General features: G+C 40.9%; 4 protein-coding genes across 8 annotated transcripts; 2 read left to right on the forward strand and 2 right to left on the reverse strand.

Moving 5' to 3' along the window:
- Window positions 1–967: 967 nt before the first annotated feature.
- On the forward strand, window positions 968–12176 carry LOC113025309 (probable E3 ubiquitin-protein ligase HERC4). Of its 5 annotated transcripts, XM_026172928.1 has the most exons (25): window positions 968–1226; window positions 3919–4196; window positions 4293–4413; window positions 4623–4699; window positions 5332–5553; window positions 5651–5742; window positions 5989–6119; window positions 6235–6359; window positions 6448–6521; window positions 6601–6716; window positions 6824–6883; window positions 7175–7280; window positions 7857–8052; window positions 8166–8314; window positions 8424–8540; window positions 8728–8826; window positions 9220–9375; window positions 9466–9606; window positions 9711–9880; window positions 10076–10139; window positions 10229–10299; window positions 10396–10579; window positions 10699–10798; window positions 11566–11624; window positions 11724–12176. In XM_026172928.1, exons 2-25 carry the CDS (start codon window positions 3971–3973, stop codon window positions 11781–11783), a joined length of 2916 nt encoding a protein of 971 aa, XP_026028713.1. In that variant the 5' UTR covers window positions 968–1226; window positions 3919–3970; the 3' UTR covers window positions 11784–12176. The 5 variants fall into 5 exon arrangements, with proteins under 5 accessions (XP_026028713.1, XP_026028709.1, XP_026028710.1 ...); XM_026172924.1 differs by having other exon boundaries at window positions 969–1226; window positions 11566–12176; XM_026172925.1 differs by lacking the exon at window positions 968–1226 and adding an exon at window positions 2203–2311 and having other exon boundaries at window positions 11566–12176.
- A 3453-nt stretch (window positions 12177–15629) lies between these two features.
- snrkb (SNF related kinase b) lies at window positions 15630–34240 on the forward strand. The gene is made up of 5 exons (XM_026172930.1): window positions 15630–15906; window positions 17724–18081; window positions 18196–18590; window positions 28967–29108; window positions 31112–34240. Exons 2-5 carry the CDS (start codon window positions 17846–17848, stop codon window positions 32193–32195), a joined length of 1857 nt encoding a protein of 618 aa, XP_026028715.1. The 5' UTR covers window positions 15630–15906; window positions 17724–17845; the 3' UTR covers window positions 32196–34240.
- Window positions 34241–35328: 1088 nt separating this feature from the next.
- On the reverse strand, window positions 35329–49186 carry ano10b (anoctamin 10b). Its single transcript, XM_026172929.1, has 16 exons — window positions 48767–49186; window positions 48587–48649; window positions 46697–46959; window positions 43994–44167; window positions 42961–43098; window positions 41435–41551; window positions 41148–41264; window positions 39514–39852; window positions 39239–39421; window positions 39034–39089; window positions 38872–38946; window positions 38381–38545; window positions 38008–38199; window positions 37795–37932; window positions 37600–37716; window positions 35329–37509 (listed from the first exon to the last, which is right to left on the reverse strand). The coding sequence occupies exons 3-16, from the start codon at window positions 46950–46952 to the stop codon at window positions 37486–37488; spliced, it is 2091 nt and encodes a 696-aa protein (XP_026028714.1). The 5' UTR covers window positions 46953–46959; window positions 48587–48649; window positions 48767–49186; the 3' UTR covers window positions 35329–37485.
- Window positions 49187–51082: 1896 nt separating this feature from the next.
- Window positions 51083–91254, reverse strand: fa2h (fatty acid 2-hydroxylase). The gene is made up of 7 exons (XM_026172931.1): window positions 90831–91254; window positions 60110–60235; window positions 56937–57079; window positions 55254–55354; window positions 54970–55142; window positions 53905–54157; window positions 51083–53814 (listed from the first exon to the last, which is right to left on the reverse strand). The coding sequence occupies exons 1-7, from the start codon at window positions 91110–91112 to the stop codon at window positions 53747–53749; spliced, it is 1146 nt and encodes a 381-aa protein (XP_026028716.1). The 5' UTR covers window positions 91113–91254; the 3' UTR covers window positions 51083–53746.
- Window positions 91255–123197: the final 31943 nt, after the last annotated feature.

Below are 123197 nucleotides of genomic sequence, written 5' to 3' on the forward strand. Positions count from 1 at the left end.
ATCCAGATCTAGAACCTTAAACTGCTTTTTGTGTCTGTAAATGAATTTCTTTCTTATCATTGTCCCGATTGGTGTCTGCTGACACTTGACACTCTGTGGCTCCTGATTTGTCTGTTGTCAAGGTCTCACCTCAGTGTGATTCCTCACGTTTTGTCATGATTAAAGGATGAATGTGAACACCGCTTCAGTCACTGTGTTCACTTCCTGATATGTCAGAACTGTGCTCACGTCACTCACTTTTTTAACAACATGACACACTGCTGTAAACTTGAAAAAAGTAATCGGAATACAGTAAAGCGTGGGCAGTTAACATCTCTGTTAACTAGTCATGATAGAAGCCAATATTTCTGTCCTAACATGGTCTGAATATGTTTCACTACAAGCTAACATTTACAGCATGACTTTAAGCTAGCACCATAAAGATGGTAAAAGACACTGTAATATGTAGAAATGCATGTGAAAAGTGTTATATTAGCAATGGTTGTGCTACTCCACACAGCCACTTTAACATTAATGACACTGTATTTGTTACCTGTAAACAGTGGGTCGTGTGTGATAAAAGCTTGTGCAGAAAGTAGCACGTGTAGACTGTCCCATAGCACTGTTTGAAGTGATAAGATGTGAAAGGACATATATAGGGTACCTTAAAGGGCGCCTTAAAAGTGTTTCCCTGAGCTTTTACTTGCAGCTTGATATCTAAATAAATGTAAATAAATGTGAATGAAAAAAAAAACGCTGGAAAAAGGAGGAGCCCGGAGCTTCGTCTTTCGCTCGGCCTACCCCGCTGTAGCAGACGGACCATCAGAGACTCGAACTTGGCCGTTAAACTCTGGGGTCTGACTGCTGGCCTCTTAATGCCGTGCACCACACAGCCGGCCAGTTGACATTAGAAAAAAGGACATTTATCTTCTGTTGTTCAACATTTTTCTTCCTTTTTTAAAAAAAATATCTGTTTAGCTTCTTGTGCAGTATTGTTCCACACAAATGACACATGGAAACCTAGCTATTTTTTATTGCCTTTCACAAAATGGGACTGCCAATGTTGCAGGTGTTACTGTGCCAAAGTCTTCCTGCTAACCGGAAACCTGCTGGCAGCACCACTATGTTCTTACCACAGTCTTCAGCATCAGCTTTGTTGCCTCTTTTCGGCACACCTACCTAGTCCCACTCATCCACTTTATCTGCTCATGGCAGATTTCCCCACACTGACCACTCCTTGGATTAAGGTAAATTCAAGCAGGTCATTATAAAAAAGACACACAGCTTGTCATCTTATCCTCTTAAAAGCACTCTGTTCATTTGTTTGCTAGATTAGCCGTTAGCATACACACACTGTGTTAGAGGCTTGTTGCTACCTAGTTAGCGATGCTACACACCTGTTACTGTGTATTTTTCAATGATTCAGCACTCCTTGGATTTTTAGACAGTAATGAGATCATCTGCACACTCCCCAGAGGTCCAGAGTCCAAATGTGACCTCTAGCACCAAACGCTTGCTGCAGTTGTTGGTGTCAGAGGTGACACACAAGGTTTTCAGTGCGATTACTTTTTCATATAGGACCAAGTATGTTTGGATAGCGTTTTTCCCTTGAAAACTGCCGTTTAATATTAGACATTGTTGTCTAATGTTATAAATGTATTGATCTGAAACGTGTAAGTGTGACAAATATGGAATAAGATACGAAAGCAGAAAGGAGGCAAATACTTTTTCACAGCGCTATAGTCTGTAAATGGTCTTCTTTTGGCTATAGTAGATCTTTTACTTCTTCATTTTTTAATTGTTTGTTAAAATAGTTTTTTCGATCATATTGAGTATAGACGAATGCAACTGTGAGCTTTAGCGATTAGCCCGTTTCAACAGGACCGTGATCCCGATGTGTGAGACAGCAGGGTGCTGCCACTGGTGTTGTAATGTGTGATTTAGTTCCTCCTAACATTTCAGTTTGCTTCCAGTATCTATCCTCTGTGATTACTGGCTCTTTAGACAGATTTAATAGAAGTGTGTGAGCTATTGGCTCAGTATAAAGGGTCAGTAGTGTTTTCACGTCACCTATCCATCCTCCATTTAGTCACCCAAAGCATGTAGTAAATACTCCTCACTTTTATTCATCTTCTCTTAAATTCAGACAAATTCCCACTTGTCCCGCTTTTACTAGTCCCCCCAAAGCGCTTTACACACCCAGTCACCAAGTGTTTCTTCCTGGTCTCAGGTACAGCAGTGATCTCTGCTCCTATTGTCCTGGGGGCTGTTGGTTTCACCTCAGCTGGAATAGCAGCTGCAGCTCCTGTGGCCAGTGGAGGAGTGGCAGCAGGTAGTGAGGTGGCTGTTTTGCACTCAGCAGGTCAAAAAAAAAGAAAGAAGAAAAATCCCCTGAGTTGGTGAATCATACGTCACACAACTTAAAATGCTTTTCACCATTTTAACTCATAGCTCACCGTTTTAACTCATGAGCTAAAACTCCCTGCTTTTTTTAACCTGGTTTTGCTTTTTAAAGAATCTAATGATGTTGGAGGGAGGACTCGTTTTAATTAGGATTCATGTGGATCTGCTGGGATAAAAAGACTGGATTAGAGACCCTCTGTGCCCAAGGAAAGGAAATTGGTCAAAATTTGGAAGAAAAAAATATTGTTTTCAAAATAAACTGCATTATTCCTAGACTCTGATAAAGTAGCTTTGCATGATTCAATGTTCAAAATAATCCAACCTTTTCGTTTTAAACCAAGTTTCTTTTGGTTGGCTACCTCCACAAGCAAAACGTTTGAGCAGTCGGTGGGTGGAGCCTCCATATCTGACCATATCTGCTCTATCTGACATCATACCAAGCCATGGCTATTTATACAGACATTTATTTTAAACTTTGGCTATGTTCAGGTGGGGGAACCAGCATTTTGAAAATATATCTGTGATAGAAAACAAGGGAAAGTACAAAAGGTCTCCTGTAATATAGCACTGATTTCCAGGCAGTTGCAAGGGAACCAAGGCCAGGGGCATTTGAGGTGAGGGTAGGAAGAAAGAACAAAAGACAAGCTGTGAAATAAAGAAAGAGTTAATAATTGTGATGACTAAATTCGAAGTGGTGTATAAACAAGAAATGTCCCTTGTTTCTATGGTCTATGGCAGTCGATATATCTGATCCTGAATTAATTTACAAGCTCTCATTTGCATGTCTTACACTTATCCACCTCCACAGAGTGCAAATGTCCAAATGACGTCTGCATTGATACTACACATCAAACAAGGACAACGTTTCACACAATGACGTCAGTGTATACTTAACCAATCCCTGCAAGCAAAAAGCTTCTGATTGTTCCAGACTCTCCATTTTCTCCTGCTCCTGGCACAGTATCACTTTAATTTAAGTTGAAATCCTTAATAACCTCAGGCACTCCCAGCAACCCCACCTGTTAAGAATGATTACACAGTATGAAGACTAACACAAATGAGCATAATAACACACTTTAGCTTAACTGTATTACTTACTACTTTATACATTTCACGCTCACATGATAATGTACATGCTGTAGTTTGTTTGTAGTTTGTAGATTATTAAGTAAAAATGTGAGCCCATCTCTCAGCATTATTAACATTTCCCACACTGTACCACGGAAACATACTCTTTACCACTGAGTTTGCTGGGATCTTTTATTATTTATTTATTTATTTTCGAGTTTTCTTCACTCACTTTTTAAATACAACCTCTTCCTTAACAGTCCTGAATCCTCCTTCTCTGCGTGTGAAACGAAACCCACATAACTACACAATTTTCGTTTTCGTTGTCTGACATATTTATCATCAGTTTCACTTTCGCTTTCCTTACTTTAACTGATCAGCTGACTCGTGTTATTGTTTCCTTTCGTCACGCTGTTCACACCGTTTTTAAGTTTTGTTTTCCAGGTAAGTTTCGTTTCTTGTTGACAGACTGCAGAGTGACACAGTGAGGATCAGCTGTTGCTCCTAAACACACGACAACATGTTTTCCTGGGGAGAGGACTGTCAGCGCGGGTTTTACGTGAAAGACGGCTCCGGTACCGACAGCACGACCACTGATGATGGAGTTCATTATTTAAACATCAGCTATCACATCGCGGATCTGTCGGCAGGTCGAAACGTGCTGGCTTTCGTTAAAAGTAACGGAAACGCGTTTTTTATCCAAATAAACGAGAGCGAGGATGGGAGAAGAGCGAGAGGCAGGCAGAGTGAGTATCGGTGTCACTAACAAGTTCACTCTCTGCTACATTTAACCGAACTGTGTCCACTCACACCTGCTGTGTTTGTGGCTTGTGAATCTGCAGAGTTTGTGAAACACAAAGAGAAGATAGAGGCTGTGAGTTGTGGCGATGATGTGGTCGCACTGCTGTCTGAGAGCGGCAAAGTTCTCTGTGTGGACACGAGACACCCACCTTTCACTCCCAGGTAACAGATACAGATTATGCTCCACAGACTGGCATAAAAAGTCATATTATGTATTATTATTATTAGTAGTAGTAGTAGGCAGGTAGGTAGGTAGCACCATTGTTAGTATTCCTAGTCCTAGGACAATGCCTATATTTGGATTTTGTATAGATATATATATATATGGCTTCTTTCAGCTCTGTTCTCTTCTTCTGCTCCATCTTTTTCAGGCCACTCGAAGCTTTTTCTAACATACACGTTTCTCAAGTTGCTTGTGGGAGTCAGCACTCCGTTGCACTCACCAAAGGTACAGTAGAATTCTGCAAGTGCTACAAATGGACAAGTAAAAATGATTAAAACAGACTGAGTCAGCCCATCCAGCTTACATTCAATCACATTTGGTTGCACTTCATAATACACATGTAATTTTATATCATAGTCTGTTTTCATGTAGTTCATGTTACTTTGGCACGTGTGTGTACAGGTATGTATCCCTAATACATGCATGGTATCATAGTTTATCTATCTATCAAACAAACAAGGGATTGAAGTATCAGCTGAACCGTCAGCGTATGTGGTTGGGCAAAAAGATACACTTATAAATTGGGATTGCAGCTGAGATTAATTTTTGTCCTCCATAAACATTATCCTTGATTTTCACACTTGACTCTCCATCAGGAATTTTCACATTATTAACATTGCAATGCATGTCTACATTTCTATTTGAAATGGAAATTTCTTGTGCATTATTTTATAGAAATGTAATCAACTTTCTTCAGCGTGACTTATCTTCCTAAAGATTTATCTTTAGGAACTTTGGGATCTGCACCAGGATATAAAATTTTATTATATAAAAATTTTACTGCACACCCTCAGTTTGTGACCATCCAACTGATGGGCTTGTCATAACATTGATCACGAACTCATAAACTCCCACAGATGGTCAGCTGTATACGTGGGGTCAGGACTGCAGGGGTCAGCTGGGTCTGGGTACGAGAGAGTCTGTCTGCAGATCACCTCAACATGTGCCATCACTGTCAGCGATCCCTGTGATCCAGGTCGCTGCAGGAGGAGACCAGAGTTTTGCCCTCTCTGTCTCTGGAGGTGTTTTCAGCTGGGGAAGAAATGACTGTGGACAGCTCGGGCTGGGAGACACTAAAGGTACTGTGGCTTTAAAATAAATGTCCTAACTTTATTGTATGTTAATGAGCATTATAATCTGGTAACATAATAACACTGACAATCCTTTTCCTTATAGACAGACACACACCAGCTCCTGTTCAGTGTTTGAATATGAAGAAAGCTCAGCGCATTTCCTGTGGACAGGACCACACCGCCATTTTGACAAAGGTTAGACAACAGGAGCTTTTTAGTGCTCTCCTTTAAACTCTTCTTCGGTTTCTACCAGCTCCTAATGGAAAAATGTGGTTGCTAAATACTCCATTTGTTCATTGGTGTAAGCTGGTGCTGGGACAGCATGGCCCAGTTTCTTTATCTGAGCCTTTTGCTACCTGCTGTATTGTAACAGTACAGTGAAGAAAAACAATAATAATGGCTGTGGGACTTTACACTGTGGTTGTGTGTTTGGCTCCTCAGCATGGTGCAGTGTTTACATTTGGCTCCGGTCAACACGGACAGCTCGGTCACAACTCACTACGCAACGAACTGCGTCCTCGACTTGTTGCGGAGCTCTGGGGGGCAAAGGTCACCAAGATTGCATGTGGAAGGTACGACACACATATTGTTTAAATTTATGATGTAAACAGTGCTCGAAGAAAGCAGTTAGTAAAGTGTAACTATGGTTTTTAGGTCTAAATATTTAGTATATTATCATCTACACAGGAATCACACTTTAGTGCTGACCAAATCCAAGAGGGTCTACTCCTTTGGTTGTGAGGATCAAGGGCAGCTGGGACATCGAGAGGAGAGTAATCCATCTGTGCCACTGCCTGTTCGACTGCCACAGGGTAACTACACCTCTGTTATTAATGATTTAAGGATACAATGAATTTGCTGTATCTGAGAAAGAAATGATGTGTTTACCTGCCATTTCAGACACTGGTGAGCCCAAAATCAGAAACATCTTCGCAGAAGATAACTGTTCATTTGCAAGATGCTTGTCTGATGAGGTACTGACACTAACACATAAAGTACAGACCATAATGGAGGAGGTGTAAATATGTAAACAATCACTGCTTTCTTTCACAGGGCATTCACAAGGGTTCAAAGACTAACTGTGGCATTGCATCACAACACTGTCTTGATGACATGGTTGACAAATGGATCTCTGAATGTGATTCAAAGCCATGGAAAAAGAAAAAACAGTACGTATGATGCACTGGCAGTCACAGCTTGTTGATTTGCCTGGTGTTTCTGTGACTCAAATTATTAATTTTTTCTGCAATGGAATGAAAACATTAAATCTTCACAGGGAAATCTACAGGGCATTTTCCTCTGCATCCTGTCTGAATAAAAGCTTCCTTGAGCAAAGGTAAATACACAGTTTCTGTGCACCACATTCTTCTTTTTCTCATCTCAAAGGTGGGCTATCTAGTCTCTCGGGCCTGAAATAACTAAAGTATGGCTATAGTTGCTATATATATATATATGTATATATATATATGTATATATATGTATATGTATATATATGTATATATATATATATATATATATATGTATAGATAGATAGATAGATAGATAGATAGATAGATAGATAGATAGATAGATAGATAGATAGATAAGTGCAATACTTTGATATGGACTTTCTTCTTTTTCTTCTTAGCGGTGATAAACATTTCCAAACTTCACCAAAGTACCACGGCTTAAACCTGAACCATGCACAGCTTGCTTTCAAGAAACTGTTAACTAAGGAAAGTGCTCGGGCAAAGGTATGTTGAATACATAAGTAATCTGTAAGAAAAGTTATGTGTTTGTTTGTTTGTTATTTTATAAATATCTTACTAATAATTTGAGAAATCTGTGTTTGTCCATAAATGCCTAGTAATATAAAGCTAAATCTGTACAGACGTGTCACACAGACACAAATATCTTCTAAGTGTTGATTGAGAAACTAATAAAATACTAGAATTTAATTTGATGAGCATCCAAATCAGAACTTCAGTTCCTCACTCGTGGTGTTCAGATGAGCGGTTCTTGAAAAAACTGCAACCGATATTCAGTTTGTTCTGCATGGCCACATTCTGATCAGACAGTCATACACACATGACACATTTAGTGAACGTATCCTTATAGCTAACCTTTTCGACAACTTCAGATTGTAACTGGTTACACTCTCCATGACCAGGCACTGCTCTTGTCTGTGTTAACTGAATGAACTTCCTGACTTTTAAAGAATGACTATATAGTCCTAGCATTTTTCCTCTGAACACCGTCGAACAAAAGCCACATTCAATGTACCTGGAGCTACCTGCTGTTCAGTGATTTTTGGAATCATCTTCAAACAGATCGAGGCTGCTGTGCTACACCTGCTCCCTTCCCTTGATCAGAAACCAGTTGGAGTGGAGGGGTTGAGAATCTACCTTCTTCTCAATGAGCTTCTGCATGCAATCCAGAAACAAACATGGCAACAGAGCACAGAGCTTGCTGAGGCGGTAGCTGGTGCAGTAGCAAGGTTGTCGAATGAAAGCCTTAAGATCATAGGTACTGTCACAGCTGTCTACATGATATCACAATACTCTTTTTAATCTGGAAGGTGAGAAAGTGCTCAAAGCTTCATGGCATGTAGTTTTTATCTGCTCTCTGTTTTGCTTCAGGTGACTGGTGGTCCTCGCTGTCACCCTCCACCATGGTGCGATACGTTAAGGTGTGGAAGAAGGCCCTATCAGAGATCTTGTCCTTCAAACCTGTACCTCGCAACTCTGGAGTCAGACATCTGCTGCTAGTCCTCCAATATATGTACAATGTTAGTATAAATATCCTAAAACAGTCATTTTACTCCCTCTTAAGCCTTTATCTGTCAGTTATTTTACCTGAAAAAAAAAGAAATTTAAAGTCAAATGTTTCCTTTAAAGGCCAACAGCAGGGTTGCAGAGTCTCGAAGGATACCAGAAAGTGATTTTTGTGTGTCAGCTGATGAAGCATTCCTTTTTGAGGATTTGCAACATTGGCTTTTACAGTCACAACGAAAGGTAAAATGTTCTGGTCTAAAGTAGTGTGTCTGTGTGTAATCTACTGTGTCATACTTTGTTATTCCATTCTTCTCATCTTTGATTCTGTCACTTTTAGTCAATGCCTAATGTTGATGTTGATATTACAAAGAAATGGTTTTCATGTGTTGGTAAACCTAAATGATCTATGTGGATTTTTCTATTTCAGTATGCAAATGCTGAGCCGCTCATCCTGTGCAAGTTCCCAATCGTGATGGATCTGCAATCAAAGAAAACAGTGTTCGACATGAATTCTGAATGCACTCAGGTAACTTAAGCCTGAACCAAGCAACTGCTTTATCTTCCACAAATTTGCTTTACACTACCTGCAATATTTAAAAACAAAACAAAACAGGAGGAGTTATTTAATTAGTCAGCAGCCTGATAACCTGAGCAGTGCTTAAATGACACAGATTATTCATCAGGTGACCGGAATTGTGTCAAATGATAATATTGTTCTTCACTTATGAAACTATCAGCAAATTTAGTCCCAGTAATCTTGTGAGGCAGTAGTCATTGTTATTATGGATTACTGTGCTGCCTCCCAGTGCACAGCAAAATAAATGCCATTATAAGAAGTAAGACTTGCTGTATTCAATAAAATGTCATTCAAAGAGAAATAGAATTTTTAAAAATATTTTTTTTGTTATCTCTATTGTAGAGACAGCACCAGATGGCTTTTGGTTTGCCTGATAAATTGAATCCTCAGTCAAATCCAATTTTTTTTGAACTGCGGCTGCAGCGTGCGTCACTTTTCGAAGGCACCTTCAGAGAGCTGGAAGCTGCTCCTCACAGCGCCTGCAAGAAGCCACTTGTGGTGAATATTTTCCCCTGATGATTAAAGTATATCCAGACTCTTCTGCAACTGTTCTCATCAAAAACTTCTGCAACTCTTATATTTTCGCAGGTCTATTTTGATGAGGACCCAAACACAAAAGATGTCTACAAACGAGACCTTTTTCACCACCTGTTTCTTAAAATGGTGTCAGAAGAATCTGGGATGTTCATGCTCAATGACTCCAAAACCCTGGCATGGTTTCCCTCCAATGTAAGACTTTAAAACTGAGCCCACCAACTGTATAAAATTGGTTAAAGGATTGAAATTTTAACGATAAGCAATAATAGAACCAAAGTGAACTTTTATTAATGCAGGCAACAGAGGAGAGCAAGAGAAACTTCTTCCTGTTTGGACTACTGTGTGGCTTGGCCTTGTACAACCAGTGTATCATACACTTACCATTCCCACTGGTTCTGTTCAAGAAGCTACTCAGTTTAGAGCCGACACTGGAGGATATGATGGAGTTCAGCCCGACTGTAGGACGGTAAGTATCCATTTCATTTCAGTAACACATGCTGCTGCTGGTCCCACAGCCTGGCCCCTGACAAGCAGAAGAAAATGTATGGATGGATGTATTTTAAGTTGTCGTGTGTCAAAAGTTACAGTAACTTGTGAAACTTGTAAACTGTACATAGTTGAACTTCTTTTAATACAACTTTTTGTTTTAATTTCTTTAAAGGACTCTGCAGACCATCTTAAACTATGAAGATGATGTTCTGGATAATCTCTACATGGACTTTTGGGTATGTGTTTTACTATAGAAGATGATCAGTAATCTGTCTCATTCTCAGGTTTTGCAGCTAAACTCATCTGATTTATAACTAATTTACAGATAAACTGGGATGGAATAGATGTTGACCTGGATCCTCAAACTCCTGGAAAGCCACTGACAAGTCAAAATAAGTAAGCATATAAAACATGACGTGCTTGTGAGGTTCATCTGCAGCACCTTTGTCTCGGTGAAATATTTGCTGATTTAAAAATTTCCCTCCTAAACAGGAAGGAGTTTGTGGAGGCCTATGTGAATCATGCCTTCAACACATCAGTGGAGAGTGTGTTCCAGGAGTTCAAGCGAGGCTTCTTCCTGGTGTGTGACCAGGATTTGGTGAGGCTGTTTCGACCAGAGGAGCTGCAGGGAGTGCTGGTCGGCCAGGATGTGTATGACTGGGAAAAGTTCAAACAGGTACAGTCAGCCAAACAGACACAGGCTGTAGTTTCACAGCTGCAACAGAATACCTGTGTACGTGTATGTGCCTGACTTTATCAACTCATTTGCAAAAAAATAATTTTCACTGTCTACAGAACACAGTTTATGAGTTGGAGCATGTTCGCCATTCCACCATAAAGATGTTTTGGGAGGTGTTTGACGAACTAACTGAAGAGCAGAGGAAAGATTTCCTTCGTAAGTACTTGACAAATTTCTACAGCTTTTCACTGTTGAAATCTTCCCTGTGATATGTTATTAAAATGTGGGCAATATTAAGGACTTGTGGTATGTACAGTGCTGTGTAAAAGTATTTGCCTGCTTCATAGTCAAAGTTAAATCTTTGACATGATCTAAAACAGACATGACAAAGGACCGTGGGAAGATCCAGACAATTTCTACACAAGGTATTTAGAAAAGGGGAAAACAGCTCATAGATACAGCAGGAAGAGACAAGGGAGTCTAAACTAGACACAGTGCAAACAAGGCAAAGGACTAACAAAAATCTCATAAAGATAGTAACTAAACACAGGGGAAGCACAATAAATAAAAAGAGAGCTAGAATACAACAAACTTTAACTGAAAACAGAACCCAGATAAGCAAATAAAGAAGGTGTAAAACTAGAAACACTAAACTAAGAGGAAAACTAAGGCTCTCAAAATCAAACAGATAAACACTGAGGAATCACAACTTACTTGACACAAAGGGATACAAGACAAACAAATAGACCAGCTCAGACACAGGGACATGAAGTACACAAGAAATACAATATATAATGAACAGAACTAGATGTGAAACCAAAACGCAGGGTTGTGAATGCAAAGAAACAAATCACAAAATGCTGTAACCATTCTAGTCTATTAGAATGAAGTGGCTAGGTCAGAAGAAACCCTATGTACTTATTGTAACAAGATTTGTTACAATAAGTTTGTAATAAGATTTTCCTTCCACTGCTGTTCTTCAGGGTTCCTGACTGGTTATAGAAGAGCTCCAATTCTTGGCATGGACCAGGTCCATATGAAGGTTCGGGTCAAGCAAATTCAGCGCAGCACCTGTGATCAGCACTTCCCTGAGGCCCTGACATGTCACTCTATTCTGAATCTGCCTTTTTACTCAACTAAGGAGATCCTGCGAGACAGACTGACAGAGGCCCTGCTAGCAGATACAGAATTCACACTGTGATGGTGGATCGTATGCAGCTCTAAAGGAGCGTGCACTGTGTCTGAGCCGAGGAGGAGGGATGAGATTTATTTTTACTCTTGGAACTCATCTTTTTTTTCCTGTGGTACCTCAGGATAATTTACACTGTGTATTACAATAATATTACACTATAGCAAATGCACAACTTGACTTTGTAAGATTTCTCTTTTAAAAAAAATTCAACATTCCTACATAAGACAGCTGTGTAACAGCATCAGCATCATAAGGCACTTTAGAATTATCTAACGTTTCTTAATATGTCATAATTTATCCAATAATTTAAATTATTCCAATGAATCAAATCTAATTTTTATGCTCAGACAAAGATGAACAGAATAATTTATTACTTGTTATAAACATCTGACTATGTGTAATACAATCTAAAGTATCACTTCTGTATTATTTATCACTTTATTCTTTGTGTGTTATTTAATCCTAGTGGGGTTGAATTATTACCAGTTATAAATATTTAACAAATGTAACATGGTTATGTGTTTGAACAATAAAAATGTGTATTTTACACTAAACATTGCTTACCTAGTGTCAATAAATCACTGAACACTGCAGTCTGAGGTTTCCTTCACACTATTTAAAGTAGAAATCATAATGAAGTGCAGATTTTATTTGATAATATTAGTATCTCAGACCGTTGCCCACGCTATGTTTCTGTATACTTATGTCAAAGAGAAGAAAAGTTACTATGCAGTCCAGAGACTCTGCTAGAGCGCCGTTCAACCACCAGATGGATCCAGATTTAAATCCAGTGGCTTCATTTGTTTTAACATTATTTGTCGACTTGAACAGACGCACCAATAAGCTGCTAATTCAAATCCAAGTTGAATGAAAATCTTTACGGAGTCTAGGAACCTGAAGCCACCTGAAATTACATGAAAAAAGACAGTAATATCTTTCACTTTAACCTTTTTTGTTATTTCCTGCCTCTTTTGAGCTAAAAGAGGCCACACAAACACGTGAGATATCGTTGGAAAGCCAAGGATATCCTTTATTGAGCACATCGGGACTTAGTAGGGCAGCTCAATAAGTTCAAAAGATGTAAAATATCCATTGCAGAGGACATAAAAAATACACTGCATCTCAGGATCTCACATGATTCTGAAAGAGGAATAATAGTGTAACCCTGATGTAACAATAGTGCTGTTTGAATCGCATGCTTTTGGGGGGTTTTGCATTTGAAGAAAGAAAGAAAGAAAGAAAGAAAGAAAGAAAGAAAGAAAGAAAGAAAGAAAGAAAGAAAGAAACCACTAGATGTCCCCACTATTCTGCTGGTTGGCTGTCTGGTTCGATGAAACAAAGAACAGCTAGGATGAGATCATCTTGCAGACAAATGCAGCTTTGCAGAGTAACAATGCTTCACATTCAAAACCAAACACAACAAAAAACATCAAATAAAATCTTCATTCAAGAATGAAAATATCTTACACATCAATTCAAATTAACATATACCTTTGAACTTATATTTATGCATGACATCATTAATAATACTATTTGGATTCTTTAAAGAGACAGCACAGGTTTTCTTTCTGAATAAGGAAAATTATAAATTGAGACTTTTTTAAAATTTCAGTGGATCAGTTTTTTTTTCATGTTGACTGTGACAACAAATTCTATTCTTGGACTTGGAGAGTAGCTTTTCTGAAATAATCCTTATTTATGTTAAAACATTTAAAGGTTTTGGCTCTTCCCTTCCTGAGGGTTTGTGAGGCTTCTCCTCACAAACAGAAAATTTGAACATCAAATCAGCTCAGTGTTCACAGTTAAAGCTGTGTGCCTCAGATGACGACGATACCAGCTCCCAGCAAAATGAAAGAGATCCAAAATAATAAAAAATAGAGCTCTTGCCTCACATTGTTTAACATAAACTGGCCTAATTACGTGAAACTAACTATCACATTTAATGTGATCATCCATTATTGTAGCAAATGACAGAAAACAAGAAAAAGAAGAATAGGTCAACTTTAAGCCCTGATTTCCCTCGAGGCTTTCTGAGTCACTCTGTGTGATTTCCGGTCAAATGAATAAAGTCATATGGTCATGGGAAGACAACTGGTCAGGGGATCAGTGGGACAGATCCGCTACAAAAAAGGACTACAGGGAGACAGAAAGTGACCACAAAGCGAAAACTAATGCCATAAAAAAGAGGCAAAAAACAATCACAAATGCAAAACAATTCACACAGATGCATAAATTGCCCTACAAAGAGACACAAAACTATCCTAAATACATACAAATACAAAAATATTGCAAAGAATTCTGACTTATTTTAGGTTGGAAGGACCAAGGCAGTAGGACACATCTGCTAAACAATCAGTAAACTATAATTCCAAAACTATTCACACATATTCAAGATTCAAGGACTTCATTGTCAGTATAATATACACAGTATACAGCATACCGAAATGCCGTTTCACCCCAATGCTCATCTATGTGTTTATGGACCTTGCTTTGTGCACAGTCTTGTTGGAACAGGAAGGGGCCATCCCCAAACTGGGAGCATCAAATTGTGCAAAATGTCTTGGTACACTGAAGCAATAAGAGTTCCTTTCACTGGAATTAAGGGGCCGAACCCAACTCTTGAATAACAACCCCACACCATAACGCCCACTCACCAAACTTTATACTTGGCACAGTGCAGTCAGAGAGTACTGTTCTCCTGGCAACCGCCAAGCCCTGACTCATCCATTGGACTGCCAGACAGAGAAGTGTGATTCATCACCCCAGAGAACACATCTCCACTCCTAGAGCCCAGTGGTTGCGTGCTTTACACCACTGCATCCGACGCTTTGAATTGGGTTTGATGATCCTTAAGGATCATCAAACCCAATTCAAAGCCTTAACCAAAGTCTTAACCATCTAAGACCATGGCTCACCCATTGCATGAAGCTCTCTGTGAACTGTTATGGAGCTAGTCCGAAGGCTACATGAAGTCTGGAGCTCTGTAGTGAGTGACTCTGCAGAAAGTTGGTGACTTCTGTGCACCATGCACCTCAGCATCTGCTGTGATTGTACTTGCTGTGAATGTTGACTAGTATGTCATGGCTTAGTTGCTGCCATTCTAAACCTCTTCTACTTTGTTATAATATCAGACAGTTTACTGTGGAATATTTATGGTTGCTATCATGGTACCATGCTGGAATTCACTCAGATCCTGGGAGCGACCCATTCTTTCACAAATGTTTATAGAAGCAGTCTGCATGCGTAGGTGCTTGAATTTATGCATCTGTTGAAGTGTTTGGAACACCAGAAATTCAAGATTTGGATAGGTGAGTGAAGACTTTTGGCAATATAGTGTATTTACATTTGAACTATGAAGAGAGAAAGAATATAAAAAGCAAAGATAACACACGCAAAAATTTTCACACTGAAACATAAAGTGGCTGTATGGGAACTGGGAACTGCCCTCCAAGGATCCAAAAGACAACCAAAAAGACAAATTTTCAACAATAACACTGAAACTAATGAAAAGAATTACAAAGAGGTGGCACAGAGAAGCATAAAGGAACTATAGATAGAAGGAAAAAGAGCGGTTGCAAAGAAAAACGAAACCAGCACAAAGACTCATGACATCTTTGATATCTTGTAAGGTCGAGGGCCCCGCTGTGCGTCTGTCCTGGGGCCCCTGTCCTGTCAGTACGCTATGCTATAGCTCTTTGTTCCCTGCTCCTGTTTACAGAGCGAAACACCTCAGCCGTTACATAATTCTTGGACTTCCGAAGCGTCCATTCAGTTATTTTCCTCTCCTCACTGCGTACAAGAGGCTCGCGACCGCTGGCTGCTCCGCGCGAGCGAGCGAGCGAGACGAAATATGCATTGACGTCAAAAGCTAGCCGGACACGCGCGCGCGCACGACAAGTTCCGTTCTGCAACTTCGATGAGCGGGCGCGCGGTCGCGGAGCTCGAGGACACGGAGAGAGTGCGAAGTGAGGCGGGCGGTCATGAGAAAAGTATGGACCGGGAACATGGGAGTGTTGTGAAAGACAGCAAGAAGCTGCCGACTCACACAGCAGAATTCAGCGGGGACACCGAGCGTGGAGCCGCGGAGTGACCGAAAGAGCCGCTCGCTACTCGGGATATTTACACGACAATGGTAAGTTAGCACCGCCGCCACCGCTGTATCTTCACAGCAGTAACGGCACTTTACTGCCGTAGCTCTGTCGGTGTCCGTGAGGTTGTTGGTAATGGTTGTTTTGGAGGATGACTACATGCGCGTGCGTGTGTGTGCCAACTCGGGACTGCAGTTGAGGCCAAGAAGAGAACAGCTGGCCTTAACACAAGTGTGGCAGCCCCGAGTCAGGATTACGGGGTGCAGTGGATGTGATACAACTGTACAACCGAGGACATTAGCACATATCTAAGACAGGGAGGCCTGATTCTGCCCGGAGAAGCTGTTCAGAGGGGCTTTAAATAGGCTGCCGATAATAGTGATGCTGCGTTATATACTGGTGATAAATAAATCATAGTGTAAAAGGTTGTAGATGAAAAAAACAGTTGTCCGTTTTGATAAAATCATATGTCTGCCTCAGAATAGCTCAAAAGGGTCCTCTGAGCCTTTGTTTGAAATGATTGTTGTAGTTGTCAGTGTAATCAAGTGAACGCTAACTCAAAAGAGATGCAAAACAGTTAGAGAGAAGGCACAAAAACAAGCAGAGATGATGCCAAATACACTCAAAACTCCCGTCAAAGAAGTGGAAAATGACTGCAAAGAGATGTTAAACAACTGCGGAGATACAACATGACAAAAAGTAGAGAAAAACAACTGTGGAAAGAGATGCACGGTGACTGCAGATACTCAAAACAACAGAAAAGTCACAGAGAAAAGCCCACTTAGAGATACAAAGAGATGCAAAAGTTTCTTCTGCTTATGGGAAGAAAAAAGTTGTGAAAACAACTACGGCGTGAGAAAAATAAAAGCTAAAAGTTTGGTGGAAAAAAACAATATTAGCTACATTTTTAACACTAAAAACTAAACCGAAAGCAAGCAGAGTCTGGGAAATAACTGAAACGAAATCAAAATGAAAACAGAAATGTAAAAAACTGACTTGCAGGTAGGCACAAAAGAACAATCACACCGTGAAGCAAAGGGACTCTACAGAAATTATGGAATAACTACAGATACAGAGTACCTACAGAGATGCAAAACAACCCCTAAGAAACAGTATTTACAAATTTTTTTAAGGTTTTATTCACTAAAGGGGCTATTAGCTGCCAATGGATACTTCAGAGGTGTAGAACAACGTTTTTTTGTTTTTTTTTAATTTACTGGGCTTAAAGTTTTCCCACACAACAAAGATTTAATTTCTAGTAACTTTGAACAACATCTACTTTATTTTTCTGTTTTTCACCTTTATAGATGAACTCCCATCCGTGTGTTTACCTGTTTTCCTCCAACTGAATAACCTAATAAAAATCAAAAGAAAGCAGCAGTGAAGCTGGGGATGATATAATGATGATATCATCAGGTCTATTGCCACCTTGTGACCCTCTTAACCGAACTAATGACACACAAACACACTCGCGTACGCGCACAGATGTACATTATGGTTTCTTGTTACAGTATTGATTAAGCGTGCCATTTGTGCTTGATGGTGTTATTTGAGATGGAGCCAAACGCAGCCCCTCAGACAATAACACAATATTTTACACTCTGTTGCTCTTATTGCTAGACTGTAATTCTGCTACACTCTAATCTAGTCCTCGCTACTTAATTTAACCGTGTCCTGTTTTCTGTGCCTTTCGTTAAGCGATGTTTAATATCAGCCTCTTTCTGGTCCCGTGCCTGATGGGATGAGGCATTAGCGGCAGCAGCTGACCTCATCGAAAGCCCTTTTCCCTTCGGGCCAAAGGCCAAAATAATCAGCACAGTCAATTTAGTTTCATTGTGTTGTCATTTCTTTGTCCAACCAGGCGACTCTTCAGCAGTGAGGAACTTCGCTGCCTTGCACCTTCCCTCCCTTTTTTCAGTCCTTGACACCTTCACGCAACCAATTTCCACCTGCTCCCTTGTGAAGTCCCTCTCAGTTTTAAATATGGACTCCTCTGAAGGTATAAATGCTTCCCAGGATGAACATCCGGACCTGCAGAGCAGCCCTGGTCGCTCTGATCTCAGCGGACTGTACCATCTGGGTCGGACGTTGGGCAGGGGTCACTTTGCTGTTGTTAAACTGGGCCGTAATGTCAACTCGGGGCAACTGGTGGCTGTCAAGATGATAGACAAGACAAAACTAGATGTAATGGCAACGAGCCACCTCTTACAGGAAGTGAGGTATGAATGATAAAAAATAAAGATTGAACAGATACTGATCTCAGACTAAGAAGCTTGCTGTTCAAGATGAATGGTTGAAACCATCTTTGTTTAAATGTGTCCCTCCATTATCAGATGCATGAGGCGGGTGCAGCATCCCAACGTGGTTCGCCTTTACGAGGTCATCGACACACCCACCACTCTCTACCTGGTGATGGAACTGGCTGAGGGCGGTGACCTCTACGACTACATCCTCCGCCACGAGGGAGGCGTGGCCGAGGTTACCGCCAAGCGTCACTTCGCCCAGATTGTGCGTGCTGTGTCCTACTGCCACCAGCTGCATGTAGTGCACCGGGACCTGAAGCCTGAGAACGTGGTTTTCTTCCCTCAGCAAGGCGCCGTCAAGCTCACTGACTTTGGGTTCAGCAACTTATTCCAGCCCGGGATGATGCTGGCCACCAGCTGTGGGTCGCTGGCATATTCTGCTCCTGAGATTCTGCTGGGAGAAGAGTACGATGCTCCGGCTGTGGGTGAGACAGAGAAAATGTATTTTCTTTTTTGTATCTATGTGTTGTTATTTTGTTTTGTTTTTTAAGCGCTGAGCTTGAGATCAGAGATTTTAAAGCTGCCAGGCAAACCTGGACAAAGGGAGGCAAACATAAAATGCAAATTAGTCTTATATAACATCATCATATTTAGAAATATCCGCTTTGTTGGCTTTGTTTTTATACTCTGTTATTATGGTAATATTATGAGGGGGGAAAAACAATATTTGACAAACTGTTGAACAGTGGTAGAATGTAAGAGTATTTTTAGTAGGTTTATGATATATCCCACAGAAATACTCACAATACTCACACAATACTTCCTTGTGTTCCTAAATAAATTCCAAGTAAATAATTATATTGTAGTCATTAATTCTATATCTACATTTAACGAGGCAGTAATCAGCTGCCTCGACAGTGAGTTCCTCATCCTTTGGATGGACTAGCTTGCCTTCTTGGCCTGCTCTGCAAGCCTCCAGCTTACCTCAGATCTCCAGAACAGAAAAAAGGACTATGCACTCCAAGAGAGTGAAGCTGGAGTCCATCTGGCTGCTGAACGAAAGCCTCGAGACAGCTGAACAACCACCATAATAGCAACATGCATGTCTCTACAGACACACTAGCCAGGAAAGACTGTAGGTAGTTGTTGTCTCAGTTATATAAAGTGTCAATAATAAACAAAATATATCTGGGTGGCCCTCTCAAGTACAGTGGGAAAAACTCGCAGTCCAGTAAAACCAGTGACAGGGGCTCATAAGTAGACAGGTGAGCACAAACTGCACTGGAGTGTTTGTATTATCAAACTTGAACATTTTTAAAGTGTAAATAGCAGACATTGGTCAGTTCTACCTCCTCAAATATGTGATAATGAACTTTGTTTTGTGTATTGGAATGCTTAAGTTGTTATGCATTCTAACACATACACGACGGAGAAATTAAAGCAGTCAGTGTGCTCTATTTTTTCTCGTAAAATCGATTAATAGAGAAACAAATTTACAGATTTTTCAAAAAATGAAATGATTAAAGGCCTCTGTACTTTTGAGCGATGCCCAGAGGTTGCATGCAGCATCAAAGTCTTTCTTTTCTTTGATTAGCATGTGTAATTTTGCCATCGAGGCTTCAATATCTGTTTCATGTCATTTAATTATTTTCCACTCTGAGCAGAGCAAACTTGCCTGAGGGTAAATTCAGTAGCTTTCTACCAGACGCCTTATCATTGTCGGCACCCACATCAGATTTTACCCATTCGTCATGGGAGCAAAGTTGTTAAAATATACATTTTCGTCTGAGGATTTTAACATTTCTTTTTCTTAACCTTAGATTAAGTAGTTTAGAAAAACTTACTTTTTTAAAGTCTGGTTGACGGCTGTTGAAGATCTTTTGTTCACACAGTAGAGTCAGCAGATTAGGTAAGATAAGATGAAGCTGTTTTGTCATGTGCTGTTGCCAATGGGTGGAAAAATTACTGATTGTGTTTGATGCAGCTGCAACAAACTGCTAACACAGTCAAAATTCACCAACAAGCCTGTATTGTCTGTTTCCGTGAGCCCAACTGTTTGTGTGGGTGAACAGTAGGTGCCCATATTTGTCTCTTTGACCCTGTGTAGGTATCCCTGTGCATTTCCTTGTGTCTCAGTGTGTCTCTTCCATATTTGTGTGCTAGTATGCAATTGTCTGTGTGTGTGTGTGTTTGTATATCCGTTGAGGATTAGTGTGTGTATCTGGGTCAGTCTAAGCAAGCCAGCCAGTCATGAGCCAACTGGGCACGTTCTGCAGAGGAACCAACCACTGCAGCTCACCAGCATGCCCCCACTCTGCATAACAAGCATTTGTGTGTGTGTGTATGTGTGCGAGAGGGAGATGAGGACAGAGACAGATAGCAGATAGAGAAACTACTGTGCATCACTGTTTATCCTTACTAGAAAGGCTGCTCTGTACTGTTGGGATTTGTGGGAGTTTAGAGGTGAAGCCGGCAGATAGATTGTGGGATTTGAGTTTATAGAAACAGAAGGAGAATTGAGGGATTTGGTCTTGCGCATCCCGGGGGGGCAGGCAAACTCAGCATGTGGGCTTCAGGGATGTCGGTGGTCTTATCTGCTAAGCTGGAATAGGCTGGATTTCGGCAAGGTCTGGTTGCCGTTCTGTCAACTACAAATGCATCTGTCTTGAATGTAAAATAGTTTGTGCTCTTGCAGAAGGGCTTTTACTGACATTTGCACATGTAAATGGATCAAAACAAGAAAAACTGTAATTTAAGAAACCAGTGCTTTGAATTTGCTATATTGTTTATGGGTGTCGTAAAGATGAGAATTGTGATCTGAAGAATCTTTTCACACGCACGCATAACTTCAGCATGACTTACAAGTTGCATTAGTTCCTTTTTAATGTCACTTCCTGTTTCTAAAAGCGTCCACTCGAAGGGCGTCCATTGAAATCCATTTATTATTATTACATCCTTTAAGCCTGTTTTCTGCTTCACTTGACTCGAAGCGCATTTTTCTGTTCTATTTTTGCTCGTCTTAGTGTGACTCAAACTGTAGATTTCATGTTTATGTCGTCACTTTGACAGAAATGTACACTTCCATCACTCCGTGCACACATGCATCTATATATTCATGAATGTTTGTCGTAATCCTGAGCTGCACAGAAGAAGAGATGTCCCTCAGTGATCTCAGCTTAGTAAGATGACTCATAAACCTATCTTTGCACGCGCACACACAGACTGCAGTCTGTGTCCGTTTGATATTTCAGTCTGATATAATCAGGCTGCTGTGGGGATTTTGTTTTATACTTTAAAGCCTGAAAGTATACTAGATGTACATCTGATAACTTTATACAGGATGTCACCAAACCAGTAAATCGACAAAGCAGCTTCTGTGGCTTTTCAAGGGGCTTACATGTACTATAATATTGGACTGACATGCAGGGGAGAGGGGATCTATTTTAACTGTTCAGCCTTCTTACCCACAGTTCTAGTTATGTGGTACAAAAAGCAATATAAAGCAGCAGCTAATAATCTGAAACTTCTCTTCAGGGGGGCAATAATTTGAAAGACACCATGCAGCATGCTCGGCAATGCTTGCTACCTAGATAGCATAACATTCTGTAAAGTCGGAGGATGAAGGATGAGAGCTCTTTCTGCTTCTGAGCTCAGAGCTCCTCCTTACACAGCGACAGGGAATCAAGTGAGGCCGAGATCATGCATGATGATAAAAAGTGTACAGAAAGTTTTGAAGAACTCCGAATGGAGATCGTACCAACGCTGCAACACTAATAAGCTTGCTGTATGCTGACTGTGTTTAAAAAAACAGCAGCAACAATAAGAGGTGTTGTATCTGACAGAAGAAGATAACAGGCAGCCTGCTAAGGACTGGCTCTGTACTAGCCCTTTGTCAGATGTTAATGTTTGTTAATGAAAGCATATGAGTACATTATTTATTGTTTTGGTTTAATTGGTTTTATTGTTTCTTTATGTATGATGACATTAAAACCTTCTAGCAGCAGAGTGAAGCATTATAAACCAATAAAAATGTTGTCGTGTTCAAAAGTCATATTATTATTATTATTATTATTATTAATAATAATAATAATAATCATAATAAAACCCTAATATACTGTAAAACTTTCAAAATCTGCAGTCCAGCAATAGTTAACATGCAGCTTGATTGAAGATGTGGTGCTGGTGTTTGATGACGGTCATATGATTTAGAGTAGAGGCAGGAATGTCTGCAGGACTTCTTGCCTTTGAAAAAGATAAACACTGCAGTTACATAATATCTGCCCTTTACCGTGTGCGTGCATGTGTGTACACTTTCTGCACTCTAAGTGTAATTGTTAGGCTTCACAGACCAAGGTCATCGTGTTAACGATATATGTGGGTCTTTTCCTTATTTTTCCCAGTCACTGGCTAATGAGAATTAGTTTGTCATAAATTAAAGAGGACAAAAATAGTAGCTTATCAGTGTGGGAAAGAGCTCTTCCTGAACAAATGTAAATATGACAGCAAGAGGTGAGTTATGACAAAGAGTAGGGCTGTGCAATATAGTTGAGGGAAATGTCAGATAAGAAAAAAGGAAGAGCTAAAGTGGTCGGGTATGTTCTGTACAGGAGGAACTTCTGCTTTTGGCTGATTATTCTGAGAGTCAGCTACAAATGTTTGTGTTTCTGACAGCTGGTTGCCATGGAAAGGTTCAGCAAAATGCACTAACGTTATAAAGATGGCATAATCAGAAAAAACCCCCAAATGTGATAGAGGAAAAGCTGCTTTTTTACAGACTGAAGCATTAAATGTATGGGCTTTTTTGTGTCAGTTAGATTCTCTAAATACCTACATGCTAGATACAGTGCTTAGTAAGTCAGAAACAGTAATGAAATCTGGGGGTTACAGGTGGCTTTGAACTCTTTGATGTGCTCTCCAGTGTCGACAAATGTGTTCAGTCTTTGTATCTGGCTGCCACATCATACACACCACTCATTTGTCTGCTTTAGGGTGGAGGGTCATGGCTGCTCATTACCCAGTGGGGAGTAGCACATGTAAAGCCCCCTCTGAACATCCTATTTTAGACCAAGGAAGAGCTTCTTTACCGAGAGGTTTTCCGCACAAAACCTCTTTGTTGGTGTTTTCATATCAACCTCAAGGCTGCTTGACTGTTTGTAGCAACAAGTACTTTTCCAAAGCTTGAAAACCACAGCACCAGCAACGTTGACACATACTAGGAAGTATAATGGTGCAGTGAACAGATTATCTCTTAGCAACTAAATCCAAAAACAGATGCATCCTTCTTGGGGGGAATATTGTGCAACAGTGTGCATCAGTCGATGTTTCTGGGCACAGCATGTGATTTGTAATGGCTCTCTCTTAGGACCTAAGAAATGCTTCTCAACTTTTTTTTTCTTGTTCTTTTAAACAGTCTTTGCTGTCACCTGCCCGAAAGTAGCCTAAAGGGTTATTCTGCGTCAGGTCAGCAAACGCTTCCCACCTGACCGTCTCAATCCAGGAAAATGATGCACTTTTTTTTAATAGGAATTCAACATTAAACATGCATTTTGGCATATTTTTTAAAATTCCAGTATTTCAGAATTTCATGTTGGATAAGAGAGCAACATGAAAGCAACATGGCTTTCTGTGATACCAGGGCGGGGGGAAATTTTCTGTTAATTTAATGAACTGATGGCATATCCATAAATGAAATTGATTGCTAAAGTATTTTAAATGGCATCATCCTATTCTGAATAAATAAATACATTCTTAATGTGTTAAACTTCAGTAGTCAGTGTAAGGCTTCAGTCACACAGGCCTGGAGACCTGTCGGCAACCAGTATATTATCTGAGGTGGAGATATCTAGTAGTTACTGGTTGATTACATGGCCAGTGGCTTCTGGAGATTTCTGGAAATTGCTAGCTGAATTGGTCACAAAAAAAGTGTACGGTGCTGCACCGAAAACCTCCTTGCAATTGCTTAGGTTGCCTGCAGGTTGCCATGGTCACCAGTACTTTGTATTACTCATCAAATGGCAGTGAAATTGTGACCAAATGTGTTGGTTGCAGCAGTAAGATACAACTTTTATTTTGAAGGTGTTTACAGTGTCACTATAGTTTGGTGAGAAAATAGCGAGCATTTGCAGACGAATCGGTACATGTCATGCAAACTGAAGGCAACAGCAGCAATCTGTTAGCAACTAAAGCAGTCATTAGCAGGGTTTTGGTGCAGCAGCCACTCACCAGTCAGTTGAGACTGTTCTTATATAGACATTTTTCCCAGAGATTTCCAAGGAGGTCACCAACTGGCCTCTATTTTAAGATATCAATGGCACAGCAAAATAAGTTCCTGACTTTGTCATAAGAGTGCCTACAGAGCAAAACCTTGTTTGAATACTTTTCTGTTGTGTTTAAGGGGGGAACTGTACTTCCTGACTAGTTCAGCTACTTTTGTGTGGACTCTCCAGTCTGCTCACTGTAAGCTTCACATTTGTTTTAAGGGGATGAACACATGATTCAGTAGCAATATTAGTAAAATTACATTTACCAGAACAACCTGAAAAGTATCTGTATGAATGCCAGTTTTGGTCCAGAATAGTTCGCTAAATGTAATTTGCCTGAATTTTTGATACGCACTGCAAAAAAATTTAATAAAAACTATCACATTATTTCATTAATGTTCCAATTTAGCGTTTTGGCCAGTGTTGTTATTTACTATTGTTTTAAGTTTATTACTGCATTTCTTTTGAAGTAACACAGTTTCATGTCAAGGTAACCACACCAGATGACTTCACAGTTATTAAAATAATATGAGTATGTATTTTCATGTATTGACAACTTCCTTCCTTATCAAGATTTTTATGAAAGACTTAGAAGATAATCATATCAAAATAATAACATTTCCCAAGATCATGAGAAATTCCTGTAATACATCGGTTACTGATGATCTAACAGCATTTTTCATGCTGGCCAAATGTGGGCAAAAAAAGGGCTGCATTTATATTTAGTCTGAACTTGAGGACCCGTTGGAAACGAGTCAGCTGTGCTGACCCTTTCTGACGTATTTGGCCTTGAAAAGTGTACTTAAAAGGAGATGGCCCCAGTAGAGAACCACAGATCAGTCATTAACTCTTTGAAGCTGCAGTGAATTCTGTGCACGAGGTTTTGTATCGCAACAGTTTTCATAGTTTAACTTATTTTCTAACGTGATTCAGCCTATATCTGCATCTGGTTTGTGTTTACTTTGTATGGATGTATGTGTGTGTGTCTGCTGTTGATCTTTGTCCTGTCAGCAGGCCACTAATGCATGGTAAGAATGTGTGATATTCCCCAGTGAGCAGAGAAAAGTACACTCCCAGCACTCAGTGGTTTCTCCTCCCTGTTGCATAATACGTCCCTGGACCAATATTAGCGTGTGCATGAGCGTGCGTGCGATAGTCGTGTGGTGAGAACTGAGGGCTCTTGTTTGGACTGTCATGAGAACAATGTGGAACAATGGCTGGATGTCTGATCACATACGGGGCTGTTACATGTGAGAATCACTGGATGGAGGAGGATTTGAATGTACCACAATGTTTTATTATACTCCTAAAAATATTTTTGAAATCCTTTTATGTCTGACTTGCTCAGGATTTAATAAGGAGGGTTTTGTTTTGTGTTATTATAACGGTGTGTGTAGCTGCAGGCACACTGCATCTCTGCAGTTTCAGGATTACCTGTGCCCTAAAACATGTCCACTATTATGTGTTATTTTAAACTAATGTGAACTAAATTAGTTGCAAAACTGATTGCACTGCAAGTGTGCTGTGTCCACAAGGGCTTCAATTCTGAGAAACGGATGTCGATATTTAGAAAACAAAGAGCATCTCAGGGTTATGGTTAGCAGTCTAGCAGTCTCAGGTAATACATGTGTCATTTTTATTATTAACTCTAAACCTCCCCCACATTTTCCGTATAAATGTTATTTATTGTGGTTACTGCTCGTCTTTCTTGTAGCACCAGTGTGGGACAGCTCTCCAGTTTCATTGAACTATTGCATAAAGTTTGACAATTATGTGGTTTGATGACCACATCCTATGGGGTAGCTGCATAGGCAGAGACCACATTTACTTACTTCTGGTGCAAACATTTCGTTCTATAAGCAGGCCTGAAATATGACAGATACTAGGTTACTCCTAGTAGGATTTCAAAGGGTAAAGAGTTCGAACATGTGCATCCGGTGCTTTAAATGGAACAAATCGAATCGGCAGATTGCTGATTCACTTTGTTCCATTGAATCTTTTTTTTATTTTATTTTTTACTGGAAACATTTGTGTGTAGCGTGTTAGCATGTGTCTGTTAGCACTGAATGCAATAACCTTTAAAATCAGAATACTTTACTAATCCCTAAGGAAATTGTGTGGGTTACAGTTGCTCTAAGACAGTAACAGACTAACCTAATTAAATAATATGATATATTACAAAGAAAGATCACTAATATATACAAATCACTTAAATATCAAGACTATTATAGAGGTGAAATATATATGATTGACATTTAACTCTAACCTGTAAAACATTTGTTATTTTACTGTAGAGCATGTGCAAAGGGTGGAGCTATTACGGTATGTACAGTGTATTACATGGAGGAGTTGTACAGGGTCGTTCAGTGGTGCTTTTTGGTTATCTCAGTCTCTCCAATCTGTTCAATGTGTCTCAGATCTAAAAACCAGTCTGCCTACGGCCCAACTCCATTCTCTCCCACTCTTTCCCTTTTATTGTAAACTAGTAAAAGTTTTGAAAAAGCCCTCCAAAATAAAAATAAAAAATAGCTGGGGTATATGTGTAAATTAATTAATTTCAAAAGACGAAGCGATTGTCATACATAACATAACTAAACTCTAAAAAGCACTTGTTGTACTACTACTGTTTTATTTGTACTCATTTCTTTGTTTCATTAAGAAAAAGGGAAATCGAGGCAGCAATTTATTGACATATGCAAACATAAATGGAAATACAGTGTAAGGCGGGTCTTTGTTTTTTGTTTTTGTTTTCCTGGTTCTTAAGGTCATAATTTTCAGATACTGTTTCTGTGTTGCTGATAGATTTAAGGGACTCCCACTTCTTCTTTTTGTCCAATTTCCTCAAATTTATTTTGCTGAAATATGGTAAGTTTTCAGCTAATCCCTCTTTGGTAATCATCCTGTAGGTACAAAACTGCTATTTTATGCATGTCTCTTGGCATTTTTCAACTAAATTCAAATGGAGAAATCTGATCAAACTGTCTGCTTTTGCAACAAAGTATCTTTCTGGATGACTTTTTGGTCTCGTTCAGTAATATCAAGTCTCTTTTGATACAGCGTGATGTTCATTTTTTAAACGTCAGTTCCCTTCAGATTTAAACTGGTTGTGTCACTGACAAATGTTACTAAATGAGCACGCTGTGTCCCCTTAGTTCATTATCTCATAACACAACCTCATTAACCAGTGATGATTGTCTTTCTCACAGTCAGGAGTACAGCTTAATATTTTATTACTGGTGTGGACAGTTAGTTTGAACCGAGATTATTGTTCATGTTGTGATATCACTGATGTCACAGGTTGAGCCTTAAGCTGAATTAAAGGACAAGTAATATGAGCTGGTTAATGAAGGATTGATAGTTAAGAAGCTGAGGCACTAAAATCTTTAGGATTTCGCCCCTTGGAACGGTCAATGTTTTTGAATGTAGGTATTTGAATTCTGACGAGCGTTACGGCTTTTACCAGACCTCGCCTGCTTTAACCATGCATTAACAGCCCCTCAGAGGTATCGCAGTACAGGCATGACAAGTGTTTGTATCATAGTTTCAGTCTCGGTTTCACAGCTGTAATTCTTCTGCAGGAAAGAACACAAAAGATGTGTAAATATGCTTAAAAAAATTAGTTTTAATAGCTTTATATGTGGAGCGCAGTGTTCCCTGAAGAATCCACAGTGGAGGGGAAAACTGAAAGATTAGCAGCAAAAGCTGTAAAATCAAGGTCAGACCACTTTAATTACCCTTTAGGTCGCACACGAAGGAAACGGGATATCAGCAGAGACAGGTTTTAGCGATGAAGATTTACGATCTGTGATATTTACAGTGTTACATTGGGGCTGGCACACAATGCAAACAGTGTTCAGTGTTCTTTTTTCCAGTGTTTGGGAAGCAACACGAGAAGAGGCATAAAAGATAGAAGGGAGTTCATTCTCAGAATAGCACAACACCACAACAAGCCATCTGTTTGTTATGGCCTTCAGCCCTCAGATCGCTTTCCTCAGCTTGCGTGAGTTTCCTTTACCCGGCTGCTGTGTTCTTGCCTCACTGAGGCCGTTTTGAGTGTGAATCGACTTCCTCTTGCTACATCAGGACGGGAGAGGGAGGGTAGGCAAGTGGAAAAGGGGAAGGAAAGGGAGGAGATGGGGAAAAGGGCACGCTGTCAGCAGTGCTGTCGGTCAGGAAGCCCGGGCATGTGTGAATGTGGTTTTACAGTCGGGGTCAGGAGCGCTTAGCCGAGTTGTCTACAGCTTAGCGCTTAAAGTTTTGACTCTTAAAAACCGGACATCCAGCTGTTACTCACAAGCTTTCCTCTTAGATTGTTTCACGTCATTGAGGAATGCAGTAGTTTAATCTGAGCTGCTCTGTTGTGTGTACCCTGACCCTAGACCTCACTGTTGCTCTAAGGCAGACAGGAGACCACTTGAGATCAATGAGTAGAGCTACATTCAAAAAGGCAATTTTTTAAATACCCTATCTGACCCGTGGAGCTCGGAGTATTCTAACTATGATGAGAGAGCAGAGGGATGGGAGGCTATTTTCAGTCTGGAAATCATTTGCTATTTAAGGCAAATTTTTGTGATTTTTGTGTGTGTGTGTGTGTGTTCCAGATATCTGGTCTCTGGGGGTGATCCTCTACATGCTGGTGTGTGGAGTCCCTCCCTTCCAGGAAACCAACGACAGCGAGACTCTGGTCATGATTTTGGACTGTCGTTACTCCATTCCTGAACATGTGTCTGACGAGTGCAGAGAGTGAGTAAAATCTTAGCTTACAATCAAGGTCCTCTCAGGCCAGATCTTCAGAGGAAGAAAAAGGTTTTATTATTCTGAATGCTTTATTTTTGATTTCTCTGCCAGAGGGTTCTGCTGTTCAGTAGATGAGTTAAAAATCTGCTGACCGTAAAATCATCTCATTAGCGTGCGTTTCACTGAATAATTTCAGTGTCCTAGTTTCCTCAAAGGCTCCATTACCCTGCTGCACATATAGTTCTCCCTAACAGTGTGAGAATCATCCCAAACATTGCAACACAGAAACTTCTGGGTCTTTAGTTTTGCTAATCCGGAAACAAAATAAAGCTCACAGGTGCACATCTGTCTTCACAATCTTACCTTCACTCCTAACAGTCTGATCCAAAACACACACACTGGGTTAACATCGGGACAGCGTTAACACCTCCAAACCCAGTTACAACCTCTGCAGGATGTCCTGTGAACATAAACCAGGAAGTTCTCAAATCCTAATAAGTCAATTCAAATACACAACATTAATTTTCAAAAATCAGATATGTATTTTCTTGCCTGTTGTCCACATTGATGTAATTTTGTTGTGGGGTTGTTTTTTTATGAGGAAAGGAGAGAATTGGGAGCTAGATGTACCGCCCCCACTCACAAGGAGATTACCTCTGATTGGGTCACTTCCAAACCTTTCTACATAACTTCATTAGTTTGATCGCCGATCTTGGATCTGGTCTCTGGAGGATATTTTCATCTTGTTTTAATTTGTTGATAAAAGTGTCAGTACACGTCATCTTTTTTTCTTTTTTTTTGTCCTTGTGCATTCATTTTTACCCCTTAGCTGAGCAGGTGGCGTGAACACGATAACTCGAGGCAACGCAGGATTATGATATTGACTACTACTAAATATCCTAAACAAGTTCAAATTTCAATGATCTCGATCAAAGGGTCAGAGGTCAAATTTTCTGAAAAACTTGAGAATCCCATAACTCAAGCAGGAAGTCACATAGGATATTGACATTTATACCACAGGTGCATCTACTAAGAGTCTGAGGGTCCGCATTGGCGACCGCAAATATTTTTATTATTTTTAATATTTTATTGTTTTTTTGTGAGGGAAAAGGTCATTGAAAAAAAATGTGATGTAAATTTGGTCTGAGCGACATGTCACATTGAGCTCCTTTGTGTACCAAAGTGTTGTGGAGTCAAATGTAAGGCCATCTGTGCATCAGCTAAAGCTTGCAGAAAATTGGGTCATTCAGTGAGGCAGTGATTACAAGCACAGCAGCAAATCTACAATGACTGAAAAAGAAAAGAATCAAGGTGTCAAAGTCCAGACCTCCATCTGACTGTAATGCTGTGCAAGCACCAATCTTTTTTGTTCTCTGTGTTATGAAAGAGGGAAGTTCAGATTACTGGCCAGTAAACCAACAATAAATCTGACTTTCAGCAGCACGCCACTTTTTAGGCTCATTTCACGGTTCTTGTCATCATCGAGCCGTTTCTGTACAACACGGGCACCATTAGAAATACATCGTTTACACACCGTTTTTTATTTACATCACAAGTGGGGAGTCAAAGGCCTTAGCCTTGAATACCAAAGAGTGTGTGTGTAAAAAAAACAGAAGCTTTATTTCCATCTTCCTCCCCAAAGGTTTTTTCCAGCTTGTCTTCGGTCTTCTGAGGTTAAAAAGGCAGCAGCCATAAATACTCTCTGCCCTGTGGTTTTTGTCAGATTATCTGCAGCAGCAAACACATCCTCGAACATCTGACCCGGCACTTGTCATATGACTCTGCCCTCGGTCACACAATGGTGTGTTTCAATTGAGAAGAGGAGCTGAATAGAACAGAAGATCCTTCTGGACATACGGGTTTTAATAAGTGTGCCGATGGCCTAGATCAGATCAGAATCAGGTCGTTTTCTGTGTCAAATCAGTCGCTCCAAAAGCTTATCGCTTAAAGTATAACAGACGTTTACATCACCTCCATCAAACAATAAAATTCTCTGTCTTTCCTGTCAGTCTGATCTCCAGGATGCTGCAGAAAGATCCATCTCGCCGCTCCTCACTTGATGAGATTGAGGCTCACCACTGGCTCCAGGGGTTGGATAACGCCCTCCTCAGTCCAGAGGCCCCACCGCACTGGCTCTCAGGGGCCCTTTCTCCCAGCTCTCCCCACTCAGGAGTGCCTGAGTGCGGGGATCTACTCGCTGCAAGGCCATCGTCTGACAAGCCCTTCCCTGCTCCGTGGCAGCCCAGCCTCAGCTTCACCCTGCGTCCACCTCCAGCTGAAGAGCCTCCCATCACCAAGAACCTTCCTGCACTTCAGCAGATCTGTGAGGAGGAGGAGGAGGAAGAAGAAGAAGAGGAGGAGGAGGAGGAGGAGGAAGAGAACGAAAGTATGATAAAAGAAGGGGAAGGCTCTGCCTCTTTACTAGAGGGAGAGCCAGAAAGAGAAACTAAAAAGACACAGGATGGAGCAGACAATCAAGACAGCAGTGAAGAGGAAGAGTTAAGAAGCTCATTGGAGGTGATGAAGGAGGGGGACAAAGCAGAGGTGGAGACAGAAATCAAAACTGAAGACAGTGGGTGTGTGATTTCAGATCAGCCAGTCAGTCATGGAGACAGGCTGGTCAGTCAGATTCCTGAAGTCTCGCCATTCTCCCAGCTGGCTTTGGGTGTGCCGTGCTGTCAGGGCCAGCATGACATCACAGCCCGAGAGGAAGGAAAGGACGAGGAGGTGGAACCCAACAACAACACCAACAAACCCCATCCTCCTCTCCCTAAACCTGACCCCCATCACTCCCCGGTGTCCTCCGCCAGGCGGAACAAGATGGAGCTGCAACGAGGAGGACGAGAAGGCGACAGGGGAGGAGAAAGCGGTAGAGATGACCTCTTAACAGACAGGTGTCAGCCCCACAGCGCAGCGACGACCCGGGAGGAGTCTGCCCCGAGGGTGGAGCAGGGAAAACGGCACAGCGTGAAGCTTCGTGAGCGTCTCTTTCAGTTTCCTCTGTGTGAGAAAGCTCTGGCCTTCAACATACCGACACACAACAAGCCCAAGATCCTGCCGCTGGCTCAGTACAACTGCTGCCACGTGCTCTAAGTGAAACCGGCCCCGGCGATATTTGTTGTGCTGCTTCCACATTAGGGAGACAAGGGCTGTTTAGCGGTCCGCGGGTCACCGGCTACCGAGAACAAATCGCGTGAAGCGGCAGACCGCTGAGCTCGCTGCTGAGGCTTTCTGCCGCTGAGTGTACATGAAGGACCGTGTACAGCTTCATACGTGCAAACACTCCGCTCTAGCACTTTGCTCGTCTGGTAAACACCCAGAGAGCTGGTGCTGAGTACAGTAGTCAAACTTAGTAGAACCTCGTCCCTTTGCTGCTGTGTACAGGAGCCACCACAGAACTAAACGAGACTGTTTCCAATGTGTAGCTTAGAAACTTTACTGGACCTAACTGTATATGAACTTGGGAGACTGAAGAAAGAAGGTGATGGAGAGAGAAGAGAGAGAGATCTGATAACCACAAGCAGTTTTTATTGAATAAGCTAAAGTCCATTTTATTTGTTTGATGGTGCCTAACAGCATAAAATGGATTCATACTTCACATCACAGCGGTGTCATTTTAGTCTCGACTGCAAAAGCTCTGAAAGTCATTAATTGATTATCTTCTACAGATTCCTTATTTTATTACATATGTATAAGATGGACCTTTAAACTAGAGCTGCAAGTGTTTTTTTTATTATTGATCAGTCAGCCAAATATTATGATGGATTTGTTTATTTTGTCAGGAAACTGTAAGAAAGGGTGTTTGACCAGTGGACCAAAACCTGAATTCTCTTTAAATTGAGACTAAAAAAGAGGTTTTTAAAAAATAGACACATTTGACATCATGAGAACATCGACTGTTGGATTTTTTTTTTTTTTGGAGAAAAACAGATAATTATTAAAATAGCTGCAGATTTTTTTTGGGATGCACAGATGTATTATGTGACCGTCTACGCGCTTTATTTGGAATCTGATTCTGCTGCAGAGTAGCACTACTTTCCTTTTGCACATCCTGCCTGTGTTTGAAAGCTCTTATTATAAGCTGTTGTAAAGAAAGACGGAGACTGTTATGATATGATAGGACAGAGATGATATGATTTCCTGTCCTCTTAATCCTTGTTTCATACATATATAAATATATATTAATAGAATGGCTTGTCCTAACTTACCATATAAAGTGTTTCTAGACTCACTGGTCACTGATTGGGATGCAGATCTTCCATTTTTCTTTTTAATTTTGCTAAACATGGTAACTTTTTTTATTATTATCATTATTATTATTATTATTATTATTTTGGATGAGCAGATATAATGTTCCTTGATTAATTTTTTTTATAATGCGACAAAGATATGAATTCTCTAAAGAGATATGTGACTTTGCGCATGTTAATACTGTCATTTATCACAATATACCTCCACGTGTCTTGGACCTGACAGGACAGTCGTTGTTTCTATGTTCTCGTGTGACTGTAATTACCTTGAGGTAACCCACTGAATAATGAATTGCACACAGTATGACTACTGTAGCTGGCAGCTTTTAACAAGCGGTGTCCGGGGACTGGATGGCTAGATTTGTTGATCATTCGGCCCCAACCACAATGGCTTGTTATTGTGTAGCCGAGGAGACTCTCCATGTGGGATTATTTTGACATATAATGGCTCTGTGTGTTCTGTATTTTTTCCTTTTCGACGCAGATACAAAGGTGTAATGTTTTGTAGGGTGACAGAAGGTCAAAGCTGTACAATAAGCTACATCTTGCTCCTATAGTTCAGTAACCAGAGCTTGCTGTTGTCAGTCACTGCACCTTCATGAGCTCAACAAATTGGATTTCTCATCAGGACCCGCCATCGTCGGTTCCCCACCTACATAAAGAGCGGCCGTCACGTGAAATCTGATTATCGCTCATGTTTCATCAGCCGTGGAAGCATAAAATCTGTGCAGTAGAGGGATAAAATTATTTGCTTCTGTGTGATTGCAGCCTGTCTTTCCTCAGTGCGTCTCTGTCTACTGACCTGCATTATAACTAGGACCACATCTCTATGGAGCCATGAACTTATTTTTCTGTATTTATTTATTAAAATGGAATAAGTCAGCAGGATGGATGGTGTGCAGTCTGTTTATTTCACAGAAACTCGCATTGAAAACAAAATGCTCTTCTTGAAAAGCTCATTTCCACCTTTATGTTTTTATTCTCTACTTGATTCACAGTTCATAAAATCCTTACTACCGATCCACTGAAACAAGCTGTTTTAGCTTCTCACCCTTTAATGCAACTTTCTTCTGATTGGCTGCTCCTTTAGAACGAAAGATGCAAATAGCAGGTAGGTGGGGCTTCTGTGACCAGAGTTTTTGGATCACAGGGAGTACTAGTAAATACACTGACTTCCTTATAATTTTTTTAAATTATTATTATTAACTGACAAGTGGCAGAGGAAACTTTCACACCATGCCTTTAGGAAAAGAAACAAAACATTATGAAAACACCTCACCACACACAAAACTGTAAATATTTGTCACTGTTAAATAGTTTAATATTACTGCTGCAGATGTTTAACGCTGACATCCCTTTGAATACTTTCTGTATATGCAATAATACTTTTAAATACAGGATTTTTCTGTTTTTCAAGCCCTCAGCTGTTGGCTTTCAGAGACATAAGTCAAACTTCAATTTTCCAATTAAGGGTCAGGGGAGGAGACAGGCAACCAAACCCCATGCATGTTTTTGGACTATCAAGAGAACCCAGGTTACCCAGAAAGTACTCACACAGTCATAAGGAGACGCCACACAGAAGGACCTCTGACTAGATTCAAACCCAGGACTGCTGTGAGGGAGCAGTGCTAACCAAATATTATAATTACACATTATAAGCAGCTGAGTTACTAAAATAATAAAATACAAGATTTATTATGCAACTTATAATGTTGTCAGCATTATATTAGTGTCATTACTGCAAAGATGTGGACATGTAGCTTTACATAGTTGTTTCACAGTAAAAATGCACCATGCAAAGAATACTGTGTGCTTTTTCTTGCAAGAGTATGATTGTGTCTATCAAATATTCCCATCATTTTGTTTAGTTCTAAACGATCCAGAAAAAGGAAAACAAACTGCACAAATGAGCCCAGATTGTTGTCCGTTAGTTTTCTGGTGATCAATATAATCAAATACAAGAACTTCACAACAAGTAATTCCTTCTGTCAGTTTATTGAGACAGCCAGCAAATGCTGTGGTCAGAGCTGAAACTCCGATCCTTGTCTAAAAGTTTCTTTTCATTAACTCGTGACCACTTCACACAAACACACACAGGCCTACGATTAGTGTCAGGATTGTACATGTGCACCTGAAGCCTCTTGAGAAACTCTCACCATCTATCAGCACCTTTGCTGAATCAGTCCTTCAGCAGGGACCAGGCTTGTGGAAAGCTGCATGCAAGTAAAATAAAAACGTGTGGTGCCCCCTGGTGGCTGAAAAGACTACTAACGCCTAAAAATAATACAATAACTTATCTAAGAACAAGACACCACTGTTCAGCATGTGCAGAGGGCATGGTGGGCTTCCCCTAGCGGCTTCACGTTCTGCACATTTCTCATAATATCTCAGATTAATCTGCACTGAACAGTGCAATAACACTCGTATAGTGATAGAGACTACAAGGTTTCAACAAGCAAGTAAAAATCCCACACATACAAAAATAATGCATTTCTAAAAGCAAAGCACATAGCGATTCTTTGGTTGCTCCTAACTGCTTTCAGTGCAAACATTGGTACACAGTTTACTGTATTTAGCTCATGCTAAATGTCAGGAAGTGCATTTGGTGTAAAACTGTGAGATCAGCTGTGAAGGCAGCTGCTGTGGTGATCCCTTATGACAAGAAAACAGTTGAAAGTAGCTTTTATAGTTGTCGTGTTGACAGTATCTTCAAGGGAGTATCCACAGTATTTCCTATTATTTGGTCCTTTGCATAAAAGTACATTTAGCAAAATACACCACTGTGTTTTGCTTTTTCGCTTCCAATACTCACTAAACTCACCTGTCATCGCTCCTAAAAATACAAGCTGTAAGTTCAAGCTGGAGGTTTTAAAAGCTGCAAAAATCAGTTTTTGATGTCGGCACAAAAAATGTTTCTTTGTAAAGTTAATTTAAACATCCAGCAAGCACACAGTGACATTAGCATCTATTTAGAATTGTGCCTTTAGAGGACTGTAAACATGGATGAGCATTTAAATCATGGATGTAGACAAGCATGTATTCAAAGTATTGATTCAAGCAGCTTTAAAGGCTAACTTTTCATGGACAATTGTTGGTTTTTGATATTTACTCCATTGAAGATACAGTCGCCAACTATGAATCCCAAACTGCATCTTACCACCAGGTGGCAGCAGTGAGAAGAAGAAGACCCCAGAGAGAAAACCATGAAAAATATTGCCAAGTGTACTGCCCATCTTTAGAATTGCTAGTGGCCTTTCTTAAATATTGATTGTAAATGCTCTATACATTTTCCTTTTAAAAAAAAACCTGCTTTACTGTAGGACAGTCTATTTGTAAAAACACAACAATTTAAAAATAATGTAAAACCTTTAAAAAGCAATTAAAACTGTAAACAGACTATGATGTTACAAGTCCATGGCATATGCTGGATTGATCCAGCCCACTTAAATCCCTGTGTATATGTATCACGATGAAGAGATATCAAATAAAGTGAAATTAAGGCTTCGCTGCGCTCAATTGTAATACCACTTTGAACCACAAGATGGTACAGCGAGTTAGTGTGTCATCCAATTATTCAAGCGAGAGTTAGCTCAACATTCACACTGAATTTGTGTTACTATCTTACTTGCCCACCTATTTTGGTAACTAGAAAAGCACAGGCCATGCTTTAAAAAAAGAAAAACATTAGATTAATCAGGAGTCAAATTGTAAGATAGCAACGCTAAAGATGCTGGTTGGGCTGGACTACTACTCTAAAATTTTCTTATAAAACGCTGCCACCTTGTGGCGAAAGTTCTAATTACATTTTAGAGGGTTTCTGCAAAAAATACCTTTGGCCTTCACCTGCAGCGTAACAGTTACATTCCCTTTGCTGTCTAATAAACTATTTAGCTGCTGTTTCAATTGCACGGATATTATGAAGATGCATTTCAAAGTGTGCACATCACAGAAGCATTGGCTTAATCAGTGAGAAAAGAGCTGCAGATACACTTTGGGATCACACAGGGGCACAGCAGTAAACATCGTGGGCCCCGCTGGAGATCCACTACTTTTCTCCTGCTGGGTTCCACACAACGCTAAAGATGGTGGCCTCCAATGACATCAAGAACCATTTCATCAACCTTGAAACACAGTTAGGACACTTCAGGTTGCAGCTTCTGAGGGGGGAAAAACAAAGAAATTATGTCATATGGATGAAGGAGTGCACCAAAATGCTAGACAATGAAGTCAGTGGAGATGGCGTTAACCTGTTCTTTCAGGGCCTGCATGGATGTGTACTCCATTTGATCCCTCTTCTTCCTGATCCAGTCGGGTTCATCGGGAATCAGGGCTGCCATAATAAACTTGATTAAGATCAGCACGTGCTGCAAAACACACGAAGATAAACATGTCAGGGGTATACACAGAAATGTGTTTGATTAGCTGTTTAGTTCTCTTCTTACCTCCCCAAAAACAGCCAACAGCAGGACGTTCGTGCTGCTCAGGCCGCCCTCGCGACACAGCTCTTGTAACCGTGGCGACAGCAGCAGCAACCAGCAGTTAGAAATAACAGAGACGAAACTCAAGACCTCGAAGGCAACCTGGGACACGAGACAACAACGTGAACTGTTTGCTCATAAACGGGACGAGCGTGACAAAGGTTCTGACCTGCTGACCTGCCACACGCCCATGTTAGCCACAGGAGGGGAGAAGGGCTTGCGGAAGAGGTTGCAGATCTTATAGGCGTCTGATCGGATCTCCGTTATGTTGTTGATGAGCAGCAGCACGGCCGTCAGAGGATACACGCAGGAGAAAAGACTCAAATACCCAAACTGCACCAGGAGCTCTATATATTCTGCAAACAGGCCCTGGGACACCACAGGAAGCTATCACTCTCAGTGTATTATAATCAAACTGTGTTTTATAATGTATTTATTGGCTTTATTCACTGATACTGGCCTGAAAAAATATTTTTAGTTGCTATTGGCCAGATTATATTTTAAATATTTCACCCTATCAGTGCATGCCTAATGTTTTCTATATCCTCACAGGAAAAACAGGCAGGGTTCTCTGGTTCCGGAATTTGTCCTCCTTAGGGTCATCTTCACTCTCTGTCCTGTGGGGGGCGCTGATGAATCTGTCCACCAGGAAAGGTATAACCACCTCTGTCACCTGGTTAACCAGCTGACTCACGATCAACAAAGACGCCAGGCGCTGAAGAAAGTAAAACAAGGAATATAATTCTGCCACCCTTTACTTCTTCCACTTTTCCACTGATTATCTAAAGGAGTTCCCCAGAGCTTCATATTAGGACCACTGCCCTTCTTTCTATATAGAATCATTTTTTTGCAGTTATAGCTTGCTTATCTCTTTCAGTTTATTTACACAGTTAAATGGGTCTGTTTAGCAGACACTGAAATAGCTGTACAGAATATATAATGTTCAACAGAAAGATTTTATTACAAAACAGGTGGGCGGAGTTAGAAACTCTAAATGAAATCTTTTGGCTTCTACCATAAAATGCCCAAGACGTAGGTTACCTTACGAAGCAGGGGCACATCCTGCTTGAAGAAGGCAATGTGGAAGAGCACGGCAAAATTGTTGAAGAAGGTGAACTGAAGGAAGAAAGGAGAACCTGTCAAAGAGGAATCCCTGTACTTTATAAGATAATGGTTCGAAAGGAGAGGAAAGCAGGAACTAACCACCAAAATCTTGGCTGTCAGATGGTTCTCGAAGGCGGACTCCTCTCTGTGGTTTTCTAGAGGGACGCAGTAAAAGCATTTCATTAAATGTGCAGGATTTCTATCCTAAAAATTGCCAACACACATACGGTTCAAATGAGAAACATCTCCACTGCATTAACAAACTCATGGGTCTGTATTCTCCTTGCAGTTCAGTCTCACTCACCATATTCAGTCAGACTCTGCGCCACGTTCCTGTAAACATTTCCTAGCATGTTTGTGTAAACGATGTGAAGCACTGAGGGTATGTAGAGCAAAGCCTGAGACAGCAGGGAGTTCCAGTCTTTGTGTAGCTGTTTCACCTGGGCCTCCCCCCAGTAGAAACACATCATACCGAGTACCACTAGCCCTGCAGGAGGAGGCGGGACAGGCATTTCATCTTTTACTGCTAAATCTTTGCAGAATCAGAGAAAATAGAGCAAAAAACATTTCTGCACCTACCTAGAAACAGCCCCACAACTGGGACCGACACCAGCACCATGCGCAGGTCTCTCTTCCATTCAGGGAAAAGAGGCTCCACGCGACCTGTAACGGGGTTTACGCCGAGGTCACCGTAGAAATTGGGCCGAGGCTCTGCAAAACGCTCTGCGAGGTTCATGGTCCCCCAGCGGTACGACAACGAGGAGCTCCGGCGTTTCCACAGCTCCATGAACACCGTGGACCAGATCATGCTGAACATCGCCTGAAGCATGTGGCCGCTGATCATCGGTCCTGAGTCATCATCATTAATTATGACCTTCGATCCCGAGACCGAATCCACCATTTCCTTCTTAACCTCACCTGTGATGACAGGAAGAGTTTTGTGTCCTGTCAGTGACATCCATACAGCGGGGCATCTCATGTTTAATAACTGGATTTAATCAGTCTGGAATCACTGGTCTTTGTGGGAGAAGATAGGACTTTAATGAAAAGGTGGGAAAAAGCCAACAACAGTCCTGCTTCAGACTGTTTCCAATTCATATAAGTTCACTTCTTCTTACAGAAAACATTTACTTTGAGCATTAGTTGTATTTTAAGTCAATTCGAGTCACTCCAGTGACAGTGAAGTAACAGGAAGTAACCTCGGGCAGAATCAGGCTCAGGGGGATGAGGGTAGGAACAGAAGACAATTCTGTGTAGGTGTTTTCTTCTTTGAAGCACAGTATTTTATACTGTATATGGTAAAACAGCATATTTCTTACCTGAAAACTACAATTTATGAAAACAACTAATAAAAATCACCATAAAACTTCCACAACTGGTTTCTGAAATAATTCTTAAAAAGTAAACTCTCATCTTGACATGTTTCTATTAAATATTAATACAAACTTCCAACAGAAGAAAGAAATGTAGTAAAAAGGGTCTGCCACTGTGCTTTGTGTTTAATTACTGGCCGTGGGAACTGCATACATAACTGTTTTGTCTGTGTTAGGTTCTCATGGTTGTCTAAGGAGCTTGAAAAGAAAGCAACTGGACTTCTTTAAGTTTCGTGAAGACGTTTCACAGCTCATCTTAGAGGCTTCTTCAGTTCTAAAACCAAATGGTAACATGACAGGGTGATGCACGGTTTCACAGCGACTTCACCCGAAACCGCTGCTGTTAATGACTCATGCCTTTTTTCACACCTTGGCTCCAGTGTCAAGTCACATGATTAATAGGTCAACAAACCTCTTAAGGGACAACGCCCACCTGGGCTTTGACTCTCCACCATTTGATTTTAGAACTGAAGAAACCTCTTTTATAGTAGATAAAGTCCTTTATTTTGGACAGTTTTTCTCTATTACTCAAAAAGAACAAATATATATCATATATTATAAGTGGCCCATTATATAAAGTAATAATTAGAGAATTAGAGAATTTGTAAAAAATGTTTGGAATCATGTATGCTTTTCGTTCCACTTCTCACGTGTACACCACTTTGTATTGGTCTTTCACGTGGAATTCCAATAAAACTGATTCATCTTGTGGCTGTAATGTGACAAAATGTGGGAAAGTTCAAGGGGGCCGAATACTTTTGCAAGCAACTGTATAAGCATGTTGTTTTTGAGTGCCAAATACATCATAAAGGCCATATGTGGATAAATCCACACACCTACCTGAGAAGTATGAGATGGCCAGGCCCAGTATTGCAGGTGTGAGCAAAGACCAGGTGTAGAAATCAAGGAAGCTGAAGTAAAACGCCACAGCGCTTCCAAAATAGTCATTGACTGAATCTAATAAGTTAGACAGAAATATCTGGTGTGAGCACATCCACGCAGCCATCGATTATGAATCTTAATACGTTCCAGGAGTGACAAATGCATGTAATGTAAGATTTTTACAGCTATTTGAATGAACAAAACTGCACGCAAGCTTAAAAGCAGTGTGTTGTATTTCCACCCACCAAGTGGCTGAGCCAGCTGATTTCCCGAGTACCAGGCTTCACCGAGGTCCTTCAGTTTTTTTCGGTTGTGGAGGGGAAACGTGTCCACAACAACACCGGCTGAGGAAAGCTTCTGCCCTGCAACATCACTCAGTGTCATCACATCGAATCTCTTCAACCCAGGATGACTTGAAGACTTAAAAATAATCATAATCCCTAAACTGTACATATAAGCACATCTGAGGGAAGCAGTTCAGATCAGCGAGAAACTTTGCCATTCATATGCCAGTCCCACAAACCAAAGAAGAATAACTGCACATAAAGCCGCAGCTAAAAGTAGGTCCTAAGCAAAAGTGATGTTCATTACAAATAGGGATGGGTACCGGTATCCGTACCGGTAGTAACATAAACGGTAGTAACCAGACCGAAAAGCAGCGCACATGCTTTATTTCGGTGCTTTTTTTTCCTGAGATGTCATACACTTTGAATTCTAGCCAATCTTTTTATGTTTCTGAGGATAGTAGGCGGGCCCAGGTACGTACGTTCTTTTAGAGCAGAGCTACAGATTAAAAATGCCCAAGGTGAAGCGGTCAAAAGTCTGGCTGTACTTCACAGCAAAATATGTAAACTCAGCAGCCTGCAACAAGTGCTTTAAGGTGATACTGTGATACTGTCAAAGGAGGTAACACCTCAAATCCGATGAAACACCTGGCGACGCATAGCGTTTTTTTTTTAAAAGCCAAAAAATGCGCCATATTTGATAGCTTGCTGCGAGACCTCACACCGAGCACATCTACTGCGGCTGCCAGTGTAGCAGAAATGATGAGGATGATGATGCAGCAGCAGCCGTTCTTCTCTGCGTGAGTAGCTTAATGTTGTTGGTGTGTAATTTACGTTGAGTAGGCTAACCACGTTATTACATTAATGCATGTAAGGTGAACTAGCAAACATCATCGTAGTTACATGCGGCTGTCTTCTTGTTTAATGGCAGATACTCCCTTCACCCTGGCCAAAAAGGCTAAAATGACCAAAGAAAAAGTGGAAAACAGTTAAACATGAGAGGTTTTTGGACAAAGTTTGTGTTTTTTCCATTGTTTAAGCACTGCTTCCAGCCAAGAGTGATACCATATATGCCCCATAGCTGCAGAAAAGGCTAACATTGTTATATTTTTACAAAAAAAACAGCTGAACATGAGAGGTTTTTGGACCAATTTTGTGTTCTCCATTCTTTAAGCACCGGTTTGAGCACCGTTTAAGCACCAACACCGTTTCAATAGTACCGGTTTGGCACCGGTATCGGATAAAACCTAAACGATACCCATCCCTAATTACAAACTAAACTAATTATTAGACCAGCCACAAATTAAGTCATGAAAGCCTTGAAAATCCATAAACCTTTGTAGGGTTGCAGCTGTATTAGCCCACAGCTGGAAGGGGGTCCTGGCAAACGCACCATGATGATAAATGACTTAAGAAAAATTACTAACACACACGTGGATGTTGTTTCTTCACACTGAAAACATGACAAAAGCACAAACCACACTCACAGATGTTGTCTCTTTTTTGCAGCATGCGGCTCTCAGGCAGGCCGGGTATCCTCAGGTCCCTCTGCACCCGCAGTCCATCCAGCTCATACTTCACTATGTACTGTCGCTCCGCCAGCGTGAGAAACACCTCCATGTTATCTGTCACACACATGAACAGAGATGCATTAAACAAACGCACATAGAGATTAATCTTTTTTTTCCTTGACCCCAGAAAGCATTTAAAGGTCAAATAGTGAAGATTTTAATGAAATCCCACATTTATTTTGTACAATACGTGAGTGCACAGTTTAACAAAGTTTTAAAGGTATTATAAAAGATCAATCTAAGCAGATACAGGAGATTTGTGCAAAAGGTCAAGCTCAGATTGTAACATCAGATGACCCTCGCTGTCATGCTAAAACATCCAAAAAATGCATTAGCTGGCCTTTTCACAATAAAGTGTTTTCTAATGGTTCAGTTGGTTCAAGTAGACTGGTGAATGTTTTTCCATTATCATCCTTTGAATCAGCATACTCAAAAATCAGTCGGAATCGCTTCAACGTTTACCCATGATGCTTTTCCTGACTTTCTGTCATCTGTTACAGCTTTGTCAAACTGAGGAACTGAAACTGCTTGCTGAAGTGAAAGAGCTACATCAAGACGCAACAGCAGACAAATGAGGATTATTTTGAGCTGTGCATCATGCAAAGCTACTGTAGTGGAATCCACGAAGAAAAATAAGGAGCTCAAATTGAGCACAGTAGTAAGAAGCTCACTCAACTGTTCGAATGCTCTTTGAACCCACACGAGTAATGAAAGAACACAGACTGGACTTTGTACTGTGAACACCTGCCAGAGTGTTTGTGCAAGTCATTTTATTATTTTTAGGAAGCTACTATTAGAGAGGAAATTCATGCAAAATAAATAATTGTGGATATTCCTAAATCGTTCTTGGATACAGTGCTCTAATAAGTCTCCCTAAGCTCTACAGGGTACTTCCTAATGTCTTGTTTAACCATGTAAAGTGTGCTCCCCCAAAGCTGCTCCACTGCACCTGAATCTTTAAAGTTGTCTCTGTCATTGTAGGAGAAGGCCTCCATGTCCCCGCTGCGGTAAGTCTTACAAAGACCCAACTCTTCAGCGGCTCGTAGTAACGTGCAGCGGGGGGCCGAGACCACGATGATATCACCGCTGGCGTCCTCACCCGGGTGGGCCAGTAATGCAGCACCTGTTCACAGTGAAGCAATGGTTAAACGGGGACAAAGAGCTGAAAAACCTTAAACATCCTTACACTCAGGAATGAGAGAATCAATTCAGTCTAAAACACGTGCAGTGCTGCGAAGAAGCATCTCCTCCCCATCCTGATAGCTTAATTTTTCCATATTTGTCACATTTACATATTTCAGATCATTAAGATAACCTGAGTCAATAAAAAATGCACTTTTTAAATTATGATTTTATTTATTAATAGAAAAAAAATCTAAAAAATCTATTTTAAAAAAGTAAATCACAAATCATCTGTGATTAACCCCATTTCTTGGAAAGCCAAGTGATATATTTGTAGCTTGAACCTATTCGCTGGAACGTTGAAGACAATATAATTACACAGCAAGCAAGACACGAAGTAGGCAAAGTTCTTCATGTTTCTCGTGCACGGGAGAGAACCGGACAAACGCCGTTCCTTCGCTTGACCCCAGTTGCTCTCGTCCGCTCCCCCGTAACACTGCTCTTTTATTGAGGTTACATGAATATGCATAGGTTCATTAACATATGACGTCTACATACAAACAAAGAGTACCTTGCCTGTGTGTGTGTGTGTGTGTGTGTGTGTGTGTGTGTGTGTGTGTGTGTGTGTGTGTGTGTGTGTGGGGTCAGAGTGTGACCCCATAAATAACTTCCCTAAACCTGCTGGTCTGGAAGTCCAACAGTTCATCTAAACAAAAGGCACTTGGCCTAAAACAGATAAAGCCACGTTTATCCTGCCATAAAACAATAAGACAAGGTACGACCTCTTCCCATGCTCCCAGGATGTAGGTGTGCATTCCAGTGTGGAATACACACCAAGCCTTTGCAGCCTGCTAAAGATCACACATCCTATCACTACACAATTGATTATACACCTCTAAGCATATATGGTTAAATATTTCTAAGCATAAATGACAATCAACAATACAAAACCTAACATTGAGTACACTTTCGCTAGCCACGCCCAGGCCTGCCAGACCTGTCGAATCAAGAAATAATTTAAATAGAACCTGTCTGACAAAGTGAAGGAGCTAAAAGATCTAAAAAAGCAACGCATCATGCAACGATCTAAATAAATAACTGAAAAACAATGGCACTGGAAAGGGTTACAGCAGGGGTAGGCAACTCCAGGCCTCGAGTGCCGGTGTCCTGGAGGTTTTAGATGTGTCTTTGATCCAACACAGCTGATTTAAAGGGCTAAATGACTACTCAGCATTTCTTGAAGTTCTCCAGAGGCCTGGTAATGAACTAATCATTTGATTCAGGTGTGTTAACCCAGGGTGCAATCTAAAACCTGCAGGACACCGGCACTCGAGGCCTGGAGTTGCCTACCCCTAGGTTACAGAGTCATTTCTAAGGCTTTGGGACTCCAGAGAACCACGGATATAAGAAACGTGGAACAGCGGTGAACCTTCCCAGGATTGACCAGCCAATCAAAATCACTCCAAGAGCACATCAACGACTCACAGGAGGTCACATAAGAGCCCTATACAAATATTTTAAGAACTGCAGGTCTCACTTGAATCAGTTAAGGTCAGAGTTCATGTTTCAACAAGAAGAAAGAGACTTGGCAAAAATTGCATCCATGCTAGTGTTGACCACGAAGAAGACAAAGGCTCGTCTCACATTTGCCAAAAAAAAAAAACTCTTGATGATTCCCAAATATTTTAGGGAAATATTCTGTGGACTGATTAGACAAAAGCAGAACTTTAAGGGGCTTTTTGAAGATTGCTGAAGGAATTTTTGTCCCAATCTGAAAGATTTATCGCAAATGCTGTTGAAGTTCTTGCTGCCAAAGGTGGCACAACCAGTTACTGGGTTTAGAGGGCAGTTCCTTTTTACACAAGGCCACTTTTTTCCTTTAATAAATGAATTTAGAAATTGCACTTTGTACTTACTCAGGCCATCCTTGTCTAATAATAAAACTGGTTTTTCTCGCTGCACCATAAAGCACAAATGTTCATCCTTTCATACAGATTTCCCCAACCTTTCCCAACTTTGTGGTCCCTGCTAGAATTTCAGTAAGGTGTTATGTGGAGATGAGTTTGTCTAGTTTGCATAGCATTGCTTCAACACAAAACACTGCAAAGAGTCGTGGACAGAGCAGTTTTTATCCATTCGTCCAAACATCTTTAGTTGCCATAACAATGATAACAAAGTGAAAGAACATAAATATTATTATCTTAAAGAGTAGTTTCTTTGTGTCTGTGTGTTTATCTGATATGACATGTGGTTTATGGCTGGCATATGCTTTCTGTGCAGCCATGTCAGACATTTTCATAGGAGTCATTTAAATGCATTTATCTGACATGTAGCTTGGAAATGCAAATTCAATCAAATGTTTAAAGAGTAGCAATGTTTCCTGGAAATGATTCTCCTATTACGTTCATTCCTGGCACAAGAGAAATCCTCATAAATGTTTGATCCGCATGCTTTTTCTTTGAAAGCGAGTTTCCAATCGATGCAGAAACTGAAGTGAGCTCTGTGCTGTTGCTGATATCTGAGCCCTCACCTCCATCTTTCTGAGGAGCTCCAATCACCTTGATGAGCCAGCGCTTCGTCTCGGGGCCGACTTTCCCGCCAAGCTTCACCAGAACCAGCGGCTCCACCCGCTCTGAGAAGCAGCAGGGGCAGCTCACTTTGGTCCAGCCGGATCCAGCAGACGGTTTGCTCAGCAACTTTCCTCCTTTTTCATCTTTAGCCTCCAGCTGTTTGGCTGAATCACCGCAGCCCCCAGCTCCACCTTCATCAGCGCCTGCCTTACTCATGATAAGACTGGACACAAATGACAATAAAACGGTATGTTAACTGGTGCTCTTACCCTCAGTGCTAACATCGCCACCTTATTCCCCTTATTTAGTCACACTAGCTTCGTGGCTCAAGGGTCAGCAGTGACAACTGTGACAGACTGTTCACGGTCTCCAGAGGTAAAGAAGACTGATCATGGTGATCGCCACAAAATTAACCGTACCCAGAGGATAAATGCCTAATGACTGTATAACAAAAACCGCCAGCAGGCTAAAGTTTCAGCATGTGCATCCTGTAAAGATCACAAGGCTGTGGTTAGCTATAGACAGCTCACAGACACTGATCCTCAACTTTTCATTTAAGGTCAAAAAGTTATTTTTCAGATTTAATTGGTGACTAAATACACACACAACTAATGACAGTTGTATCAACCTCAGCTATACTTGTGTGTTAACACTGTCACTGTGAGCAGACTAGCCTTACTGACCACTCAAAACACTTTAGAGACTACACAAGTCACATTTAACCACACATACATACAGAACTTTATTTACCTCATATTCATGGGCACTTTAGAATTATAATTAACACCATACATATATCTGGACAGTGGGAGAAAGCCAGAACACACAGTGGAAATTCACAACAGTGGGAAGGAAAAACACCCTTTTAACAGGAAGAAGGGGAGGAAGACAGGACCAAAAGCATACTGTGGAAGAGAACCAGAGATGAATAATAACTAATGATTAAATGCAGAGTGTGTGTGTATACCCATATAATACGTGGAGAAAAAAAAGGTGAGTGAAGAAGAAACACTCAGTGCATCATGGGAAACCCCCAGAAGCCCCAGCAGCCTAGGCTTATTGCAGTGTAACTAAGGGAGGATTCAGAGTCACCTGATCCAGCCCTACAGTGACAAATGCTTCAGGAAATCATTCCTACCATTCACTTTAAAACTGAATCATAACTCTTGTTTCTGTGACAGGTGAACATACCTGTGAGACATGAGACTGCACACAAATATCATCCTGCAGCTGTAGCACATTACTTCCCTCCTGTGATCAATAAAGTATCTAACTAAACATATACTTCAAAAGTAGCATAAATAAAGTTAAATGCAGCGGTTTTTATAATGCAGGACAAGATGGAGGCGTGTTATTTATCATATTAAGTGACTCCACTGAGACCTTTTACAACGCATTATTTACACCATGAGTACAATAATATAACAGCTTATTTATTGCTAGCGTATGTTTATGCATCAGCTATTACATTATGGTAACTACCAGGCAAGCAAGGGAGGTTTTAGATTTGCATGTGAGGCTCACCACGTCATTTTGCAGACATCTGCATGCTTTGGCTGTCATTTCAGTTACTTGGTGAACTCTTAAAATACGAACTTCCTACAAATGCTGCAGTTTCTTGGGTGGAAGCTGTGGTTATATCAGCTCTAACAACGTTTAAAGAAAAATAGCTTCTTCTATTTTCACTGTATCTGCACTTGAACACACACTGACCAAGAGATACGCTTAGTGAGGACGTAACTGAAAGCAGTAGAGCACTTCCTGTGACTGAGTTATGTTTGTGCAGGCGGGGAAAGTGACAGAGGAGCATTCAGCGGTAAAACAGAGGATGAGTCAGGAAAATACAGCACCTGGCAGGGCGGGGATGATGAGGTTCTGGTCTCCAGTCCTAAAGCAGTAGCCCCTCCAAACTCCTGTTTCAGCACACACACAAACACACACACACACACACACAACAGTGGACATGAAGGCAACAACTGATGAGCTGTTGTGAAAAAGAGCAGCACACTCTCAGCCTTGCACACACTTACCCAGCCTCAGCTTCAGGTTCCTTCCAGCTTCCTGTCTATTAATTTTTAGGTGTGTGTGTCTGAATCTATTGCAGGAATGCGGAGAAACTTCCCAGAGGCCACAGGGTGTGGAGGGTTGTTTGGTTTCTATTCAGGCTCCTCCCTCCTGTCTGCTCACTGTTACACTGCTGCAGCCGCACCCCAGGGTCCTACTGCACCTCTTCTGCTGTGTTAAAAACAGACAAACCTACAGATGTTCAGACGGTTTGGGGGTTGAAGCTAACCTATAGCGCTGGCTTTGAATATTCCAAAGAATAAAGTCTTGAAAAAGAAATGCGTGAGTAAATCTGTGAAAACACAGAAACAGGATCTTATGCAACAGAAACACGAGGCACACAGAAGTGTACACAGTAGGCTGCTGACACAAAGATTTTGTTGTTGTCCTCCTACAACACCAGAACCATAACATTGAAGACACAGAGCATGCGTGGGTAAGGTTTTAATGCAAATTTGGAGCCAATCAGATTCTCTCAACCTGGATCAGTCAATTCAATTCAGTATAGCGCCAAATCACAACAGCAGTCACCTCCAGGTGCTTTATATTGCAAGGTAAAGACCCTGCAATGATACAGAGAACCCCAACAATCACTTTAGCATTGGGGTAAGTGGGAAGGAAAAAGTCCTTTTTAACAGGAAGAAACCTCCCAGAATCAGGCTCAGGGAGGGCGAGCCACCTGCTGCCACTTGTGGGCGAGGGGAGGGAGACAGGTTAAAAGACTCTGTGGAAGGAAAACCAGAGATTAAGTGATCTAAGTTGGCAAACCAGCCTTTAGTCAAGACCCCAGATCAATGAGGTGAAAGTGAAAGTCTAACTAAGGAAACATTAAGACTGAAGGCTTCATTTTGAGGTCAAAAGCTACTCTCTCATCCTTCAAATGGAAATTGTATTCTGTGAAATATTGTGATTGCAGCGGTGGACTGGGGCTACCTGCATTTTACTAATGGTGTTCTTGTAAAACAGGGAAGAGATTATCAGCAGATTAATCGGTAACCAATAGCTACAGAGTAGCAAAGATTAGTTAAAATGATCTCCACTGATCAAACAAACAATAAAAAGCTGCTTACGCACAACGATGCTACTCGAATTAGATTGTTATTAGGTTATAACATGGTGCAAACAGTCCGTAAGTGTTAATAATTATGGCTTATATTGGCGTGACTGTCCCTGTGACAGATGGGCAACCTGTTTAGAGTGTACATGTTCCTGAGAGCCTCAGTGCACAGGACACAACCATGAACTGTGAGCTGCTGTCGAGTATCTGTTTTCTTTCATAAAACACCTTTTTTTAAAAAAATAAATAAATTAGGGCAGAAATAACCCTGCACACCCTGCTTCTTGTGTTCAAATTAATCCACACATGCAGTGAATACACGGTCATTTTATTAGGTACACACTGACAGTATTAGATTGGATGCCTTTTTCTTCAGTCTTCCTGGTATATAACAACTAAGGCATGATGATCACACGGTCGCTGCAGATTTGTTGGTTTCACACCCCTAATGTGAACCTCCTGTTCCACCATGTCTTTAAGGTGCTCTGTTTGATTGATGTATGTTGACTGTCGAGGCCATTTGAGTGCAGTGAACTGCTTATCGTGTTCAGAAAAGTAGTTGCTTAATGATTAAACTAGATGATTAAATAATTTATAGGAAGTTGTTTGGCCCCAAAGTGTACCAAAAAAACATTACTACACCACCACCCTAAAACTTTAAGACAGAAAGGATCCGTTTTTTCATGTTGTTAACGCCACATTCTGTCCGAATTTGTGTCTGAAAGTGTTGCAATAGAAATCGTGACTCATCACACAGCGCAAAGTTTTTTCACCCTTTTGGTGTACAGCTTTTGTGAGCCTCTGAATTACAACCACAGTTTCCTGTTCACAGCTGACCGGAGGAACAGAAAGACTGCGTGCTGTTCTGCTTCAGGGCTTGATGTGTTGTGCATTCGGAGATGCTCGCCTGCAAACCTTGGCTGTAAGGACTTTGAGTTACTTTTGCTTTTCTTTTAGCTCAAAGGGATCCAGATATTTTACTGTGACCGCTGACATGAACAACCACGTCACATTGAAAGTCTTTTGAACCCCCCCAAAACATCTCTACATTCAGAGGCAAAAGCAACACCTCAGTTTTTAAAATATAAGATTAAAAGATTCAAATACTCCACCCTTCATCTCTTACAATGTAATTTAAAGTCATCATCCATCATCACGCATCACGGTTGCAGAATGGAAGCCACCACAATCAGCGAATAAAAATAAAAAACTGGACAGGCCAACATCAGAAATATACAGATATTTATTTACAAATACCTTTGCATTTGCATGGACTTAAAAATTCCAAAACAAAAGTTAAGACATGAAAGTAAACAAATTTAGGAATTTTTTTTTTTGCTGCAAAATTTAGCACAAGAGAAAAATTTCACAAGTTAGAATCATATTTGCTGTTTTTCCATTCTTACCATATAAATATACATAAATAAGATCGGTTTTTTTTTTTTTTAAATTTAACTCCAAAAAGTGGAATCATTTCACTTTGCCTAGCAGCATCATGTCTTATCATTATTATTAGAACCATCAGCATAACAGACATTAAAAACATTCTTTAGGTTCTTTTTGATGAGTTAATGCTTTCTGCACAAAGTCTTGAACATTCATAATCATCATAATCACAGCTAAAGATCAACAGATATTTGTAGACAATGACACATTTTGGTGCTAAATCAGTTAATAAATCCACTCATCTCGTCATAGTGGAAACATTTTGGGGTCCCTCAGCCCTCTTTAGGTTTACACTTCACTGTTATTGCTGCAGAGAATTTGTATAAAAATAAATGAAACAATTATTTATTTATTTTTAAAAAAAGAGGAGTATAAATGGTGTTAAGGTTCTGCATTACAAATCTTCTTGAATGGTTAAAACTCAGATGGATTAGATTACATACAGCTGTATGTACACTTTTATAAGTGGAAGTATTTATTCAAGCTAGAAAAGTAGATAAAAAATAAATTTCCTGCAGCAGCAGTATGTTCTTACTGTTCTTCAGTTATTCATGTAAAGAGTGCGAATTAAGTTTGTTCTACTTCACTTATCGGCGTTGTCGGGCATTTTTCAGGAGACATTTTGCGGATCCACCAGTCAGTGTCAAGACTTCCTGCTGTAAAGTCAGATTTGTTGATTTATCGTCATCCTAGGGAGGGTCTGCAGGGCCAAAATAAACCACCGACTTTAAAGTCGTCCTATTATGCTTTTCCTAATTTTCTGTAATATTTGTGCCGTTACAGAGGTTCGTACCCATGTGCAAGTGATCCATGAGACAGAAGCTCAGGCTTCAAACTACCCTAAACATTCAAGTTTCAGATAGCTTTCCTTTACTCCTGGCTCTGTATGATGTCATAGAGAGCAGATATCCCTTATATATAGTCAACTAAGGAACACAGCTCTGAGAGGCATCCAATCAGAAGAAAGTTGGCTTTAAGAGGAGGGGATAAGAGAGCTAAGATGGTTTGTTAGTATAATGTAAATAAGCATTAGTTTGACGTGTGAGTCATGCCAAGCTACACTTGAAACATGGTGTTAGAAGTTGCATTATAGGTCCCCTTTAAAAGGAAGTAATCTCTATGTCAAGATTACTTTTAGAAAATAACACTTCCAAAAATCTGTGACCTTTGACCCCAAGATCCCCACAGCAGGAAATCAGACAGCCTGGCTTCATGCCTTCAGATTTGTCCCCTGTCACCCTGACAACCACACTCACTCTCTAACATATAGTCAACCTGACAAAATGAAGACTGTGCGATTAAAGAATCTCCTCTACTGTACAAAGCTTCATACAAAATATTATTTTTACATCTTTGTTGAATTATTAATGAGGAAAAAAATAAAAAGATGGAAATATTACAGACTTGCAAAAATATATCTCCACAGGGGTTTCAGACATTCTGAACTCTGCTTTTACATCACATTAACAGTACATGGAATTAGCCTCCTACAGTATAAACTCACTCCTGCAGATTTGGTGATAATAAGTTAAACGTATCTCAGCAAAAACAAATGTGAAACTGAAGGTTTTCCAGGCACGGCTGCTTCTTAAATCAAGCGAACCCAAATGTGGTGGAGGGAACTTTTGTGATTTGTTAGCAGCGCAACAGTTTATAGCAGCGTAGCAGAGAAAAGTGACAGTGACGAGGAATATGTAAGCTGTAGATGATGCGAAGGCGGGAAGAAGCCTTTTTCCTCAGTAGATTAAATAGTTAGCGTACTCTCTCTCAATCTCTGTCACACTTTCTCTCTCACATGCACTCTTTCTAATCATCTCTCACCCCCTCCGCTCCACCCGTCTTCAACATTCACCTACCATCTATCACTTCCTGTTACCTCTTGAACAGTGTGCGTTTGTGAGCTGTGTGAGCATTGTGCTGTCAGATTAGTAATTTTAATCACAGTTGTCCCCCTGTATGATTTTAGACTAAAAGATTAAATCTAATTCAAATTGACCACATGCATCACAAAAGAGATTTTTCTCTCCACGGCCCCCTCCCAGCTGTATGCGGCGACATTCTGAGTGGTGATCAGGTGATAGGTTGGTGTTGGTAAAGCACAGGGGGCAGATTTCTTAAATGAAAACAGAAGAAGAAGTAGAAGGAAAAAATGGCACTGAAAGCCCTCACATCTTAGTGGAAATGATCACAGTGAGTAAATAGTGCAGGCAGGTTGACACACACCCAGGTGACTGAGCTTAAGGTAATATTGTGGTGCTGGTTAATGTGTTACACAGAGTATTAATGGACTGGATGCAGTGGCCCTGAAGTTCCTCCTAGTCTGTGGAAGTTATATGGCTGCAGAGATGTAAATAAGGAGTTGGGATGGTTGGAGAAGGCAGGCTGGGGGCTAAAAGAGGGTGGTTGACAAGTCCTGTGGCCCTTCGGGGGAGCCGTTTCCATGTCAGAATTTTTCATCAGGGATGGTTGTGTTGAAGGGGTGGTCCCAGAATGTGGTGGTGATCCCGAAACCTGGTGAGAAAAATAAAGATCCCCATCAGAAAAAGAAAGAAAAAACAAAACCATATTTCTTCTAAGGCCGTTAGCAAATGTAATCCTCACCTGATCTCTGGTGCTCGAAGTGGTGTTTGACGTGGTAGGCCTTCAGGCTGTACAGATATGAGCCTTTCTTCGGAGAGCCATAGTGAAGGTAGTAGTGGATCATATCGTATACGACGTAGCCGCCCAGCCCACCGACAAACACGCATACTCCGAGGATGTCTGGGAGCACGCAATGGATGGACATGTAGAAGACCGCCACTACTAAGGAGGCGAGGCCGGGAGGGAAGACCAGCCGAGAGCCGTCAAACGGAGACTGGAGAGAGAAAATAAATAAAAAGATTTATGTACAGTGGCCATTTTATGTCCTTTTTCCCCCCCGCAACAAAAAGCCATCACAGGTATTCATCAGACAGTAATTCAAAAATGATCAGCAAGTGGCGATATCTTTCACAGCATTTTCCTCAGCCTCTCCCAACAACTTGTTGCTGCCGTCAAACTCAGATTAGAGTCTGAATATTACAATATTTTTCTAATGTTTGTTTTTGTGAATAAAATATGGATTAGTAAGATTTGAAAAATCATTGTATTGTGTTTTTTTATTTACAGCTTATAGATAGTCCCAGAATCTTTGGAATCAGGGGGTTTGTGAGATTTTGTAGTGCGACTTTTATAGCTTCTACAGGAAAAACATCACATTTCCTAATTACACCGACTATCAGTTATAAAGGTTTTACATAGAAGAAGCTAATAAAAAAATACTCTAATTTTACAACCTAGTAAAACAGAAACTGAGATGAACAGCATTTTTCCCCACACACTGCTTCTGCATTGTTTATTTTAACTCTTTATTAAGCTAAGCTAAATCAGTTTCCCCCTGTGGCTTAAACTATACTGTGGTTAATGTTACAATAATTTAACTTACAATATTTGCACATCCGTAACTACTTATACTTGATATGTATTCAGTTCATAAAAGTATTTGGAAACAGGACGACATTTGCGGCCCCCCTCCTCCCTGCAATATAAGATTACCACCTCAGCTGGTGCCATAAAGGATGATTTTAAACAAAAACAAATATTGCTTTGATGACTCACAGCTGTGACCTCAGCAGTGGTTGTTCATACCTTATGGTGCTGTCCATGCAGGAGGAAGTGTAGCGTGATGAGGTAGTAGTTATGAGCTGGTGGATTCATGTGAAAGACGAAGCGATGGATGCAGTACTCGATGAATGACCACAAGAACCAGCCCATCATAAAGAGGACAGGGAAAAAGTACTTGTGGATAGGGATAGAGAAGCCTGGGAACACACACATGCTCGGCTATAGATGGCTCAAACAGAAATGTGGACACACAAATGAAAATGAAAACACAAGTGACTGTGGCACAAACACAGGTGTGTGTGAGTTACCTGAAGTGAGGGCTAGCCTGGTGGTGCCCTGTGCCAGGGTGGTATAGCAGTGCCAGCTCAGATAAAACACAATAGGGAGCCACACAATAGGTACCCAATACCTGAAAGCAAGAGAGTGTAAGCATTAGTTCACGCTCTCACTCTGTTACTAGAGGACAGTGTATTCAGTTTACGATGTGGGCCATTAATCTGAACTGGGCCAGAATGGTGAACGACATGAGGTAAAGTTACAGGAAACGTTCTCAGTCCAGACTTTCCAGTAATTATAAAAAACATTTTGTTGTACTACGTTGTTTTATTTCCCCTTCTGGTATAGAAAGGGATTTCTGTAGTAGATAATAAAATAATAATAATAATAAATAAAAAAGAAACAAAAATAAACAGGAACTTTATCATTTAATTGTTAATCTATTACTTAATTACTTTGGTGTAGTATGAATATGGGGTCCTTCATCAATAGGAAAAAGTTGTAAATCTTTTAAAAATACAAAATCTATGCACTTCTTCATATTTCACAAAGTTGTCAAGCTGGCCATACTGGAGCCTTTGCTGGGCCATTTCTGGCCCCTGGGCATTATTTTTGACACCCCTGGTGTATGGCTTTGTCCACGATGCATCAAAACAGGAAAAAGAGAGAGCAGGACGTGACCACAGGTGTGACACTGGTTAAATCGGAAATGACTGGAACCTCAGGTGAAGGTGGGTTGCAAAGTAGCTTGCAGAGGTAGGCTGAACAAGCATAAAATTGCATACATTTATAAAATTGCACTTTTCATTATAATTCAATCTTTGATCACGCCACTGAAGCAGATGTGTTTGCTTATCCTTTGGCAATCACAGAACTGCCGACAGAATTTTCAAGGTGGGAAATATTCTTTACATCAGAGCCCTCATCGTGTGGCCATTACACACAATGATTTGCGGAAACCATTGCATAAATGTTTCCATTTACTTTCCCTCAGTAATTGCTTGGCCTCCAGTAATACTGAGGAAACTTGGAGTTATTTTATTTGTTTATTTTTTTTAAACCAGGATGTATCCTTCAAAGACCACAACAAACAAGTATGCAGGACACTTTTCTTGTATTTGTGCAATACCTGCAAACACAGAAACATCCTGTCTCAGAGTAATACTGAAAAACTAGTTCGTGATTTATTAGTTCTAGGCTGGACCATTGTACCTGTATACTAGAGCACTTCACATTCGGACTGCGGGCTTATGTCTGGTTCCTACAGTATTTAGAAGTAGAATGGGAGGCAGAGCCCAGAGCTTTCAGGCCTGTCTTCCATGGAACCAGCTCCCAGTTTGAATTTAGGAGACAGACACCCTCTATACTTTAAAATCAGGCTTTGATAAAGCATAATTAGGGTTGGATCGGGTGAACCTGAATTCTCTCTTAGTTATGCTGCAATGGGTCCAAGCTTCTCTTTTCACTCCCTGTATGTTTATAAACTGCTAGTGTATTAGTCATTAGGAATTATTAATCTCTAGCTCTCTTCAGCAGTGTCTCTTTTGTCCTGTCTCGGGTCCCTCACCTCCAGCTGGTTGATATATAAATATAAACTTAATAAATAACAGTAAAATTCTGTGAAAATGTTGCACGAGTGATTGCCAAGCCTGCAAAACTGAATGTATGTTCTTATCTGATAAATGGCTAATTTTTCTTCAAGCTTCCTTTCTTACCAAGAAGTTTTAGTGATGGCCTCCATGATGGGGTTTCCAAACAGTCTGATAGGTCTGTCAACTGGTTGGTGTACCCACGCATCATATTTCTCTCTGAGGTGGCCCACCTGCCATGCCAGGGGCTTCCGCCAGTCCACCAAATCCTGCAGAAGTACAACGAAATGAAATGAGTAAAACCCGTTCTCTATACACGAGGAGGGGGGGGAAAAAAAAAATCCAAAAAGTAAAACAAAACTTCTCCAGCAGGTGGCAGCATAGAGGTAAAAACTATACTGCTCCAAGGACTGGTCAGACCAGGAAGTGTTGCATGTGAAATTTGCTTGTTGCGTGCGTGTGCATTTGCAGGTTTACTTAAGTCTAAGTGAAAGCTTTTACAAGCTTTTCACAAGTTCCCTGTGTTTACAGCCACACAGGAAATGGGCTGCCATGGTGTGTGATGCGAAGACTGTCAGGTTTCACACTATAACATTTGGAAATATCAGGTGGAATCATTCTGGTAAGGAAACAGGGTGGGAAGGAGTCCTGAGTCAGAACTTGACCTTATGGCCCCACTGGTGTGAGTTGAGAAGAGTGAAAGAGAAGCAGCAAGTCCACTCTTTAATCTTAATTTTCCTCTTAACCCTGACACTTTCCTGTGATTAGTCACAAAATGATGCTTAGTGACCATGTGATGATGACTGTGTGTGTGAGAGACACCCCTATCATGACATCAGGCACAATCACCGGACCTTTACTGTTCCGTGTGCGGCAATTAATCATGTGTTGGCTGTTTACTGCAGCAGACTGTTTAGCTACCGGACACATATCACATTGTTTTAATGGAGCTAGCGACCCTGAAGAAGCGCTGCGCTGGAACACTACCATCTCTGTTCTTTATTACCCCTGCTCATTCAAGGCATAAATACAGCTGTGAACTGCAAAAAAAATAAAAATACTTTAAGCTATCCACAGATTAGCTGCTGATACGACTACAAAGTTCAACTTTAAATAAGGGGGGAGCCAAAAAACAAAGCAAAACCAGAGATGCTGCATCTTCTGTCTCACATGCTCTCCGTTTCTTGGCATCAACTGTAAATTACTCGAAAAGCAAACGTCTAACTTGATTTAATCCCGAGGGTGAGGTTCTGGTAAGCTCACTTGCAGTCATCCCCACACTTCTCTGCATATCTATCTTTATTTTATTTTTTGATTTGTATGCTTAAGTCCCAACTAACACTGGCATCACCCGAGGCAGTTTAACTCATTGAGAAAGCTCACATCCATTCAATTGTATGCATCTCTGGTATACTATATACACAAGCACACCTTCGGGTTTGGATTTATTAAAATCAGCGTGTTGTTTTATTTATTTTGGGGGAAATTAGTTGGTAGAATTGCATCAGAGCTGTGAACACACCAGGCACAAGTATCTGTCAACACGTTGACGTTACATGTTTACATAATCTGCCCATATGCAGATCGACTTATGAACACCTGCCAAGCGAATGAAAATCTGCCTTTTCTGCTACTTCTCACTGCAGTAATTGACATACAAAACACATTTTACAGTCGTCTCTCACACATGAATAATGAAACAATGCCAGTAGAAAATAGAAGCTTCTCTTTGCCATAACAAAGTTTGGTTGTTGCTTTAACCAAAACCATATCGATGAAAAATACATAATAAATGTGCACAATAAAGTAAAGAAATGTTAAAGTCAAAAACCTTTAAAACAGAAAATGTGATTGCAGACAAACTCTTAGAGATACAAAGAGAAAGTTTAATTTTTACAACACCGTCTTGTATATAACAAGAAAAAGAAAGAAGTGAAATTGTGTTTGTCACATGCTGCAAGGAGCTTCCCACAAACAAGTGATTTCACACAAAAAGGAAAAAAAAAAAAAGCTGGAAGATCACATTAAATTCCACTGTTGTCATATTGAAGTGGAACCAATGACAGTAGAAAACATTGCATTTTATACTTGTACAGTAACTGAGTGTAACCTACTGATGGATATACTGGGATGACTTCAAAAAAAAAAAAAAAAAAAAAAAAAAAAAGCTAGCATTTGCTGGTTATATAAAGCCCCAAGCTCAACATTTACTCTAAATATCAAGAAGTCTGAAAATTTACAGTGGTGCTTTGCTTGCATAAGAAAAGATACAGAAACCGGTTTCTGTGTTTAATAACAGGTGAACAAAGCCAAGCCAAGTGTGAAGACATGCTTCAGATTCCTGGTGTTACGCAGCTTGCAAATGTGGACGGACTGATTTAGCTTGAGTAAAGGTGAGTATCGAACAACCAGGACATTAAAGCGGCTACGATCCAGCTTAACCAGTTTGAAAACAAAAAGCGGGCCTTTTTCTTTTTTTTTAAATGAGGAAGGCTAGCACATGACAAGTGTGCTGGTGATAATAACAACATTTTGCATAGCGCAGAAACTGCATGAGTGTTGCACATGGGTACAGTTACCCATGTTTGAGATGTGTGAAGGGAGTGTCCGAGCATCAGGATTCAAGTTACTGGAAGAAGCAAACCCTCAGAATGAAGGGCTTAAACTGACAGATCCCTGTGTCACAAAAACACTGGTGTTTGAAACCGGCCTTGCAAAACTTAAGTGTGTGAAGTCAAGAGTCATGGGTCTCGTTCAATAAAGCGTTGCCTGGCAGCAGAGAGAGCGAGACAGACTGGTTGAATCTGTCATTGTGGTGCTGAGCCTGTTAAAGTGGAAAAACACGTGTCAAACTGCACCATCACATGAGCATAGTTTAAATGAATGTCTGACTGTGTGTGCTTGAAGGTAGATTTCAGCACGCAGGGACAAATTCTTCTAGTATGAACATATAAAAAACACCTGCACCATTTTGAGTCTAGACTTTCAGCACTGGCTTAGATTTAGGAGTTCAGCAATGCTGCTTTGTCTTCTGTTTTGTACATGCTTGTGTCTGGCAGTGTGGGAAATCATGCAATCTGCAAACAGATGAAGCAGGGTGAATAACCAGATGGCTGTTCACCTACCCCGTCACGGGTAAGCAAATACACTTGTTAGGTCATCCTCCACCTTTTGTTTCCAGTGTCTGATCGATTGCTGCATAATTTCAGCAAAAGCACACATTGACTCAAAAAAAGATGCAGAAAAGACGCACTCTTCATTTGATCGCATATTAGCCCCGTCTCAAAACACGCACACACCTTATCGAGGTCCACAGAGCTGCAGAGGCTGTATGGGTCGCGCTCATCCTCGTCTTTCGCCTCTGTCGTCTGCTGTGCCCTTTCTCCTTCGGTCTGTTTATTGGCTTTATTTCTCGCTCTCAGAGTCTGAGAAAAAAAAAAGAAGAAAAGAAAAAAGGATGCCATTAGCAAGTATAATTTATTATTAAAATGGCCTAAGCCAACCACAGATGGAGAAAGACAGATACACATATTTATAGTGCGTGGCTTATGCAAAACAGGTAGACAGCTGCACAATATAGTACCTATTACATAGGCTATGTCTCATTAAAGATATATAAATAGAACAGGAGTCAGTCTTTTTGACAATTATGGCCCATCTGCCCTTTGCCCTTTTACCTCAGCCCCATAAACCGGGTTTTAATGGTTACAGTCACGTGTGACATATACCATAATGCTTTCAACCTTCAAATCGTTTTGTATCGCTGGACAGCTCCAACAAAGGATCATGCTATCACATATTGGAACACTGACAGTCAGTCATTACTTTGGTTTGATGTTTAGTTTGTGTTCTGCTACACAGAAGGAAATGCAGATATAAATGTAATACAATACGCAATACAAATGACTCAAACATATGTTTACATAATTCTTATTTAAAAAGGCACTGAAGGCACAGCTGTTGCAACTGGAGAGAAGCCATGTGGATAATGATGACAGCAGGTGATATGAATATGCAAGGAGTCCAAAACCATCTGAGTGTTTTGCTGATCAGATTTGTCCTCTGATTACTGACATCCAAAGATGAGCTGTAGCTAATGCAGACACAGTGCTGAAGATTTATAAAAGCACAACAGATGTTTTGTGTAGTGCATCATTTACTTTTAAAGAAATGGTAAATGGCCTGTATTTGTATAGCGCTTTTACTAGTCCCCCCTAGGGACCCCAAAGCGCTTTACACACCTATCCACCCATTCACACACTGGTGGAGGCAAGCTGCAGTTGTAGCCACAGCTGCCCTGGGGCAGACTGACAGAAGCGAGGCTGCCATATTGCGCCATCGGCCCCTCTGGCCATCACCAGTAGGCGGTAGGTGAAGTGTCTTGCGCAAAAACACAACGACCGAGACTGTCCGAGCTGGGGCTCGAACCGGCAACCTTCCGATTACAAGGGGAAACTCCCAACTCTTGAGCCACGATCGCCCTCTTCATTATCTTCATTATAAAGAATAAACATGTGTCCTGGTCTTCATCACACCATTCTTGAATATTTTGCCAGAGCCAAATTGTGACACAGCACATAACCATCTGATATTGATATCTCTTCTACTTTATATGAGTTGGAGCCAATTAATGACTGATAGGCTTGCGTAATTTTTTATTTTTGTTTTTTTTTTTGTTTTTGTTTTTTTAATTGATCAAGATGCAAAATGCAAACAACAAGAGGTCACATGACAAAGAAATAAAAAAGGAAAAAGAAAAAAAAAGGACAAAAAGGTCTGTGATAGACTAATGTTCTGTCAACAAAGCCTTGATTAGTCAAATTAATTGATTTATGCAAAACTGCACTAAGCAACAAACGGACAAAAACCCACAAAAAGATACATTAGCTCTTTCCCATGAAAATAAGAGCAGCTTGGCCTTTTAAAGCCACCTGCCAAGTCTTCATGCAGTAGACTGTGGGCAGATTATCCTTGCGGCCTTCATAAAAAAATTAGAATGCATGTCAAGTTACATTCTGTTTGTATGAAGTCAGCTCTGGGAATTGTCGGATTAACGCCCTGTTCTGATCGACAGCCCACGTCAGTCAGGTGAAATATTCATCAGCTGGTTGGAGTCACACATAAGGCCTCCTATGGTTTGTTACTAACATCGCCTTGGCAATTCAACACCTACAGAGGCAACGCTACACCCCCTCCCCCCATTATCACACCATACTCATCCTGAGAGAATAGTGTTGAAGTTGTAGCTCACCCTGAACTAGCAGAGCTCAATGTTTCTTTAACTTGATTTTCACATTCTCATCTTCGTGACTCTCGCTCGCGCCTTATTTTATATTACAATAAATCATCGTATCTGTGAATTTACAGCCGGTAACAACCTTCCACAGTTTTTTTTTGTTTGTTTTTTTAAATTAAAACAGCAGAAATATTATAAACAAGCCAAATCCTTTAAGCCAGTTTCATAAAGAAGTTGGTGGTTATGACCAATGTGGTTCAGATATGAGAATACTCGTGACGCTAATTAGAAGCAGAAACTAACAGCTTATAGCTGCTACCACGCCTCCATTTTTAAAAAAAATCTCTCTCACACACACACACACACACACACACACACACACACACACACACACACACACACACACACACGTAATGGCGAAAGCAATAAACAGACACACCCTCTGTATCTGCAGCAGCCATGGCCTACGTGAAACAGTGAGCAATGCAATGTTTATTGAGCTCTACCTCGTCCCACTTTATACATATGATCGAATAAATGTGACTCAGGCCTTGTTCCGTCAGTGAACCCTGCAGGTGTGGTGAGCTCAGGGTGAGGGTGGCCATTACTGCGAATGTAAATTTTCCACCAGATTTTCATTAAAATGGGAGGATCTGCGGCCTATTTTTGGCAAGGATGAGGTTAGTGATCCTGGATAAGCTGCTGCAGGTTTACAGAGCCTGTATTTGTTTGTGCTAGAAATAAATACAAAAGGTCAGGAAATAAACAATTCTTTCCCCTTTTCTTTTTTAAATGTTCAAAGCTTTGGTGTCGCTCTGTTCTGGGAACCTCTCATGTACATTCATGGAAAGCCAAAAATCAGGGAGATCAGCACCAGGATACCCTCAGAGGGAAAAAGAAAAAGAAATGACAATGGCCAAGTCACAAAAAGCATGAAATTGAGGAACTGGGGTTGATGTGGGCTGCAAAGCGGCTTGCAGAAGGACTCAGTACAGAGAACAGGTGATCAGAGTCACGCCCAGTGTGCAGGAACTAACAATGTGTTAGATTTTTGACTCAACTGGGCTTTTACAGATGATTTTAGACAGCAAGTCTGATGTGAAAAAAGAAACCAAAAACTAAACAAAAACTGTGCTTGAAAAACATAAATGACACCCAGCTCCCCAAAACGTAAAAAAATACTACCTGCATTTTCATGAAAGTAGCTTAAAAATCCCCCCAAAAAGCAGGCAGATACTCATTCATCTGGTTACTAAGCAAAGCCTCACTAAATATGCATCAATATTTACCAACTTTTAAAATAAATATAATATTACCTGTTCAAGTCTCGGTCAGCAGGTAATGCAAACACACACCTCACGTTCATGCCTTGACAAATACATTCAAACCTTCACATACCGCTTTAAAGTAAATTGTTTTTAGTAAAGACAGTACACAAACCCTACATGTGAACCCTCTATTACATAACCCCCTAACAATAAATCATACCCACTGTGGAACTCAGCACCACACACCACAAACATATAAGTACACAGGAACAATGCTCGCATTAGAGCAGCAGAGGATCTTTTAGTTTCAATCCTCCAGTTGAGATTCAAGTCATCATTTTTGTAAGATCAGTAAACCCAAGTCAACTTTATACTGAAAAAGAGAAATTCTGTATAAATATACACATGTATATTAGGGGTGCAACGATACACAAAATTCACGGTTTGGATCGGTTCGATACTTTGGTGTAACGGTTCGATATTTTTTCGATAAAAAGGCATGAACATTTTTTGGTAATTTGCCATTTATTACAATTATAAATATATATTTTAACTCAAAAGTACAGTTTTTAAATTTAATGTTGCTGAAACAACAAAATAATAAATCTGATCGAGAAATCACTCATCTTTGGAAAAGAGAGTTTATTACAGAGAAATGGCTCTTTCCAAAATAAAAGCTATACTATACGCTATATTCTCAGCAGCATATTAAACATATCAGGTCCCCATACGGAGACTCATGGCTGTCTAAATGACTCGGGTAAAGTTTGTAGCATGCGTGCTTGTTGTTTTTGTCTGCTTCCACTTGTCTTGCACTAGGATGATGTCGGTGTTAATGTGCAGTCATATTCATTGTGTTCCCACTAGTGCTGTCAGCGTTCATATCGTTAAAATGACATTAACGCCATAATGTGGCAAATCTCCGTTAACGAGTTACCGCGGATCGCCCCGTGCGTGGGGCTGGACGGCGTCAACACGTTAAGAAGCTAACTGCACTAACGCACTAGTTCCCACCAATTGAGCATTGCGTGGTACATCCGAGATACTGTTTTACTTTTGTCCATGTCTGTGAAGGACCCCGGCCCACGTAGACCGCGAAGGCCGGGTCCTCCAAAGGATGCAGCCGACGTTTTGGGACACAGCTTCAGTTTCGGGTAGCGTTGAGGCAGTAGCCATGTTGCAACGAGCTTAGCTTCTGTCTTGCTAGCTCAGTGGATCTGCGCTTGACAGTGCAGCCTAGGCGGAGTAGTCGAACGAAGATCCACTGAGCGCTCAACAGAAAATTTTGTATTGTTCAATACATATGCGTACCGAACCGAAAGCACTGTATCGAACGGTTCAATATCGATACGAGTGTTGTGTGTGTGTGTGTGTGTGTGTGTGTGTGTGTGTACACACACACACACACATATATATACACACACACACACACACACACACACATATATATACACACACACACACACACACACATACATATACACACACACACACACACACACATACATATATATATATATATATATATATATATATATATATATATATATATATAACAGTAATCTTTACTCTTACAAAAGTGTAATTTAAGCTGTTTACAAAACATCTGATCAATCGATATGAGAAGTTATGGAATAAAATAACAGCATTTCATGTTTGTTTAATAGCTCAAAACCAGCTGCTAAACAAGAGATAACATCAAACTTCCTGCTGCCAGCATAAAGTACATGCTAATCTCAAACTTGCAAACAAAGTGAGTGGATGACTGACTTGCTATTAACGTCATCAACAAACAACATTACATTCATGTTGTGTCTGTTTGCTTCTTCTTCTTGGCAATAAAATGGAACAGCATCAACAGGCTAGATGAACAGGACAAGCGTGATACAAAACAGTCAAACTAAAGCGGTCAAATTTGTGCAATGGGCATGTACCAAACCAAATTTAAGAATAATGTGGAAAGTCTCAAGTTCTTTTGTCCTGTTTGACACTAAATTACTTAGGATGTGAAAGAAAGGTGTAGTACTCGGCAGTTCTGACAGTTACATACTCGGAACACTTGGGTTTTTTTTCCCCCCCTCTTTTGTAAGGTGAAACACATAACCCTATACTAGTAAATAACTGCTATTTAGTTCAGTTATACTTATCATTGCTACTGTTAAATAAGAATTCAATTTAGATCAAAACAACAGTGTTCAGTCTTAAGACGCAAATGAAGTCAAGACATGAAATTTGTCTTGTTTAACCATGAAACATCAAATCAATAACATGGATAGTCTGATGACTTTTCCTGGAGTTATTCACCAGTAATCTTTAAGCACTGAAGGTGTAAATGAGGATAAAACTTCACTAAACCAACTGTAATGATTACCTTTTATGATAGCAAAAGCAAAATGTGCGAAGCCATCAACGGCTTTAACATTCACCTTTGAGAGGCGTCACATGGCAGCTTGGTAGCCAACAAAGGACATTTCTGTGACACAGGAAAGAGCAGCGACAGTAAGAGTGTGCCAAGGTGAGCCTTTGAGGTTTTGCATAGTAATACAAAACAAAAACAATAGCTATTAGGGAAATTTAAAGCCACAGCGCCATAGTTACAAGGTGTCCCTCAGGCTGTTCATCTAACAAGTCGCCAAAGTTTCGCTTTGTTTGCACACCTGACTTGGAATAACCAAGACAGGAAGCAATTCAGCAATTAACAGAGTGGTCACTATTATTTATAGCTAAATGACCTCACCTTTAAACTGTATCTTTTAGACAGAAAAACAAAGTGAATTTTACATTATTCTTTTAACATTGACAAGAATGCCCCTCACACTTGATACGTGTACACACTTAAATGATAAGTACTCTCAGTGCAGACTGCGCAATTTCCTTTGTTGTGTATTTGATATCAATCGCCTTATTTCTCGTGGCAGACTAAAAAAAAGATCACAGGTCCTGTTGCCATTGAGCAAGCAAATATGGTTTCCCTCAAGCAAATAAAACATATGTGCCATTTACCTGAAACAAATAAACAAAACCCCCATCTAGGCTGCAAGCGACCTACTTTAAATTAGTCTGAAACAACACACTGAAACCACAACAGTCTTTCGGAATGCAACTGAAAACTATGAAGAGATGTGGCGTCTCTTTGTGGTTCTACTTTTCCACTTAAGGAAAGACATCCCTAATATCTAGACATTTGTTAATCACATAAATTTTAAACAGAGCACCGAAAAAGAGACATGCATCAACTCTAATAACCCAAACTTTCACACATTAGGACTTGAACAAATACCAAAACTATAACTTCATACAATCCAGTTTTGTTCTCTCATTTTTCATCCATGATTAATGAATCTGCTTGTAGTTTTATTGTATTCATAACAATTTCTAACAAGCACTGAGGGGTAGTAATTTTATGGTACACAAAACCTTAAAAATGTTAACGACATCTGCATCCACAAAGAAATCTGTTTACTTAGTTTAAGTCAAAACCCCATCCAAAGACAAGAATACATTAAGTAAAAAAAAAAAAAATTGAGCCATTTAGTGTTGGTGGGTGACGATTTCAAGGCAAAATTAACATTAAGTTCCACCAGGAAGTGAAGGAGGAAATTACATACTTGAGCATACTTGTAGACCAATGTTCATACCATGGATGCTGTAAAACCAGTATATCTAAATATTGGTTGGTTCACTGTAAACTGTGAAATGAAATTTTCAACTAAACATCGCTATGTATATTTAAGAGACTGTTTTCTTTGACTTTCCCCATTTGGTCTCAGCGAGCTGGACGTATCCACAGTGTTTTGGGTTTTTAGTAGAATTATAGAAATAATATGGCTCTGTGTGACACAGACTCAAAGATTAATAACATACTATAGTTACACACTCTGTTACTTAGCACTAATTAGCAGTTATGTGCATCTGTGCGTTGCTAACCAAGCTTTCTAGCATTAGTCGATAACTTGGCACTACAGCCAAAAGTTAACCTCACATACCAGCACTAAGACTGCCCAAAACCAAAACAATTTTTAAATATAGAGTTGCTAGAGGGAGATGATTCCCAGTGTCCACCCCTAAAAGGAGCAAGGCAGTATTAGGAATTCTACTCATTGCATGAGGACAGATACAGTCACATCAGAAGCTCTAAACCCCATCATGAGAGTGTGGTGAAGCTGATCGCTGTTTAACCAAAGAGGAACAGCAGTCACAAGCCAACTCAGAGTTCCTCTTTGCTTTGTACTCAAACTGTACTGATTTTCCACTTTGGTTAAAATACTTGTGGCTTAACTATAGGAATCAAATGTATGTAATGCAAATTAGTTTTACTCAGGTAAAGGTTCAAAGAGGGTTGGGACTAAGCAACAAAGCTGCGCTAATCTCCTGATTAACACTTCAACCCCAGTGCCTTTTCTCCTCCACTCAAGGTTCAAGGTTCAAGGTTCTTTATTTGTCACATGCATAGTTATACAAGTATAACACACAGTGAAATGTAGCCTGACACGCTCCTCGACATGTGCAAAAAAATTGGGGGGGGGGGGGGGGGGGGGTGTAGAGGAAGTATACATACATACACACATATACACATACACACACACACACACACACACACACACACACACACACACACACGCATTGGGTGAATGTGCAGTAGTAGCAGCAAGCAGGTGAATTCTGTACATTAATATGAATAGACATCTGACTATTTTACAGGATAGACAATATAAACATATTTAAAATTAAAGGAATTGAAATGTACATTGTGCATTGGTTTAGTGTCTGGAAGAGTCCTGTCTCAGTCAATTATAGATGATGTGAGAGGGCGGGTGTGTGTGTTTAGGGCACGGATGGCTTGGGGATAGAAGCTCCTCTTGAGTCTCTCTGTCCTTGCCCGGAAGATGCGGAACCTTCTACCAGATTGCAGAAGTTGGAACAGTTTGTTGCCAGGATGGGACGGGTCCTTCAGTATCTGCGCTGCTCTAGTCCGGCATCTCCTGGTGTAGGTGTCCTGAAGCGGGGGGAGAGCAATCCTGCAGCAGCGTTCTGCTGTACGGATCACTCTCTGGAGAGCTTTTTGGTCCTTCACACAGCTGTTCCCAAACCACGATGTCATGTTCTGTGTGAGGATGCTCTCCACAGCGCCTGTATAGAAAATCCTGAGGATCTTTGGGGAGACCCTGAACTTCCTCAGTTGTCGTAGGTGATACAGGCGCTGCCTAGCCTTTTTGGTCTGGACCTGAATGTGGGCAGCCCATGTCAGGTCTGAGGAGATGTGGACACCAAGATACTTGAAGGACTGCACCCTCTCCACTGGAGCTCCATTGATGATAATGGGCTTGTAGTCTCTGTGCTGACCCCTTCTGAAATCCACCACCAGCTCCTTGGTCTTGCCGACGTTCAGCTGGAGGTGGTTGTCCTGGCACCACGATGCCAGATTCTTCACTTCATCCATGTAGGCCGTCTCATCGTTGTTGGAGATGGCACCCAACACCACTGTGTCGTCAGCAAACTTCAAAATGGTGTTGGAGCCATGGGTGGCCACACAGTCTGAAGTGTAGAGGGAGTAGAGCAGTGGCGAGAGGACACATCCCTGAGGTGCTCCTGTATTGATGGTGATGCTGTTGGAGAAGCACCTGCCCACCCTCACCACCTGAGTTCTGCCAGTGAGGAAGTCCAACACCCATGCACACAGACGGCTGTTAAGTCCCAGATCCCTCAGCTTTGTGAACAGTCTGCAGGGCACTATTGTGTTAAACGCTGAACTGTAATCAACAAACAGCATTCGCACATAGTTACCCTGTTTGTCCACATGGCTGAGAGTGGTGTGTAGGACGTGGGCGATGGCATCCTCTGTGGATCTGTTGGATCTGTAGGCGAACTGCAGCGGATCTGTGGTGTCTGGGATGGAGGAGGAGATGATGTTCTTCAGCAGCCTCTCAAACACCTTCATTACTACCGAGGTCAGTGCAACTGGCCGGTAATCGTTCAGGGATGAGGGTTTGCGGTTCTTGGGCACAGGGATGATGGTGGATCTTTTGAAGCATGTGGGGACCACAGACTTCGCCAGAGACTCGTTGAAGATGTAAGTGAACACACCTGCTAGCTGGTCAGCACAGCAGCGCAGCAGACGTCCGGTGATGCCGTCTGGCCCCGCCGCTTTCCTTGTGTTCACTCTCCTCAGTGCCGCTCGGACGTCATGCTCCGCGATGCTGGTCACCGGTCTCTCGCTGATGACGTCACTGTCCTCGGTAGTCAGGCGGTAGATAGCATTAGCCGCCTGGCTAACCTCGAAACGGGCGTAGAACTGATTCAGCTCGTTGGTGAATGCAGAGTCAGCGTTGATCAGCGCAGTGTCCCTGGCTTTGTAGTCCGTAATGGTGCGTAGTCCGTGCAACATACTCCGTGTGTCGCCCTGGTGGAAATGGGACTCCACACGTTCCCGGTACCGGCATTTGGCATCTCTCACCGCGCGCCGCATGAGGCCGCTTTGTAGGCGCTCATATCGCCAGTGGCGAGACCCGCGTTGTAGGAGGCGGTCCTGGCGTTTACTGCAGTGCGGATCGATCTGTCCATCCACGGTTTCTGGTTTGGGAATGTGGTGACTCTCGCAGTGGGGATAATCTCCTCCGCTAGCATATTGACGAAGCATACTGCTACTTCCGTAAACTCGTTGATGTCGACTGCGCATGCTCTGAACATGTCCCAGTCGACGTAGTTGAGTGCGTCCTGTAGCGTAGCTTCTGATTGGGCAGTCCACCGTTTTACCTCCCTCGTGGTTACTTCTTCCCTCCGTATGCTTTGTTTATACTGGGGGATGAGGAAGATGGCGTTGTGGTCAGACTTCCCAAAAGCCGGGTGTGAGACAGCTTTGTAGCCCTGCTTGTATGGCGTGTAGCAGTGATCCAAAATTCGATCCCCTCTCGTTGGACACGAGACATGCTGGTAAAAGTTTGGCATGACTTGTCTGAGGTTCGCTTTGTTAAAGTCTCCTGCTACAATGAGGGCTGCGCCCGGGTCCTTGTTTTGAAGCGAGCTCAGCACATCATGTAATTCGGACAAAGCCATACCTGTGTCCGCTTAGGGTGGGATGTAGACCGCCGTGGCGATGACCAAGGTGAACTCACGGGGCAGATAGAAAGGGCGGCACTTAATGCTCAGGAACTCCAGATGTGGCGAGCAGCCGCTGGAGAGAGTAGAAATGCTCCTGGCATCACACCACTTTCTGTTTACCATGAAACACACTCCCCCACCTTTGGTTTTGTTTGACTCTGCCGTTCTGTCCGCGCGGAGCACAAAGAATGAATCCGACGGAGTTACGGCCTGGTCCGGCACGGTGGGGGTCAGCCATGTCTCCGTGAAGCACAGAATGTTGCAGTCCCTCATGTCACGTTGGAAGGTGACCCTTGCTCTTAGGTCGTCGAGCTTGTTCTCCATGGATTGTACATTGGCCAGTAGGACACTGGGCAGTGGTGCGCGATGCGCCTGCTGTCTCAGTCTGTTCCTAATACCAGCGCGTTTCCCCCGGCGCTTCTTTGTTCTGCGCCTCGGATGAGCGGCCCGTACTTTGTTGTTCTCCGCGCCGCGTAGAATCTCTGGCGGCCAGGAAGGGTCGGGTTTAAAAGTGTCCAAGATTAGATGTGCAACCTTGGCACCGATGTTTATAAGTTTGTTTTGTTTGTTTACTCGCTTTCATACATTTCAGGGAGGTCAGTAACTGATTGTCCATCTTCAGTTGTATCTATGGAGGAGTGCCTATGTACACACCACAGGCCTTAAGAGAGACAATGGGTAGTATGCCTGCAATGTTGATATGACTTTCACCCATTAGAACATCAAGAATGACACCTATTGACTGCATTATAAAGAAGCAGGACACTTAAGACCTGGCATTACTGTTCTGTCTTATACAATGGGCATACAGCAAGCTTACATATACTCACAACATATATTCTAAACCACCAGAAATCCTTTGAGGCCTTTTTTTAAACCCCAACCCCCAAACTTCAAGCCAAAGCTCATGGAGATCATAAGCTCAGACTAGCCTCTCATGATAAGATGAGAATGGTTCAACACTTCAGAAAGAAAACTCAAAGATTGAATAATCTTATTTAATGGAGGGAATGAGATAGAGGAGTAACACATAAGCAGCGCTCTGTCCCAACAGGAGGAGGAGAAATCTGCAAGAATGACAGACCAAAAAAAACAAACAAAGGAGATGTTTAGAGTGGGGTGTAAATGTGGCCTGGTACCAACACAACACTGAAACTATAGTCAGGGGCCATGGGGAGAGAGGGAGGAGGAGAAAGGATGGGTGGGTGGATGAGTTAAATGAATGTGGTGAGAGGGAATTAAACATTTTGAGGGCTGCGAGGGGCACAAAGGCTTATTATATCTCCCCTTATGTTACAATAATGGACGCACACATTAAAACAGGGCCAAAGATAACAAGATTAGCATATGTGCAAATAAATCCTCCTTTACAAGCCTGATTTCAGACAGTTTAACTCTTGGCTCTGTATGAGTGTGAATAATTTTCTTCAGATCGGCTCCCCTTTGCAAACGGAACAACAAGTGGGTGGAGCTTCTGTGCTAACAACCAGAAATCAATGACATCATATAGAGCCAACAGAACAAACAAACCTTATAACAGGGTTTTTCGAGCACTCTGAAGCCTGAGAACATATGCTGACCTCACAATCTGAATTTTTTACCATTTTCAGTATGAGGCTGTGCCACTGTAACAGTATATACATATATAACAAAGGATAGGCCCCGTTTAAGGCAGCAGATCCACAGGACAGCTTTTATAACCACTGGTCTCTAGTTACAAAGCAGAAGGAGGAGGGCGAGTCAGCGCAATTGGGGAGGCTGATGGGGTTTATTACATCCATAAAGATAGTATAAAGATTAAGCAGGGCCCTAGAAAACCTCTGCCATCAAAAAATAAAACATTTAGATTAAACATTTATTATTGCTTATATCTTCTTAAATTTTATGACCCTTCCTGATTCCACATCAGCCACTCTAAACCTGTGCACAGAAAACAAACTTTCTTGTACCATTTACGATTCACGTCAGGCAAGTCAGAACAAAGCACGCAAAAAATAAAAGTGAGAATTATTGTCATGGAATTAAAGGGTATGTAAAAAACACTGTGTGCCCCACATATCTCACGAACAACACACCCCAACTTTATGTCCAGTATGGGGACTAAAAGTCTGAGGGCAGCCTGGGAAAACCTGAAGCGGAACCTGACAAGCGAGCAGTTTATTCTGAAAAACTGTACCTGTGCAAGAGCTTTGTGACCATTGTGTGGGCGTGTGTTTGAACATGTATGTGAGGGCGTGTCAGGTGCCGTTGCCTAGTAGAATACACGTGTAAAGGCTGAAGTTCAGCAGAGGGTTTGATAACACTGAAAAGGCCGTGAGCTCTGAATCCTGATGATCACTTATCTGCAATCACTCACACATTTTACAGAAAACCTCAAGTAAATTATTTACTTGATAATCCAATAGGAACGATGGAGCTCATCTATGCTTCAGATTTTAATCAGGGACACGGTATAAAATCTGTGACCAATAAATACATATGTCAGTGTTTTGTCTTAACAGTGAGGCCAATGGTGATGACCAAATATTGATGATATATTCTGCATTAAAACATCTCAAAGTCTCACATACTGGCTCTGTGTGTGTGGCGTGTGAGGGTGGGGGAGAATAAAGTACACCACAACCAGTTAAAATATATGTTATTAGCCTATTGCTCATTCATAAGCCCAGGCCTGTTCCTGCTTTTTTAGATTTGATAACAATGACATCAGTGTCAGCCGGAAGATCACATGAGTTTCTGTGAAGGTTGAACGCATCTCACGCACACACGCGCACACGCACACGCACACACGCACACACACACACACACACACACACACACACACACACACACACTAGCTAGATGCAGAGAGACACGCACAGTCACCTCTCCTCTTCCATGAATATAGAAACAGCTGCACCTGCACCCATTATTTATATTACTCAACATGCATTATGCACTGATGAAACATTTCACCGCTCCCAAATTAGCCAAACACACACCAGGATTAGGATAAGTGTGGCCAAACCCTTTGTCCTCAGGTGTAGGTCAGAACTCTTCCGACTCAATGCATCTTTAATCCAAAGTCTGTAGCTCAGATACTGATTTTGGTTGTGGATCTGCTCTGCCTCCCTAATTATGGGTCAATCCATTTGATTAAATTCCCTGCTGTTCCATGTTTAGTTCATTTAGGAAAGCCGAAATACAGGTGAAAGGAAACAGGTCCTCAGTTCTGATTTACCGGCACGTTACGTTTAACATTTCCCATAAAGTTTCCAGTTCAGATACAATCATATAACTAGTTGTTGCCGAGTGGATTAAAGAATTCTCTTGTATATTTAGAAGGTGCAGGACCGGTGAAACGGAGAGCAGAGGAGGGGAGAGAAGCTGTAAATGGCAGAAAGCGTGACAGGCACACACATTAAGCTGAAATAAAAACTTGTGCATACAAGTTGGATTTTTAAAAAGAATCCCCCCCCAAATAAAATAAAATGTTCATTTATCCAGTGCCGTTTGAGCAAAACCTCAAAAAACTACTACAACATCTTTGTGATAAGGGTTTTACCTAGTTAGGAAAAAAGTGAATAAAGACATGCAAATAGGAGCACTAACGCTGCCGACTACTGACTACACTGCTATCGCCATGATTTCTTTGACAGGAAGACCTAAGAAGAAAATAAATAAATAAAAAGAAGTCCCTGTCATCACCTTCTTTCAGAATGTCTCAATGTAAACAACATTTCAGGTGTACAATGAATACACAGGGTTGTACTGTTCCTGTATCTATTTGTTTAATGCCAAATCAGCTGCAACTATGGAGGAATCTAGAAAGGCAGACCTTCTGCACAGAGGGGCAAATATCCTGCATGAGGTGGGAGGGGGGAGAAAAAGATGGTGGAATGGAGGGTGGGTGAGGGCGATGACGCATAACTGTATGTGTGTGCGTGCATTGATTACAAGATCACTAAAAGAACCAGTCAAACCTGATTGACCAGGGCTCAAGATTCCACCCTCTCCATCTCTCTGGCTGTTGTGAATTTTTGTCTGTGCAAGAATCAAAGGCTCTTTGTAGCTAGCCAGCTTGTCCATATAGTGTCATATTCCCCACAATGACACATGTTAAGTAGTGAGTGTCATACAAACACAATGCAACCTCCTTCACTATGCTGCTATGCTCTTTATGCACTTTGACCATGAAACAACATAAGCAACGAGCAGACCGAATCTGAAGGCCCTTGATCATAAAATTACAATTAATGCTATTGAAGGTATTCGACTCCCTCAGCTGCATTAGTCATGGAAGCAGCAAAACATTTGTGTCTGTTTGCATCAATCTATAGAGGAAGTGTTTCCATTCAACTAAATTTCAATATCAGGTGACAGTTCACTGGTAATGGATCAGAACACTGTGAGGCTCTCAGACTTTCTGTACTCCATTCAAATATTTATTCCCTTGCAGATCTTTTTTGCTCAATTGTCACGTACGCATGTGTAATTCATTCTCCTGTCCTCATTCATTCGGCGACATAACCTGGTTAGATACACACCAATCACCTGTTCGGATTATTTGTAGTTAGGGCTGTGCGATATGACCAAAATCTCATATCCCGATATAAGAATTGTATCGTCCTGATAACGATATAAATCACAAAAATGTAACATTTTCTGTAAATTCTGTGAATCTCAGGCAGATCGTCTTGCAGGAAGTGTTTCCAGCTGCGCGTCATGTAGCTGGAGTCCAGTGTTTTAACCGATGCATGAAACTATACATTTTTAGACATAAGTTGTAATGGCCACTGTTTTCTTTGTGAGTATTTATTACATGGCGTGCTGCGGGGAAAAGCCCGTTCTAACGTTTGAGTCTAAGGTTTATTTTTTAGCACCTGGCAGCTCTTTTTTAATTTTCATCCGTAAATAATCTGCTCTTTCGCGTGATTCAGTTTATTTTGAAAAGTCTCAACAGGATCTTGAGCTTTATTGTGAAAGGTTTATGTGGAACATAAACAAGCGGACACGCGATGGTGTTACAGTCGTTGTTGCTAACCACAACGCATAAAAACAGGCGCTTGTCCGTCCCTAGTGTGGTTATATTAAATATAAGAGAAAGAGAGAACTTTAAGAAATGAATCTAGCCACTACAGTGACCATCAAAACAGTGAAAAAAAAAAAAAAAAAAAAAATTGCCATAAAGAGTTTATTTTGCAACACCACGAAACAAACGATAGCGTAAAATGAAACGATAGGCGTTTTTATATAGTCATCCGATATATATCGTTATATCGAACAGCCCTATTTGTAGTCATATATAAACCCTTTAATTTTTTAATTTTTTTGGATTTGTTTACACCTGCCAGCCCCGTGTGTCGGGACATGGGCGTGGCCTTGCGATCCTGTACAACAGCAAGTATAAGGTATCCTCTTTCTGCTCCTGCCTACTCCTCGTTTGAATCCATGCTGATTCAAATTAATGGACCAACCCCCACAGTATCAGTTGCCGTTTACCATCCACCTAAAATCAACTCTGACTTTTTAACTGATTTTTCTAACTTTCTCGCTGAAACCCTACTTTTATCTCCAAATATACTACTGCTGCGCGATTTTAACATCCACATGGACAACACATCAAATTCAGCCACAAGAGATTTTATATCTTGTCTGGACAATTTTGGCTTACACCAATATATGGACGTTCCCACACACTCCAAAGGACACATTTTGGATCTTGTTTGCTGTATTGGTGTCACCCCTAAGAATTGTGCTGTTTTGGACATGCCTTTTTCAGACCATAAATTAGTTTTATTCAATGCTAGTCTCCCACTATACAAAAATAAACTAAACCGCTCAATTACTTTTAGAAATAGTAGGGGCATTGATCTATCAGCTCTTTCCCATGGCATTAATAACTTACCTACCATTGATGCCTCAGCTTCCATAGACGACCTGGTATCTCACTATAACAATGAACTTATCAACCTCTTAGATACCTTGGCTCCCCAAAAAACTCAAACTGTTTCTTTCTCTCGCTCTGCACCATGGTACTCATCTGAACTTCGCCAACTTAAAGACGCTGCCTAGAACGTCTCTCCAGGAAAACAGGACTTACTATTCACAAGGACATGTATCTCAGTCATATACAACACTATAAAGAAGCTATTCATCATGCTAAATCTGCTTACTACACCTGTGTTATTGAATCTGCTGAAGGAAACACTCGCACTTTGTTTTCTACATTGCATAATATTGTTAAACCCCCAGATACCTTTGCCATACATACACACTCTGCCACAGTTTGCAACAAATTTATGGACTTTTTTTTTTTTACACCAAGATTGAGAATCTTCATCAACAACTGCCCTCGTCCTGTGAAATGGTCAATTGTTCTATCTGCATTTTTTTTTGTCCTTCTCAGCTGTGATCCTCTCTATCCCATTTGGAACTTCCCACAATAACTCAGCTATCTTCCATAATTACTAACTTAAAGTCATCATCATGTAAACTTGATCCACTGCCGACAAATCTTGCCCCACTGATTGCTAATATCGTACACTCCTCTCTCATATCTGGTTCTGTTCCTTCTTCTCTTAAAACTGCAATAATAACTCCAATACTGAAAAAGAACGGTTCAGATCCCTCCAATCTAAATAATTTCAGGCCAATTTCAAATCTCCCTTTCCTAGCAAAAAATTCTTGAAGAGATAGTGGCTGCACAGGTTCATCATCATCATCTCATTGGAAATAACAGTTTCAGTCCGGCTTCCGTTCATGTCACAGTACAGAAACAGCCCTAGTAAAAATCACCAATGATCTTTTGGTTGCAGCTGATTCTGGACTTATATCCATCCTCATTCTCCTTGACCTTACAGCAGCTTTCAATACTATCTCCCACCGCATCCTCCTTCACAGATTAGCATCTATTGGCATCAATGGTACAGTACTCGCATGGTTTACTTCTTATCTCTGGGTCCTTTACTTTTTATCATCTATCTCCTACCCCTAAGTAATATTTTTAGGAAGCATAACATCCAGTTTCACTGCTATGCAGATGACACTCAGCTCTACCTATCCTCCAAACCCACAGCTACTCTCCCACCCACATCCATTTCTGACTGTTTAAGTGAAATCAAGGTCTGGTTTACTCCCAACTTTCTTAAACTTAATGGCAGAATTAATTTTAATAGGCACCAGATCAAAACTGACTACAGTTCCAACCAGTCTTTCGTTATCCATTGATAACTCAGTTTTGTGGGCGATCGTGGCTCAAGAGTTGGGAGTTCGCCTTGTAACCGGTTCGAGCCCCGGCTTGGACAGTCTCGGTCGTTGTGTCCTTGAGCAAGACACTTCACCCGTTGCCTACTGGTGAAGTGGTGGTGGTCAGAGGGCCCGGTGGCGCCAGTGTCCGGCAGCCTCGCCTCTGTCAGTGCGCCCCAGGGTGGCTGTGGCTACAATGTAGCTTGTCATCACCAGTGTGTGAATGTGTGTGTGAATGGGTGGATGACTGGATATGTAAAGCGCTTTGGGGTTCTTAAGGACTAGTAAAGCGCTATATAAATACAGGCCATTTACCATTTAACTCTGTTGTCACACCCTCCCCTCAGGTTAAGAGTCTTGGTGTCATTCTCGATAGCACTCTGTCCTTCACAGCACATAAATAATATCACTCTGTCTTCCTACTTTCATCTCCATAATATTAACCGTCTTCGTCCCTCACTCACACCACACAGTACCGCCATACTTGTCAATGCTCTTGTCACATCTCGTCTAGATTAATGTAATTCTCTTCTCTATGGTTTACCTCATAAATCCCTCCATAAACTGCAGTTGGTTCAAAATACAGCTGCTCGTATTATTTCCAGAACTAGATCCACTGAACATATAACACCTGTTCTTAAACAGCTCCATTGGCTTCCAATTCACCTCCATGTCAATTTCAAGATCCTGCTTCTCACTTTCAAAGCGCTTCATAACTTTGATCCTCCATATCTATCCAATCTTCTCCATACATACTCGCCCCTTCATACACTCCGCTCTTCTTCAGCTTCCCTTCTGTCAGTTCCACCTGCTCGCCTGACTACCACGGGACTCAGAGCCTTTAGTTGTTCTGCCCCGAGACTTTGGAATGCACTTCCACTTGCTCTACGGACCACACACTGTCTCACCACTTTTAAATCACTACTCAAAACCCATCTGTTTAGAATTGCATACACCTGATTAGGCCATTTTTACCTTGCTCAGTTTTTATATTTGCTTTTATACTTTTATGACCGTTTATGTCTAAATTTAATGTTTTTTATGGTATTGTTTACGTGCTACTGTAAGGTGACCTTGAGGGTCTGAAAGGCGCCTATAAATAATGTATTATTATTAATTAGATTTCAGCTTTACTAACATTCAAATCTATTTTACTAGAGCTACGTCACTTTTTAAGAGATGCCGATCAAGCCAATCAAACCAATATCAAATATACATGCTGCCCCCCCAAATAATGTTATTTTTACATTGGTATTCTCTTTGTGTGAGCATGCTGTTTGTGTGAGCACCCATATGGAAAAGAGATAGTAAAAACTTATATGTGATTACTCATGAAAGTGGCCACTTTCTCATTACTTTCATACATTGTTTTGGATACTTACTAAAACATACAAGTTTCATTATATAAATTTTCAAGGGATCTTATATCTGTTTTCACTCTTATATGCTTTTCATACAAGTCTCACACAAGACAGATACAAACTTTATAAGATTTATATATATATATATCTTTTCCATATGGGCATGCTAAGCCACAGTGTGAAATAAATATCTGGATTGCATCCAGATATTGCTATTTGAGAATTACGCTACAGAATTCTGACCACTTCCTTTGTATCTTTATCGCAGAGCTCAAACTTCTGCAGAGAGCTGACATTAATTATTGTGTCAGACGAGGCTGGGTGTCACATGACTGTGGTGGTGATGAAGAAAACAAGTATTTGAATACAAACCAAACAGCAGTTTTGAGAGGAGGAATTAGCAGAAGTTCAGCCAGTAGCATGACTGTCATTTACACCCCACCAGCAAATCATGAAGCAGTGTCCTGTACATTTTACCCCAGGAGTCTCTGTAATATCAAAACCCATCTGTAATACGGGAAAAAAACCAAAAAAACAAAAAAAACAAAAAAAACAACCCTAACTGAAGTGTAGTGCATGTTATAGTTTCACAACTGTCACACAGCACACCGAAACCTCACCTCTCACCCAACTACCCAGATTTGGCTCTCTTTGACTTCAAGTGTTTAGCTGTTGATTTGACACGCTCGTGTGTCAATCACAAAAACACGAGAGAAAACTGTTCAGAACAGAGTGTAGAGAGTAATCTGAAGGAAAAAAAAAAAAAAAAAAAAAAAGAAAAACAGCAGCTGCACATAACCCATTACAGAGGTGCACAAGAAAATTCCAGGACTTTAATGACCACACCTCTTATTAATACCTATACTCTCCCTGGACCAAAAGCCTAACAGCTTTCTCCCGTATGTTTACTCTGGTTTCCAGCCTGTGGTGTATAATATATTGTGACCATAAGCAAGACCCAAATCCAAAAGGCAGGAGCAAATTCCCCAGATATCTGACACATTTATCTCTTGCTCCCACTGTGTACTGCTGTGAGCCAACTCTTTTCACCAGACACTAAGATGTCGCACTCATTTCACAGCATTCCCCAGAGACAAAAGTTTGTCTAGAGACCTTAACCTGATGAGCAGCCACGTTGTACTGCACACAAAGTCTCCCCCTTTAATAACACTTTCGCTCCCTAAAGACGATACTGCAAAGTTCTTCAGGCCTTTTCATCTCCTGCACCTTCTCTGGGTGTGTCTGAAAGTCTTGTCTGTTTCTCCCACACCTTTAACTGTTTGTTTTTCTGAAACAACACACCTCTGAGCATATGCATGTGTGTCAATGTGTTGGGCTCTCCCCCTGAGCTATTAGTCAACCTGCTGCATCCACGAAATCTGTATACACACACATAGCCCCATCAAGGCCTACATGCTGGAAAGAGTGCTTTTATCATTGTGTAAAGCTAGAGAAAGAGGTGGGGTGGAAGGAATTTTAATGACTAATACCTCTCAGCTAATCACGACAAATAAAACAGCAGGTTTTCCCCTCCATGTTGTGGTATTTGTTTAACAAATATAAATATATATTTCAGAAGAAAGAACTCACACAGTTACAATGAAAAGCTTTTATTAGTAATGTTGACGGCTTCATTTATAATTGATAATCTGCATCACCTTAATTAGAAAGGCTTGGACGCACTTTGTGGCTCCACAAAGTTTTTTGGGTTTTTCTTTTTTTTTTTTTTTTTTTTTGGGGGGGGGGGGGGGGGGGGGGGGGGTCTTGTTTTATGACAAAAGCTGACAGAGACTGCCCTAAACCCTTAACCTAAGTTGTGGAGGATGAAAAAGGACATTATTTTTAAGGTCAGGGTACTTGGGGATAAAACTACTAAAAATTGTAAGTTGTTAAGGGCAACCACGTACCCTGAGACCAGTGTGCATGAACACAAATTAATATTTAAGGAATGCTGTGGTGAAATGAATCAATAAGAGAAAAGACTGCTGGCAGGCTTCGGTGTCACTCCTGTGGGACCTTTACCTTAATCTTTCAGGCATATGTTTGTTCTGTTCCCCTCTGACCATCCACCTAGTGCACCTCCACCTTGACCCCCACCCTTCCTCAGGTGTTTCTGTGGTGATGGCGTAAGCCACCTGAGGCCTGCACCTGTGCACTAATTGCTGCGTCTGCAGTCCCTATAGCAGCAAAGGTCAACAATGTTACTGGTAATGTATCACCATGGCGATAGAGGAAAGGCGGCGCTTAAGAATAGTAAAAGAGGTAATTCACTTGTACAGCTTGGTGGAGGGAGAAGTGATGACACAGGTCCTGGAGAAGAGGGCTTTTTGTTTGTTTGTTTGTTTTTTTTAAAGGAAAAGGAAAATGTAGGTCAAAAAACCTGCTCTGAAGGACAAAGTCTTTAATAAACAATCATTTCACTGCTCTGAAAGCTAGAGGCCACACACATGTGGCAGTTAGCATGTTTTAATACTGATATTAAAAGGTAATATTTGGATCAGGTCCTTCCGTCTTCCTCTCTGTGCCCTCTGATAAAAGACAATCCCGCCATTGAGTGGGGAAAGACCTGTGCACACGAAGGTCTGCATTCCTACGATCCACCAGCTCGAACTGGACGCCCTCCAGAATTCAGTCCACAAAACTTAACAGCCACCATCATGGCACGCCTGAGTTTATACTTTATATTCATCATCACCCACTCAAAAAGTACATAACTAGGCTGTTGTACTCCAACACTGCTATCTTAAATATGGCCACTCTCTGTTCAGCTGTTGTTCATTCATGTACACAATCCCCTCATTAGAGATTCACATTTAAGAATACAGCTACTATGCTCTCAAGTTCATGACTATGCAGCTCCTTTTTCCTGCATGTGAGGAGTTTACATGCCAGCTTCTGTTCTCTGTCTGCAGTTTACAGAAAGAACAAGTGCGACAAACAAGCTGAATGACACAAAATGGATGGAATGTGTTCAGCACTTTTGGGCCAGGTATTTCCACATACTGTCCAGAGGCTGATAGGCATTGTTGGCTCAGTTCCTTCAAGACAACAGGGGCAGGGTCACAGAACAAAGTTGCACCTGGGAATGAATGTGCAGTTCTGTTTTCACTTGACCTGAAATATGCATGAAGAGAACTAGAAAGTGCTGAAGTGGATAATCAGTGGGAGAATTTATACAATTTTTGCAAAACAGAAATTGCTATGCAATTGCAGTAGTGCTTCTACCCTGTACTTCACTTAAGTCTGCTACAAATGCGCACACAAATGATATCACACATAATGATATCAGCATATGTGCAAGTAATCAATGAAAACAATTAAGAGAGCTTTTCTACTTTTCACTCTAAATGATACACAGGATGTGCTCACAGTGATGACCATGCTCAGAAGCCCCACCCACCTGCTGTTCAAAACCTTCTGTTTACAAAGAGCAGCCAATCAAAAGGAGGTTGGCTTCTTCTTCTTTTTTTTAAAAAAGGATGTTTTTGGAGGAGGCAGAGGTAAGGTTCAACAAGTCCCAGTTTAATATAAAGAGGGATTACTTTGAAATTTGAATCATACAACGTTACTCTATTAGAAGAACAACAGGACAGAGCTGTAAGAACAACAATACAGAGCTTAAAATATGCATCACATGTTCACTTTAATAACATGGAAACAATGTTATGCATAGTTACTAATCAACAGGAGAACTTCTCAGCGTAGTCAAACATTTGTGTAGAGTCAGGTCTAATAAGATGACTAGATTTTCTAAATCTAAATTTGCAGTAGCCTAAAAGACAAAGAAAAAAAAGAAAAAAAGAAAAAAAAGTATTGATGTGAGTGTCAGCAGGTTTTGTGGATAAACGGATCATCTGTCATACCAAAAACAAAAAACAAAAGTGAATGAAGTTAAAAGCACTTTCAACCTTTGAGAGGTTTAAAGTGCTCTTAAAAGAGGGTTAAAATGCACACCTATTGAAAAAGAACTCAGCTGTTATGAATACAGTGATAGATGCCTCTGCTCTCTTCTTACTGGTCCACTTCGGATTCAGTCCTCTAGTATATATTTAAATTTAAAAAAAAAAAAAAATTGAAACAAATCAATACTGTTGCGAATGAGTACTATTAATACAACAGTGAGCTTTAGTATCATTTAGTATACGAAAATCCTTTTTTTTAGCACCTTTAATGTTAAACTATCTATGGTTACACATTATCTGAGCAGTCGATCTCAGAAGACACTGCACTACTTCCTGTTTTAGTTTGTTTTTAAATCATGGAAAAAAAAAAAAGTAATTTCAAAACACCATTTGTCAGTAGGAGAAATGAACAACTATTACAAACCAGTTCGATTTGCTGATAGTGTAAACATTACCTAGTGTTTGATAGTAAACCTCCCAAATGCGTATACACATACAACCTGTCATTCACACACCTGGGAAAAGAGAGTCCTGCCTCCTGCTCTGACTGCAGTGCAGCATCTACCATCTGAAGATCAACTCTTAACTGGCAGTTCTTAGAAAGATTATCACTCAAGAGATGTTGCCAATCTCAGGTGATCTTGACATTTGAGTTTCTGAGGTACCGTTTAGAAAAAAAAAAATAGAGATTGAAAACAATTAGATTCTTCCTTCTCACTCAAGGATGCATGCTTCCTACTACGAAATTGTTGCTTCTAATCTCTTTTTTTTTTTTTTCTTAAATACTGCTGCTTCCTCAAACAGCACGCTGTACAAGCTCACAGCTTTCTAGATACAGACTTGCTTGCAGTCTTATAGTTTTCCTATGAGGCAGTCTCCCCTGAGACAGAGAATAGACTGTACGTCTTTCTACTTAGCAGGGGGTTAACCCGCTGCTCCACAGCTTCTTCCTAGAATAAGAAAACTAGGAGCATTCTTATGGAGCATCGACCTCAAGCTGGGATCAAACATGCAGAACAATTAATTTATTTACTGATGACTCAAAAATATAAATGTCTTAATGGGAGTGTTTTAGATGGCATCTAAAACAGTGGCTTAATATTTAGAAGACTATTTCTTTCTTATTACAGTTATGGAATAAGCACGAAATCAGTTTAGCACTAAACTTTGGTTTCTCTTTTTCTGCAAGCAGATTTTCCCACAAACACAGAAAGCCCACCTCTGGCTAATAATATAGCTGATAAGAATAATAACAGTATTGAGATTCATGTCTGAAGCCCAAACTGTGGTACTTCCACTGATTTTTCTCTCCAGTCCACACAAATGTATATCACATTTATCACTAAACGGTTGATTTATTAATTTGTTTCCATCAAAAAACAAAGAACTAAAACTGCTTTAAAGTCTCAGAGTGTGTTTCTGCACTGGTGATGTGACAATGCCAGTTACAGCCAATCAGCAAATTATTAAAGAGAAAAAACAAAACAAAACACACACATTCGCAGCAGTTTCATTGGGAAGGGAGAGGGTGAGCAGTTCGTCAGCCATGAATAGAGAACGAACTATACAAATGTGATCTTTCACTGAAATGACTGGAATATCCTGTTGAGTCAGTTGGTCTGTCATGTGACCTACGTGTTCATACTTTCAGAATTTCACACCCATGGTAAATCAATAATTAGTCATCATTCAGAAAAGTAATCTAGTGACAACATAATCTACTCTTGGCGTTATATGATATTAAGAGCACATATCTTTAAGATCTGACCTGAGCTGACCCAGCAAGCCTGATTTTTTTTTTCCTGCTAAATGAATGATTAGAGAGACAATCCAGCACATAACAGCAGGGTGCAAGATGCTAGCAGGCAAGGCATACACATACGTACGTGTGTGTGTGTGTGTGTGTGTGTGTGTGTGTGTGTGTGTGTGTGTGTATATATATATATATATATTAGGGGTGCAACGATACACAAAATTCACGGTTCGGTTCGATACTTTGGTGTCACGGTTCGATATTTTTTCGATACAAAAAAAATGTTCATGCCTTTTTAATTTGTCATTTATTAAAATTATAAATATATATTTTAACTCAAAAGTACAGTTTTTAAATTTAACCCTAAACCTTGTGCGTGCTTTTTATTTTGACAGCGAATGCGCACCTGCGGACCACTTATGTGCAGCCCTGGTTATTTAGCTCGTCATATTGCAGCCACAGAAATTATTTTGTCCATGAAACCATAAAGCTGCACTTTCTTTTTGCCTTATAGTCTCATTTGTCATAACTTCTCCGTTTTGTGGTAAGCTTTTCTTTGGCTGTCACTTCTTCACCCTGACCTGTCTTATTTGGCTCAGCAGAACTAAAATATATATTCTGCTGGTTTTACACACGCACTCACATAAGCTCAGCGATTCTCTGCGCGATCAACCTCTCACATGTTTAAGCTTGCTGCGGGAGATTGCACTTGTCATGTTTGCATAGTAAGCTAACGATTAGTAAGCTAATGATTAATAAGACGATGTCAGAGGAATTGGTGCGCAAATTATCATCACTCACAGATCAGTGCTGTCGCTCTCTATACACAGTTCGCACGATTGCAAAGTGAAAGCAAAAAAACAAGCGCAAATTCAAACGCGATTTCAATATGTCACATATTGACAGTGGCTCACCGATGCCAATGACATAATTACCCAGCTACATTTCTGAAAGAATGCAAAAGCATTGACATATATTTTTCCTTCCTACAATAGCCCGACGGGCAGGGAAGAGATAGATTTTGGTAGCCCGTCTGAAAAAAAATCGCTAGCCCAGGACGTCGGGCTAGCGATTTTGCGAGCCCTGTATCTGATTGAGGAATCACTCATCTTTGGAAAAGAGAGTTTATTACAGAGAAATGTCTCTTTCCAAAATAAAAGCTATACTATCCGCTTCTTCTGGGCTATATTCTCAGCAGCATAAGGAGAATCATGTGCTAACAGCTGTCTAAATGACTCGGCTAAAGTTAGTAGCATGCTTGTTGTTTTTGTCTTTGCACTAGGATGATGTCAGCGTAAATGTGCAGTCATATTCGTTGTGTTCCCACTAGTGCTTTCAGGTTAATCTCGTTGAAATGACCTTAACGCCACAACACGGCAAATCTCCGTTAACGAGCTACCGCCGATCGCCCCGTGCATGGGGCTAGACGGCCAACACGTTAACGAGCTAACTGCGCTAACACACTAGTTCCCACCCATGTAATTGAGCATTGCATGGCACATCCAACATACTGTTTTACTTTAGTCCATGACTCGCTTACCTTCAGGGTCATACGTCACATGAAAACCAAAATAATTCCAAACGCCAGATCTGAATGAGGGTGGGGGAGGTGCCCTGCGCTCTTCCTTCTGACTATGCTGTCTGTGTTGAGCGCTCAGTGGATCTGCGCTCGACAGTGCAGCCTAGGCGGAGTAGTCGAACGCAGATTCACTGAGCGCTTTATTAGTCCCACAAGGGGAAATTTCAGATGAGACTGAAACCAGCTTTCTTGGGATTGGCTGTCCCTCACAAACCAAAAGGGTTAAACGGCATGTGGGAGGGGCTTCTGGGTTCAACACAGACAGCATCGTCAGAAGGAAAGTTGATAAAATAAATTACAAATGTTGTATTGTTCGATACATATGCGTACCGAACCGAAAGCACTGTATCGAACGGTTCAATATCGATACGAATATCGTTGCACCCCTAATATATATATATATATATATATATATATATATATATAAAAACACCCAGCACGCCCCTGCGGGCGGTTTATCCATCAAGCTCGGGTCCTCTACCAGAGGCCTGGGAGCTTGAGGGTCCTGCGCAGTATCTTAGCTGTTCCCAGGACTGCGCTCTTCTGGACAGAGATCTCTGATATTGTTCCCGGGATCTGCTGGAGCCACTCGCCTAGCTTGGGAGTCACCGCACCTAGTGCTCCGATTACCACGGGGACCACCGTTACCTTCACCCTCCACATCCTCTCGAGCTCTTCTCTGAGCCCTTGGTATTTCTCCAGCTTCTCGTGTTCCTTCTTCCTGATATTGCTGTCATTCGGAACCGCTACATCAATCACTACGGCCGTCTTCTTCTGTTTGTCTACCACCACTATGTCCGGTTGGTTAGCCACCACCATTTTGTCCGTCTGTATCTGGAAGTCCCACAGGATCTTAGCTCGGTCATTCTCCACCACCCTTGGGGGCATCTCCCATTTTGACCTCGGGACTTCCAGGTTATACTCGGCACAGATGTTCCTGTACACTATGCCGGCCACTTGGTTATGGCGTTCCATGTATGCCTTGCCTGCTAGCATCTTGCACCCTGCTGTTATGTGCTGGATTGTCTCTGGGGCATCTTTACACAGCCTGCACCTGGGGTCTTGCCTGGTGTGATAGACCCCAGCCTCTATGGATCTTGTACTCAGAGCTTGTTCTTGTGCTGCCATGATTAGTGCCTCTGTGCTGTCTTTCAGTCCAGCTTTGTCCAGCCACTGGTAGGATTTCTGGATATCAGCCACCTCCTCTATCTGCCGGTGGTACATACCGTGCAGGGGCCTGTCCTTCCATGATGGTTCCTCGTTTCCCTCCTCTTTCTTGGGTTTCTGCTGCCTGAGGTATTCACTGAGCACTCGGTCAGTTGGGGCCATCTTCCCAATGTATTCTTGGATGTTCCTTGTCTCATCCTGGACTGTGGTGCTGACACTCACCAGTCCCCGGCCCCCTTCCTTCCGCTTAGCGTACAGCCTCAGGGTGCTGGACTTGGGGTGAAACCCTCCATGCATGGTAAGGAGCTTTCTTGTCTTTATGTCAGTGGCTTCTATCTCCTCCTTTGGCCAGCCTATTACCCCAGCAGGGTACCTGATCACGGGCAGGGCGTACGTGTTGATGGCCCGGATCTTGTTCTTACCATTCAGCTGACTCCTCAGGACTTGCCTGACCCTCTGCAGGTACTTGGTGGTTGCAGCTTTTCTAGCGGCCTCTTCATGGTTCCCATTCGCCTGCGGGATCCCCAAGTACTTGTAACTGTCCTCTATGTCTGCAATGTTGCCTTCTGGTAGTTCAATCCCCTCAGTTCTGACTACCTTCCCTCTCTTTGATACCATCCGACTACACTTCTCCAGTCCGAACGACATTCCAATGTCATTGCTGTATAGCCTGGTAGTGTGGATCAGTGAATCGATGTCTCGTTCACTCTTGGCATACAGCTTGATGTCATCCATGTACAGGAGGTGGCTGACAACTGCTCCGTTCCGTAGTCGGTATCCGTAGCCAGTCTTGTTAATGATCTCACTGAGGGAGTTCAGGCCTATGCAGAACAGCAGTGGGGACAGAGCATCTCCTTGGTAGATCCCGCACTTGATGGTGACTTGTGCTATGGGCTTGGAGTTGGCCTCTAGTGTTGTACGCCACATCCCCATTGAGTTCCTGATGAAGGCTCTTAGGGTCCCATTGATCTTGTACAATTCTAGGCATTCCAGTATCTAGCTGTGGGGCCTTCTTGTAATCAATCCAGGCAGTGCACAGGTTGGTCAGTCTGGTCTTGCAGTCTCGGCTGATTGTTCTGTCTACCAGTAGCTGGTGTTTTGCGCCTCTGGTATTCTTGCCAATTCCTTTCTGTGTCCCGCTCATGTATTGACCCATGTGCCTGTTCATCTTAGCCGATATGATGCCTGACAGGAGCTTCCATGTAGTACTGAGGCAGGTTATTGGTCGGTAGTTGTGTGTGTGTGTGTGTATATATATATATATATATATATATATATATATATATATATATATATATATATATATATATATATATATATATATATATATATATATATATATATATATATATATATATATATATATACACACACACACACACACACAACACTTCTTTGTACCCACCCCGCTTTATATTTTTTCTCTTGTTTCTATAGGTTTCGTTTCATCTGACTCTTGATTTCTTCTCACTTTGCTTGAAATTGTTGTGAATTGCTTCAATACACTTCTGTAAACAGTTTACATGCACGGTGATCTATAAGTCAAGGACTTTTATTGTGAAAGGGAGGAAGAAGCCTCGTTTGCCCTTGTGCAGAACACATTCTGGTACAGAGCAGACATTGTGCCAATCTGCCTTTGAACCCAGAAGCCCCTCCCACATGCCGTTTAACCCTTTTGGTTTGTGAGGGACAGCCAATCCCAAGAAAGCTGGTTTAAGTCTCATCTGAAATTTCCCCTTGTGGGACTAATAAAGGTATATCAATCAATTCAATTCAATCCTGAAGGGCATGATTAGTTAAAATGGCTTCTGTCACATAAAAGACGAATGAAATACGGATTATTTTGACATGAGTCAAAACAGGTCCTCCATACACCCAGTCACTGACCTCAGTCGTGAACTGCATCCAAATGAGGCACAATTTAGTCTTGAAAAACTCGTTTTTACATTGTTTTTCTTAGCTGCTGTTGTTGCTTCAAGAGACAAACACCAACATCACAAACAGCTCATGTGAAACGGTGTGAAAATGTGTGTTTACATAACTGCCACGCAGATCCTCCATCAGCCATAAGCAAGACAAGACATTAAAAATGACAAATTAAAGGAAAAACCCATACGCTTGGCCTCTATAGTGTGGGGATCCAGTGGTAGTAAAAGGCAGGGTCTGGCATCTTTTGGGTCAATCTGACTCCTTTGTAGTCATAGCACCCTCACCCACATTTTGTCAGCCCCCCCCCCCCCCCCCCAATGCACATGCATGCATTGTCAACTACATGCATGTGCAGAACTCACAGCTGACAGACAAAGGGGTCCAAAAGTAATTTCCTTTGTACTTACAGCTTATCAGTCACTAACCCTCAAAGTCCCACAGAGCATTTTGTTAGAGCAGTTGTGTAAACTTTCTGTGCAGAGACGCAACCAACAAGCAAGGACACACGTGAGAGTGGGCAAGCCATGTAAATGTGAACTGTGTCTGCAAGAGATTTATGCAAACTCCCTCCTCACACGCACAGAAACACAGAAACCTGCAGGACCTGGCTGGGTGTGGATTTATTTTACAGAGACAGAAGGGGGCATGTTTCCCCCCAGTCTGCAGCCCCCCTCTCCCGGGACAAGATGAACCAGTTTCCTTCTCTCGCCTTCTTTCAGAAACACGCACACAGGCACAGGCCTTGAATCATTCATTAACAGGTCTGACCCCTCCACACCCACCAGAGCTCACCAAAACCCCACAGGTCTCTCATGTCACCTGTTAGCCCCTCCCTCCTCCACCTAGGAATTACACAAGCATTGCTTTTCCATCACCAACACCTTACTCCCGTCCTCAATGATCAATACCAGTTCCCTTTTCCTCGTTACCTAAGAAGGAAAACGCCCAATAAAGTCAAATGAGAGCGGATTATACACCTGTTGCTCCAAGAGCCCGGGACTAGTTTCCTTCTCCTAATTCTGGGTCTGGAATCAAATGAAGTCTATAAACACTTCTAAACCTCCTTACAGTAGAAAATGTGAGACTGTTGACAGCTTTTTAACAAGGTGTGAGGAATATTGATCTCACCTGCCAGGGCTCGTGGGGAGGGGGGGGGGGGGGGGCTTAAAGACGCCAAATGACAAACATGCGAGAAACTTCTGAAAGTTGACAACGGAAATCTGGGATCGATTTACATTTTTATGACTCTAAAGTCCACAGAGCTAAGTTCACAAGAAAGATATTAAACTTTAACCTTTCAACGGGTGTGTGGTTCAAAAATGAGATATCACTTTAACACATCTTTAACTACATCGACAGAAGATGCGGGAAAAAGGTTTATTTATATATATATATATATATATATATATATATATATATATTTCTATATCTATTCCTCTTAAGTTGTTTACTCTGAGGTCAGCGGTGTCATCCTAGCTAGTTAGGGAGGAAGGGAGGTACCTGTGCCTCGCCGGTGACGCTGTCTCTGTTCAGTTCCCCGATGTAGTACTGCTCCATCCACCGCCGGGCGTTTTCCGAGTGCCGGTGTGGGGGTCCCTCCATCGCCTGGCGCACGTCCTTGCCGGAGCGGCTGCGTATTAGTGCCTCCCCACCCGGGTGCATCCGCAAGAAGGCTGTCACGTCGTAAACCCTGGTCCCCATCAGCACCCAGCAGGACTCCTTGGTGCAGTGGCGGGCTACCTCCGTCTCCGTGAAGTAGCGGGGGGACGTGGACGGAGACATCCTGTTAGTGGAGATGTAAAAAGGTCCACCTGAACTGAAAACTGAGAGCAAGTCCTCCTCAGTGGACAGTCGACCTGACTAATGAACTGACTTTCGTAATGACACCGGAGGCTTTAAACTCCTGCCGTTCGCGAGACACGGACGAGAGAGGCGGGGTTTGTGAGGCGTTCACCAAAGTCGTAGTTAGTAGGTCTTAAACTGACTTACAATCACGTCTGCATATACGCGCATCGAAAACTTCTAAATAATATGCTACGGTGATTACTTATTCTTTTTTTTATGATTGCAGATTTTTAATATTTTATTTTAATATTTTATAACAGTAGCCAGAAAAGCCGTTATATTTACACAATAGCAAAAGCAAACCCTCCCCGAATACAGCATAACTCTCCTAAGCACCTGTTGCTGTTAAACCGATACAAGCGACACAACCGCTTAAGAAGTCTGTTCCGTGGACCCAACCTGCTGCTAAAGACTATTATAAATTGCTTTACAATATAATAGCTGAAAATTAACATCTCTCATGTTGATTATTCCAAATGAAACCGTTAAAGGACGTCAGTCAGATGACATCACATTCATAAAGAGGAGTCACGTTATTGGTCATCACTTCCTGATCAATAAAAATCTGGCGTTTGCTGCGCAGTTTTTCAACGTTAAATAAATATTTCCTTCCTTTTATAAAAGACCACGTATGTATTCACCCATGAAATTTTCATGTTAACATCAGGACGCGTTGAATGTATCATGTTGAAGGGGTAGTCTATAGTTTTTAAAGGGTCTCTGAAATTTCATCTAAGGTCGCTGTTGCATTCACGTGGTTTTGGAAAAAGTGCTTTTCCAAGTGTAAGTAAATTTGGTACTAAGGAGTGCTACAAAATCGTGTTTATGAATTCTTTTCTTTAAATAAACAAACCTTTTTTTTAAAAAAAAAAAAATAAAACACTCGTTTGTAATTTGTTATGTTTGGCGAGAGAAGAACGTATCGTTGTTATAATGATTATTATTGTGTATTTATTTTACAGCTATTTAAAAACCAATTTAATGTAAATATTTAAAAAAAAAGACGAAACTTTGGTTTGGACGGCCTATTCAGACTTTTTTTTTAAGTTATTTACGTTTGGATGCTAAATGAAAACCCCGATGTGGTTGTGAATTGTTATGCTTTAATTGGACAGAGATGCGATAATTACGTGAGCGTGAAGGCGACATAAGACCCAGCCTTTGTCCAAGAGCGCCGTCCTGCGTGTTTCGTTAAATATTAGTTAAAACGGTGTCAAAACCTCGGTGGAAAAAGTGATCGAAATATGAAGTGCAATTAAACTATTCTGTGACTCATAGTGGCGTCATATGACTCTTTGCTGATGATGGGTATGTCATGCCTGATAATGAATGTTTTAAAATCTGTGGCCGTTATTCTGCATTGAATGCTTTATCATTTTAATACTTTGGGTCTATTTTCCTAATAAGAAACTTTGTGGATGCAGGACTTTTATATATGACGGAGTGCTTGAAGTACAGTGCACTAGGCTACTTCTATTCGAGTTAGACACCACTTAGTTAAAAGCATCACCTAAACTTAGAAATCTCATTAGTGGTATTGGTCTTGCTCAAAGGCATCTCCAAAGGCGGTAATGAAAAAAATTGCCTGCATAGCTGTTGGCATCAGTCTGCAACAACAGTGACTTTCGACCAGGCACATGTACATGCAAGCGAACAAAACAATAACATTCATATTTAATCTTTCAATAGAGTAAAATAAGCCGTTCTATACAATAGACATTATACACTGGAGTCTGCTATATAATATGGCCAGCTAAGAACATAAAAAAGCAAATCCGAGCATTTATAACAGCGTTATTATACAAGGGACTACAACCCTCGATATGTGTTGACCTGTTAGAGGGGTGCGATACCAGCAGGGGGCAGGAAAACATCAAATTGCACAACGAACCTCACAGATGAAAATTTCCAATCAGTCATTTCACACGTGATTAAAATGGACATTTTTTTTTTTTCATTTTCATCTGCAAAGGTCGTGCGCCAGTGTAAAGGAGGCATACAAAAACATACGCTGCGATCATTGCAGTGTGACGCAATTCGATGCTCGACTCAACTGTCGAATGTGTAATTTCTATAAAACATCTGTATCCCATATAGGTATTGGTCCTCACAGTGCCCCTAGGCCAATGCAAAGTTAAGAAACATAAAAACATACATAGATATGCCGTGATATTTACAGTTTTTTCTGATTGCTTAAACCCTAACTGTGATTCCTGTAGCACAATCTCTAAAACTATTCAGACTTATAGCAAAACCACTCACTGAGTTTGCAAAACTAAAAGCACAAAAACTGCTTTGCACTCAGTTTGCAATTTTGTAACACACACTTTGCAAAACTGTAGGCACAATTCACTGCACAACACTCAATTACCAAATTTCCAACACACTCCTAGCAAAAGTATACACATGTATGGCTATCATTAACACTAATTTGCCAACTGTCTGGCACACTTTCACATGTGAAAACTTTTTTAGATAATTAGTTCACTTTGCAATCAGCCTAAGCACTATAATACAGGTAAGCTGTGTGTGTGGAGTACAATGGAGGGAGCAGAAAGAGTGAGAAGTAGAGGAGGCCGAGGAAGAGGACGTGGAGGTGAAGAAGTAGGATGAAGAGGACGACAAGGACAAGGAGGAGCAAGAGGAAGACGAGGAGGGGGGAGAGGAAGATGAGGAGGGGGGAGAGGAAGGGTAGGAAGAGTAAGAAATAGAATTGCTGATGACATCAGAGCTACAATAGTGGACCATGTAATCAACCGTGGAATGACCCTGAGGGTAGCTGGCCAACGGGTCCAGCCTAACTCTAGTAGCAAGTACCATAAGGACATCTTGAAATGAGAATCGGTTAGTACAGTCACTTCGCACAAAGATTTGTAGCACTGCCATATGCCAATGAGAAACACACCAATACCATTGATGTAAAAATACTGAAATTGTTACTTTACAGAATTGCTAGATGACCAGATGCTGGGGGCAGAGGAAGCATGTTCACTGCAGACCAAGTAACCCATATAGTCATTATGGCGATTGCAAATAATCCTATACTTGGAAATAAACACTTGTGTTTGTTTTGATGTGTTTCAAGTACACCAGTACTTGAAGTTTGGATCCCTCTATGCTTATGGATCTATGACAGAAGTATGAGCTCACACTGACATAGCCTACCTTGTGCACAGAGAAAGCAAAAGTCAGATGTGTTTTGTATTCATACCATCAGTGTGCAGTTGGCGCATTGTGTGCTTAGTAGATGATGGCTTGTGTGTACTGTTTGATACGGAAACACCATTTTTACGAAGGTGTGAAGAGTTAATCTAGCTGTGTTTGCTTTTGCAAGAGAACTACAATGTTTTGATGATTGGGTGACAGGTTTTCTTATTTGTGTGAAGAGTTTTGCAAAATTAGCCAATGGTTACAAAAAATGTGCTTAAGCAATCAGAAAAAACTGTAATACTAGTCTATTTTCCAGCTGCTCTGAAAAGTGTAATAACTAAAACCATAAACCATAGTATGATGCAATACTGCAGCGCTAGCAGTTAGTTATGGCACATGTACAACGCTACACGTACACGGCAATTTTGGATCACTAAAAACCGAGATTTTGAATACATTTATGATTTAAATTCAAATTTCTGTTTTCAGAAAAGGAAAGGTGGGATTTTTTTTGTCTTTCTTTGCCAAAGGTGTGCTTTTTCCCCTCCTTTTTTTTGAAGTGTGTGATGTGTTTTAACCACATCTTCTGTTGAAGGGGTCCCTTTGCGCCCTGCACACCTGGAGATAAGTAACTCACCTCACTCACTCACCATAGGGAGGAAATCCCTCATTTAACACCTGATCATTCCAGGTCCAATCCTCTCCGATTTCCATGATTTTCTTTTTCTTTATTTTCTACCTGTTGGAGCTTTTTATTTTTATTATTTTGAAATTTTGATGTTGGCTTACTTATATTTTGGGGTTATTTACAATTTTTTTTGATTCAGTAAAAAGGACTAGACTTGTTATTTCTCTTCTTCATTCTTCTGTTAAGTTTCCTACAGTTTAATTTTCTATTCACTGCAACTGAGAAATAATACTTACCTCTTTAGCATTTATGGAGCCTAACTCCTTCAAAAGGATAGAAAAGGTTGATAGAAATAAGTAAGACAAAGGGGACAAGATAGGAGAGAGCAGAGAGAAGAGCCGGAAGGGGGGCGCCCGATCTGGCTTTCCACACCTCCCTGATCCGGCGGGGTTCTTTTTTTCCCTTCTTTTTTTTTTTTTGGCTGTTTATCTTGTTAAGTCAGCCAGGAAGAAATGTAGGGCCATTTTTTATAAGTAAAGGGACTGGTGTAGGACCAGTATGCACTGGGGTGGGTCTATGTTGTTTGTTTTTTTTACCAGAACAGCAGAAGCAGCAGGAAACAATAAAAATTGGTCTTTTGTTTATTGCTTGCCAAACTGGATAAATAAATCATAAAATGCAACTTTCAAGTTTTGGACATTGTACTTGTTTTGCCTGCGTACAAAGAATTACAGCAGCAGTGACTTGTTGATTTTAAATTATTGGATGTTTGGTTGGACAAACAATGGAATCACCACTACACTACCAATAAGATAAGATAAGCCTTTATTAGGCCTGCAGTGACCAAAAGAAGCTTTTTGGTCACTGCAGAAAGTACAAGTTAAGAGCAGTAAATATTAAGAAAAAGAAAAAAAACAATACAGTAGCATAAGATAAGATAGAATAACATACTATGCAAAATAGAATAAAATATTATATACAATAGAATAAGTACAATACATACAATCTGACAGCAAATGAAATAAGCAGAAATTCAGATGTCATTTTTTTGGTGGTATTTTATTGATTAATGAATAATTTGTTTGGTATTATTATCTGAACAAAAAAATACCAAATACAACTTTCACCTCAAGGTCTCTTATACTGCAAAGGTAAAGACCCTGCAGTGTTAGAGAAAAAACCCAGCAAAAATCCCTTTTGACCAAGCACAAGGCAACAGTGGGAAGGCAAAACTCCCTTCTAATAGGAAGAAACCTTCAGCAGAATCAGGCACAAAAAGGGACAGCCATCTGCTGCGACTGGCTGGGGGAGAAGTTCTTTTTACAATTTTATTTTAGCCAGTTATTTTTTGGGTTATATTTAAAATTTACTGGCCAATTTGAGGTGATCAGTTGTTTGTGTCCAATTGAATTTAAACAAGTGAAGCCCTAAATTTCATCTTTAAAAAAAAGTGAAAGTCATGGCTGCAGTTACTTGAGGGTGACTGTTGGGTAAGAAACATGAAAAGATGGCTTTGCGTATTGTGGAGAAAAAACGTTTGATTATAGATGGTTTCTTTTTTGGGAAAAGATACTTTTTGAAATAAAAACTAAGCACCCCCTCAAAGAGTGCTTGACCCTCCGTTGTTAGAGTTAATAGTAAAGCTGGAGTCAAGCGCACATCTTTATGGAGAGCTTTGTAAATTTTCTTTTCCAGGTTTATAATCTTTTCTGGGGTTATATTTAAGTTTTTCCCCTCAACTTCAGCCCAGAATTTCACGAACAACAACCTCTTTAGTGACTGGCAGAATTCTTTGTCGCATTTCATCTCCATTTTGCAGAAGAACCACTTACAGTTTTTTCTGATTGCTTAAGCACATTTTTTGTAACTATTGGCTAATTTTGCAAAACTCTTCACACAAATAAGAAAACCTGTCACCCAATAATCAAAACATTGTAGTTCTCTTGCAAAAGCAAACACAGCTAGATTAACTCTTCACACCTTCGTAAAAATGGTGTTTCCGTATCAAACAGTACACACAAGCCATCATCTACTAAGCACACAATGCGCCAACTGCACACTGATGGTATGAATACAAAACACATCTGGCTTTTGCTTTCTCTGTGCACAAGGTAGGCTATGTCAGTGTGAGCTCATACTTCTGTCATAGATCCATAAGCATAGAGGGATCCAAACTTCAAGTACTAGTGTACTTGAAACACATCAAAACAAACACAAGTGTTTATTTCCAAGTATAGGATTACTTGCAATCGCCATAATGACTATATGGGTTACTTGGTCTGCAGTGAACATGCTTCCTCTGCCCCAAGCATCTGGTCATCTAGCAATTCTGTAAAGTAACAATTTCAGTATTTTTACATCAATGGTATTGGTGTGTTTCTCATTGGCATATGGCAGTGCTACAAATCTTTGTGCGAAGTGACTGTACTAACCGATTCTCATTTCAAGATGTCCTTATGGTACTTGCTACAGTGTAGCGGCTCGAGTTTGGCTGGACCCGTTGGCCAGTTACCCTCAGGGTCATTCCACGGTTGATTACATGGTCCACTATTGTAGCTCTGATGTCATCAGCAATTCTATTTCTTACTCTTCCTACCCTTCCTCTCCCCCCTCCTCATCTTCCTCTCCCCCTCCTCGTCTTCCTCTTGCTCCTCCTTGTCCTTGTCGTCCTCTTCATCCTACTTCTTCACCTCCACATCCTCTTCCTCGGCCTCCTCTACTTCTCACTCTTTCTGCTCCCTCCATTGTACTCCACACACACAGCTTACCTGTATTATAGTGCTTAGGCTGATTGCAAAGTGAACTAATTATCTAAAAAAGTTCTCACATGTGAAAGTGTGCCAGACAGTTGGCAAATTAGTGTTAATGATAGCCATACATGTGTATACTTTTGCTAGGAGTGTGTTGGAAATTTGGTAATTGAGTGTTGTGCAGTGAATTGTGCCTACAGTTTTGCAAAGTGTGTGTTACAAAATTGCAAACTGAGTGCAAAGCAGTTTTTGTGCTTTTAGTTTTGCAAACTCAGTGAGTGGTTTTGCTATAAGTCTGAATAGTTTTAGAGATTGTGCTACAGGAATCACAGTTAGGGTTTAAGCATTCAGAAAAAACTGTAATAAGGTTCCCGGCCAGAACTTCTACAGCTGTTTTGAGTCTTTCATCCTCAGCTTTTAACATCTGCTGAGACACTCTGTCATCTGCAGAAGAATCTTTTGTGGGATTTTTCAACTCTTTGACCTCTGAATCACCTGTAATTTTAGGCTTGCAAGCTGCAGAGGATATCTTTGAGGGCTCAAAGTTTTGAGGTGATTTCTCATTCAGCTGAGGTAATACAACTTCTCCAATGTCATCTGATGAAAGATTTTTGAGTTTTGTGATTATGTTTATTTGTAGCTTCATTTAAAGGAAGAAGAGCTTGTGAATTGGAACCACCACAGAGAAAGGGAGTGAAAACATATGTGCAGAGGAATGCTGTGACATACGATACTACTTCCTGTGTTAACAGACAAGTTAACGGTCTCTCTCTCTCTCTTTCTCTCCTTATAAGGGAATGTTTTGTTTTCTATACATACCAAGTTATCTCCTGTTTCAACGGACAAGCTAAAGGTCTGTCCTCTTAAGGAGATATGATCAGTTCCATACATGCCACTCCTACTGCTGTGGAAACTTGCTTGAAGTATAAATAAAGAATGCTCTGAAAGCCCTGGGCGGTTTTTCTGAGTCACATCTGCTGTGCACATCTGGTGTAGAGCAGATCGAACAGTGACCGCCCATGCGCATGTAAAAAATAGATATCTGAGTTGTGAGTTTCTTTATCTTCTAAACAGTTTTCTCCTCACATTTTCTTGGTCCTTCGAGCCGGATAGGAAGCATCGGTCGCTGTGTCCTGGCGTCGTGGAAACTGCACTGAAAGTCTGTCGACAGCCTCTTCTAGGTAGGAGTGAAAGTCCAGAGACGTGAAATTCGGGTTCTGGCCAGTGTCATTAAGTGGTCCAGTGGCTGACTTTCAACATAGCCAGAGAATCTTGGGAAGGTAAAGAAACCACTCACTTACACTCTCATAAAACGAACTTAGGAGTAATCCGCCGAAAGGATTTTCAAAATAAAGGTTTTAGGAGTAATCCACCGAAAGGATTTAATGAGTCTGATCCACTGCACGGATCTGTAAAAAGAGGACTAATCTGCCGAAAGGATTTTAAATTGGGAACTTTTAAGACTGACCTGCCGAAAAGGTCTGCGTGACTGTGTAAATCTCTGTGTAAATGTTTGTGTTTTCTGTGTGTTGAGAGTGAATTGATTTAAACAGCACAATACGTTGCTGAATCACTCTCATTGTTATTGTTATTTTATTTCCTGTCAGTAGCTGAAGTACTGGTGACAAAAGAGAAGGGTTGAGTTCCGCCTCATAAAACTAACACCGCTCCACTAAATAGAGTGGAGGAGAAGGGCGTAGTCAGTAACCACTCTTTAAGTCTAATACCAGAGAAAGCTCTGCAGTTCTGTTTTAATGGGTAATCAGCCCACTAAGTTTACTGTTGACGAACAGTGGTTAGAAAGAAAAAAAATGTCCAGGCGCCGGACAAATTAGTGTGCAAAGATGGAGAAAACCTAAAAAGACCAAATGTTCCACCTGGGAAGGAAAATGTAGCCCATCTGCACTATCAGAACTTAAAGGAGCATTACTGAAAGAACTAGGAGAGACAAAAGATTTAAAGAAAAAAGGAAAACGCACGCAAGAATTAGAATATTTCCAAGTATGGAAGCGAGAGGCAGATAGACGATGTGAGAATAAACAAAAGAAACAAGAAAAGAAAAAAGAAAAGGCAGGAGTATCAAACCCCCCACCATATGCACCGCTCTTTGGAGCAGCATTAATACTGAAGCCAACCCCCACTCCTGCTGCTGTGAAGCCAACCCCCACTCCCGCTGCTGCGACCCCCCTTAAACTATCCTGTGATCTGTTTAGACCTCAATCTGGTCTTTATGCAGAGGCACAAAACATGTTAGATAAAATGGCACTAGGTGAAAATCCACAGAAAAAATAGGAAAAGATCGCTACGGACGAGATATGGGAGGTGATGTCGAACCACCTGGTCCTCCTGGCATTTTTCCCATGATAGTAGTACCAAACCCCAGATACGGCCAACCCACAGGGGAAGGTGAAGTAGATGGAGGGGCACAACATGATAATAACCCAAATACATTCGTGTTTCGGCCGTGGTCACAAAAAGATAGGCAAAATGTGTTAAAAGACGTTCCCCCTCTTAATGAAGGTTTCATACCCTGGAGAGATGCGGTAGAAAAGATCAGAAGACAGTGGTATTTAAATGGTCATGAAATGTTCCAAGTAATACAAGACGTACTAGGTTTAAAAATGGGAACGGTTAGGGGAAATTTCACAGGTAGTGCCACTGATGGAACGCCCTTAGCACCTGTAAGTCAAGACCTAGAAACCGCCGTCGTAAATTTATATGATCGCATCAGAGTACGATTAGCTCCAAGTGTCATGGTCTCCGTGCCTGCCCGGTCGGCCCCACAAGGCTACATTTGCTGTTTCTGTTCTCTCCCTTTCTGCCTGGGTGGAGCTCACTGTGGGCTCCCGCCCTTGGCCCACACACACACCTGACAACAATCACCTGTCATCACTGGGAGCACTATTTGAGGCTGGAACACAGATCCTCTCGTCGCTGGATGATTGTACTACTGACGTTAGTGTTCTCACAGCTCCTGTGGACTTGTGCTTCATAATTCATGATTTGTGATTAGTGATTAGTCGGACCTGCGACCTCCCTGCCGTGTGAACGTGTGTGAGTGTGAGCAAAGAAGACGTGAGCGAGTGTGAGAGAGCTACCCTGTGATTCCCTGGAGTTTTGGATCCCTTCACTGTACATATATTGCACTGGCACTGTAAATAAACTACACCTTGGAGACACCTAAACGCTCTGCGTTTGAGTCCCTGTAACCAGATCGTGACACCAAAGGCTGACTATGGCAAAATTGGCGAAGTGAAGCAAAAAGAAAATGAAACAGCGTCCGATTTTTTAGATCGCCTGCGTCCGGTTTTTAGGCAACATTCAGGAATGGATTATAATGAAGGTCCTGACGGTCCTTACCAGAGGTGTGGACTCGAGTCACATGACTTGGACTCGAGTCAGACTCGAGTCATTAATTTTATGACTTTAGACTTGACTTGAAAAAATGTTCTAAGACTTGTGACTTGACTTGGACTTTTACACCAATGACTTGGGACTTGAATTGGACTTGAACCGGTTTACTTGAAAAGACTTGATATTTTACCCCAAATATAAAATTTAACATGCATATTATATAGAGATTGAAAATGTGACGTCATTCACGGGTAGAACCGCAAAGGATTCTGGGAACTCGTGGCAAGCGGTACTAGCGCACGCAGGCTTTCAATTAAAATCAGTTATACAGTGATAAAAAGAAACACAAAAATGTCAAGAAGCTGTTGTATTATTAACTGCAATAGCCGGTCGCATGACAGCCACGGGAAGCCGACGGGTAAAGAGATCGGTTGTTATCGGATTACGTCGTTGAAGAGAAATTGTTCGAGCCATGTTTCCGAAGTAACAAAGACACGACGGATGGCCTGGATTGCAGCCATTCAAAGATCAAATATAACGTCCCAGAACACTCCAGCTCACAGGTTAGTCTGCTCCAAGCATTTACACGAAGGTCAGTCTGCTGTAGTAGTTAATAAGTCATTTTCATAACATAATTGGTGATATAGGTTACAAGCAAGTCTGGCGTCGCGCTATGCTCCTTTATTTATTGTGCATAAATAGTGAATTGTCCTGACACAATATTGCGTTTCGCTTCTGTTATTATGGTACATTGACAAAAACATATACTTTTATTCACAGGATAAAACAGGTTTTTTTGTATCACTAATTGTCCAGTACGATTACAGCATACAGTATTATTGTCACTGCTACATTTCTGTGATGGGTACCAGAAATTATTTCCACTACTAATTAATTACCGTTGAGCTCAAAGGTTATATTAATAAACGGTTAAGGAATGTGTATTTATGACGACGATTTGTGAGACTGGTAAACTTATGATACGTACGATGGTCTTTCGTTCTACACTGTGCATTTCAAGGTCCTGTACCCATCCGTCGGTAAACTGTACCTGGGCTTGTTGCAGTGACCGGAAGTTACTAAACTTCATGAGTGTATGCACTCACTCCAAGAGCCGTATGATTATAAATATGCATATAAATATGCTACGATGAGATAGCTGACTTCATCTAACTAGCAAATGTTGTCCAGGCTACGTTGGTGATACAGTTTTTTTTTAATGTGTATGATATTTTTGTCATGCGATTTTAAAGCTGGTCCTACAACCGCATCCAAGAATAACATGCAGCTTATCTCAGAACTGTCGGTGAAAATTATTCTTGGAGCTAGGTTTAATTGAGCTGCATTTTAAAGAGGTGCAATTTCACAATTTGTGTATATTTTCTAAGTTCACTATTTTGTCATGTGTTGAGAAAAACACAGATTTTAAAATTACATGGTCTAATATTTACATTTAGCATAACTGCAACATTGTTTTTTCATTTTTTTTTTTTAAAGACTCGAAAGGACTTGAAATTCAAAGTTTCAGACTTGTGACTTGACTCGGACTTTTACACCAGTGACTTGAGACTCGACTCTGACTTGCCTGACATTACTTGAGACTTGACTTGAGACTTGAGGATAAAGACTTGAGACTTACTTGAGACTTGCAAAACAATGACTTGGTCCCACCTCTGGTCCTTACCAACAACAGCTAAAAAATGCATTCCTGAATGGCCTGCTACCCTCAGTGAAATCCCACGTTGAAAAACACTGGGTTACAATGAATACGGGACCACTAGCCGACGCATTGCAACATGCCGAGCACGCGCTCCATGTAATAAAGAAAAAAAAAAACTGCAAGCACAGGTACTTTCACATTAGATCCAGAAACAGAGTTTATCGCATTTTCAGGAGGATTTAGAAGGTAACAGACAGGGACAGAGGAGAGGAAATAGAGGCAGAGGAAGAGGAGGATTTAGAGGAAAGGGCCAGAGATACGTAGGACAGACAGACTTACGCGAAAGAAGTGAAGAAAGAGATAATACGTGCTGGAATTGTGGCAAGGAAGGGCATTTCGCCAGAGATTGCAAACATAAAACAGACAGACGGCAGTATTTAAATGAATGACTAAAGGAGAAAAAGCCAAATAAAAATGACAAAAGTGACGCAGAAGTATTTAATGTCTATCAATTAGTGTCTGAAGTAGAAGGCAAACCTACACTGACAATATATGTAAATGACAAACCAGTGCAGATGTTATGTGATACAGGAGTATGTAAAACTGTTTTGAACAGAAAACCACAGGAAGTACAATTCTCAGAAGATACTTTAATAGTAAAATCAGCATCAGGTCACGCTACAGTGCAGTGACTGATAAAACCCTTATTAAATGGTAAATGGTAAATGGCCTGCATTTGTATAGCGCTTTTCTAGTCCATAGGACCCCAAAGCGCTTTACACTACATTCAGTCATTCACCCATTCACACACACATTCACACACTGGCGATAGCAAGCTACATTGTAGCCACAGCTGCCCTGGGGCGCACTGACAGAGGCGAGGCTGCCGGACACAGGCGCCACCGGGCCCTCTGACCATTAAATGAAAACTAGAGATCAAAGTAGTTTAAAGTAGTTTAAAAAGGTTGGAAACAGACCCCACCGAATAGATATAAATATAAGAAGTACAAAAATAAAATAAATAAAGACAAAATTACATTAGAATTTATTTTTAACGTATTGAAACTAATAATAGGAAGGATAACAACCTGTAAACTGATATTAACAATGAAACATAGTTGGCATGACGGCCATGCCCAGAATGTATAAAATGAATAAAAGGAAATAATTCACACGAGAACCTTTTGAATAAATAGAGAGATGCATAAGGTACATTAAGGCTGTGTCATTGTTCAGCCAAGGAAAGTGTGTGAAAAGGTAAATGTCTCAAGCTTGGGAAAGGGTGAAACTGCAGATCACCCGAAGCCCTTGATGGATACAAAATAAAATATAAAATATATAATAATAAACTGCTTGGTTCGACATGCAACAGAGAGAATGAATGTGACCGAAGGTTGGATCTGAGATGAGGCAAACAGAAGACCAGTCTAAGAAGTAGGCACAAACCTGTTCAGAGAAAAAGCAAATTTGCACAGATTGGATGAATTCTAAATTATCTGTTTGCTGAGTAAGATGATCCTAACTATTAAATTGGCTCAGTAGTAGTATAGTGATATACACTAATAAAATATTGTAATATACTATTGTTATCATATAGAAAGAAAAAGATGATAATATTAATAATGATATAATATTAATAATAAGAAGCAACCTAGTCAGTTATGATGTGAGGTGGACGATTGATATGCAGTAGTCTGCATCAAGCTTAAGGTTTGCTCAAACTCAGTATAATGACATATGAGATGAAGAAAATAAAGAAACCATCTAAACTAATTAAGTGCATAGAGGCACTTAACCTGCTTAAAAACCTGTCATTTATCCTAGATAAAATATTACTGAGATATAGAGCACATCTATAATAACAACTAATAAGCCAAACCCTGTAGACAACAGCTAAAGTTACAGGATTGAGAAGCTGAATTAAATATGTGGACACCGCTAAGTTGATGAGCATGTTACACATGCTCATTATCTGAAAGCTGTAATAGCACAGGCATTTGGAGAAAAACAACGCTCGTTAGCATCCCTAGTGAAACTTAGACTCGTGTAAATTAGACTGTTGCGTCAGGCCTGCCTGCATGTGCAAGCCTACGTAGCCGCAGCAGAGGCAGTAAAAGAGTCAGCTGCACGTATGCAGTCATACGTGCATATGAATTGCACACAGGCCAAAATATAAATATATCCACTGACAGCCAGTTTATTTTTTCAGCAGTGCACCACTTTGCAAAAATTTGGCATAACAGAGGTATGGTCACCTCTACGGGTAACCCAGTGCAACACGGCAGCTTATTAAAATTCTTATTGGAAGTGATCACCTTGCCAAAACAATTGGCACTTTGCAAATGTGCAGCACATCAAAAAGACAACTCCGTTGTCACAAAAGGAAATAACTTTGCAGACCAAACAGCAAAGCAGGCTGCACAACAAATGATAACGCTTCTAACATCCGAACGTTGTACACAAATACCACTTGACGTACTAAGAGACGAACAAAAAGCTGCAACAATCACTGAACAAAACAAGTGGCTGAAATGTGGAGCACCACTGAAAGATGACTTAATGGTCTGTGATGGAAAACCAATATTACCAGAGTCGTTACACAGGACAGCGGTTGTAGTGACACATGAAGTAACACATGTGTCAACAGGAGGGAAATATAGTATAGATAAACAATACACACTTTTACACTATAAATTTTTACACTATAAATTTTGAAACTTTAGCGAAAAATTTGTAAGAACATGCCTATTCTGTCAAAAACACAACTCACAAGGAAACTTAAGACCTAAGAGAGGCCAGTTCTCCACACCATCCACATGGATTTTATTGAATTGAATGAATGTCAAGGATCAAAATATGCCTTAGTGATCATAGATGTGTTTTCAAACTGACCAGAGATATATCCAGTAAAAAGCCGAGGCAATCTCCATTGAAAAATGTTTATGTAATCATTTTATTCCAACATATGGTATCCCTTCTCTGGTAAGATCAGACAATGGGACACATTTTGTCAATGATGTGATCAGTAAGGTCTCTGAAGCACTAGGATTCAGCATAAGAAATCATTGTGCTTATCACCCATGGAGTGCAGGGTTAGTAGAGAGAACTAACGGTACCATAAAACAGAGACTCAGAAAATGCCTGAAATAGATAAAAATGCAAAGAGTTTAGTTTATTTAAAAGGCAGTGTGTGTGAGAGGATTATGAAATTATTGTGTGAATGACGCTACATTCTAGATCAAAAGTTAGTTGAATTACAGAGGGTTTGTAGATTGTAATTGTTTTGAACTGCTGTGCGACGCTTCTCAAGTCTCTTGCAGATTAAACCCAGGCGATAAGGTCCATACCAAGTACTCCTAATGACACCAACAGCTTGCAAAATCGCTGAGAGGCCCTTTTGGATCCACCAGAGCTATTGCAAAAAAGGTGGAAGTGAGTGACAGCACAACCTAAAGAACACTTCATAGACACCCGACTCTTTGGTGATCTACAGGTGAAGGGAGGGCTGATTGGGTATATCCCGCCTTCTACTTCTCGCCTGTAGTCTACTCACCAGAGTAAATCGGTGTGTCTGGTAATCATGAAGATTATTCTGTTTACCACCTTGGCCCTGCTGCCTTCAGCATGGACCCTGATGCACTTAAAGGATCAAGAAGCCAACTTGCATAGGAGGGCATGGACATATGACAACTCACACCTGGTTGAAGTGACACAGGACCACATCCATCCCTGGATGAACAACGCCTGGTATAGATAATATAGCCCTCTCCTGTACTCACTCTACACCTACGACTGCACAGCCACTAACAACTCCAACATCATTGTGAAGTTTGCGGACGACACTACAGTGGTGGGTCTTATCACCAACAGTGATGAGACAGCTTACAGGGAGGAGGTCAGCGCCCTGACCCACTGGTGTCAAGACAACCATCTCACCCTCAACGTCGCAAAGACAAAGGAGTTTATAGTGGACTTCCGGAGGTGCAGAGAAGTACACACCCCCATCACCATCAGCGGCGCTGCTGTGGAGAGAGTGAGCAGCTTCCGGTTCCTTGGCGTACACCTGGCTGAGGATCTTACGTGGTCAGTACACACAAACAAAACAGTGAAGAAGGCGCAGCAGCGCCTCTTCTTTCTCAGGAGACTGAAAAGATTCGGCATGACCCCCCTCATCCTCAGGACCTTCTATCACTGTGCCATTGAGAGCATCCTCACTGGATGCATCACCACCTGGTATGGCAACAGCACCGCCTACAACTGCAAAGCTCTCCAGCGAGTAGTGCGGTGCTCTGAACGGATAATTGGAGGTGAGCTTCCCTCCCTCCAAGACATCTACAGGAAGCGGTGCCTGAGGAAAGTGGGGAGGATCATCAAGGACTCCAGTCACCCCAGCCATAAACTGTTCAGACTACTTCCATCAGGAAGGAGGTTCTGCACCATCCGGTCCCGTACCAGCAGACTGAGAGACAGCTTTTTCCATCAGGCCATCAGACTGCTGAACACTTCATAGACACCTCAGCTTCACTACTGGAACTTTAACATTATGCACTCCATACTGTACAGTAATGCCACTGTTTTGCACATGTCTCACTCTGTATATTTATTTTATATATTTTATTTATTGTTTACTCTATTTAATTTGTAAAATATGTACACACACACACACACACACACACACGTAGAAAAATATTTAGTATACACATCCAGAAATGCATATACTATTATATATTGTACATATATTTATTAGTTTCAGATGTAGCCATTCTTGTATTTTGCTTGTTTACATTATTGTATTTGCACAACTCTGTTGCTTGTGAAGCTCGCACACAAGAATTTCACTCACATGTGCTGTACCAATGTACCTGCACATGTGATGTGACAATAAAAGTGATTTGATTTGATTTGATTTGATTTGATATAATTGCACAGAAGGCAAAGATTGTTATATATGCTCACACATGCCTGCTACAACACAGCATGCTATATTATATGGCAGACCTATGAACATGACTCAAGTGACATGCACAACAAGCTTTGCCAGTCTAGGTTATCAATATTCAGGAATTGTCCTAAACCACAGCGACCCCCTGACTATTGGATTATCGTTTTGGGCTGTTTTAAAATGTATCGACCACCATCAACAAAGAGCAAAATCAGGAAATTGATGCCATAAGAATAACTGTTATGCAACACAGAGTTGCCCTGGACATGATCTTGGCAGAAAAGGGTGGACTGTGTGTTTTGTTCAATACAACTTGTTGCACATATATTCCAGACAATGTGCATTCTGACAATATGACAAATGCTCTACAATTAAATTGAAAACTGGTGTAAGTTCGAGCGCGAATATGACATCTTTATCACCGCTGCCCACAGTGACAAAAATGCTAAGACTAAGGCCTATTTACTCCTCAATCTGGCGGGACCAGAGGCCATTGAAAGAGAGCGATCATTCACGTATGCCCCCGCAGTCATATCAGCTGAAGGCATAGTAGAAGTCGCCGCGGAATTGAGGGAAGACCCCGCATGTCTAAAGAGAAAGTTCAGGGAGATCTGCAACCCAGAGACCAATGTCATAATGGAGAGGCATAACTTTAACAAAAGACAACAGAAACCCGGTGAAACCATTGAAGCATATGTGAGCACGTTAAAGAACATGGCCAGAACCTGCAGCTTTGGTGCACTACAAGACGAGTTAATCAGAGACAGATTAGTATGTGGTATAACCAGTGACAGCGTCAGATGTTCCCTGCTTAAAGAGACGGAACTCACTCTTGCCAAGGCGGTGCGTATATGCCAAATAAGCGAGCTCACAAAAACAGGTAAATCTCGTTGCTTTCGGAGGCACGAAGATCAAGACCACAGGCACAGTTACTCTCAAGTGCAAGCTAGCTGGACAGTTATATGACCTGCAATTCCAAGTTGTAAAACACGATGTGCAACCCATCGGATTAAAGGACAGCGTGCGAATGAAACTGGTTAGTTTCAGCAAGGAAGTCTACCAGGTTGACACAGATCAGGATGAGACACTGGCGCAGAAAGTGTTTCATGAATACACAGACCTGTTTAAAGATGAAGTCGGTGACTTACCTGTAACTTACTCAATGAAACTCACTCCAAACGTTCCTAAGGATGCCCTTTGGCATCAACACCGCTTCTGAAGTCTTCCAGAGAGCCATGGAACAAATATTCATGGGATATCCATGAGCAGTGATTGTGGATGACATCCTAGTGGGAGGCAAAGGAATAGAGGAGCATGACAAAAATTTAAAAAAAGTTCTGGAGCGGGCCAGAGAAGTAAAACTCAAACTGAATCCAAAACAGTGCAAGTTCAGACTTAAAGAAGTGAGCTATGTGGGACACATATTCACTGACGAAGGACTAAAAGCAGATCCAACTAAAATCTCCGCTATCAATGAAATGCCACCACCAGAGGACAAGACGTCTCTCCAACGTTTCCTGGGAATGATCAACTACCTGGGCAAGTTCATCCCAAACTTAAGTGAACTGTCAGCACCACTTCGCCAGTTGCTTCACAAGGATGTGGTGTGGAGCTTCACTCAACATCAGCAGGATGCTTCCAACAAACTTAAAGCATGCCTCACTAGCCCACCAGTACTTCAATACTATGACATGCAGAAGCCAGTGACTCTCACATGTGAGGCTTCCCAGCATGGTCTAGGGGCTGCATGCCTTCAGGACGACAAACCTGTGGCATATGCATCAAGAACTTTAACTCCAACGGAGAGAAGGTATGCTCAGATAGAGAAGGAGTTACTAGCTGTAGTGTTCGCATGTTACAGGTTTTACGACTACATCTACGGAAAGCCAGTGGTCATTGAAACTGACCACCAGCCTTTGGTCACAATCCAAAACAAACCTTTCCTCACAGTCCCGGCACGGCTACAGCGCATGATGCTACGATTACAAAAGTTCAACTTGACTCTGGTGTACAAGAAAGGCAAACACCTTTACATCGCAGACACACTCTCTCACACACCAACGCTGGATGAGCAACCTCTAAAGGAAGAGAGGCGCGACTTCGAGGTAATGTCACTTCAGCTCATCTCACCAAAACGCCTACAAGAGCTCACCGAACACACCTCAAAGGACGCTACCCTACAGACACTTGCTCGCTACATCCAGCAGGGGTGGCCAAAACAAGCAAGTAGTGTGCCTATAGAAATAAAACCATTCTTCAGCTACCACGATGAACTAATCATCGACAACAATGTCATTATGAAAGGCAACAGAGCCATCGTTCCAGCATCACTACATGATACCTATCTGCAGGAACTACACAAGGGACATCCAGGCATGGAGTCTACAAAAAGGAGAGCAAGGGACAGCGTATTCTGGCTGACAATAAACTCTGACATTGAGAACAAAGTCAAATCATGCAGCATTTGCAACAGTCTAAAGCCTCACCAACAAAAACAACCCCTGAAACTACACCAAATTCCTGATCTTCCCTGGTCCATCACAGCCACTGAGTTCCCTCAGTCAAATGGACTCAGTGAAAGAGCTGTCCGGAGTGCTAAAAGACTCCTTGAAACATCAAAAAGAGATGGAACTGATTTCTATTTCTATTTCTCTTTCACGCCACGAGACAACATTCTTGGCACACCAGTACAGAGGCTGCTATCAAGACGAACGTGGTCAACCCTTCCTGTGTGCAAAAAACTGCTAACACCAACAGCAAAAGTGACAACCACTATCAAAACTCAACTCACAAAAAAGCGTAAAACTCAAAAACAGCACTACGACAAGTCCAGCAAGCTGCTCAGTCCATTAACACCAAGCGAGGTGGTGATTACAAACACAGAGAGGACATGACAAGATTGGAGTTGTAAGTAAGGTATGTGTTGAACCTCGCTCTTATGTCGTTGAGTTGGGTGGAAAAGAATACAGGCGCAACAGACAACATCTTCTGCCTGTGAGTGAGCCTCAACCCGAAAAGCTCGCTACAACACAAGATGAACTGGACACGTCTCGACGAGCGGATGAAACTGAACCTAAAAAAACACAAACCAACAAACATGAAACAATTCAAGTTCAACTCGACCCACCACAACATGGCACAAAGCAGTCAGAACAGATGATAACACCTACAAAATGCCAAGTACGCTCTGATGACAACTTGTACCGAACCAGATCTGGTAGAGTGTTTAAACCGAATAGTAAATACGTGGATTAAAAGCACACTGGTGCTGTATTTTCTGTTTTGAAATGTGTTTTATCTCGTGTTATGTTATTGCATACTTGTCGCAGTTATGACAATGATTACTGTGAATTTCATTTGATAGTTGAACCTTCATTTTGTTGTGTAATCCATAACCTGATAAGTTCTTCCATTACGGTGGTGTTGTTTGATTTGGGTTTGCCTGAAAAGTGCAAAACTAAGAAGGAAAAAAAAAACTGAAAAGGGGGATGTAGATAACAGCAATGTTATGTTTGCCTCCTGTTGCTGCTGTTACGGAGAGTTCCAGCAGGTGTCGCTGTGGTTCTCTGTAGGGGTTATGTGTACTTCCGGTTACGAGTGTACGGACATTCATGTTGGCTGCTAATAAACACCTGGCATACAGTTACAGCGGACTGATTATTATAAGCAAACCTACAGGTTTGAAAACTGCTTGAAACTATAATTGTATTTCATTCACCACAAATAACTATCTGATTGAATAGTTTTCTTATCAGATAGAGATATCAAGCAGTAGTAATAAATAGTAGTAGTAAATAATTTCCCAGTATGTGTAAGTTACACATGCTATTTTTTAAAATTATCATTATTTTTTTCTTAGCTAGCAAAAAAAAATAAATTGTTGACATGCGTTTAGTGTGACACAATACGGCAGCGCTAGTATAGCAGTTAGTTTTGTTTTGTTTTGTTTTTTTATTAGTAATATGAACATACAAACAAAATGCACCATATATTACAGATTCGGAGAATAGACATTTCTTACATATTAGCAACTTTCATACATAGTGAAAAAGAAAATATAAAGATGGGGTCACATAATTTAACAGATTATTAACTCACTAAATCAAAATCTTCCATAAAGGAAACAAAAAAAGCAGCCTTTTTCTTTTAACTAAGGTTAAAAGATTTAACCAACAGGTTTAAGTCGTTTTTCCAGTAAGCTAGTGTTGATTTAGTCTTAAAAAAGCAACATTTATGTATAAATTGCTTGCACAAGATTGATAACACATTAACACCATAATTAGCTTTCTTTTCTTTCAAAAACACTCCAAACATTATCATATTTAAGGTAAATGGGGTATTGAATCCCACTGGAATAAAGCCAGGTATGAGTATAGCAGTTAGTTATGGCACATGTACAATGCTACACGTACACGGCATTTTGGAGAGTTTGAATACATTTAAGATTTAAATTAAGATTTTCAAAAAACTAAATTTCGGTAGTCAGAAAAGGAAAGGTGAGATTTTTTTCTTTCTATGTAAAAGATTTGCGTTTTTTCCTCCTTTTTTGAACTTTCTCAGTGTTATAACCACATCTTCTGTTGCACGGGTGCCTTTGCATCCTGCACACCTGGAGATAAGGAACTCACCTCACTCACTCACCTCATTATATATGTTCACCATATGAACACACTATGAAAAGGATGTACATTTTTACATACAATCTGACAGCAAATGAAAAAAGCAGAAATTGAGATGTAATTTTTTGGTGGTACTTTATTGATTAATTAATTAATTTTTGGTATTATTTGTTGATTTAAAGAAAATACCTGGAATTAGACACTGATACAAAACTAGTGGAACAAAAAAGAAAGATGAGGAGGGAAAAACTGTTAGTGGTCTCCACCTGTATAATCCTTTCTACTTTGAGGGTTATTGCCCCTCTACCCTACCGCATGTTAATTTCATTAACACCAAACATTAACAACCCCCTCTGCTAATTAACCGAGCAGATCAATATCCCAGTTTTAACTGGCTTGATGCTATACGCTGGTTAAAAAGTATTCTTATATTAGTAGTAAACATCTGCAGCACACCATCTGGTGGCGGTGATGCTTCCTCCTGCTTTTTACAGTATTTCAATGAGCTTAGACAATAAGTGTAAGAGACAGTTTTCTCTGTAAACTAGAAACCGCATCAGAGCTGCAGTGCCTGTCTAATCATTTATTGTCACTTCCTGTCAGTGATGAGGATCCTACTGATTGACGATATGTTATGCACCAGTGCAGCGCATTGTTAAGGCAGGTCGCACTGACGAAGTCTTTTGTCTTTCAGCAGTTTTCTGTCTCCATCACTATATTTTTCCCAGTTTTATCATTTCTTCTTTCTGTCACTCTTCCCCAACCCCGCTCTAAAACATGTTTTTATCCCATGTTTCTCTGAACAACAGCTGCTTCTAAATATATCCTGCAAAACAAAAGAGTCCTCAATAATAGTTGGTGTCTATGTAACATGAAACAACAGGTGTGTGTGTGTGTGCTTTGAGAGTGACCTCACTGTGATGTGATGTGAAGTGATGTGGTGTGGGTGGAGTTAGTCTGTGGTTTCTGAAGTATGATTGGCTCGTTGTGTGGCCTGGCCATGCCACCATGTATAAAAAGGAAACCACTCACACACACTCATGCTTATTTCTTTATTGCAGACTACATTAACCGTTCTCCATGGCTGCTGTCGTTCCTGTGAGTATCTACGTGTGTCTGTGTGTGTCCATGCAGGTGTCTTAATCATCAGAAATAGGTCAGTTCTGTTATTTCTGTATTCTTCATTGTGTCAATGAACTGTGGTGCTGCAGAATCAGTGAACGTGGCTGAATGAGTGCATGGGAATTTTGTTTCATCCTCAATGTTATTCAAATGTAATACCATTTTAAATATTGTAGGACAATAGAAAAGGTATTGATTTCTTTGTGCATGATCAGTGTGTGTGTGCGTGTGTGATCATGCCTGCATTAATAAAGAACTGTTGGTAGGCCAGTGCAAGCGATCAAGTATCAGTCCTGTAAATGAATCTGCAGAGCTGAATTCTCTTTGCGAGATCAATCCTCCTTTGTGTGTGAGTTTCTGACATAGAGGTCGATCAAGTCAGTGACAAGAAGACAGCCACTCCTGTGCTAATTAAAAGTGTGTGTGTGTGTGTGTGTGTGTGTGTGTGTGTGTGTGTGTGTGTGTGTGTGTGTGTGTGTGTGTGTGTGTGTGTGTGTAACATTTGAAGTGTGAATGTCAGAGGCAAGATTGCGTGGTCCTATTGTGTTCCGCTGCCTGAGCTACAGTATCTATTATGCTCCAATAGATTAACAGGCTGGGAAGCCAACAATAGCGAGATGCAATTAAATACTTATCTGTATTTCCCATGATGCATCAGCAGTTGAATGATTTGTTAGATAACAGGGTGTGCAAAAATAGAGCAGAACAAAAATAACAAATACAGTTCCAAAGAAGTTGGGACTGTGTAGAATGTAAATAAAAAGCAGGTACAATAGTTCGTGAATGTAATAATCTCACACAATATATCATGTTTAAACGTACATATTTTACTATTTCATGACAAACGTTACCTTAATTTGAATTTGATCTTGAGCAACACATCTCAAAAGTGTTGGGATGGGTAAAACAACAGGCAGTGACACGATTGGGTATAAAAAGAACTTGAACACAGCTGCTATAATACATGATTCATACACTGAATGATTTTGTAGGAAAATACTTTGTGCATATGCTAAAAATAACAAACTCTCCATCCTTGAATCCCAGTTTGTGTCCTGCTATGCCAGCGTTCAGCCCCTGCAGCTATTCGGAAGGGGACCCAGAGGGGGCAACTATTTGTCGCTTCTCACAAATCGGGGTCCCCGCTGCGCCCCGCGTCCCCGCCTGGCATGCCACGCTCCTAAGATGACCCTGCGGCAGATCTGTCGCATGCTGAAGGTGATGAAGCAGATCAGGAACAGAGAAGCTGCTGCCGCTGCATCTCCCACCAGGTGACTTACATCTTTAGTTTGTGATCAATAACCGGGGCTGTGATTGACAGAAAATAGTTAAAAATTCAAATGAATGTAACTGTAGCTTTAAATACTAACAGGTGCAATCACTGAAGAATTAAAGAGAACTGAGTATTCAAATTCAAAACGATTTCTTATTCAGAGGATATAGAGGGTTTTATATATATATATATATATATATATATATATATATATATATATATATATATATATAAAACCTCCATCCTATGTGTAAGATAAAGAGAGGGAGAAAAAAATGACCTAAATCTGGCCTAAACAAAATATATTGTTTGCGGTTTTAGGTCCTCTCCTTCATAATAGAGGTCTACAGAAAAATACTTTTCTTGTTGCAGGAGATATTTTTAATTGCAGTATCATAAATGATCACTTAGAAAGTGGCTAGCCTAATCGTTGGCGCCATTTTTAGCTCTCTTGTAATAAAGAGGCTAATACTAGTTTGTAAGTCAGCTGATGGTAGGACTAGAGAAGGACTGTATTCTTTGATTGGTGTTTTCTTTTTTTTTCTTTTTGTTAGCACAGCTGATCCAATGTGGTGTGTGGATTGTATATAAAATAACTAGTCCCTGAAGCTTGCGTTCTTTGTAATATCCTGAATGGGGTGTGTGCACTGCTTGCAAAAAAAAGACAAATTATGATAAATCTATGAGATAATGATCCTCAGATAATTATTAATAAAGTAAACATTTTGGGTATTTTGCAGTAAACTCAAATGTTATTTTACGGTTTGTTTGTTTAAAAAAGTATATTATTTATTTTGTAAGGTATTGTCCATGTAAAGTAAAGTAATAGTAAAACTGGGTGAGTCAATACGGGTGTGTGTAGCGTCCTGAAGTTCAATGTGCAATGTCCAAGCCTCATTTGTATGTTGTCACCAAAAAGCAGCAGTCTCCAAAACCTATAGTGTTACCATAGTGTGTATCGCATTCTGTATCTTATTTTAGGATAATAGTTTGCCAACAGCAGTTGGTTAGCAGTAAACACAAAGTGAAGCTTTTGGCCTGGTGATCATTACACTGTGTAGCACGCGTTCAAAAAATAATAGTAATAATATCACCTGGAGTTTCTGAGTATCATCTTTTGTGATTAAGGTTCATTAATTATAAGACATGAAACAGAACAGAAATGTTTCAAAGGATACAAACACAAAAAGACTTCGTAAAACAAACTGAGTACTTACTAACGCTGCTACCTCTAAAAACTGTCAAAAGTCTCAAATGAGGCCAAGTTTACTAAAGGGCAATATTACTGACTATGTTTAAATAATATAAGACAAACCATGTTCAAGTCACCTTTAAATAAACAAAAACAATTTAACAGCATTTATTTGTTGTCTGGTTTCACTTATGGTTAAATACATTTTATTGAGACTTGATGGCGTGATAAGTGAAAAACTAATGTAGGTGTTAAAGCTTTCTGTCTGGTGATAATGTAGCAACAAATATTAACTAACGAGTGCTCAGTAATTCATTAATAAATGGATTCTGGGCTGTATTCATCCATTTTGCTTGGGTTAGGTTGAGCCAGTTAATAGCTCACATAAGGCTGATGCATGCAATTTATTATTAAAGCTTCACATTGCAGCGCCTAAAGACCAACCTTGACTATCAAGCAAAGATTGAAGCAAAGTTCAGAAAGTTTCTTTAGTGATAATGAAAAGCATGCAGATTTGTGTGTCCACCCATTAGGATGATTACTACATTATTGATGCATGAGGGTAATAACCACAGTGTCTGTGCTGGTCTTGGCTGCCCCAGACTGGACAGTGATCACATCAGTGATTCTACCAGCAGAGGCCACAGGAGCCGGCTGTTAATTATTAAATGCTCCCGTGTCACCACCAGAACAAACAATCACACTTCCTCTTCTCATTTCTCTGTGTCTGGTTTCTCTCTGTGTCCACAGGAAGCAGGGCTCTGCATCTCCGGCTCCAGCGTCTCCAGGCGCCAAGTCAGAGAAGAAATGTGTCCCCAGCTGTCTCAGGCGCAAGCGCAGCATAAAACGTGTGAGCTGACCCGTGACACCCGGATGACTTCAGACAAACTTATTACCCAGAAGAAACCTATTTACTATCACATTCACGGTGACGTGGGAGATCATCATCTTCAGTCCCCCTCCAATGAAAAGGCTTTAATGAATTATCTAATGATGCTGGAGGGGCGGACACTTGACTTGCAGCCCACTAGGAGAGGATGAAATGGTCTTATTCCCTCCTGGTTTAGAAAGCGGAGTTCCTCTTAAGATTTTTTTTAAAGACAAAAATACTTAAAGCTACAATTTTTAAAGCCAGATATTGTTGGTGGGAATCATTTGATGGATTGTTTGATGTTTATTTTTAATTCAATTTGTCCCCTTCAGTCTCCAAACTTTTATTAAATTTCCTCTACTTAACCTCCACTTTACCTCTGGACATGTTTTTGTAACTGTGTTTTGTAGTTGCTTTTCAAACACTTTAGACCAGTTTGATAATTATACCTTGTTTGCTTATTGAAGAAAAGCGTGTTCTATATGTTTCTTTCAGTATTGACACAGCCACCTCTGGCAGATGTGATAGTCAACCGTTTCAGAAATCCTAAAGTTTAAAATAGTAAAATGGCAGCTGATTCCTCTGTGCTGTTCTTTACATGCAGTGTTTTATTTGTGTGTTTATTTATCTGTGCAATAAAGCTTTAAGAAGTTAGTGATAAAATGTTTTGCTTTTGAATAAAAACAAAAGAAAAAAGATTAAAATTAAAGATTTCAAAGTAGCCTTTGACTTCCACAGCATATTAACACACTCAACATCCACCTCCATCTGGTTAGTTTAGTCATATATTATTAAAAGTTATTACATTCAAATGTTCAAACTATAAGAACAGTATACATGACATCAGACTATGTAACGTATCCTCGAAGGGTAAAAATGCATCTTATGGTGTTCTGTTTGTGAAATGTGGGCAATCTTCTTATCTTTGATCAGACAGAGAATTTGAAGTATTGAGTGCACCCAATGACTCAGTAGCTTGCTGTTTCTCCTCTAGCAGGAATCACTTGCAGTATGTTTTCAGTCATTGAGGTTTGTGGGCATTCAGTTTTATGCACAGCATTTTAGGCTGTCAGACAGATGGCCTCACTCACTTTGACTCTAGAATGCTTTGTTATGCAAAGGATTTCATGGTCAATGCAACTGCAAATCATCATCCCTCTACCACTGTACTTGACAACTGGTATGAGGTGTTTCTGCTGAGATGCTGTGCAAATGTGGCATTGGATTATGGCCAAATGCTTCCATTGTGGTCTTATCTGTCCAAAGGACATTGTTCGGAGGCAACTTTAAAACCTAAAGATTGCTACAATGTTTTTCTTAAACAGCCCTTTGAACAAGCCACTCTTGTTCAGTCTTTTTTGAATTATTCTGTCATGATGCTGAACCCGAAATTCCTCCAAATCCATCCATCAGAGTGTGAATGTGGGTGTAAGCTAGAAAGCACTTAAAGGCGTAGAATAAAGTGCTGTATGAAAGAGTGATGAATGTGGCTTGCATAAAGCATTCTGAGTCCTCGGCTACAGTAGAAAAGCATTATAATAATGAAAGGCTCATACAGAGTCATCTTAGAGAAAGTAGCGCTAACCAGAAAACACTTTTTGCTTTTAATCCAGTGTTCGTGACCTCTAAGGTCCTGTGTCAGGTCTTTGCTACATTTCTTTCCTATTTATTAAAGAAATTACTTTCAGGTGTTCATCTGCTGCCACGTCTTTCTTTTGGGTTTTGATCGGTTTTGATCAGTGTTAACAGCTCAAAAACAAACAAAGAAAAAAAACCCAAAACATTCCTTTGAAAGTGATCAGGTACACAGACTGGAATGAAAACTTTGAAAGAGCTTCACAAAGCCAGGAGCCAGGAAGTCTGAATTCTAAGAAACAAAGTAAAAAGAGATGTAGGAGTGACAAGACTGTCACACAGCGCCCTAATGCACCTGTAAAGTAAGACAGCTTAATTACTGATCTTAAGAATTAGATGCTTTGGGGGAAAACACTCATGTCCATCCTTTTCCTTTTGCTCATCTGGAGCCGGGTCGCAGGGGCAGTAGCCTAAGCAGGGAAGCCCAGAGCTCCCTCTCCCCGGCCACCTTCTCTAACTTATCCGGGGAAAATTGAGTCGTTCCCAGGCCAGCCAAGAGATATAATCTCTCCAGGATGTCTTGGGTGTGCCCCGGAGCCTCCTCCTGGTGGGACATGCCCAGAACACCTCACCTAGGAGACACCCTATCCGATGCCCGAACAACCTCAACTGGCTCCTTTCGAGGAGCAGCAGCTCTACTCTGAGCCCCTGCCGGATGGCTGAGCTCCTCATTGTATCTCTAAGGGAGAGACCAGCCACCCTTCAGAGGAAGCTAATTTCTGCCGCTTGCTTCCGCAATCTTGACCTTGTGGTCACTAACCAGAGCTTGTGACCATAACTGAGGGTAGAGATATAGATCGACCTGTAAATCGAGAGCTTGGCTTTTTTACGATCAACTTTCTGTTGACCGATACAGCATCTGCAGTAGTTCAAACATGACGTACAAATGTGGGTTGCAGCAAAGATGTGAAGCAATATGTAATTTATGAACAAAACACACAAAGAAGCCGTGAGGCACCATTTTAACAATAAAAGCATGGATGTAATTAATGAGATTAACAGTGACTTTGTTCTATTAAAGAGTCTAGTAAGGCTCAGAGCGAACCTACACAATATTAGGAATCTGTGGTAGATAAATGGAATTCTGCCATTGCTCACTTTATTAATTGCATCTTATTTCTAGAATTCTTTGAAAGTGTCAATCCAAAAAGGTGTCATATATAAAGCCACAATATTTTTTAACTAAAGAAGCTAAAGTGTTCATATTATTCAAAGAAAAGAAGACCCAAATTCTATGTAAAAGTAAACATGTTGATGAAGAGGTATCACGTGAACCAACAGAAAGGCAGTCAGATGGAAAAGTAGTCACTGTAAAAGGATCACAAAGTTCACAACTCGCTGTTTGTTTACAGCCCAGAATTATTCATTTGCTGGCTAAATAATGTGGAAACTACAGGTCACCTGTACATTTGCACACGAGCATGTGTGTGTGGACAAAGAGAGCGTGCAGTGGCCACCGCTGATCACACAACACTACTGTTAAAAGTTTGATGTGTGTGTTGGTGTTGGAGAGTAAGCGAACGTGAGCGAGGAGTCAGGTTGTAGGACAGGAAGCCTTCCTTTTTTCAGTATAAGAAGAAAGCCAATACTTCAGACCTGGACACAACAACAGCAACTAATGCTGGTGACCTGTAAAAGACAGCTATACATTGTGATCAACCATTCATTGTACAGGTTTAACATTAAATAAACAAACAACAGGTCAAATAGACTGGAGTCCCCTGACTGTGCTGTAACACAATCTCATATTTAGTCTCTGAAACCAATGCTAAATAAAACCGGTATTCATTTACAATAGAAAACATGTAGAAAATGTACAATTTAAAGAAAAAATGGTAATTTTGAATTTGATGGCAACAAATATGTCAAAGTTAGCACTGTGTAGCATTTTTTAATAAACAATAGTCTAAGTCTGAGAGCTGAGGAAACAAGCTGCCGAACTTTTGTGAGAGGAACTTTGTCTGATTCGGGATTCTAGTGCTTTAACTGTCCTGGTTCTTCTTTGGTGTATTTTGTATTTCATGATGCACCAAATGGTGAAAGGTTTGGCCAATCAAGGGAACACAGACTTTTTTTTTCATATGAAGCCCTGCTGTTGTCATACACCAATCAGACATCATATTATGACCACCTGTCTAATATTGTATTTGTCCACCTTTTGCTGCCAAAACAGCCCTGACCCATGGAAGCATGGACTCCACTAGACCGCTGAAGGTTTGCTGGGGTATCTGGTACCAAGTCCGTACCAATAAAGTCCTTTAAGTCCTGTAAGTTGTGAATGTAGAGCCTCCATGGATTGGACTTGTTTTGTCCAGCACATCCCACCAATGGTTGATTGGACTGAGATCTGGGGAATTTGGAGGCTGAGTCAACATCTCAAACTCATTGTTGTGTCAGTTCCTGAACCATCTTTGCTTTGTGGCAGGGCACATTATCCTGCTGAAAGGGGTCGCATCCATCAGGGAGTACCGCACCGTTAGTCTACGTGGTCTACGGCGTACGTGGTGCCAGGTGATGCCCAGGTAAGCGATGCAAACCCACCAAGTCATCCACGGGATGTAAAAGAAAACATTATTCATCAGATCAGGCCACTTTCTTCCATTCCTGTTGTTGTCTGTCGTTGTGACCATTGTTGCCACTTTCGGTGGTGGACAGGGGTCAGCATCGGTGCACCTTCATCTCATATGCGACAAACTGCGATGCACTGTGTACCTTTCTATCAGAACCATCATGAACTTTTTCTGCTATTTGTCTGTTCTGGACCACATGGGTCAGCCTTTGCTCCCCACATGCATCACTAACTTCGACCCCACATGATCCTGCACTGGATCAGCACTGTTAATTTCTTGCACCCCACAAGAGCTGCAGCTTTTGGAGATGCTAAAACCTGTACATACTGTTCAGCAACGATGGCGCCTTTCCAGATGTGCAAGCTGCACCCCCATACTATGAAATATGCAGCCTCTTGAACTGAGTGTTGACAATCAGGATGAACAATACAGTGCCTTTCCTGGTCTTGGGACATATGGCTTCTTCTTTGCATGATAGAGCTATAACCTGGGTTTGTGGATGAACTGTAATTTCTGAAAGTCTTCCTGATTTCTCCAGATTCTCAGAACCTTTTGATGTTATGTTTTCAAAAATGTTATATAGTGAACACCAACAGATGAGGAACAGAAGAAGAAAATTTTGTCTCCCTGTTATCTTGTAACATGCAGGAAATTTGTGACTTTTCCTGTTTTGGGCACCAAATTGAGATTTGCATAATTTGCAAGTCATAACTCCCTGCAGCCCTCCAGATACAGGCAGCAAACATATTCCAGGAGCATGTGTTTTAACTATGACAAAGTCATGTGAATTTGAAGCAATATCAGGGTTCTGCTGGCTAATCAAAACCAATTTATTAGCACAGTATTGAAAAGAACATTAACAGTGTTTCAGATTTGTGATGGTGAGTGAGTGACTGCAATGTCAAACGTGTTGAATATGCAAATATTTACCATGCCACTGCAGTCCTCCTCGATGCTTTGAATACTTATGTATTTTTCAGCTTGTACTGGTTTTACTTTCTGCCACTTTTTTTGTTTTTTTACACAGAGAAATGCGCACACTTTCACGGACAACACCAAACAGCAGAGGACAAGTTAGTGACCAGGCTGCAAAAGATTAAGGCTCATACCCCCTCATCAGCTAAACAGTAGCAATGGGACTACATATAGCACTGTGCAAAACTTTGGAGCTATCCCTCATTTCTTTATATTTTGCTGGGAAAATTGGAAACCTATTGGAAATACAGCACATCGCTCCATAAGACTTGTTGTCACCGATTTACAGTCCAGTTCTTGTGTAATTTGGGATCACTAAGCCTTTTCTCCTTGTTTCCCTTCATCAGGAAAGGTTTCCTCCCATTTTTAAGGACACACTGTCCCCCATGCTGCGATATACCAGGTTTTTTGCTAATAGCTCTTTGAGAATCACCACTTCTAACTAGGTTACTGTTGGTATTTTTCATAAATTCACTAACAAAATGGGAACAAATTGTGTATTTTGTGACAACCTGAAAAGTTGCTCAAAACCACTTTAAAAAATACAAAGTCTGGCTCTTTGGAAGCAAAATGCAACGAATGAGGGGTTGTTAAAGGCCCCTCTTCTGTGGAACCAGCTTCCAGTTTGGATTCGGGAGACAGACACTATCTCTACTTTTAAGATTAGGCTTAAAACTTTCCTTTTTGCTAAAGCATATAGTTAGGGCTGGAGCAGGTGAACCTGAATCCTCCCTTAGTTATGCTGCAATAGACGTAGGCTGCCGGGGATTCCCATGATGCATTGAGTTTTTCCTTTCCAGTCACCTTTCTCACTCACTATGTGTTAACAGACCTCTCTGCATTGAATCATATCTGTTATTAATCTCTGTCTCTCTTCCACAGCATGTCTTTATCCTGTTTTCCTTCTCTCACCCCAACCGGTCGCAGCAGATGGCCCCGCCCCTCCCTGAACCTGGTTCTGCCGGAGGTTTCTTCCTGTTAAAAGGGAGTTTTTCCTTCCCACTGTTGCCAAAGTGCTTGCTCATAAGGGGTCATATGATCGTTGGGGTTTTTCTCTGCATCTATGAAGCGCCTTGAGGCGACTTTTGTTGTGATTTGGCGCTATATAAATAAAATTGAATTGAGTTAAAGACTTTTATACACCAATATATGATGAACATGCAAAAGGCGTTTTATTGAACTGAAAATGTTTTGAGATGTCGTAAAACTAAAAATTTAATGAAGGTACCCTTTTCTTTGGTCTTTTTTTTTTTTTTAAACCCCAAGCATCAAATTTAATTT

The sequence above is a fragment of the Astatotilapia calliptera genome, chromosome 7, assembly GCF_900246225.1.
Source record: "Astatotilapia calliptera chromosome 7, fAstCal1.2, whole genome shotgun sequence".
NCBI lineage: Eukaryota > Metazoa > Chordata > Actinopteri > Cichliformes > Cichlidae > Astatotilapia > Astatotilapia calliptera.

Coding starts and splice junctions, on each gene's coding strand:
- LOC113025309 (XM_026172924.1), top strand. CDS start 3,971: ATGTTTTCCTGGGGAGAGGACTGTCAGCGCGGGTTTTACGTGAAAGAC. Junction 4,197..4,292: donor AAGAGCGAGAGGCAGGCAGA/GTGAGTATCGGT, acceptor GTGAATCTGCAG/AGTTTGTGAAACACAAAGAG. Junction 8,053..8,165: donor TGAAAGCCTTAAGATCATAG/GTACTGTCACAG, acceptor GTTTTGCTTCAG/GTGACTGGTGGTCCTCGCTG.
- snrkb (XM_026172930.1), top strand. CDS start 17,846: ATGGACTCCTCTGAAGGTATAAATGCTTCCCAGGATGAACATCCGGAC. Junction 18,082..18,195: donor CACCTCTTACAGGAAGTGAG/GTATGAATGATA, acceptor CTCCATTATCAG/ATGCATGAGGCGGGTGCAGC. Junction 18,591..28,966: donor GTACGATGCTCCGGCTGTGG/GTGAGACAGAGA, acceptor TGTGTGTTCCAG/ATATCTGGTCTCTGGGGGTG.
- ano10b (XM_026172929.1), bottom strand. CDS start 46,952: ATGAGTAAGGCAGGCGCTGATGAAGGTGGAGCTGGGGGCTGCGGTGAT. Junction 38,947..39,033: donor TGACAGCCAAGATTTTGGTG/GTTAGTTCCTGC, acceptor TTCTTCCTTCAG/TTCACCTTCTTCAACAATTT. Junction 37,717..37,794: donor TGTTGGCTGTTTTTGGGGAG/GTAAGAAGAGAA, acceptor TGTGTTTTGCAG/CACGTGCTGATCTTAATCAA.
- fa2h (XM_026172931.1), bottom strand. CDS start 91,112: ATGTCTCCGTCCACGTCCCCCCGCTACTTCACGGAGACGGAGGTAGCC. Junction 55,143..55,253: donor CAGGCTAGCCCTCACTTCAG/GTAACTCACACA, acceptor GTGTGTTCCCAG/GCTTCTCTATCCCTATCCAC. Junction 53,815..53,904: donor CTTCGAGCACCAGAGATCAG/GTGAGGATTACA, acceptor TTTTCTCACCAG/GTTTCGGGATCACCACCACA.